Here is a 137,029-nt window from a genome sequence, read left to right on the forward strand (position 1 = left end):
CCTCCCCAGCCCGTGCTCCCCGAGTCCCCCCAGCCTTGGCACTCCCACTCGTGCACCCCGAGCCCCCAACAGCGGTGATCCCGCTCCTGCCCCAGAACCGCACCGGGGGCACCGAGCGCCGGCTGCACAGCGGCGCCTCCTCACCCTCCACCAACAGCCAAACACAATTTTGGGGCGCTTCTCCCTTGGTGCCTCCCCCCTCCCCACGTCCCCTGCCACAAAGCCGGGGCTGCGGGGGAACTACAGCCCCCGGCGTGCGGCGCTGGGCGCGGAGCCCGGGCAGGGCAGGGCAGGGCGGGCGGCGCTGGCCGCTGGGAGCGGTAGTTCTGCCCCGGCTCCTCCATGTTAAAGGGGCAGCCCGTGGGCAGCGCCTTTGTGCCCCCCTGCCCCTCCTGCCCCGCCGTGCTGCGCTCCCGGCGCCTTGGGGGGAGGCTGAGCGCTTGATGCGCTCATGGAATATTTTCTCTCCGTCTTGGCGGGGCACGCAGGGAACCGGGAGGGAAGAGCCGGAGCTGGGGAGAGCTCGGGACATGCCCTCACTTGCACGGAGAGAGAACCGGCAGCTGTTCCCAAGGGCTCCGGCCGGCCGTGGGGCACAGAGCCCGCGGCGCGGGCGGGTCCCCGCAGCCGCAGCTTTTGTGGGTGATGAGGGTGCAAGAAGTCACTTCAAGCCCGAGTTCTCGGTCATTAAAACACGTGCAAAGCTGGATCCAGCCGTGCCTTGCATCCATTTTCTGCTTGATGGGCTGCCGGGGTGACTGATGGGTGTTTCCAACACCTCACTGCCTCTTCCAGCGTGCACTCCTCGTGGGGCAGCAGGGCCTCACCCTGACCCCCAAAATCCTGGGGAAACACGGCTTGGAGGGTTTGGTGCTGGGTGCCCCAGGCCGGGCGTGACAGGACAGTCAAGATAAACAGCGAGTAAAGGTTTCCCCTCCTGAGGGTGGGTTCGGAGCCAAGCCTTGTGCAGACAGCCAGAGGTGGCTTTGGCCAGCAGCAGCCTGGCTTGTGTGGCCTGGCCAAGCCCTGCTGGGACAAACTCGGCTCTGCTGGGATAAACTCGGCTCTGCTGGGCTCAGCTCTGCTGTGACACTGGGCAGGGACCCATGCGTGGCTGAGAAGACGACACAGCTCTGCTGGGTCATTCCTGTAGCTCCAGTGTCTTGAATTCCCTGGAGAAGCTGGAGGAGGGGTCCTGTGAGGAGAGGCTGAGGGAGCTGGGAAGGGGCTCAGCCTGGAGCAAAGGAGGCTCAGGAGGGACCTTGTGGCTCTGCACAGCTCCTGCCAGGAGGGGACAGCCAGGGGGGAGATCAGGCTCTGCTCCCACGGAACAAATGAGAGGGAATAGACTCAGGCTGTGCCGAGGGAGGTTTGAGTTGGATATCAGGAAAAATTTGGATATCAGGAATTGGCACAGAAAGTGAAACTACAACCCCTGAAAGCGTTCAAAAAATGTGTGAATGCGGCATTTGAGGATGTGGTTAGTGGTGAACGTGGCAGTGCTGGGTTAATGGTTAGACTGGATGATCTTAGAGGTTTTTTCCAGCCCAAATATTTCCATGATTCTGTGGGGGCCCATGCAGTGTCCCCAAAACGCCAACGGTGTGGGCAAGGCCAGCCTCTCGCTGGGGTGGGAATGTGAATGGTGGAGCTGTGTCATCTGGGCACTGGACCAACTCAATCTGCCTGCACACCCTTCTCCTCTGGGGCCACCCAGCTCCCGGGCACCCCGGGCTGGTTCAAGGCACCAGCGATGGCTCCTGGCTGACAAAGATTTGGGCTGCAAAGCCTGAAGGTCAGGAGTTCTTTCCCACACCATGTCCTCACTGGGAAAGAGGGCCCTGCACTTCTTCTGGCCACTTTCGGGGTGTTGTACCTGCCAGCTGCCCCCCTCAGCTCCCCACCAGGCTGTCCCTGAGCTGTCCTGCTGGCAGTGTCCCTGAGGTCCCCAGCAGTGCTGTCCCTCTGCTGTGAGGCAGAGATAAGAGCTCTGCCAGGTGGGCTCAGCACACGCCCAGGCTGCTTGCTGACACTGGAAACGTGCTTTCTGTTAATTATACCTGGGATAATTACAGTTATGCCGGTGTAATGAGAGGGGGAGGGAAGGAGTCCTGCTGGGGATGAAACGTGAGTGGTTCAAACCCTCATTTGCCAGTGAATTTTGCCGGATTTAGGGAGAAGTCCTGCGGCTGTGAGGCTGAGGGGAGTTTGGGTCTCATCTCCAGCACTTCCATCCCTCCCACAGCCTCTCCTGCCTCCCACCACTGCCATCCTCTCTTCTGCCTCAGACCTTGCCCAAGCTCCCAGCTTGTTGCCATCCATGAAAAAGTCTCCCACTGGGAGAACATGCTGCTCCAAAAGCTTCAGAGCCAGAGTGAGAGGAGCAGGCAGTGAAATAACTTCCACCTCCACAGGAAAAACCTTCTGGGGGTGGAAGTGTCCTTCTGATCTTCCCTGCACCGTTGGCCACCAAGAGCTGCCCCAGCTGCCTGGCCCTGGCTGACCCCAAACCAGTCCTGACAGAAGTTATCCCGGGATACACCTTCATCTGCAGAGGGAGAAAGGGACCTCCAGGGGGTGCCTGGTGTCCTCCCACCTCCGAATGCTTCCCTAGAAGGGCCTTGCTCCCTCTCTGCCCCACAGAAGGGGCTTCAATCCACGGAGAACATCACTCTGAACATCAAAATTCCACATCCCCACCAAACGGCCAAATCCAGACCCTCCTTCCCTGCTCTGCCCAGACACTGTGCCTGGTGGCATGATGCCCAACACCACAGAATCTTCTCTTTGAAGGAGTCTAAGAGCAAACAAACCCAGCTCTGCTGCTGTGATTCATCCTCCTGGGAGCAGAGCTTCCCACAGCTCCACAAGGGAGACACCTGCACAGGACAGGGGGTTCACCTGGGAGAAAAAACAGCTTGGGGGGCTCCTAAAAGTGGCTTCAGTGCTGTCCCAGGGTGGCCTGGCTGGCCCCAGACTTGGGATATCCAATGCTTTTATTTCAATGACAATTTGATGCCTGCAATTAAAAGCTAAATTGAAGGAAGGGGGATTTCACTCTGTGTAGGGCACCAACATTTCCTTGGCCACCAGAAAAAAAAGTTTTTAAAAATTCACTGACTGACTCAATTTTTCCCAAGCCAAGCCAAAAACTGCTGAGGTCTTGATGCAGAATATTTTCAGAGTGTGCTGGCTTGACCGAAAAACCCTTGCAGAGCCAAGTGCATCATTGATTTGCATCACTGGGGCAGCGTTTCGTCAAAGCCCGGAGCCTTGAGACACAAAACAATGACCAGCCCTGAGCTGGGCAGCTCCAGTGCTGCTCCTGAGCACATCCACTGCTCCACCAGCTGCTCCAGAGCCCTGAAATCAGGGGCCTTCCCAGTGCCACCTGCATGGAAACCTTTCCTGAGCTGGACCTGTCATTGGCAGCGTCCAGGAAAGGTCCCTGGGCTCTGCAGCAGCTCTGAGCCATCAGCCAAACCCCTGCTTCCCACCAACACCCCTCACCCACGGGTTTCTTTCCACGCTCGTGTTGAGACACCCAGAGCAGATGGGTGGTTTTTTTTTTTTTTTCAGGAGTCCCAGCCAAGTGTCTAAAAGCGGCTGCTGAAATGTTGTGGTTCTGGGAAGCTGCAGGGAGTTCTGGCTGTGGACCCACCTGGCAGCAGCAGGGCCTGAGAGTTTGGTGTTGGCTGCAGAGCTGCTTTTTCTTGTGAAAATACAGCGCCCAAAATTAAAGTTTTTAAGCAGCTCCCACCCACCAGCCGGGCTTAGGGCTGTGCTGAGCCGTGCATGGAGTCCCCTGTCCCTGGTGCAGGGACAAAGCTGCTCTGGGGGATGTCCTGAGGCTGCTCAGATCCCATGGTTTCCTCTCTGTGCTCAGGGAAACTGTTGGCAAAGCTGTGCCCATCCCGTGGTGAGGACAGAGCCATGCCAGTGCCTCTGCTTCCCAGGGGAATGGGCTCCCAGCAGAGATGGGCATGGAGCCACTGGAGAGTCCAGAGGAGGACACCAGGATGGACAGAGGGATGGAGCAGCTGTGCTGGGAGAGCTGGGATTGTTCAGCCTGGAAGACAAGCATCTTCCAAATTGTGACCAAATTGTGGCCAAATTGTGACCAAATTGTGGCCAAATTGTGACCAAATTGTGGCCAAATTGTCACCTTCCAGTGCCTGAAAAGTGGAAAGAGATTATTAATGAGGGGCTTGGAGGGATAGGAGCCAGGGAATGGCTCCCAGTGCCAGAAGGCAGGGCTGGGTGGGATCTTGGCAATTGGGAATTTTTCCCTGGCAGGGTGGGGAGGGGCTGGGCTGGAATTGCCAGAGCAGCTGGGGCTGCCCCTGGATCCCTGGCAGTGCCCAAGGCCAGGCTGGACATTGGGGCTGGGAGCACCTGGCACAGTGGGAGGTGTCCCTGGCACAGTGGGAGGGGTCCCTGGCACAGTGGGAGGGGTCCCTGGCACAGTGGGAGGTGTCCCTGGCACAGTGGGAGAGGTCCCTGCCATGGCAGGGGGTTGGATTTAGACTTTAAGGTTCCTTCCAACCCAAACCATTCCATGGTTCTGTGATCCCAGTGATGTCCTCTGCTGTCCCTCCTGCAGTTTGTCACAGCTCATGGAGCCACTGCAGGAGAAGACAGCCAGAGGCTGGCAGTGAGAAATGCCCTGGAGAAGTGGAGATAAACCCAGGATGGCTTTATGGGATCCACAATAGTTTAAATCCAGGATAAGAGACACACAGGGCTTCTGCTCACTCTGTGGGGTCAAGAAGGTGATTTCCCCAGAGCCCAGGCCCAAGGAATGTTTTGGTTAGGAAAACACTTGGTAGACAAAAGTTTTTTGGTTTTGCAGGCACAGAGGGTGAAGGATCACTGGAAGAGATCCTCGAGTGCCCCTCTGCACCCCCGGCCACACTGAAAAGGAGGATGGAGTTCAGAAGCCTGCAGGAACTGCAGCCACACCAACACCAGACAGAGCTCTAAACCAGGAAAAAGGAAATTCGTGTTTGGTTTAAAAACCACCTGGGTTTTCCCCCCTGAGACCTGTCACAGCCCTGCTCACATTCCCAGCTTCCAGCAGCCCTTTGAAGCAGCTGCCAAACCCTGCAGGGATGGTGGGGAGAGAGAGCAGGAGCAGGGAGAGAGGCTGAAGGGTTAAAAGGTGAGAGCCTGGGGGGCCAGAGCTGCTCTCTGCAGACAGGGGAGGATTGAGCTTTGGGGATGGAGCACAGGCCTGGGAGCTGCTGGGATCTGAAAATTCCTGTGCCTTCACAAAGCAGCTCCAGGCAGGAGAGTTCAGGTGGTGGCAGCTCCACCCCAGGAGGGAGGTGGCTGTGGTGTCCCTGCAGAGTGACACTGCTGTCCCTGTGCTTGAGATCCAGCTGGGAAGGAGCTCCAGGATCCATGGGCAGCACTTTCAGGGCCTGGATGAGCCTCGTCCCTGCTCAGGACCTGTCACCTGCAGCACCTGTCCCTCCAAACACCCCAGGCAGCCACAGCCAGGGCTGGCCCTGTGTGCAGCCTTGCTGGGTCACCCTGGTGCCCGAAGGAGCTGGAGCAGAGGCCAGGTGGAGTTAAGGGGAATAAAGTGGATATTTACTGCAGAGCCCTCAAAGGCCACACCTGGCAGGACCAGAGCCACAGTCAGGGCTCTGCCCAGATGGCTCCAAGATGGAAGCAGAAGAGAGCTTGGTCACAAGATTTCACATTTTGATGAGTTTTGGTCCATTAGCATATTGGAGTTAATTGTCCAATTTCAGCTCCAGCCCATGCAGTCCCATCCTCCTTGTTTTTCCCTCTTCAGTTCACCGTATTTTATGCTCTTGGGCCTGAGATTTGGATCATTTGTCCTTGGTCCCCAGCCAGAGCAGGAATTGTTTTGTCTCCCTACTCTTTGCAGAGAGCTCACCACCCCATAATATGAAGCCAGACTCACCAAAGCAGCACAGAACCTGAAATAAAAAAGCTAAAATCTGAGGCATCCACCCCAAAACCCCATCTGGATCCTTCCAGCCACACACCTGCTCTGTGGGCACCAGGAGGGGTGGCTGGGACACAGGGGCCGTCCCAGGGGAGGGAGGCAGACACTGCCTGGGGTCATGGGTGCCACCTTGTCCCCAAATGTGGCCGTGGTTGGAGTGACAGCAGCTCCTCAGAGGGGCTGGTGAGGCTCCCCTCTTTGGGGGTCATCCCCCACCCCGTTCCTTGGTTCCTTGTCCCAGCTGCTGTCATTAAGGCTCTGAGGCAGGAGGCTGATTAAGGTTTCCAGCTCGTTTGTTATCATTAAGGACATGGAGGCTGGCTTTTCTCAACAGGCAATTAGTGACTCAGCCCTTTGGAAGCCTCCTGCCCTCCTGTCTGCATGACTTCTCCTCACAGCCCCACGGCCTGATTGCATTTCTGGGGAGTGATTTCCCTCTGCCAGCTCCCTGCTTCTCATTTGCATCGTATCAGCCCTTCCTTGGGCTGGGGAGTGGGAGAGGGATGCTCTGACAGGATCATGGAATCCTGGGATGGGTTGGGATGGAAGGGACCTCAAAGCCCATCCAGTACCAGGGCAGGGACACCTCCCACTGTGCCAGGTGCTCCAATGTCCAGCCTGGCCTTGGGCACTGCCAGGGATCCAGGGGCAGCCCCAGCTGCTCTGGGAACCTGTCCCAGGGCCTTCCCAACCTCCCGGGGAAGAATTTCCTCCTAATATCTAATCTCAGTCCCTCTCAGTTTAAAACTATTCCCTCTGTTCTTCCACTCTTCCTCTTTCTCATCAACATCTCCAGAGCCAGGCTGGGCTGGAGCACAGCACTGAGACCAGGGGATCCTCCCCCTGCAGCCAGAGCTACTTATTGGAATTTCTGTGTATATTGGACAATATTCACCATTCCTGGAGCAGAGCCACAGAGCAGCAAAGCTGACACAGGAGTCAGAGGTGAGCAGGGACTCACGAGGGTGCTGGGAACTGCCCAGGGGATCCCATGGAATGGGGCAGGAAGAGCCCAGGGGATCCCATGGAATGGGGCAGGAACAGCCCAGGGGATCCCATGGAATGGGGCAGGAACAGCCCAGGGGATCCCATGGAATGGGGCAGGAACAGCCCAAGGGATCCCATGGAATGGTGCAGGAACAGCCCAGGGGATCCCATGGAATGGGGCAGGAACAGCCCAGGGGATCCCATGGAATGGTGCAGGAACAGCCCAGGGGATCCCATGGAATGGGGCAGGAACAGCCCAGGGGATCCCATGGAATGGGGCAGGAACAGCCCAGGGGATCCCATGGAATGGGGCAGGAACAGCCCAGGGGATCCCATGGAATGGGGCAGGAACAGCCCAGGGCAGATCCCATGGAATGGTGCAGGAACAGCCCAGGGGATCCCATGGAATGGGGCAGGAACAGCCCAGGGCAGATCCCATGGAATGGTGCAGGAACAGCCCAGGGGATCCCATGGAATGGGGCAGGAACAGCCCAGGGGATCCCATGGAATGGTGCAGGAACAGCCCAGGGCAGATCCCATGGAATGGGGCACGAACAGCCCAAGGGGATCCCATGGAATGGGGCAGGAACAGCCCAGGGCAGATCCCATGGAATGGGGCAGGAACAGCCCAGGGGGTCCCATGGAATGGTGCAGGAACAGCCCAGGGGATCCCATGGAATGGTGCAGGAACAGCTCAGGGGATCCCATGGAATGGGGCAGGAACAGCCCAGGGGATCCCATGGAATGGGGCAGGAACAGCCCAGGGGATCCCATGGAATGGTGCAGGAACAGCCCAAGGGATCCCATGGAATGGGGCAGGAACAGCCCAGGGAGATCCCATGGAATGGGGCACGAACAGCCCAGGGGATCCCATGGAATGGGGCAGGAACAGCCCAGGGCAGATCCCATGGAATGGTGCAGGAACAGCCCAGGGGATCCCATGGAATGGTGCAGGAACAGCCCAGGGGATCCCATGGAATGGGGCAGGAACAGCCCAGGGGATCCCATGGAATGGGGCAGGAACAGCCCAAGGGATCCCATGGAATGGGGCAGGAACAGCCCAGGGGATCCCATGGAATGGTGCAGGAACAGCCCAGGGCAGATCCCATGGAATGGGGCAGGAACAGCCCAGGGGATCCCATGGAATGGTGCAGGAACAGCCCAGGGGATCCCATGGAATGGGGCAGGAACAGCCCAGGGGATCCCATGGAATGGGGCAGGAACAGCCCAGGGGATCCCATGGAATGGTGCAGGAACAGCCCAGGGGATCCCATGGAATGGGGCAGGAACAGCCAGGGGATCCCATGGAATGGTGCAGGAACAGCCCAAGGGATCAAGCAGCAAAGGGCAGGGAATGGTGCAGGAACCCCCTGGAGCTTCTCCTGCCATCTGTGCCAGCTGCCACCTCCCCCTGCTCCCAGCAGTGTCCCCTGCCCTGCCCGCGGTGGCACCGGGACCAGATCCTGCCCAGCTCCCCCCTCGCTGCCCGCACCGAGCTCCCGCTGCCTCCGCCCCGTCCTCAGCCCCGCCCTGGGGCTCCGGGCTAAACCCGGCTGAGTCTGGGCTGGATCTGGGGCGGGAGCAGAGCAGGGCCTGGCTGTGCTCCACCAGGGCATCCGGGCTGCTCATCCTGGGCACTGATGGGGCCCCATTTTTATATTCATATATTTTTATATTTTTATATTTTTATATTTTTATATTTTTATATTTTTATATTTTTATAAATTATTTAAATTTATATTTAATATATTTATAGTTATATTTAATATAACTATATGTTTATATTTAATATATTTCTATGTTTACATTTATATTTTGTCACTATAGGACACGAAAGAACACAAGTGCACAATGCTGTTCTTAAGAAAAAAGGGAACCTCTATTTTCTGACTCTAACATTTGTAGTTTTTTAAGAGTGACAGTGGATTGGAGGGTGACAGTGCCACCTCTCCAATGACACCAGAGAAACCAACAGTCCATCAAATTTCTCTTCTTTTATAAAAGAATGCAAAACAATGAGTTATAAGCAGATGTGTGAGAAAGTTTGTTCCAATAATGTAAACATCAGAAGGCTGGAGAATCTTAAAAAAATCAAAGCAACAATTTTTATTTTTATTTTTATTTTTATTTTTATTTTTATTTTATTTTATTTTATTTTTATTTTTATTTTTATTTTTATTTATTTATATTTCATTTACATTTACATTTACATTTTATTTACATTTCATTTACATTGGCATTTGCATTTATAAAATATATTTGATATAGATAAAGACAAAGAGAGATAGAGATAGAGGGAGTGAAAAATTGTGCCTGTGCTGTGGCTGCACCACAGCCAGCAGAGAAAGCCCCAGATCTGTCACCAAGGCAGGTGTCCCATCCATGCAGTGCCCATCCAGGTGTCACCTGCCAGCCAGGACCAGCGATGGTGAGAGCCCTGAAAGGGCATTTCTCTGGGGATTTTGGGGACACCCAACCCTCATCGTGTCATGGTGATGTGGATTTAGGGGGGTGTCCTTGGGGCTGTCACATCTCCACCTGGCTGGGACCCCTGGAGAACCATCCCTGTTTGTTCAGGGATGTTCTCTCCATCCCTCCTGGCTCAGGGCTGTTCTCTCCATCCCTCCTGGCTCAGGGATGTTCTCTCCATCCCTCCTCAGTCAGGGATGATCTCTCCATCCCTCCTTGCTCAGGGATGTTCTCTCCATCCCTCCTCAGTCAGGGTTGTTCTCTCCATCCCTCCTGGCTCAGGGATGTTCTCTCCATCCCTCCTTGCTCAGGGATGTTCTCTCCATCCCTCCTTGCTCAGGGATGATCTCTCCATCCCTCCTCAGTCAGGGATGATCTCTCCATCCCTCCTGGCTCAGGGATGTTCTCTCCATCCCTCCTTGCTCAGGGATGTTCTCTCCATCCCTCCTTGCTCAGGATGATCTCTCCATCCCTCCTTGCTCAGGGCTGTTCTCTCCATCCCTCCTTGCTCAGGGATGTTCTCTCCATCCCTCCTTGCTCAGGGATGTTCTCTCCATCCCTCTTTGCTCAGGGATGATCTCTCCATCCCTCCTTGCTCAGGGATGATCTCTCCATCCCTCCTTGCTCGGGGATGTTCTCTCCATCCCTCCTTGCTCAGGGATGATCTCTCCATCCCTCCTTGCTCAGGGATGTTCTCTCCATCCCTCCTTCCTCGGGGATGTTCTCTCCATCCCTCCTTGCTCAGGGATGATCTCTCCATCCCTCCTCAGTCAGGGATGATCTCTCCATCCCTCCTGGCTCAGGGAAGTTCTCTCCATCCCTCCTTGCTCCCGAGCCAAAGCAGGAGGAATCAAACCCCGAGTGTCCCTTGATGATTTAGTTTGGTGAGAGCACCTCAGTGCTGCGTTCCCCGGGTCCCAGCACACCTTGGAGCACCCAGCTGGCTCCGCACATCCCCGAGCCCCTGAAAAGCCGCTCTGTGCCTTTGTTGGAGGCTCTGAAAGCGCCTTTTTTACTCCTCAACATCTGTGCCTCGCCGGGCTCCGGCGGCTGCGCGAGGCAAAATTCGTCCTTTGTTGCTCCTCCGCCGTTTCTTTGCGGGGCTTGGGATGGAAGAAAATCGGCTTTTTTCTGCTGCCCTTCCCGGGCACGGCCGCGCTCGGGCTCGGTAATGACAGCGTAGCCCCGAGGGGAGGGGACAGGGGAGGGGACAGCGCTGGGGAGGGGACAGGGACAGTGTGAGGGGACTGGACTGGGGAGGGGACAGCGCTGGGGAGGGGACAGGGATGGGGAGGGGACAGGGACCGTGTGAGGGGACTGGGCTGGGGAGGGGACAGGGACCGTGTGAGGGGACTGGGCTGGGGAGGGGACTGGGATGGGGAGGGGACAGGGACCGTGTGAGGGGACTGGGCTGGGGAGGGGACAGCGCTGGGGAGGGGACAGGGATGGGGAGGGGACTGGCTGTGCGATGGGCAGGGGTCTGGGGAGGGGGCAGGAGTTTGGGGAGGGGGCAGGAGTTTGGGGAGGGGACAGGCTGTGCGAGGGACACGGGTTTGGGGCGGGGACAGGGGCATAGGGAGGCGACAGGGACAGTGTGAGAGGACAAGGGTTTGGGGATGGGACAGGGGCTGAGTAGGAGGCAGAGGCTGTGTGAGGGGACAGGGGCCGGAGGGAAGGGACAGGGACCATGAGAATGGGACCCGGGCTGTGCGGAGGGACCGGCTGGGGCCAGGGTGAGAGAGGTGCAGAGCGACCCCCGTGTCTGTGAGTATCAATGCAATCCCCACACTCACTGGATTGTGAATTTGGGGTGCCCCGATGGTATTTGGGATGCGGCTGTGTCCCGGCTCCAGGCTCGGCTGGGGGGCGTTGGGGACATCACACAGTGCAGGTGGCATTTGGGACAGCTTTTGCCCTGTCCCAAGAATTTTCCCCATCCCCTGCTGCTCTCGAAGGACCATTCTGGCTCTAAGACCAAGCCTGGGGTTACAAACTCGGAGTTGTGTCCCGAAATCAAAGGTTTTCATGGAAAAGCACGTCAAGGGGTCTATTCCAGCCTCCAGTTTGATGCTCTCCTGCCCTTCCCAGGAGGGCGAAGCTGCAGCTCCGCCACCTCTGCAGGGTGTCCCTGCGTGCCCGGCCCGGCTGCGGAGCCTGGATGGGCCGGGCTGGGCCGGGCTGGGCTGGGCTGGGCTGGGAGGTTGTGGGGGAAGAGGCAGATCCGTGGTGGGGCAGGGGAGCGGGGTCGCTCCTCCCGCCCGGCTGGGGAGGAGCGCGGCTGGATGGACGCTGCGGCTGGGGGACCGTGGGATGCTCCCTGGAGCCCTGTGGTCATGGAATGAACCGACCTGCAGAGCTGTCCCAGCCCTGGAACCTCCAAAATCAAGGACATGGAGCTGCTGGAGAGAGCCCAGAGGAGCCCCCGGAGCTGCTGCAGGGCTGGAGCCCCTCTGGAGCCAGGCTGGGAGAGCTGGGGGTGCTGCCCTGGAGAGGAGAAGGCTCCAGGGAGAGCTGAGAGCCCCTGCAGGGCCTGAAGGGGCTCCAGGAGAGCTGCAGAGGGACTGGGGACAAGGATGGAGGGACAGGAGCCAGGGAATGGCTGCCAGTGCCAGAGGGCAGGGCTGGATGGGATCTTGGCAATTGGGAATTGTTCCCTGGCAGGGTGGGGAGGGGCTGGGCTGGAATTGCCAGAGCAGCTGGGGCTGCCCCTGGATCCCTGGCAGTGCCCAAGGCCAGGCTGGACATTGGGGCTGGGAGCACCTGGCACAGTGGGAGGTGTCCCTGGCACAGTGGGAGGGGTCCCTGGCACAGGGGGAGGGGTCCCTGGCACACGGGGAGGGGTCCCTGGCACAGTGGGAGGGGTCCCTGGCACACGGGGAGGGGTCCCTGGCACAGGGGGAGGTGTCCCTGGCACAGGGGGAGGGGTCCCTGGCACAGTGGGAGGGGTCCCTGCCATGGCAGAGGTGGCACTGGAGGGGATTTAAGGTCTCTTCCCACCCAAACCATTCCATGATATAAAATGGGGAAATCTGGGGCATTCAGAGCCCTGAGGAAGGAGGTGGCAGTGTTAAGGAAGGAAAAAAATCTAAAAAGAATTTAAAAAAATATTTAAAAGCCACCCCCACGTTAATCACCTGAGCTGCCTGGGGAAGGGAAGTGCCCCAAAGCAGAACAGCACCAGCTGAAACTTTCCTTTGACTTTTATAATTACAGAATAGAAAAGAAATCCTCGATTCACGTTACAAAGACGGGCTCATAGAAAACCAAGCCAACGGAACAGAAACACCCAAGGTCCTGGAGAGCCGTGCCCGGCTCCTGTGGAGCCCGGGGGAGGGAGGGAGGCTCTTCCCAAGAGCTTTAATGCAGTGAGCTCTTCCTGCTGCTTCCTGCTGGGTTTGGGAAGGGTTGGGAGCAGGGCAGTGTCTGCCTGTCCATCCCATCCCATCCCAGAGCAGGTCAGTGCAGCATCCTTGGTCCTGGAGAGGAAAATAAACCCCAAAGATGCTGCTGGCCCCAGGGCTTGGGGATGGGGATATGTTCTGGGGGATGAGGGGGATCGCTGCCAGAACAAACCACGGTTTTCCATGGAAAAAAGAGGGGCAAAGGGTGGAAAATTATTGCCTGTAGAGTTCACAGCTTGGCTGGAGGTGGCGAAGGGCTGTGGGGGCTCAGCCCATCCCAGCTCCCGGGCCCTGGCACTTCCAGGGCTCCTTGTTGGGAAGGGCCAAAAAACCATTCCAGGGTGTAAAAAATTCCCCTGGCACTGGAGGAGAAACAGTTGGGAGGTGAAATCCACCCACATTCCCCAGCTCCCTCCCAGGGGAGCAGGGTGGGCTTCAGAGCAGATCCAGGGGTTCTGGAGGAGCCGCATCCCACGGAAAGGAGAGCGAGGAGGTTCTGGGGAGCTGGGACACTCCAGGAAACTCCTTTTCTTTTCCTTCCACTTCCTTCCAAGGCTTTTCCTTCCCAGCTGATCTTCCTCCTGCAAAGCAATCCCTGCCCAACCCACCTCACACCCCCCAAAACCCTCCCCCCGTGCCGGTGTCCCTGTGCCGCTGGAGCCGATGGATGAACGTGGACCAGGGTGGGATCCCCAGCCCTGAGCGAGGTTTGGGGGGCCCTGGGGGGTCCCAGCGATGCTGAAGGCACGGTGTCAGCCTTGGGGGGGTGGGGCCCGGCTCAGCCAGAGTCTACTCAGGCACTTTAAATTAAATACAAACCCAAAGAAATGATTGGAAAGAAAAAGATCCCAAAGCAACCCAAAACATTCATCCGATCGTTGGAAGGGCTGGGAGGGGGCTGGGCTGCGGCAGCCTCGGGGACCGATCCCAGCTCGGAGCAAGGCCCCCAGAACGTGGGAGGGAGGGGGTGCAGGGGGATTCAGGGTCCTGTGTGTCCCCGTGTCCCCAAAGCCGGGGTCGAGGCGATGCTGACGGACGGATCCGACTCCTCGGAGCGCCCCAGAGCGAGTCCCTGCTCTGCTGCTCCATCCCGGCGCGGGGGCGGGAGAATCCCTGCGGGAGCGCAGATCCCGGGCTTGGAGCCAGTCTGAGCCAGAGCCGGAGTGTCGGGAAAGTGTCCCGAGCCCGCCTGTCCCCAGGGCGGTGCCTGTCCCTGTCCCTGTCCCTGTCCCTGTCCCTGTCCCTGTCCCTGTCCCTGTCCCTGTCCCTGTCCCGAACCCGCTCCGCTGCTCCAAGGAAGAGCCAGGCTGGGAGAGCACATCCAGCGGTGTCCCGTGAGCGCTGCCACCTCCGCGCTGTCCCCGTGTCCCCACGGCGGGCAGGGGGAGCCCAGGGGTGGCACAGCCCCCGCGGCTGGAGCTGTCGCGATGTCCCGGGCTGCAGCAGGGGACAGGCGCTCGCCGTGGTGGCCCCGTCGCGCCGGGGGTGGTGGCATCAGGGGGTGGTGGCACCGCGGGGTCCTGGCGCCGCTGGCTCCGGTTATCCCGAGCTGGAAGAGAGGGACAGGGCTGGGAGAGAGCCCGCGGAGAGTCCCCAGGTGGGGACAAAGAGGCACAAAGGGACAAAGAGGGGACAGCAGGGGTTGGGAGAGAGCCCGCGGAGTGTCCCCACGTGGGGACAAAGAGGCGCGGCCAGCGGGGGACAGGGACCTCTCATGGGGTCACTGCTCTCTCCCACCCCCAGAAGTGTCACAGAGTGCTGGGGAGCAGGGCGGGTGTCCCCTCGCACGGGGACACCGAGCTCCTGGGGTTCATCCCTCTCTCTTCTTGTCCTGTCTATTATAATCTTATTTTTAATCTTTATTTTTATTTTTATTTTTGGTTTTGGGGTTTTATTTTTATTATTGTTGTTATTATAATCAGCATTGCTATCGTTGTTATTATTAATAATTTAATTGTTGATATTATTAATACTACTAATAATACAGTCGCTACTGCTGCTATTGCTAGTATTATTATTATTATTCTTATTATCTTTTGCTTGATTTCAGTTATCAAACTGTTGTTACCCCACAGGTTCTCCCTGTTATTGTTGTTGCTATTTTTATTTTTATTGATAATAATACAGCTCCTCCTACAACTGTTATGACTACTACTATTATATATTTATATATATATTTGGAATCATCTGCCCAGGGAGGTGGTGGAGTCACCATCCCTGGATGTTTTCAAAAAAAGACTGGATGTGGCACTTAGTGCCATGACCTGTTAGAACATGGGTTGGACTCGATGATCTTAAAGGTCCCTTCCAACCTAGAAATTCTGCGATTCTGTGATTCTGTATTACTATTATTCCTGTTATTATATATTCTTTAATTTCAGTTATTAAACTGTTGTTACCACACAGGGAGGGACCAGCCCCGAGCAGGGGGCACAGCACCCATGGGTGCTCCCCTCCACCCCATCAGTGTCCCCAGGGAGGGCCCAGCAGTGTCGCAGACGGATTTGTCCCCTCCCAGCCTCTCTCTGCCTCCCTGATGGCATCTCCTGCCCTTCAATTTGCATACAAGGCTTAAAATATAATTAATTTTTGGCAGCGAGCAGAGCCCGCTGGAGGTTAATCCCTTTAGATCTGCGAGCCTCATCTCGCTGGAGTGTTTATGGAGCTCGGCTTAGCGGGGAAGGGAGAGCGAGGAGGAGCCGGCTCCGGTTATCTGGAGAGCCGCTGCTGCCCCGGACACCGGCGGGGGAAGCTCAGCGAACAAAACCCAGCGAACAAATCCCAGCGAACAAAACCCGAGCGAGGGGGATCCTCCCCAAAGCGCCCGGCCACGCTCGGGTGGAGCCCGGGGATTTGCGGGGAGGATGCCCAGCCCCAAATCTGGGCACACGGAGGGTCCCGCACCCCTGAGCACCCCGGGACTCACGTGTAGAGCGGCTGTAGCTGCAGGTGCGACGTCTTCTGGGGTGCCTGGTACCCGTAGGAGTCAAAGCCGCCGATGAAATCAACTGGGGAGAGGCGGGAGAGCAGCGGGGTGAGCCCGGAAGGGCAGCAGGGAGATCCCCACGGGGAGGGGAACATCCCTGCACCCAGGGAAATGTGACACCCAGGGAAATGCGACTGCTCAGGGCGAAATTGGGAAATCCTCAGAGCCCCTGCAGGGCCTGAAGGGGCTCCAGGAGAGCTGCAGAGGGACTGGGGACAAGGATGGAGGGACAGGAGCCAGGGAATGGCTGCCAGTGCCAGAGGGCAGGGCTGGATGGGATCTTGGCAATTGGGAATTGTTCCCTGGCAGGGTGGGGAGGGGCTGGGCTGGAATTGCCAGAGCAGCTGGGGCTGCCCCTGGATCCCTGGCAGTGCCCAAGGCCGGGCTGGACATTGGGGCTGGGAGCACCTGGCACAGTGGGAGGGGTCCCTGGCACAGTGGGAGGGGTCCCTGGCACAGTGGGAGGGGTCCCTGCCATGGCAGGGGTGACACTGGGTGGGATTCAAGGTCCCCTCCCACCCAAACCATTCCGTGATTCGGTGATCCTGAGCTACCCCAGCATCCTGGGGAACCCCAGTGCTGCATTCCCAAGGGAATAAATCAGAACCACAAACGGGATCAGACCAGAAGGGACCGCTGGTGGTCACACAGCCCAACCCCCAACTCGAGCAGGGTCCCGCGGACATTTGGAATTCTGTCCAGGCAGCTTGGAGACCCCACAGGCTCTCTGGGCAGCCTGGAATGGAGCATCCAGGGAGGCACAGGGGCACCCCCGGCCAGGGCTTCACCCCAGGGAACAGCAGCCGGGATCGTGACACATCCCGGGAAAACACCGGGGGAAGGAGCCGGAGCAGCTCCCGCGATGGGGGCGGTTCTGTCCCGGTCCGGTCCGTTCCGTTCCGGTCCGTTCTCCCCCAGCAGAGCCCCGCTGGACAGAGAGGGCGCGGTTCCCTCCCCTGCCCGCGGGGTGGGCATTCAGCATTTCGGGAGAGTTATGGGGGAATTCGCGCTCCTTTGGGGCTGTCACCTCGGGGGATTGCAGCTTTTACCGCTGGGGTTTCCAGCCTGGAGGCTCATCCCGCTCCGAGCCCGTTCCCGGGAGGATCAGAGCCTGGCCCCTCATCCCGAGAGGGGCCAAGGCAGCTCTGGGGGGCTGGGGGTGCCCTGGGGGGTTCTAGGGCTGCCCTGGGTGGGTGGACATGCTCCAGCTTCTCACAGATCCCCCTGTGTTTCCCTCTCCCTGGCACAGTAGCACAGGGATGGACTCCAGGTGCAGCCAGGCTGGGAATTCCAACCTTTCCAGGATCCCCAGCACCACCCAAGTTCCCAAATCCCACACTGGGGTGGGTTATCCATGGGTGTCTGAGAGCTGAGAGCTCCAGGGGAGAGCCCCCCTCTCCTGGAATATTTCCCTTCCTGACTCAATATTACACCAGCTCTCGATTTTGACGCCATCCATCCATTTCCAAATCTAATAAGATATTCCATTAAAAAGATGCATTTGCATCCCGGGCTGAGGCAGCATTAATATTAAAATTGTGTTGGATGCAGAGTTGTGGGAGTGCTAACGTGCTCCAGAGCTGCCAGCGCTGGATAAACCCTTTGGAAAGGAGCTGTTCCCCCAGGCAGAGGCCAATTCCCCACGGAGATGTTTAATTTCCATGGGAAAGGAGGGAAAACACGGAGGTGCTGCAGCCCTGGGCTGGGCTGGGACCACCTGTGGGCATGGGGGGGGCTGATCCCTGTGCTGATCCCTGTGCTGATCCCTGGGCTGATCCCGGTGCTGATCCCGGTGCTGATCCCTGGGCTGAGGCCGGTGCTGATCCCTGTGCTGAGCCTGGGCTGATCCCGGTGCTGATCCCGGTGCTGATCCCTGTGCTGAGCCCGGGCTATCCCTGTGCTGATCCCTGTGCTGATCCCTGTGCTGATCCCTGTGCTGAGCCCGGGCTAATCCCTGTGCTGATCCCTGTGCTGATCCCTGGGCTGATCCCTGGGCTGATCCCGGGCTGATCCCGGTGCTGATCCCTGGGCTGATCCCTGTGCTGATCCCTGTGCTGATCCCTGTGCTGAGCCCGGTGCTGATCCCTGTGCTGAGCCTGGGCTGATCCCGGTGCTGATCCCGGTGCTGATCCCTGGGCTGATCCCGGTGCTGATTCCCATGCTGAGCCCGGGGAAGGGGCACATCCGGGTGGTTGTGGCCCAGCCCTGCAGGGATCTGCCAGCTGGTGGGAATTAATTAATGGCAGATGAGCTTTTAATGCACTTGGACAGCCACAGCCTCGACCACCTGGTTCACTGGGCCGGGCGCTTCCCGAGGGGGTTTGCAGGGATCGGGGTGGGAGCAGGAGGAGCAGTACAGACTGGACAGAAGTTTGCCTTCACTTTGCCTAAAATGCTGTTTTCCCCCCGGTTTGGGGTGAAAACCTGGCAGTGGGGACACAGCCCGGGGGACACAGTGTCCCCAAGTCGCTGTGGCTGTCAAGGGGGAAGGGAGGTGACAGCTGCCCCATTCACACCCCAGCAGCTCTGCCTCACCAGGGGTGGGAAAATGGGGCAACAACCCAACTAAAGGGATTTCCTCAGCTGCCTGGGACCCGGGCATTGCTTCCCCAGAGCCCACTGGGAGCTGCCATCCCGTTCAGGGTGGCACCAGGTGAGGACCTGTGCCCCTGTCCCCCGGCCAAGGCACTTACAGCTGTCCTCCTCCTCCAGGAACACTTTGCTGACGTAGCAGGCGTAGACGAAGCCGAAGAGCTGGGGAGAAACAGGGCAGGGAGAGGCTGGGTATGGGGTCATGGGCAGCACAACGGGCACGGTGCCACTGGGGGCACGGCTGGGGGGCCTGGCAGTGACCTGGGGGCTTGGGGGTGACCTGGGGGCACTGGGGGTGACCTGGGGGGACTGACAGTGACCTGAGGGCCGGGAGCAGCCAGAGCCCATCCCGGTGCAGTTTGGGGTGCAGCAGGGTTGGCTGGATTCAGCTGCACAAGGGGGGCCCCTAAGGGGGCCGGAGCTGGCACCCCACAGAGGGTGCTGAGCCCCACCCAGGGCTGGGAGCCCCTATGGGGACCCCGATTCCCCTTAAAGCTCCATTTTAGGGAGCTCTGGCTCCAGGTGTGTCCCATTGCCACCCCCCCCCCACAGGGGGTGACAGTCACCGGTGAGAGGGGACCCTCCCTCCCGGCAGGCAGCACATTCCAGCAGCTCATTCCCAGGGAGTGGTTCCTCCATCCCCGCAGCATCCAGCCCTCAACCTGACAAGTTTTGGGGTGGGCACACCCCTGGGGTGCTGGCAGGGCTCTGTCTGCTCCTCTCTGGGTGACAGAAATGCGTGACAGGGGCACACGGCTCCTCCGCTCTGCCCGGTGCCAGCACCCCGCCGGTGCCGCGGCGGTGTGGGATGAGGGAGAGGAGGGCGCCCTTACCGCCAGGAAGATCTGCGTGGCGCTGCTCACCACCTCGATGTACTGGTAGTCGAGCAGGCAGCCGCTGACCGTGATGACGTGGTGGTCCTCGGGAGCCAGCTTGGAGTTGAGCACCGGCGTCACCAGGCAGCCAGGGCCGTTCTCCATCCACCACGAGCGGTGCAGGGACGTGTTGAAGGTCATGATGAAATCTCGGTCCTGCAGGAGGAGGAGGAGGAGGAGAAGGGAGAGAAGAAGGAGGAGGAGGAGAAAGAAGGAAGAAGAAAAAAAAGAAGAAGAAAGAAGAAAAGAAAGAAGAAGAAAGAAAGAAGAAGACAAGAAAGAAGAAAGAAGAAAGAAGAAAGAAGAAAGAAGAAGAAAGAAGAAAAAAGAAAGAAAAAAGAAGAAAGAAGAAAGAAGAAAGAAAGAAGAAGAAAGAAAGAAAGAAGAAAAGAAGAGCAAGAGAAGAAAGAAGAAGAAGAAAGAAAAGAAGAGGAAGAAAGAGGAGAAAGAAGAAAGGAAAGAATAAAGAAAAAAAAAAAGGAAGAAAGAAGAAAGAAGAAAAGAGAAGAAGAAGAGAAGAAGAAAGAGGAAGAAAGAGGAAGAAAGAAGAAAGGAAAGAATAAAAGAAAAAAGAAAAAGGAAGAAGAGAAGAAAGAAGAAAGAAGAGAAGAAAGAAGAGAAGAAAGAAGAGAAGAAAGAAGAGAAGAAAGAAGAATGGTGGATCCGAGGCTCTTTGCAGGACGGCTGGACAGTACATGGGTTTTCCCAAGGCAAGGATGCTCCCTGGGGTCAGAGCAGGGCATCTCCCTGAGCCCCAGCCCTGGGGTTTGGGGCTTCCTCCCGTGCTGGCACCGTGGGCACCTGCTCAGGCAGCACCTGGAGGATGCCCAGGTGGCAGGGTGGGTGTCACAGAGCGGCAGGGAGGGTGTTTGTGATGGTGCCTCCTGCCACCCCAGGGATGGGAGCAGGGCAGCAGGCCATCAGTGTGTTCCAGGGATGCAGGGCAGCCCCTGCTGCTCCCCCTGGGCTTTTGGGCTGCCATGCCCTCATGCCACTCCCAGGGAGCCTTGCAGGGTCCCCTCCCCTCCTTGTCAGCCCCTCACAAGCTCTGGGGCTCTGCCTGGGTCCTCTCCAGCAGCTGTGGGGTGACCTTGGGCAGGCAGCAGCCCCCTGCAGGGGGGTGATCCTCAGCCCCTGGCTGCCCCTGTCCACCCCGTGAGGGTCCCCCTGGGGACCCCCCAGCCCCCAGAGAGCCCCCCCGGCTGTGCTGGAGCCGATCATCCCCCGCAGGAAATCACCGATCTGGAATTAAAAGATTTTTGCTGCTGGAGGCGGCAAAAACCCCGAGAGGGAGCGAGTGGGTTTGTGTTTGTGGAGCTGGAGGATGTGGCTGAGGCGCAGGGAAGAGCGGGAGCTGTGACGGGCACCGGGATTTCCACAAAAACCCGCGGTGGGAGGGAATCCTCCCCCTCTCCCCACCGTGCTGCGCGCCCAGCGCTCCGGGAGAGCCTCAAATGCCCTGGAGGTGCTCGGGGAGAAGTTCCAGCCATGGAGCACCCAGGAGGCTTCGCCCTGCTCGGGGAAGCGAGGGGAGAGCGGAGCTGGCTGTCCCCAGCCCTCCGTGATGTCCCCAGAGCCGGGGAGGGACGCGCAGGGACCGCGACCCCGGGATCAAAGGTTCCCTCAGAGCACCCGGTGCTGCCCCATCCCCGCGGGAAGTTTTGCTCTTTTTGGTGTAAAAATGAAATTTTGAAATTTAACAGCGCGGGGTGCGGTGGAGGCACAGCCCCGTCACAGCCTCACCCCATGGCCGGCAGGGTGACGTCCCAAAGCCGGGGATGATGATCCCATGAGCCCAAGAAATCCCAGGAAAATTGGGAATTTACAGCAAGGGGGTCCCCTCCTCCCACCCACGGCCCTCCCCATCCTTGCAGCCCCGGGGAGGCGCCCCCGGCATCCGCTTTGCTGCGGGGCTGGGGCACCCCCGGGCCCTGGGGAGAAGGAAGGGGAGGAGGAAGAGGACGAGGAGGAGGATGAGGAGCGCAAGGGCGCGACAGCAGGGAAGACGGAGGGCAGGAGGATGCAGGGAGGAAGAGGAGGAAGGTGGGGGCGTTACCTGTGACAAGCGCCCGACCTCCAGGTAGAAGCAGATGATGAAGGCGTTCCAGCCGACCCACAGCACCAACCACACCGCATACTGCGAGAGGAGACGGCTCAGGGCACGGGCCGTCCCGCCCCCTGCACCCCCTCCAGCCCCCCCAGCCCCCCTGCACCCGCTCCAGGACCCCCAGCCCCCTGCACCCCCTCCAGCCCTCCCCCAGCCCCCCTGCACCCCCTCCCGCCCCCTGCACCCCTCCAGCCCCCCCAGCCCCCCTGCCCCCCTCCCAGTCCCACCACCCCGCCCCCCTGCACCCCTTCTCCCCCCCCAGCCCCCCCAGCCCTCTGCACCGCCCCTCCAGCTCCCCTCAGCGCCCCAGCCCCCTCCCCTTGACCCCTCATCCTCTTCCCCCCTCCAGGCTCCCCCCAGCCCCCTGCACCCCCGCCTGCCCCTCCAGGCCCCCTGCCCACCCCCCTGCTCCCCCCAGCCCCTGCACCCCATCCCCACCCCCGCCCCCCCCCCCTGCCCCCCTCCATCCCCCCCTTCCAGCGCCCCCTCCAGCCCCCTCAGCCCTCTGCACCCCCTCCAGCCCCCCAGCCCCCTGCACCCCCTCCAGCCCTGCCCCGCCCGCTGCATCCAGGGGTCCGGGTTGGGATGGTGGAATCACAAAATCCCAGCACGGTTTGGGCTGGGAGGGACCTTAAAGTTCATCAATTAGGGGAGAGCCCACGGGGGCCCCAGGCATCAACCCAGGCTGAGTTAGTGAGCCCTAATTACAGGGCAGAATTAATGAGGTGGGGAAGGTGCTTGCTGTGTCCTCAGTTTGCCCACCCATAAAACTCCAAATACTCCTTGAATTTCCTTTGTGAGGGCTCTAATTCCCACCCCTGCCATGGCAAGGACACCTCCCAAATCCCTCTGTCCCACTCCAAGCCCTGTCCAGCTGGGCCTTGGGCACTGGCAGGGATGGAGCAGCCACAGCTTCTGTGTTCCCAGGGGGACAGGAGGGACTTGGGGCTGAGCCCCCAGGGCTGACAGTGCTGCATCCCCAGGGTGGTACCCACCATCATGAGGTATCTGGATCTGTACTGGATGGTCCCAAAAATACCCAAAATCACGGCCATGATGTGCAGGAAGTTGGCCAGGATGGGGGCCCACTGGTATCCCAGGAAATCAAAGATCTGCCTCTCCAGAGCAGCGACCTGCAACAGAGCAGAGGGGGCAGGGATCAGGGCTGGGCACCCCCGGGGTGCTGAGGGCAGGGAGCAGCTGGGAATCACTGGGAATTCCGTGCATAACGGGTTTGGGTAGGCTGGAATGTCCCTGTGGTGCACTGGCCAGCAGGACCGGGGTTATTGGGTGTGTGCCGTGATTTCAGGGTTTACCTCAGAACCCTGGCTCCCTCCCCTGAAGATTCCCCCCCAGCTGTGTCAGTCACCTCTCCTTCCCCCTCCCTGACCCCTCCCAGCACTGTCTGTCAGTCCTGGCATTCCAGAAGGGCTCCAGTGATTGGCAGGTTCAAAGGATGCCCTCTACCCCCGGGGGCACTGGGCCATCCAGGTGTCCTTTGTCCCTTGAGACCTCCCCTCCTGTCCCTGCCTGGTGGCTCCCTGCCCCTTCCCTGCCCTCTCCCCGGGGTTAAAAGGAGCAGCACCCACGGGGTCAGGAGTTCTGCTGGAGCTGGGGCTGGGTTCAGAGGCTGCGGGCCAGAACAAAGCTCTGGATCCAAACCCTCCATCAGAACCCACTCCTTTCCTTCCCCATGGCCTTAAAGCTTCTCTGGCAGAGGGAAACCCGAGGAGCAGCCCCTGAGATGGGGGGAAGCTCCATCCTGCAGCCACCAGAGCTCCTGCACACCTGGACTTGTCCCCACGTGCCCAGCTGGAGCCCTCAGCCAGCCCAAAGTGTCTGTGGGGTGAAACACCACCCAGCCATGGCCAAAAGTGTCTGTGGGGTGAAACACCACCCAGCCATGGCCAAAAGTGTCTGTGGGGTGAAACACCACACAGCCATGGCCAAAAGTGTCCAAAAGAAACCCTTCCCAGGTTTCTTTTCCTGAGAAACAGCTTGGAAATCTGACTGCAAGGTGGGGAGTGCTGGGTGAACCCCCAAGACCCAGCACCCTGGGAAAGCAGGAACCTTCCTGCCCAGCAGCTCCTCCTGGAACCAGAGAATTCCAGAATGGTCTGTGTTGGAAAGGACCTTAAATGACCTTAAATCCCATCCCACTCCCATGGCAGGGACCCCTCCCACTGTGTCAGGGACCCCTCCCACTGTGCCAGGGACCCCTCCCACTGTGCCAGGGACCCCTCCCCGTGTGCCAGGGACCCCTCCCACTGTGCCAGGGACCCCTCCCACTGTGCCAGGTGCTCCCAGCCCCAATGTCCAGCCTGGCCTTGGGCACTGCCAGGGATCCAGGGGCAGCCCCAGCTGCTCTGGCAATTCCAGCCCAGCCCCTCCCCACCCTGCCAGGGAACAATTCCCAATTCCAAAGATCCCATCCAGCCCTGCCCTCTGGCACTGGCAGCCATTCCCTGGCTCCTGTCCCTCCATCCTTGTCTCCAGTCCCTCTGCAGCTCTCCTGGAGCCCCTTCAGGCCCTGCAGGGGCTCTCAGCTCTCCCTGGACCCTTCTCTCTCTTCCTGGACCTGCACCTGGCGCTGGGCAGGATCTTGGTGCAGGCAGGACGCTGCTCCCGCCTCCAGCTGCTCTTCAGCCCCGCAGCAGCATCTGCACCTCGGGCTGAGCTCTGAGCTCCCCTCCGGGCCGGGCAGGGCCGCTGGCCCTCCGATGGGTCATTACCCCGCAGCCGGGTGATTTCCTCCTGCTGGCCAAATGCCCGAGGCTCGCCGGGGATTTAACTTTTCATTCGGCCGCGTTTGGAGGAGATTTGGCCGTTCTGACTCCTCGTGTGCCGAAGATGCTGCGAGAGCCTCGCTCACCCCGTCCCTGAGCCGCAGCCATCTCTGGGAGTTCTGGCCCCCAAAACCCATCGGGGTTCGGGGAGGAACCCCCCGGGGCAGCGCTGGGCAGGGCAGAGGGATGCCCGAGCCGTGAGGAATCTTCTCCACAGCCCCGGGGCTGATGGAGCATCCCTGGAGCTCCCCCCAGCCCAGGGACAGCCGCGCCCGGCGCCTCCCCAAAGGTGCTCCAGGACCCCAAATTCCCACCCCGACCCCCTAGCAGGCTCCCCCCTCCCCCGGCCCCTCTTTTTGAGGCAGTTCGGGGCATTTTGGCTGTGCCAGTGCCCTCCCTTGCCCATGAGGAGCCCCAGGAGCCGTGGGAAGCGGCTCCACCCCGCAGCCCCGGGAGGGGGAATCGGCCGCGATTCGGAGGAGAAGAGAGCACGGTTGGTTATCAGAGAGGTGCAAACACCGCTGTGAGCCCAGGGACTTCATTTAATGGCTTGGAAACAAGTTCCTGACCTACTTCCATCTGCAAAAACCTTCCTAAAATCACAGATGGAAAGAAATAAAGGGCACCAATCCCTCTCCAGCATCGGGCAGGGAGGAGCAGGATGAGGCCCCAGCTGGAAAGAGGCCCCGATGCCGGAGCAAAACCACAGCAGGAGTGGAAATTGGGGTGAAAGAGGCACAAATGGGGTTCTTTTCCTGCTGGGACAATCCCTGGTGGATGCCTCAGGTTTTGGGGCCCCTTTGACCCCTCCCAGATGGGAGCTTTCAAAGCATCCTGGTCCCTGGGATGTGGTTCCGGGGACACTTGGTGTGCCCAGGGCCCCTCAGCACCCGGTGCCCACCCCACGGCTTCCCCTCCTCTCTCCCATTGGATCCCCCCTCCCCTTTCCCAGTTTTTTATTTATTTCATTTCCCCGCATCCGGTGGTGTTGCCATGGGAACGCAGCCCCGGCTGGATGCGCCTGTCTGGCCGCCGCACCCGGGGATCCCGCTGGAATCTGCCCCATGGGATGAACCCCTGGGGGCGGCCCCACCCCTGGCACCCCTCGGGGTGCCACCCCTTGGGTGCCCTCCAAGCCCTGCTCCCACATCCGTGCTCCTGGCTCCGTCCATCCCTGAGGTTCCACCAGGGAGGGAGGGTTGGGAAATGCAGTCTTAGGGGGCCAAATTGCCATAAATTATTATTATATTATTATTATTATTATTATTATATTATTATTATTATTATATTATTATATTATTATTATTATTATTATTATTATTATTATTATTATTATTATTATTATTATTATTTCCACTAAATGTAGCTGATCAAACCCAGCCCATCCTGTTCTGGCTCCATCACAGGAGAGGGAAACTGAGGCACAGCATAGAGGTACAACCCCGACCCCCCAAACCTTCTGAGATGCTGGCACCGCTGAAATCCAGGGAATCTGGTGTTCCCCATGGACAGGGGACGCTCCACGATCACCTCCCGATGATTCTCACCAGGAGGAAGCTCCTCCTCATTTCCACCCCTCAAACAAAGCCCTGGGCCCCCTCAGCTCCCAGACTGTGGGGTCTGGGTGGATTCGGTTCCAATATCCCCATAAGAATCCTGGGAATTTTGATCGTTTGGGATTTTTTTTTCCTTGAAAACACCACAAATTCCCGATTTCCCCAGGAGCAGGCTGATCTAACCGATTGACCTCTGACAAAGCATCTCCTTAACTCTGACACAAAATAGCATTTATATTTCACTGAGCTTCAGCACAACGCCCCAGCTCCCGCTGGCAGCATCCCACAAACGCTGCCGTGAGATCCCTTCCCCTCCTGCCTCCCTGCCGGGAAACTTTTCCACGCCGAGGGAAAGCCGAGGCGATCGAAGCAGCTCAATTTCCTGCCCGCCCATCGCGGCGCTGCCCTCCCGCACAGCGGGCTGGATGCTCCCGCGGGGAATCGCTCCATCCATCCCCCGGGAACTGCCGCTGCTCCCGCAGGAGGGAGCCGGGGTGGATATTCCAGCGGGGAATCGCTCCATCCATCCCCCGGGAACTGCCGCTGCTCCCGCAGGAGGGAGCCGGGGTGGATATTCCAGCCGGGAATCGCCCCATCCATCCCCCGGGAACTGCCGCTGCTCCCGCAGGAGGGAGCCGGGGTGGATATTCCAGCCGGGAATCGCCCCATCCATCCCCTGGGAACTGCCGCTGCTCCCGCAGGAGGGAGCTGGGGTGGATATTCCAGCCGGGAATCGCCCCATCCATCCCCTGGGAACTGCCGCTGCTCCCGCAGGAGGGAGCCGGGGTGGATATTCCAGCCGGGAATCGCCCCATCCATCCCCCGGGAACTGCCGCTGCTCCCGCAGGAGGGAGCCGGGGTGGATAATCCAGCCGGGAATCGCTCCATCCATCCCCCGGGAACTGCCGCTGCTCCCGCAGGAGGGAGCCGGGGTGGTCCCGGTCATCCCGGGCTGGGGCTCAGCACCCCCCCAGCGCCACCTTGCAGTGACCTTGGCAAGCCCAGGGTGCCCTGGTGGGGGGACACGGGGTGGTGGCACTTGTGGGAGGGGGTGACAGGGTGCCAGGAGTGTTCCTGGAGAGGGGAATGCTGTGGGAGCAGCCCGGGGGGAAACTGAGGCACGGGGCTGTGACCACAACTGGACCCAGCATTCCAGTGAGGCTGAGCCTGCCCTGCTATGCCTCAGTTTCCCTGGAAAACAGCCTGGTTCCTGCTCAGCATCCGCTCTCCCGGCCAGGGGGAGCAGCTCCATGGAGCAGGGCCTTAGGGAAACTGAGGCACAGCAGAGTGCAGGGAAGCTCCAGCCCTGGAGAAAGGCTGTTCCTTGGGAACACCAAGCTGGGAGCTGCTCCAAACCCGAGGGAGCAGGGCTGGGACCTCTGGGGTGACCAGAGAGCCTGCTGTCCTCTCAGCCATCCCATCCCATCCCATCCCATCCCATCCCATCCCATCCCATCCCATCCCATCCCATCCCGTCCCGTCCCGCCCCGTCCCATCCCATCCCATCCCACTGTATCCTATTGTATCCCATCCATTCCCAATGCTGTCCATGCCAATCCCATCCCACACCATTCCATCAATTCCATGCATCCCATGTATTCCATCCCATATCTTACCATCCAATCTCATCCCACCCTTCCCATTTTGATCCCACTGTATCCCACTGTATCCCATTGTATCCCATCCATTCCCATTTCAATTCCACCCACATATGCATCCCAACATATCCCATCCCATCATATCCCACCTGTATCCCATTGTATCCCACACCACCCATCCATTCCCAACCCCATCCCATTCCATCCATTCTATGCATCCCACATATCCTACATATCCCATTGTATCCCACTGTATCCCGTCCATTCCCGATCCCATTCATGCTGATCCCATCATATTCTATCCATTCTATGCATTCCACATATCCCACATATCTCACTGTATCCCATTGTATCCCATGCATTCTGTGCACAGGGCACATCCCATCCCATTTTATCCCACTGTATCCCACTGTATCCCACTATATCTCACTGTATCTCATTGTATCCCATTGTATTCCATCCATTCCCAATCCCATTCATGCTGATCCCATCATATTCCATCCATTCTATGCATCCCACAAATCCCACTGTATCCCACTGTATCCCACAAATCCCACTGTATCCCACCGTATCCCACCGTATCCCACTGTATCCCACAAATCCCACTGTATCCCACTGTATCCCACCCATTCCCAGTCCTATTCCATCCATTCTATGCATCCCACAAATCCCACTGTATCCCACATATCCCACTGTATCCCACTGTATCCCATCCATTCCCAATCCCATTCATGCCAATCCCATCCCATTCCATCCATTCTATGCATCCCACATATCTCACTGTATCCCATTGTATCCCATGCATTCCGTGCATAGGGCATATCCCATCCCATCCTATTTTATCCCACTGTATCCCACTGTATCCCACTGTATCCCATCTATTGCCAGTCCTATTCCATCCATTCTGTGCATCCCACATTCCCATCCCATCCCAAATAAATCCCTGTCCCATCCAAGGTGGATCCCTGAGCCCCAGCTCAGCCTTGCAGGAATTTGTTATCCCGGGGACACTGGACTCCAATCCCAAACCCCATAAAGAAAATCGGGATTAATCCAGGACCCTCAACCAGGCATCCCCTTGGAGACTCCCAGCAGAAGCTGCTGAGAGGTGGAGAATTAACTACAAATGGAGGAAAAATCCCTAAAAAACCCCACAAGCAAATGGGGAATAACTCAGGGCTGAAACCTGGGGATGTTGGGTTATAATCTGCGGAATTTGGGGATGAAATGTAGGGAAATGTGGGTTTTTAAAACCTGGCAGATCTCGGGCCTTGGTTTGAGCAAGCTAGAGCTTAAATTTGGGAGGTTTTGGGCTTAAATTTGGGGAATCACTGGCTGAGATCTGGGGGAGCTGAGGGCTTAAACTTTGGGATCTAAGATTTAGGGCAGCCTGTGCTTTAATCTGGGTTTAGGATTTGGATTTGGGAATCTTGGTCTTAGATCTGGTGGATTTGGGGTTTAAATTTTGGGGGATTTGGTGGTTAAATTCGGGAGATCTTGGGTTTAAAATTGGAGGATTTTGTCCTTATATTTGGGGGATCTTGGGCCTTAAATTTGGGGGATTTGGGGCTTTAATATGGGGATCTTGGGCTCAATTTGAGAACCTTGAGTTTAAACTTCGGGGCACTGCACAGCCAGAGGGAATAAAAGGGAAACCTGGAGAGTTGTGGAGAGCCTGATTCCCTAGATCACAATTCCGGGAGTGAGACACAGACAAAGGCTGGGGCTGGATGTGGGAGGGGACCGGGCAGGGAAAAGCGAAGGAATGGGACAACCTGCTCCAAAAATTTGCCAAAGCCCAGCAGGACTGGGCAGGAGGGATGCCGGAGGAGATGCCCCAGCAGCCCGCGGTGGACACGGATTAAGCCGCAGGCAATTTCCATGCTAATTCTCCCGCTCCTGTTCTTTATCGTGCCATCTGGGAGAAGCCAGAGGTATTTTTCCTTGGCAAGGACCACCTCCCAAATCCCTCTGTCCCACTCCAAGCCCTGTCCAGCTGGGCCTTGGGCACTGGCAGGGATGGAGCAGCCACCAGCTTCTGTGTCCCAGGGGACAGGAGGGACTTGGGCTGAGCCCCCAGGGCTGACAGTGCTGCATCCCCAGGGTGGTACCCACCATCATGAGGTATCTGGATCTGTACTGGATGGTCCCAAAAATACCCAAAATCACGGCCATGATGTGCAGGAAGTTGGCCAGGATGGGGGCCCACTGGTATCCCAGGAAATCAAAGATCTGCCTCTCCAGAGCAGCGACTGCAACAGAGCAGAGGGGGCAGGGATCAGGGCTGGCACCCCCGGGTGCTGAGGGCAGGGAGCAGCTGGGAATCACTGGGAATTCCGTGCATAACGGGTTTGGGTAGGCTGGAATGTCCCTGTGGTGCACTGGCCAGCAGGACCGGGGTTATTGGGTGTGTGCCGTGATTTCAGAGTTTACCTCAGAACCCCGGCTCCCCCCCTGAAGATTCCCCCCAGCTGTGTCAGTCACCTCTCCTTCCCCCTCCCTGACCCCTCCCAGCACTGTCTGTCAGTCCTGGCATTCCAGAAGGGCTCCAGTGATTGGCAGGTTCAAAGGATGCCCTCTACCCCTGGGGGCACTGGGCCATCCAGGTGTCCTTTGTCCTTGAGACCTCCCTCCTGTCCTGGCTGGTGGCTCCCTGCCCCTTCCTGCCCTCTCCCCGGGGTTAAAAGGAGCAGCACCCACGGGGTCAGGAGTTCTGCTGGAGCTGGGGCTGGGTTCAGAGGCTGTGGGCCAGAACAAAGCTCTGGATCCAAACCCTCCAGCAGAACCCACTCCTTTCCTTCCCATGGCCTTAAAGCTTCTCTGGCAGAGGGAAACCCGAGGAGCAGACCCTGAGATGGGGGGAAGCTCCATCCTGCAGCCACCAGAGCTCCTGCACACCTGGACTTGTCCCCACCTGCCAGCTGGAGCCCCCAGCCAGCCAAAAGTGTCTGTGGGGTGAAACACCACCCAGCCATGGCCAAAAGTGTCTGTGGGGTGAAACACCACCCAGCCATGGCCAAAAGTGTCTGTGGGGTGAAACACCATCCAGCCATGGCCAAAAGTGTCCAAAAGAAACCCTTCCCAGGTTTCTTTTCCTGAGAAACAGCTTGGAAATCTGACTGCAAGGTGGGGAGTGCTGGGTGAACCCCCAAGACCCGGCACCCTGGGAAAGCAGGAACCTTCCTGCCCAGCAGCTCCTCCTGGAACCAGAGAATCCCAGAATGGTCTGTGTTGGAAAGGACCTTAAATGACCTTAAATCCCATCCCATTCCCATGGCAGGGACCCCTCCCACTGTGCCAGGGACACCTCCCACTGTGCCAGGGACCCCTCCCCCTGTGCCAGGGACCCCTCCCACTGTGCCAGGTGCTCCCAGCCCCAGTGTCCAGCCTGGCCTTGGGCACTGCCAGGGATCCAGGGGCAGCCCAGCTGCTCTGGCAATTCCAGCCCAGCCCCTCCCCACCCTGCCAGGGAACAATTCCCAATTGCCAAGATCCCATCCAGCCCTGCCCTCTGGCACTGGCAGCCATTCCCTGGCTCCTGTCCCTCCATCCTTGTCCCCAGTCCCTCTGCAGCTCTCCTGGAGCCCCTTCAGGCCCTGCAGGGGCTCTCAGCTCTCCCTGGACCCTTCTCTCTCTTCCTGGACCTGCACCTGGCGCTGGGCAGGATCTTGGTGCAGGCAGGACGCTGCTCCCGCCTCCAGCTGCTCTTCAGCCCCGCAGCAGCATCTGCACCTCGGGCTGAGCTCTGAGCTCCCCTCCGGGCCGGGCAGGGCCGCTGGCCCTCCGATGGGTCATTACCCCCGCAGCCGGGTGATTTCCTCCTGCTGGCCAAATGCCCGAGGCTCGCCGGGGATTTAACTTTTCATTCGGCCGCGTTTGGAGGAGATTTGGCCGTTCTGACTCCTCGTGTGCCGAAGATGCTGCGAGAGCCTCGCTCACCCCGTCCCTGAGCCGCAGCCATCTCTGGGAGTTCTGGCCCCCAAAACCCATCGGGGTTCGGGGAGGAACCCCCCGGGGCAGCGCTGGGCAGGGCAGAGGGATGCCCGAGCCGTGAGGAATCTTCTCCACAGCCCCGGGGCTGATGGAGCATCCCTGGAGCTCCCCCCAGCCCAGGGACAGCCGCGCCCGGCGCCTCCCCAAAGGTGCTCCAGGACCCCAAATTCCCACCCGACCCCCTAGCAGGCTCCCCCCTCCCCCAGCCCCTCTTTTTGAGGCAGTTCGGGGCATTTTGGCTGTGCCAGTGCCCTCCCTTGCCCATGAGGAGCCCAGGAGCTCTGGGAAGCGGCTCCACCCCGCAGCCCCGGGAGGGGGAATCGGCCGCGATTCGGAGGAGAAGAGAGCACGGTTGGTTATCAGAGAGGTGCAAACACCGCTGTGAGCCCAGGGACTTCATTTAATGGCTCGGGGAAACAAGTTCCTGACCTACTTCCATCTGCAAAAACCTTCCTAAAATCACAGATGGAAAGAAATAAAGGGCACCAATCCCTCTCCAGCATCGGGCAGGGAGGAGCAGGATGAGGCCCCAGCTGGAAAGAGGCCCCGATGCCGGAGCAAAACCACAGCAGGAGTGGAAATTGGGGTGAAAGAGGCACAAATGGGGTTCTTCTCCTGCTGGGACAATCCCTGGTGGATGCCTCAGGTTTTGGGGCCCCTTTGACCCCTCCCAGATGGGAGCTTTCAAAGCATCCTGGTCCCTGGGATGTGGTTCCGGGGACACTTGGTGTGCCCAGGGCCCCTCAGCACCCGGTGCCCACCCCACGGCTTCCCCTCCTCTCTCCCATTGGATCCCCCCTCCCCTTTCCCAGTTTTTTATTTATTTCATTTCCCCGCATCCGGTGGTGTTGCCATGGGAACGCAGCCCCGGCTGGATGCGCCTGTCTGGCGGCCGCACCCCGGGATCCCGCTGGAATCTGCCCCATGGGATGAACCCCTGGGGGCGGCCCCACCCCTGGCACCCCTCGGGGTGCCACCCCTTGGGTGCCCTCCAAGCCCTGCTCCCACATCCGTGCTCCTGGCTCCGTCCATCCCTGAGGTTCCACCAGGGAGGGAGGGTTGGGAAATGCAGTCTTAGGGGGGCAAATTGCCATAAATTATTATTATTATTATATTATTATCATTATTATTATTATTATTATTATTATTATTATATTATTATTATTATTATGATTATTATTTATATTATTATTATTATTATTATTATTATTATTCCACTAAATGTAGCTGATCAAACCCAGCCCATCCTGTTCTGGCTCCATCACAGGAGAGGGAAACTGAGGCACGGCATAGAGGTACAACCCCGACCCCCCAAACCTTCTGAGATGCTGGCATCGCTGAAATCCAGGGAATCTGGTGTTCCCCATGGACAGGGGACGCTCCACGATCACCTCCCGATGATTCTCACCAGGAGGAAGCTCCTCCTCATTTCCACCCCTCAAACAAAGCCCTGGGCCCCCTCAGCTCCCAGACTGTGGGGTCTGGGTGGATTCGGTTCCAATATCCCCATAAGAACCCTGGGAATTTTGATCGTTTGGGATTTTTTTTTCCTTGAAAACACCACAAATTCCAGATTTCCCCAGGAGCAGGCTGATCTAACCGATTGACCTCTGACAAAGCATCTCCTTAACTCTGACACAAAATCGCATTTATATTTCACTGAGCTTCAGCACAACGCCCCAGCTCCCGCTGGCAGCATCCCACAAACGCTGCCGTGAGATCCCTTCCCCTCCTGCCTCCCTGCCGGGAAACTTTTCCACGCCGAGGGAAAGCCGAGGCGATCGAAGCAGCTCAATTTCCTGCCCGCCCATCGCGGCGCTGCCCTCCCGCACAGCGGGCTGGATGCTCCCGCGGGGAATCGCTCCATCCATCCCCCGGGAACTGCCGCTGCTCCCGCAGGAGGGAGCCGGGGTGGATATTCCAGCCGGGAATCGCCCCATCCATCCCCGGGAACTGCCGCTGCCCCGCAGGAGGGAGCCGGGGTGGATATTCCAGCCGGGATCGCCCATCCCCTGGAACTGCGCTGCTCCCGCAGGAGGGAGCGGGGTGGATATCCAGCCGGGAATCGCCCCATCCATCCCCTGGGAACTGCCGCTGCTCCCGCAGGAGGGAGCCGGGGTGGATATTCCAGCCGGGAATCGCCCCATCCATCCCCGGGAACTGCCGCTGCTCCGCAGGAGGGAGCCGGGGATATCAGCCGGAATGCTCCATCATCCCCGGAACTGCCAGCTCCGCAGGAGGAGCCGGTGGTCCGGCATCGGGGGGGTCAGCACCCCCCCAGCGCCACCTTGCAGTGACCTTGGCAAGCCCAGGGTGCCCTGGTGGGGGGACACGGGGTGGTGGCACTTGTGGGAGGGGGTGACAGGGTGCCAGGAGTGTTCCTGGAGAGGGGAATGCTGTGGAGCAGCCCGGGGGGAAACTGAGGCACGGGGCTGTGACCACAACTGGACCCAGCATTCCAGTGAGGCTGAGCCTGCCCTGCTATGCCTCAGTTTCCCTGGAAAACAGCCTGGTTCCTGCTCAGCATCTGCTCTCCCGGCCAGGGGGAGCAGCTCCATGGAGCAGGGCCTTAGGGAAACTGAGGCACAGCAGAGTGCAGGGAAGCTCCAGCCCTGGAGAAAGGCTGTTCCTTGGGAACACCAAGCTGGGAGCTGCTCCAAACCCGAGGGAGCAGGGCTGGGACCTCTGGGGTGGCCAGAGAGCCTGCTGTCCTCTCAGCCATCCCATCCCATCCCATCCCATCCCATCCCATCCCATCCATCCATCCCATCCCATCCCATCCCCATCCCATCCCATCCCATCCCATCCATCCCATCCCATCCCATCCATCCCCGTCCGTCCAGTCCATCCCACTGTATCCTATTGTATCCCATCCATTCCCAATGCTGTCCATGCCAATCCCATCCCACACCATTCCATCAATTCCACGCATCCCATGTATTCCATCCCATCTCTTACCATCCCATCTCATCCACCCTTCCCATTTTATCCCACTGTATCCCACTGTATCCCATGTATCCCAATCCATTCCCATTTCAATTCCACCCCACATATGCATCCCACATATCCCATCCCATAATATCCCCCTGTATCCCATTGTATCCCACACCACCCATCCATTCCCAATCCCATCCCATTCCATCCATTCTATGCATCCCACATATCCTACATATCCATTGTATCCCACTGTATCCCGCTCCATTCCCGATCCCATTCATGCTGATCCCATCATATTCTATCCATTCTATGCATTCCACATATCCCACATATCTCACTGTATCCCATTGTATCCCATGCATTCTGTGCACAGGGCACATCCCATCCCATTTTATCCCACTGTATCCCACTGTATCCCACTATATCTCACTGTATCTCATTGTATCCCATTGTATTCCATCCATTCCCAATCCCATTCATGCTGATCCCATCATATTCCATCCATTCTATGATCCCACAAATCCAACTGTATCCCACTGTTCCCACAAATCCCACTGTATCCCCACCGTATCCCACTGTATCACATCCCACTGTATCCCACACAAATCCCAATGTATCCCACTGTATATCCCCAACCATTATCTCATCCGCTCATATTACAATCCATTCTAGGCATCCCACAAATGCCGTATCCACAGATCCACATACCCACTGATCCCACTGTGATCCCATCCATTCCCCTTCCCATCATGCCAATCCCATCCCATTCCATCCATTCTATGCATCCCCCCATATCTCACTGTATCCCATTGTATCCCATGCATTCCGTGCATGGGGCATATCCCATCCCATCCTATTTATCCCACTGTATCCCACTGTATCCACTGTATCCCAGTATTCCAGTCCTATTCCATCCATTCTGTGCATCCCACATTCCCATCCCATCCCAAATAAATCCCTGTCCCATCCAAGGTGGATCCCTGAGCCCCAGCTCAGCCTTGCAGGAATTTGTTTATACCCAGGGACACTGGACCCCAATCCCAAACCCCATAAAGAAAAATCGGGATTAATCCAGGACCTCAACCCAGGCATCCCCTTGGAGACTCCCAGCAGAAGCTGCTGAGAGGTGGAGAATTAACTACAAATGGAGGAAAAATCCACTTAAAAAACCCCACAAGCAAATGGGGAATAACGTCAGGGCTGAACCTGGGGATGTTGGGTTATAATCTGCGAATTTGGGATGAAATGTAGGGAAATGTGGGTTTAAACCTGGCAGATCTCGGGCCTTGGTTTGAGCAAGCTTAGAGCTTAAATTTGGGAGGGTGTTGGGCTTAAATTTGGGGAATCACTGGCTGAGATCTGGGGGAGCTGGGGGCTTCACGTTTGGGATCTAAGATTTAGGGCAGCCTGTGCTTTAATCTGGGTTTAGGATTTGGATTTGGGAATCGTGGTCTTAGATCTGGTGGATTTGGGGTTTAAATTTTGGGGAGTTTGTGGTTAAATTCGGGAGATCTTGGGTTTAAAATTTGGAAGGATTTTTGTCCTTATATTGGGGGACTTGGGGCTTCAAATTGTGGGGATTTGGGGCTTTCATATGGGGATCTTGGGCTCAAATTTGAGAACCTTGAAGTTTAACTTCGGGGACACTGCACAGCCAGAGGGAATAAAATGGAGAAACCTGGAGAGTTGTGGAGAGCCTGATTCCCTAGATCACAATTCCGGGAGTGAGCCACAGACAAAGGCTGGGGCATGGAGTGGGAGGGGACGGGGCAGGGAAAAGCGAAAGGAATGGGACAACCTGCTCCAAAAATTTGCCAAAGCCCAGCAGGACTGGGCAGGAGGGATGCCGGAGGAGATGCCCCAGCAGCCCGCGGTGGACACGGATAAGCCGCAGGCAATTTCCATGCTACTTCTCCGCTCCTGTTCTTTATCGTGCCATCTGGGAGAAGCCAGAGGTATTTTTCCTCAAATCTCAACCGATGCCTCAAAGACACCGTTACTATAATCGATAGAGGAGTGGGAAAAAAATGAATACATAAGAACACATATATATACACAAAAAGAAATCCAATTTACTGACTTATTTAGCGCCACTTTCCGCAATCAATTCTCCCAGGGAAGAGCCCTGATTAAAGCCAAGCGCATCGCTATGGAAACGGCATTCCCTCCTCCCACGGCCCGCGGGCCGCGAAGGAGGAAGAGCTCAGCTGGCCCCATCCATCCCCCGGGAACTGCCGCTGCTCCCTCAGGAGGGACCCGGGGTGGATATTCCAGCCGGGAATCGCCCCATCCATCCCCTGGGAACTGCCGCTGCTCCCGCAGGAGGGAGCCGGGGTGGATATTCCAGCCGGGAATCGCCCCATCCATCCCCCCGGGAACTGCCGCTGCTCCCTCAGGAGGGACCCGGGGTGGATATTCCAGCCGGGAATCGCCCCATCCATCCCCTGGGAACTGCCACTGCTCCCGCAGGAGGGAGCCGGGGTGGATATTCCAGCCGGGAATCGCCCCATCCATCCCCCGGGAACTGCCACTGCTCCCGCAGGAGGGAGCCGGGGTGGTCCCGGTCATCCCGGGCTGGGGCTCAGCACCCCCCCAGCGCCACCTTGCAGTGACCTTGGCAAGCCCAGGGTGCCCTGGTGGGGGGACACGGGGTGGTGGCACTTGTGGGAGGGGGTGACAGGGTGCCAGGAGTGTTCCTGGAGAGGGGAATGCTGTGGGAGCAGCCCGGGGGGAAACTGAGGCACGGGGCTGTGACCACAACTGGACCCAGCATTCCAGTGAGGCTGAGCCTGCCCTGCTATGCCTCAGTTTCCCTGGAAAACAGCCTGGTTCCTGCTCAGCATCTGCTCTCCCGGCCAGGGGGAGCAGCTCCATGGAGCAGGGCCTTAGGGAAACTGAGGCACAGCAGAGTGCAGGGAAGCTCCAGCCCTGGAGAAAGGCTGTTCCTTGGGAACACCAAGCTGGGAGCTGCTCCAAACCCGAGGGAGCAGGGCTGGGACCTCTGGGGTGACCAGAGAGCCTGCTGTCCTCTCAGCCATCCCATTCCCATCCCATCCCATCCCATCCCATCCCATCCCATCCTCACCACATGCCATCCATCCCTCATTGTATCCCATCCATTCCCAATGCTGTCCATGCCAATCCCATCCCACACCATTCCATCAATTCCATGCATCCCATGTATTCCATCCCATCTCTTACCATCCCATCTCATCCCACCCTTCCCATTTTATCCCACTGTATCCCACTGTATCCCATTGTATCCCATCCATTCCCATTTCAATTCCACCCACATATGCATCCCACATATCCCATCCCATCATATCCCCCTGTATCCCATTGTATCCCACACCACCCATCCATTCCCAACCCCATCCCATTCCATCCATTCTATGCATCCCACATATCCTACATATCCCATTGTATCCCACTGTATCCCGTCCATTCCCGATCCCATTCATGCTGATCCCATCATATTCTATCCATTCTATGCATTCCACATATCTCCACTGTATCCCATGTATCCCATGTATTCCCATGGCACTTCCATCCCAGTTGATCCCACGTATCCCCGATCCCATTATATCCCACTGTATCCCACTGTATCCCACTATATCTCACTGATCTCATTGTATCCCATTGTATTCCATCCATTCCCAATCCCATTCATGCTGATCCCATCATATTCCATCCACTCTATGCATCCCACAAATCCCACTGTATCCCACTGTATCCCACAAATCCCACTGTATCCCACCGTATCCCACCTGTATCCCACTGTATCCCACAAATCCCACTGTATCCCACTGTATCCCACCCATTCCCACGTCCTATTCCATCCATTCTATGCATCCCACAAATCCCACTGTATCCCACATATCCCACTGTATCCCACTGTATCCCATCCATTCCCAATCCCATTCATGCCAATCCCATCCCATTCCATCCATTCTATGCATCCCACATATCTCACTGTATCCCATTGTATCCCATGCATTCCGTGCATAGGGCATATCCCATCCCATCCTATTTTATCCCACTGTATCCCACTGTATCCCACTGTATCCCATCTATTGCCAGTCCTATTCCATCCATTCTGTGCATCCCACATTCCCATCCCATCCCAAATAAATCCCTGTCCCATCCAAGGTGGATCCCTGAGCCCCAGCTCAGCCTTGCAGGAATTTGTTATCCCCGGGGACACTGGACTCCAATCCCAAACCCCATAAAGAAAATCGGGATTAATCCAGGACCTCAACCAGGCATCCCCTTGGAGACTCCCAGCAGAAGCTGCTGAGAGGTGGAGAATTAACTCAAATGGAGGAAAAATCCCTAAAAAACCCCACAAGCAAATGGGGAATAACTCAGGGCTGAAACCTGGGGGATGTTGGGTTATAATCTGCGGAATTTGGGATGAAATGTAGGGAAATGTGGGTTTAAACCTGGCAGATCTCGGGCCTTGGTTTGAGCAAGCTAGAGCTTAAATTTGGGAGGTTTTGGGCTTAAATTTGGGGAATCACTGGCTGAGATCTGGGGGAGCTGGGGCTTAACTTTGGGATCTAAGATTTAGGGCAGCCTGTGCTTTAATCTGGGTTTAGGATTTGGATTTGGGAATCTTGGTCTTAGATCTGGTGGATTTGGGGTTTAAATTTTGGGGGATTTTGTGGTTAAATTCGGGAGATCTTGGGTTTAAATTTGGAGGATTTTGTCCTTATATTTGGGGGATCTTGGGCTTAAATTTGGGGGATTTGGGGCTTTAATATGGGGATCTTGGGCTCAAATTTGAGAACCTTGAGTTTAACTTCGGGGCACTGCACAGCCAGAGGGAATAAAATGGGAAACCTGGAGAGTTGTGGAGAGCCTGATTCCCTAGATCACAATTCCGGGAGTGAGACACAGACAAAGGCTGGGGCTGGATGTGGGAGGGGACCGGGCAGGGAAAAGCGAAGGAATGGGACAACCTGCTCCAAAAATTTGCCAAAGCCCAGCAGGACTGGGCAGGAGGGATGCCGGAGGAGATGCCCCAGCAGCCCGCGGTGGACACGGATTAAGCCGCAGGCAATTTCCATGCTAATTCTCCCGCTCCTGTTCTTTATCGTGCCATCTGGGAGAAGCCAGAGGTATTTTTCCTCAAATCTCAACCGATGCCTCAAAGACACCGTTAATATAATCCGATAGAGGAGTGGGAAAAAATGAATACATAATATACACATATATATACACAAAAAGAAATCCAATTTACTGACTTATTTAGCGCCACTTTCCGCAATCAATTCTCCCAGGGAAGAGCCCTGATTAAAGCCAAGCGCATCGCTATGGAAACCGGCATTCCCTCCTCCCACGGCCCGCGGGCCGCGAAGGAGAAGCTCAGCTGAGGAAATCTGCCTGGTAACAACCCCGTTAATGAGCCGGGCAGCAAAAATAATCCCTGCGAGCGCTGGCGCCGCCAAAGGAGCAGCCGGCGGCAGCCGGTGGGGAGGCGAAACGGCTCCCAAAATATTGATTTTTCTGGGATTGTTTTGGAGGAGGACGGGACGCCCCCAGATCCTGGAGGGATGAGCGGACATCTGGAGGTGGTTCCCGTGAGCGCCCACCCAGCCCGGCGGGTGTGGGTGTTCCTTCCAGCGTTTATCCAATTTTTTAGCTTTAAAACCCCGGATCAAACCACGCAGGTCTGAGGGATTCGCCTGCCCGGCGAGGTGGGAGCTGCCGGAGCAAATGGGATTTGTGGGATGGCCCCGGTGGGTTTTCCTCTCCGCGGGGTAATTCCACAACCCACGGACACCCGCGGCTCCGGGTGAGGGGCACCACCCCCACTGCCCGCTCCCATCCTGGGCTAAAATCTTGGGGGGGTTGGGGCTGGAATTCGGGGGTCTTGATCTTGGATCTGGTGGATTTTTGTGCTTAAATTTGTGAGAGTTTGGGTTTACATTTTGGGGCTTAAATATGGGAGAGTTTGGGCTTAAATATGGGCAACCTTTGGTTTAAATTTAGGGGATTTGTATTTTAAGCACAGGGGATCTTGGCCTTAAATATGGGAGCACCCCCCTCCCATGGGTGAGAATTTCTTGGAGAATTGGAGATTTATTCTTATTTCTCCATTGAGTAATGGGACCTTGGAGGGTTTGGGGTCTCCTGGCTGGATGAGCACCCTGCAAGGAGAAGGTGCTGGGACAGAAATTCCCATGGGCTGTAAGGAAATGATGGGGGGTGGGAGAGGTGAGTGGCAGGGAGGGGGTTGGGATGTCCCCTGAGCCCTCAAGGAGCTTTTTGGGGTGCAAAAGTCTACCCAGGACATCTCAGTATCCATTGAGGAATTCAAGAACAGTCCCATCAACATTCCCTGAAATCCCCCATCCCTGTTGCTGCTCCCGGGGTGAGGGTGGAGCCCCTCTGTGTTCCAGGCAGGACCAGAGCATCCCCCCATTCTCACAACCCTCACCTGCACCCCAGGGATCCACGGCACAGGGATCCTGGAATCCACGGCACAGGGATCCTGGGATCCATGGCACAGGGATCCACAGCACAGGGATCCTGGGATCCTGTGATCCTGTGCCGTGGATCCCTGTGCCATGCATCCCAGGATCCCTGTGCCGTGGATCCCAGGATCCCTGTGCCGTGGATCCCTGTGCCATGGATCCCTGTGCCGGGGATCCCAGGATCCCTGTGCTGTGGATCCCTGTGCCATGGATCCCTGTGCCGGGGATCCCAGGATCCCTGCGCCGTGGATCCTACGCTCCCGTTCCCGTTTACCCGGGCAGGACCTGCGGGGCGGGTGCGGCGGCTCCCGGCCGTCATCAACCGCAGCCATCGGCAGCTCGGGAGCTCATCAGAGACTCCTCAAACAGCCGTGAAAATTGCTTTTATTAATCGCTTCACCCCCTTCCATCCCCACCCCCGCGGGAGGGGCTTTGGGATGGGCTTTCCCAGCCCCTTTCTTGGGAGGGGGTCCCAAGAGCAGCTCCGGGGGCTGGATCCAGCCCGGGGCCCCCCACTCCGCTCCGCTGCATCCCTTAAGGACAAGAAGTGACACCGGCATGTCGTGACAGGTGACATCCCGAACCCTGCAGGGTTGTGAGCCCATCCCCCCGGCATCAGGGCCAGCCCCAAAATGGGGATTTTCCCCCAGAATTGTTTTCCTGCTGGCACGGCTCTGCCAGCTGGGTGACGGGTGCTGTCCCACCCCATCCCCCCACGGACGCACCCACGGCAGGGATGAGATTTTCCATATTTAGGGAAACCCCAAGGCCTGGACCCCGCTAACGAGGCTGTGTTAATTGCGAGCCCTCGCCCCATGTGTCATTCAAGGGCCTTTGTTAGGGCCGGGTTTGCTTTGTCTGGGAAGTGCCACCACCCACGGGACCCGACCCTGAGCCACACGGCTCCTCCTGGGGGGAGGGGCTGGAGTGAAAATAATTAGGGCCTGGGGCTGCTGCGAGGTGGGGGATGGGGTCGTTAGGGGGTTGGGGTCATTAGTGGGGTCGGCACCCCCCTCATGGAGGAGGGGATGGGGCAGGGGGACGTGGGGACAGCCTGGAGCACCATTCCCACGGAAGGAGCCACAGGGGGACCCCAAAAGGTGGTGGGAGCATCAGTCCAGTGTCCAGGCTGGGAGGTGAGCTGGGCTGGGACTCGCCCCCACATTTAGAGGTGGAAATCCTCATTCTTGCTGTGGGTGCACCCAAAGGTTTGGGGCCTGTGGGTGCCAAAGCTGGGGCAGCACCCATGTCCTGGATGGGTGATGGAGAGGAACTGCACCAATGGGGCATCAACCAGCCCCAAATGGGTGAGGGCGTCCCTAAATACAGCTCCTGACACCAGCAGAGCCCCAGGCAGACACCCCACAGTCACCCCAAATTCCCCAAATACCCTCAGCTCTGGGTGCTGCTGGACCAGGAGCAGCCCCAGGATCAGCCCCAGGCTGGGCTCAGGGGCAGCAGCCTGCAGCCTGCTGGGATGCAGCCCTGGGAGGATGGGAATGGGACAGGGACATCCTCACCCCCAGAGGGACTGCACCTCTCCACAGGCCACCTTCCCACAACTGCTGAGCTTTGGGGGAGGGAAAAGAGCTAAAAAATAGAAATAAAACTGTTAATATCCCACCCCCCCCCGTGGGAGTTTCCTGGTCACAGCAGCACCAGGCTGTGCTGCTAAATGGAATCCCGGGAGAGCCAGCAAATCCGAGACACGAGGCAAATTCCCAGGAGGGAACAAAACGGGGAATAAAACACAGCCCTGAAATTCCCATCGCTCCAGACTCTGCCCGTGTCCCTCCCAGGGGGATGGGGGGACGTCCTGGGTGTCCCCAGGTGACCACAGGCAGTGGCAGGGCTGCGAGCTGGAGGGGACTGAGGAACGGCCAGGGTGGGCACAGGGACCCCCAGCCCTGGCACCTCCCATGCCCGGTCCCACCCCCACAGCATCGTCCCCTGAATGTCCCCACCCAAGCCTGGCGGTGGCACCCACGGCCCCAGGGCTGCCCCTCACCCACTCAGTGGCCATGGGATGCCACCACCACCCGCAGGTGCCACCTCCAGTGCCATCCCCCAGTGCCACCTCCAGCCCCAGCTGCTCTGTGACCACCCCAGCCATCCCCACACGGCCGCGGCGACTCGGTGCCAGCCCTGTGCCACCCCTGCCCATCCCAGGGCTCTGGCTGTGCCCCCACCCCCGGTGCCAGGGGCTGCAGACGCGGCCACGGAAGGACGGACCCGCCCGAGAGGAATTGGCCAGCGCCGGTGACGGGCTGGAAGTGGCAGCAGAGGAGGGGACAGCAGGGGACACGAGCTGAGGGGGTCCTGCAGGCACAGATGGAGATGCCAGGTGTCCCCAGGGTGGGTGAGAGGGACGGGGCTGGTTTCTGAGCCAAAGCAGGGCAGGGAAGAGCAGAGAAAACACAAATCGGAGCCTGCAAAGGTTTGTGCAAAGCTGCCGAGCCTGAGCCCGGCTGCTGCACCCACGGGGGGGAGCTGGGTCCTTTCCCGGGGGTGGGGGACACAAATCAGGGCTGGGGGACCCAGCTGGACCCCACAGCCACGGCTGTCACAGCTCCTGAGATCCAGAGGGGTGGAGAGGAGGGGGAGAGAGCCCAGGAGGATGGGACAAGGACTCTCAGTGTGACACTTGCAGGCAGTGCCCGAGCACCACCATTAATCCGAGCTGTGCCTGCACGGAATCAGAGCACGGGCAGGGCTTCCCTGGGGCTCCCATGAGCTCCTGCATTCCAAGAACCCTCCAGTCCCACTCTGAGCATCGCCCAGAGCGCCCTTCACTCATCCCGAGTGCCCTCTGCTGCTGCTCCCAGCACCCTCCATGCTCAGCCCAGGCACATCCAGCACCCTCCACTCTGACCCAAGCACCCTCCATCCCCACCCCAAGCACCTCAAGCGCCCTGAGCATCCCTGATTCCCACCTGAGCATCCTCCCCATGACCCAGCACCCTCCACTCCCACACCCCCACCCCAGGCACCTTCAGCTCCCACCTGAGCTCACTCTCCTCCCTTCCCCTGGGACATTTCCCACCCAGTTTGTAGCCGGGAGTCCCTGTGGGGTGACACGAATGTGGCACTGTTCCAGTGACATTCCCACAGCTCCCTGGAGCCCCAGTTCCCAAACTGGGACAGTCACTGAGGCCACCCCAGTGGCCCTTTGGTATCCCCAATCCCATCCACCGAAGGTTCCACATTTTCCTGCCCCAGCACGAGGCCGGGGGAGGCAAATCCGCCCCGCCCGGGCTCCTCTCGGCTCCCTGGTGCCACATTCCCGGGGTTCCAGGACACACATCCCTGTGGGAAAGGGCCCCGCCATCGATCCGGCCGTGGGAAGAAACCACAGTGCCCCAGGGTGCTAATTAGCCCTAATCAAAGTAATTAGCCTGCGAACCAGCAGCAGGGCAGCCCCAAGTGTGGCCGTGTCCCCTGCGTGTGACAGCACAGCTGTGACCCGGCCAGGCAGAGTGACAGGACACAGCCAGCGCCGGTGGCTTCGCAGTGTCATTGTCACAGCCAGCCCCTGGGTACCCCAGGACCTCCCCCAGGCCCCCCAGGGCACACAGGTACCCTCTGCCAGGACAGAGCCAGGAGGTGGCACCAGGGTGTGAGAAATCTCCTCTGGGGGGTTCCCAGCCCAGCTCAGCTCTGGGGTCCCACTGTTCACAGCCGGGCACCCCAAAACCCCCCGTGCCCTCCTGCATCCCTCCCTCCCTGCAGCTCCTGCTTCCCAAACCCCGGAACTGCCGGGATGTGCTGAGCCCCTTCTCCCTGCAGGCTCCAGGGGCTGATCCCCGAGGGGGAGCAGGGAACGGCCCCGAGGGGGAGCAGGGAACACCCTGAGGGGGAGCAGGGACAGAACCCACCCCGAGGGGGAGCAGGGAACACCCTGAGGGGGAGCAGGGAACACCCTGAGGGGGAGCAGGGAACCCACCCTGAGGGGGAGCAGGGAACACCCTGAGGGGGAGCAGGGAACGGCCCCGAGGGGGAGCAGGGAACACCCTGAGGGGGAGTGGGGAACCCACCGTGAGGGGGAGCAGGGAACCCACCCTGAGGGGGAGCAGGGACACACCCTGAGGGGGAGCAGGGACCCACCCGAGGGGGAGCAGGGATCCAACATGAGGGGGAGCAGGGACAGAACCCGAGGGGGAGCAGGGAACGGCCCGAGGGGGAGCAGGGAACCACCCTGAGGGGGAGCAGGGAACCGCCCCGAGGGGGAGCAGGGAACACCCTGAGGGGGAGCAGGGAACACCCTGAGGGGGAGCAGGGAGCCAGCACCCCGAGGCAGGTCCCACAGCCCCTCCCATCCTCCACAGCCATTAAATAATTCATTAATGTAACCTCCGTTAAATAACGTGACCCCATGGGGACAGAGCGAGTCACATCCTGTCCCACTGCTCCCAAACACCACTTGGGCTTTTGGGTTTTTTCCTCCTCAAAATCTCCTGCTACCACAGATGAGACCCAAAGGAGGGGGAATTTCCCCCAAGCTCATGTTATTAATCTTTTTAAAAACCTCTCAGGGTTTTATGTCCTGGCTGGTTAAACACACCTGGGCTGCTCTCTGCCCGCTTCGCACTCCCCCTTTTCCTGCCCGTTACATCCAAATTTTGGAAATTGAAATAAATAGCTGCTTTCAAATGGGGGGAAGGAAAAAATCAGTGCCAAGGGGGCCATTCTGAGCTGCTCCAAGCATGCCCCAGGATTTGGGAAGAATGTTCTCTCCTTACTCAGCCCCCAGTGCTCATCAATTCCAGCCACGCTGGCTGCGGTGGGGACAGGGACATCCCGGGGCATTCCAGGAGCAGGAGGGCTGGGGACACAGCCTGGAGCACCAGGATGGGGCTGGGAAGGTTCCCACCCCTGGCACTGCTCCCCCAGGCCAGCAGAGATGGATACAGATCCACCTGCAGCCCAGAGCAGGCTGTTAAAGCAGGCAGGAGTGAGGGATTTGTGGGGTTCCCATCCCTGTCCCTTTCCCAAGGGATGGGAGATTCCCAGGCCATGGCTGCAGCACTCCAGGGGCTCCCAGCCCAGGGGGGAGGTGATGCCAGCAGGATCCTGCTCCTGCCGTGATGTGCAGTGGGAGACAGAGCCTTTCCCAGCCCTGGGAATGGGCACGAGGCTGAGAGGGCGTCCTGGTACCTGTGGCATTCACATCCTCTGAAAAAATCCCCTCACTCAGGATTTTTCTCCTGGGAAGCTGAGAGGCCTCAGAGAAAAGGAAAACAATTCTGATCTCATTTGCTTCTCCTGTGCTGTGCCCATGTGGAATGTGTTTGGGGATTGTTCACCCCCAGGTGATTGTTCCAGTGCATTCTGCTGGGAGCTGTTTTCACTCTCTGGCCAGTCAGGGCCAGGCTGGGTCAGACTCTGGAGAGAGTCACGAGGTTACATTATTCTCTTTTTAGCCTCCTGTCTGTATCCTTTCTGTATTCTTTAGTGTAGTTTAGTTTAGCATTCTTTAATGTAATACAGTATCATAAAATAATAAATCAGCCTGCTGAGGACATGGAGTCAGATCCATCATTCCTGCCCTCATCGGGGCATTCCCAGCAAATCCAATAGGTACCCACCCCCAGCATCCTCCCAGCTGCCCAACCCACCCCTGTGCCAGCTCTGTGGGGGCAGGGCTGGGAGCTGGGAGCCAGGTCTGTGTCCCAGAGGGGGATGTGGGTTTCCCTTTGGGAACCGAATCCCTCCACAGTGAGTTGTGGACCAAACTCTCTTCCAGGGCTTCCCTGGGTTTCTCTCTGGAGGAACTGAGCAGAGAGGAGCCAAGAGCACCTCTGCAGAAGGAAAAAGTGGTGGGAGCTCACGCCTCAGGTTTGGCTTTTCTATTTTTCAGATTTGCTTCAGTGTGTGGGTCTGGGTCCACATTATGGGATGGTGAGCTCTGTGCACAGAGCAGGGAGACAAAACAATTCCTGCTCCAGCTGGGCACCAAGGACAAATGATCCCAATCTCAGCCCAGGAGCACAAACCCCGTGGGCTGGAGAGAGAAAAACAAGGCTGGGACTGCCTGGGCTAAAGCTGGGCTGGGACAATGAACTGCAAGGTGGGAATGGAGCAGAGCTGATCCCAGGGACAGACCCCGTGCCCGGCCGGGCATTTTGGGGCCATTTTGGGTCATCTTGGGTGCAGCCCTGGCTGGGCTCTGGTGCTGCCCAAGGTGCGTCCATGGAGGAGATCCTTGGAATCAATCCCTGCTTTATTCTTTAGCTCTGTCTGGTCTCTGTCCAGTCTCTGACCCAAGACATCAGAGCCAGCAGAGCCTGGGGCAGGGAGAGCATTCCATGAATAAACAACACCCTGAGGAGTTCACAGGTGCTCCTGGATCCTGCAGCAGCAAATTCCCAAACAAACCCAACCTCTGCTGGAATAACAACCCAGGGTACTCAGCACCCCCAGTGCTGCCACTGTGTGGGGATGTCCCTGTTGTCCTTCCAAACATGGCCCAAGCCTGGGGCAAGCACTGCCCAAAGGCAGCAGGGGAAGGCCAAGGCACCCAGAGTTCATTTCTGGCTGTGGTTAATCACCCTCAGGGCTGAAAAAACCCTTTCCTCCCCAAAACCCACTCCCTTTGCCTCATTTCTCCTGCACTGAGGGCTGTTGGGACTGGGAATCTTCTCCACCTCCCCACCTTGGTTGGATACCAGGAAAAAGTTTTTACAGAAAGGGTGATAAAGTTCTGGAATGTTCTGCCTGGGGAGGTGGTGGAGTCCCCATCCCTGGGGGTGTTTAACAAAGCCTGGATGTGGCACTGGGTGCCAGGGGTGAGTTGGGGTGTTGGGGCTGGGTTGGACTGGATGAGCTTGAAGGTCTCTTCCAACCCAGGGATTCTGGGAATTCTGGGAATTCTGTGACTCTTCAAGGGGGAATGGTTTAAAACTAAAAGAGGAGGGATTCAGGTGGAATATTGGCAATTGGGAATTGTTCCCTGGCAGGGTGGGGAGGGGCTGGGCTGGAATTGCCAGAGCAGCTGGGGCTGCCCCTGGATCCCTGGCAGTGCCCAAGGCCAGGCTGGACATTGGGGCTGGGAGCACCTGGCACAGTGGGAGGGGTCCCTGGCACAGTGGGAGGGGTCCCTGGTACAGTGGGAGGGGTCCCTGCCATGGCAGGGGTGGCACTGAGTGGGATTTAAGGTCCTTTCCCATCCAAACCATTTCAGAGTTCTGTGATCTTCCCTCAGAGCAGCCACAGACCCTGAGCCTCTCCAGAGGCTGTTTGGCCACTTCTCTCATCCTCCTGTTCCTCTGCCCAGCCCCCTCCCGATGGCTTGGCAATGGATTTTGGGATGGGACACGCCCCTGCCCCTTGTGCCCAGGATGCACCTCCAGGGGGACTCGTCTGTGCCAGGCTCTGCTCATCACCATCCCCTCATCCCACACCTTTTCTCCAGCGATGATTTAATTCCTTCTCTTCTTTCTGCCCAGTCCTGAAATGAGCACCATTGATTTTTCATAGCACTAATTTTTTCCTAACAGAAGCCACCTGGGATTAAATCAAATTCCTTATCAGCATCCAAACCATTGCTGGGGCAGCTCAGCCCCTTCCAGCAGCCAGACCAGGGAGCTCAAGGAGAAACAAGAGCCAGGTTTGGCTGGACAAGACACATTTCCCAGCTCTCCATGAGCCCATCTGCTTTCGGCTTTTCTGCTCACATCAACATTTCCTTCCCGGGCTCTGACAGTTCCCCTGTCGGGCCAGGCTGGTTTCAGCCTCATCCTCTTTATTCTCTCTACAACCCAGCCCTCTGAGACATTTATTTTCCAGCCCCCCTCGCTCCCAGCTCTGTTAAGAACCGCCATGAATGATTTAGGGAGTTCTTCAGGCGGCCTCGTTAATCCTCTTGGGTGCACATTAGCTAGTCCTGCAAATTTAGACGTACGGCACTTTAATCGCGGTTTTAATTGCGAGCTGTGAGGCTCTGCCTTCCCAAACACACGTCAATAAACCTTTACAGCCCTGCCTGGAAGGCGGATGTGCCGGAGGATGCTCACCCGCACGGAGGTCTGGGCTGGATGATGCCTCTGCAGGGCCACCCACAGCCTCGGTCCCTGCGGGGCTCTCGGGGCGCTCGCCCGGGCAGGTGACGGGCTGGGGTGGGGTTTTTCAGGCTTTAAAACACATTTCCCACCTTGGGGCCGGCTCTGCATCCTCTGGATCCCTGGAGGATCCTCCTCCCTCCACGCCGGCACCCGTGACCCCACAGAGCCGCAGGGATCAGCACCCCCATCACCGCCACCCCACGGAGAGGGGATGTGGGGCAGCGAGGGGGCTCGGGGGAGTCAGGGACTCCCCTCGCCATCCCCGCGCTCCTGCCAGCCCCCCATTTCCATGGCAACCATGCAAATGGGAAAGCTTTCCATAATCATTAGGGAGCGGAGCGGAGCAGTACAAACAGCGGCGGCAGTAGATTACAAGCCCATTATGAACAGTCGCACCTTCTGAGCGCTGGTAATTACACCTAATTGTGCATTTAATTGTGTAATTGAAAACCTCCAGCCCGAGTTCAGCCCGGGCTCCTTTCCCCCTTTCCGGGGGAGGGGGATGCGGCCGGGGCGGCCCCGGCCCCGCGGTGCCCGGTTCATCCCCGTGCCGAGCGCCCGGAGCCGTGCGAGGACAAAAGATGCCGGCAGAGGTGGGAGGAGGGTGGTTCCCACCGGCCGCGGCCAAACCAGGGAAATCAGAGCAGGAAGGAAGGACGGGAGGGCCACGGAGCCCCCAGGGGCGCAGAGGGAGCCGCTGTCGCACAGGGATGAAGGATCATCCTCTCCCTTCACCCATCCCTCGTTAAGCCGAACTCCTGCTCCTTCTCCAGCCCTGGAGACGGGGTCACATCCCAGCGGCTCCCGAGGCCGCCGAACCCCGCGGCTTAGGGAGAAGCTGGGATGGACCCGCGGCCCCTCTCCCGCGCCCCAGCCCCGCAGGGAGCGGGGATGCCAGCGCCGCTCTGGCGTGGCACGGCATGGCACGGCATGGCACGGCATGGCACGGCACCGCGACTCACGGCACGGTCCCGCACCGCACCCCGCCAGCCTGGCAGGCTCCGGCAGGCGGGAGGTGCCAACCCAGCTCTGCTTTCCCAGCCAATTAAAGGAGAAGGAGAGAAACAAAGAAGGAAACAGGAGCTCGGCTGGAAGCGGCTGCGGGCTCTGCCAGGCGGAGGTGGGGCACGGAGCGTCCCTGTCCCCGTCCAGCTGCGGGGCTGAGCGGCCGCACGGAGGGAGCGCTGGGATCGCCAGTCTGGGGTGGAGAAGGAGCCAGCTCCAGGAAAACCATCCCGCACCGGCTCCTGAGCGCGGCCGCGGGGCACAGAGCAGGGCGGCCAAGGGACATGTGACAGCAGCTGGACAGAGCCGGCCTGACAGCTGCCAGCAATGCATGTCCCAATATCCTGGTGTCCTGATGACCCAGTGTCCCGATATCCCAATGTCCCGGTATCCTGGTGTCCCAATATCCCAATGTCCTGATATCCCAATATCTCAATATTCCAATATCCTGATATCCCAGTATTCCAATGTACCAATATCCTGATATCCTGACATCCCAATATCCAGATATCCCAACATCCCACTATCCCAATGTCCCAATAACCCTATATCCTGATGTCCTGATATTCTGACATCCCAATGTCCTGGTACGCCGATATCCCAATGTCCCGATATCCCGATGTCCCAATGTCCCGTATCATGCCACCAGGGCTGGCCCAGCCTGGCAGCAGCTCAGCTGTCCCCACCCCTCCAGGCTGCAGAGGAACCAATGCTGTGGCTCCCAGAGCCCCTGCCCCAGCAGGGCAGCGCCACCTCGGGTCCCTGCCCCGTCCCACCCCCCAGCATTCCCATTTCCCCCAGAGAGGGTGAATCCCACAAACACGGGGCACAGAGACGCGTTGGTGTCTCCCAGCTGCTGGGAAACAAGGAAAACCCCGGAGTTTGGGTTTTATCCCACCTCATTCTCATGAACACCTGCGGGTGGCCCCTCCCGAGGCAGGGAGGGTGGGGTTTGGGGGTTTGGCCGGTGGGGGTTTGGCAAGAGGATTTTTTCAGGGGAAAACCATAAATGGAGGCAAAATCTGGCACGTGCTGCTTGTCCCCAGGACTGGGGTCAGCCAGCACTCTCAGCATGGCCTCGCCAGGGGGAAGGAGCTTGGAGGGTGTTTGAATGCTCCAAGGCAGATCCTGCAGTGTCATGGCCCAAAGAGCAGCTTCCCAAACTGGCTCAGGGGTGGGCTGGTGCAGGCAGGGCTTGACAGGGCCCCTCCAGATCAGGGACCTTGTGCCAGCTGCACCTTGGGCATCCAGAGCATCCCTGGGACCAGGGGGGTGAGGGAGCAGGTCATGAACATTGGGGAACCAGCTGGGATGTGAAAGGTGCCCAGAGGTGACAATGACACACAGAGAGCCGTGGGAAGGTGCCCAGAGGTGACAGTGACACTCAAGGAGCCATGGGAAGGTGGCTGTGAGGTGACATGGCACACAGGGAAAGGGCCTGGGGATGGGTAGGGAGGACCAGCCAGAAATGGTGGCATCACCTCAGGATGTCACCATGCTGCTGTTTCAGGGACACCAGGGCCCAGGCTGGCCAGGGGGGCTCAGCTGAGCCGTGCCCTCCTTGGGCAGTCCCCACTTGTGGCACGAGCTGCTCCTGCAGCCACGGGGCAGCCCCACACACACCAGTGACTGGGGACACTGGGGGCACAGCTGTCCCCACCCACAGGACAGAGGGCCAAGGACAGGTGCCAGGGCCAGCTGGGTGGGGGGACATGAGCCTGCCGTGCCATCTCCATGTCAGGAGTGAAGCAGAGGAGGGGAGCAGGGATGGGGTCGGGGATCATCCCCACTTCCTGAGGCTCCATCCCAAACCTCAGCTCTGCCCGGTCCAGGTGCTGTGGCACTTGGTCACCCCAGGGGACACCTGGGTGCCACTGCCACCTCCAGTCTCCTGGGGCTGGCTCAGCACAGGGCCATGGGTGGGCACCCAGACCCCTCAGCCCAGGGGAACTGAGGGCTGGGGGCATCTCTCCGTGGGGGAGTGGAAGCTGCTGCCTCCAAAACCAGGAAGGAGCTCCAGAGAGCATCCCAAAGGATGAGCTGGTTCAGGGTGAGCCTGGAGTGGGAAGGGAGAGGTCCCTGGTAAGGGATTGGAGCCTCTGGGGATGCCAAAACACCAGGACACATGGGGAGAAGGTGGAGGGGACAGCCTGACCCCGATTAGCAGCACTAAGTTCCTCCGGGTGTGAGCTGGAGCTGCTCTCCCAGCCCAGGAGCTCGCACCTATTCAGCCTTCCCCCGATGAACAGATTTAAACCTCTCAGATTTAGGATATCTTGGGGAGTAATCACCACCAAACCTGCCTGGAGCTGAGCGGTGAAAAGGAATGTGACCAAAAGCCAGCAAACTCCTGCACACCTGGAAAAGCCCCGCTGGATTTATCCTGGATCAGGTGAGCGCAACGCCAAGCGAGACTCCACAGCCCAAAGCGAGGGGACAGCTGGGGACACAGAGTCCATTCCTGCTGGGCATGGGGGACTCCAGCCTGGGGATGATCCCACGGTGCCTCTGCTGCCCAGGCTGAGCACCGGCTTCAAATCTTCCCCATCCCCCCAGCAACACCTCGTGTACCCCCATCCAAAAGTGGGGACCCCTCCCCACCCGCTGCCTTCTGGAGGATGAAGGATGAACAAGAGCCGGGAAGAAAGTGCCTGTCAGCAGGATGCCACCATCATCTCCAGAGGGCTCTGAGCCCATTTCCATCGCTGAGTCCATCCATCCATCACCCCCCCCGTCCCCGGGGACACCACGAGCTGACCCCACAGATTTCAGCAGTCCCTCCCTGCTCTCCTCGCCGTGACGAGCTCGGCACGGCCGCGGGGGCAAGTTGGAGGGTGCTGATTTTCCATTAACGCACCACCCTGCCGGGATAATTAATCGCAACCTCGCTAGCGCTGGTTTGAGCAGAAACCCCGGATCCCCCCCGCGCTCCCTTCGCCGGCTCCTCGGGCAGAGCCTGATGAAGATTGATTCGCGGGCGGCGGCGAGCGCGGCACGGAATTGTCACGAAACCCTACGAATGAAACCCCACAATCCCGTGAAAATCAACCCTCTCCTTCCTCCTTGCCGCCACAGCCCCGTGCCCCCCACCGCGGGCAGGTGGGCCCCGCTCAGGAGCAGCAGAGTTTCCAAAGTGCTGCCAGCGGCTCCAAGTTTCCCTCTCGCCCCGACTCAGGAGACCAGCACCCCGAGACGCATCCGTGGAGTCACCAGAATGGGAAACCGCGGGCGGGAGTGAAGTCGGAGGGAAGAGATTGCAGTTGGGAACAAAGCTCACACCTGCTGGAGACGCAACCTCGGGCACTGACAGCGCAGGGAAGCGGTCCCCATCCACCTCCCCGGCCAGCGCTGGCTTGAGGCAGGAGATGAGGGTGGCACTGCCTGTCTTTTAGATCAGCATTTTTTCTTTGCTGTGGTTTTTTTTTTTTTTTTTTGCGTGATGAAGCATCCCCGAGCTGGTCCCAACACAAGGTCACCGCCGAGGCGGCGTGGGGAGCGGTGACAGGCAGCATCTCGCACAAAGCACGCCCGGCATGCCGATGAGCCTTACCAGCTGCAGGCAGCAGAATCCCACCAGCGTGCATCGCCCGTTGCATCTCCCCATGGCTCCCCAGCCGGATCCTCGGGGCTCCCTCACCGTGGCCTCGCTCCGCCGCCGCGCTCCAGCTCCTCACCAGCCGCCCCTTGGCCACCCGGGGAGCGTCACGGGGGGCTCCAGCACCATGTCCCGCTCTCCAGCCTCCGGCCAGCCCTGCCGGCTCAGCACAGCGGCGGGCTGGGCTCGGCGTGGGGCATCGCCCCCCTTCTCCCTCCGCCCCCCGCCCCGCTACAGCCCGCTCGGGCGGCGCGGGGGCCGCGGGGCCGCGCAGCCCTGGCCGCCCATGCCCGGCCCGGCGCGGCGCGGAGCCGTCCGCTCCGCTATTGTCTCCCGCACAGCCGCGCTCCGCGCCCGGGGCGGGCGGGAGGGGGGCGCGGGCGGGGCCGGGCTGCGCGGCCGGAACAAGGCGGGACGCGGCAGCCAGCGGGGCGCGGCGGGCGGCGCGGCCGGGCGGGGCGGGGGGCGGGCGGGCACGTCGAGCCGCGCCGAGCCCTTGGCGGCCTCCGGGGGCGCGGGCAGTGCGGCCCCTCAGCCGCATCGCGGCTCCCGCCTGGCCTTATGCTTATCCTTAATCATCAGCGTTTGTCTTTTAAATCGCAGATTTTTGTTATTATTCTATTTTCGCCTGCGGAGGCAGGTGCGGCTGGGTGAGACCCTGGGGAAGGGCTGCGAGATGCTCCCTCCGCATCCCCCACGCATCCCCCGCATCCCCCGGTCCTGCGGCCCTTGGGCGGCGCCTGGACCCGCAGCACAGGGACCCCGCCACCTCCCCTGGGGTGGCCATGCCAGCGCAGCAGCTGGGCTTGCCGGGAGGACAGATGGCCGAGCCCGGCGGGAGCGCCCCACATGCCCCCGCAGAGCCCCGCTCGGCACACGCGGCTGGGGCCAGGGCTGAGTGCCGGCCGGGGGCAGAGGTGCCTGGGGAGGGAGGGGGGTGCAGACAGGGCTGACACGGCCCCTCACCGCCACCCACCCGCTCGCCTTTGTTCTGTTTTCACAGCACACCTTCGGGGACATGGCAGAGCGCGAGGAGTCACCGGGATGCTGCCTTCCCAGCGCTTTAGAAACCTCTGGCTGAAATGCTGCCTGGCAGAAGCACTTGGAAACAGTTTGTTGCTTTTAATTTCCATGATTTCTTAATCTTCAGCGCCGATGTTCGGAAGGAAGCATCTCCTAAACCCGCCCCACACAGCCTTAGGTGTCAGAGCATGCACACGGCATCCGAGGGATGAAGCTGCATTTGTGTGTGTGGTCCAAGCCCATCCAAGCTTGCCAGGGCTGATCCCTGTGCGCTGCTGGCACCAGCCTGCAGCACCTCTCACACCTGGAGCTTCCTCTTCATCCTCCACGATGGGGATTTCTCTCCCCCCCGGGGCTGTTCCGTGCTCCCGGGAGCCTTTGGGGAGGCTCGTGCGCGGCCGAAGGACGGGGCTTTGCAGGAAACGCTTGGCTTTTGTGCATTCAGACACACACAGGGCAAAGATGCAGCGGGTTCCTCGAGGGATGCTCCGAACCGGGCTCCTGGGAGCAGGAGCAGATTCAGACATGGTTTATTCCCCCCTGGCCTGGCTGAGTGACTTCCACCAGCCCTGAGTATTCCCACACCTCCCTCAGGCTGCCAAGGATCCCAGCTGGGACACCCCCACCGTGGGCTGGGCCATCCCTCCCAGCTCTCCTGGCTCCGGGATCCCCAGGCTTTCACCTGGGACAGGTCCCATCACCTTCATCCTGTTCTGTCCCAGGCTCGTGAGGGTTTTCCTGCCACAGCCACAGCTCCAGGATTCAGCTTTTGGGCTCCTCTGGGCTTTAAACACAGCAGAAATTTGGAGCAGAGGGGTTGGCATCACCTCACAGGTCAAAAATGATAAGGACCAAAGCACCCCACAGCATCTCCTTGGCCATGACCAGGCAAATCTGCCCAGCTCAACCCTCCTGCAGCCCCCAAAAACACCAGGGAAAGGCAAAATGCTCTGATGGAAAATCATAAATTCCCACCCAATGGCGCCGAGATCCCGCCTGGCTCCTGAGCAGGTGGAGATTTGCAAAGAATCAATTTTAGATTAAAAAAAGGTCAATAAACCCTGTCACGGAGCTTCCTTGGAAGGAGAGGAGACAACTTCATCCAGGAGAGGGTGGGAAATGAGCCCAGGGCTTTGTGCTTGGCTCTGCTCAGAACCTGCCACTCCACACCCTCACCCTGGGGTGCAAGACAAAGCCCCAGTGGCCAAAATTACAGAGAAAATACCAGGAGGAAATCCAAAAAGGGTCCTGTAATTAACTGGGGGGATGGGAAATGGGAGGAAGCCATCAGGATCTGTGCATGGATCTCCAGCCGTGCTCCCACCAAGCCCTGTTATGCCTCAGTTTCCCCAACAACCCTGGGGGGATCAGAGCCTCATCCCAAATCTCCTGTGGGATGGAGAAGGGAGAGGAACGACCCCATCAAGGCTGAGACTCCATTTCTCTGGCACCCCACATGCCGTGGTGGGGTGACAGGGCTGTCCCCTGTCCCCCACGGCCACCTGGCTCTGGCAGGGGCTGGATCTGACCCAGCTGAGCTCTGCACCCCCAGGGCAGGAGCAGCCAGATGGGATCTCATCCCCAGGTACACAAAATCCTCTCTTTCCACTAAACCCGAGTGTTTCAAGTCAAAAACCATCTGTATCTTTATGCCAGAGAGAGCTCTCCCTGCCAGGGGTATAAACAGAACACAGAGACATCAGGTTTTTTCACTAAACTGATATTTTTACACCAAAGTCAGATTTTTGTCTGTTTGGGCAGGGCTGGAGCAGCCTGGGGACAGGGACATCCCACTCCCAGGGCCAGGGATGGCCCAGCCCTGAGGTAAAGGATGGCCCAGCCTGGGGTCAGGGTTAGTCCTGGGGTAAAGGAGAGCCCAGCCTGGGGTCAGGGTTAGTCCTGGGGTCAGGGTTAGTCCTGGGATAAAGGAGAGCCCAGCCTGGGGTCAGGGTTAGCCCTGGGGTGGGCAATGCTCCATTCCTGGGGTCAGGGACACTCCAGCCCTGGATACCAGGGATGTCCCAGGTTCGGGATCGAGGATGTCCCAGTCCTGGGGTCACATTGCTCCAGGCCTGACTCCTTGGATGTTCCAGGATCAGGTCAGCAATGTTCCATCCCTGGGGCCACGAATGTCCCAGTCTTGGGGTCAGGGATGCTCCAGACCTGGATCCAGGGATGTCCCAGACTCAGGATCAGGAATTCTCCATCCCTGGGCTGACAGAGGCCGTGGCTGTGGGGTCAAGGATGCTCCATCCCTGGGGTCAGTGGCACTCCAGCCATGGACACCAGGGATGTCCCAGACTTGGGATTGAGGATGTCCCAGTTCTGGGGTCAAAGATGCTCCAGCCCTGAGTTAGGGATGTTCCAGACTCAGGATCAGGAATTCTCCATCCCTGGGGTCAGAGAGGCCCTGGGGTCAAGGATGCTCCATCCCTGGGCTCAAGAGATGTCCCAGGCCCAGGATCAGGGCTGCCCCATCCCTGGGCTCAGGTCCAGCCCAGCCCCAGGCTGTTCAGGGAGCACGCTGGGATGGTGGGCAGGAGAGAGGTGGGATGAACTTTACATCCCTCCAACCAAACCACCCCAGGATTCCATGATTCTGTGACTTCCCAGCCACCTCCAGGAGGAAGCACACATTTATTTAAGCAACCTTTCCCCAATTTGAAGATAATTAGCCCCCAGCTGCCAGTCACCATCAGCTCTGTGGATCCCAGGTAATGGATCGGGCTCAGGCGGCTGATGGAGAATTGATGGATGAGTTAAGATGAGTTCCCACCATTCCTTCTCTGTTATCTTATCTCTGTGCTGGGGAGAAGGGCAGCACATCACAGGATCCATCATCATCATTTCGCCTTTGTAGCTCGCAAAATTCATAATTAACAAAAAATTTCTCTTCACTCGCTCAAGTAATTTAATTAGCTTTCCATTAAACGCAGACTAAACAGCATCTATTCCCCACCAGAGCAAATAATTGTTTTCCATTCTCTCAGAAACCATCGCTGGGACTCTCCAAATTCATTAGGGAACAGCAGTGGGGAAAGGGAAGGAAAAGCTGCGGGAAGGACAGGAAGGAATGAGAGGGGGCGGGGCAGGGCCGGAGCTGCCTTTGGCTGAGCCGGGATGTCCCGGGATGTCCCGGGATGTCCCCGCTGACCCCAGAGCGGGGTGCTGGATCCATCCCGCTGCACCCCCGGAGCTCTGGGTGCTTCCTCCACCTCCCCGCGGGAGCTCTTGGGGGTGCTGGCATTGCCAAAGGGTCAAGGACCGGGATGGGGACGGGGACAGGGATGGGGACACTCCCCAGAGCCACCTCGGGGTCACCTCCAGCCCCCCCAGGCTGGGGATCAGCCCCCCCTGCCAGCCCAGCTCCGTGGAACTGGGTCTGTTTATCCGGATCCCAGGAAAGATTTAATTTCTAGTGGAAATCTCTCAAGCAAATACCTCCCTCGGAGGAATAAACCTGGTTAAGGAAACAATTTTCTCTGCGCTCAGATGAAGCTGGAACTCTTTGCTGCTGCCATGGCCCAGGGCTGCCTTGGATCTGCTGTGGGATGGGAACCAGGAGAGCCCTGGGCTGCCCTGGCTGCATCTGGGACCAGTGGGAACGGGGGGACTGGCCCCAAATCCCCCTGCGTGCACCTGGGAACCAGTGAGAACAGGGGGATTGGCCCCAAATCCCCCTGCGTGCACCTGGGAACCAGTGGGAACGGGGGGACTGGCCCCAAATCCCCCTGCGTGCACCTGGGAACCAGTGGGAACGGGGGGACTGGCCCCAAATCCCCCCAGGTACAGCTGGGAACCAGTGGGAACAGGTCCATCCAGGCCAGGCTCTGTCCTTCCAGGTTTGGCTCTGTCCATCCAGGCCAGGCTCTGTCCATCCAGGTCTGGCTCTGTCCATCCAGGTCTGGCTCTGTCCTTCCAGGTCTGGCTCTGTCCATCCAGGTCAGGCTCTGTCCTTCCAGGTCAGGCTCTGTCCTTCCAGGTCTGGCTCTGTCCATCCAGGCCAGGCTCTGTCCATCCAGGCCAGGCTCTGTCCATCCAGGTCTGGCTCTGTCCATCCAGGTCTGGCTCTGTCCATCCTGGTCAGGCTCTGTCCATCCAGGTCGGGCTCTGTCCATCCAGGTCAGGCTCTGTCCTTCCAGGTCTGGCTCTGTCCATCCAGGCCAGGCTCTGTCCATCCAGGTCTGGCTCTGTCCATCCAGGTCTGGCTCTGTCCTTCCAGGTCTGGCTCTGTCCATCCAGGTCGGGCTCTGTCCACCCAGGCCAGGCTCTGTCCATCCAGGTCTGGCTCTGTCCTTCCAGGTCTGGCTCTGTCCATCCAGGTCTGGCTCTGTCCATCCAGGCCTGGCTCTGTCCATCCAGGTCTGGCTCTGTCCATCCAGGTCTGGCTCTGTCCATCCTGGTCTGGCTCTGTCCATCCAGGTTGGGCTCTGTCCACCCAGGCCAGGCTCTGTCCATCCAGGCCTGGCTCTGTCCTTCCAGGTCTGGCTCTGTCCATCCAGGTCTGGCTCTCCATCCAGGTCTGGCTCTGTCCATCCAGGCCTGGCTCTGTCCATCCAGGTCTGGCTCTGTCCATCCAGGCCTGGCTCTGTCCATCCAGGCCTGGCTCTGTCCATCCAGGCCTGGCTCTCCATCCCCCTGCTCAGGGATTTGCCTTTAATCCGGATCATTTCCCGATCTGGGTCACGGCTCCGTGTCCCTCGTGCCCAGGCCATGGGGGGTGTCCAGGCACAGGGGTGACAGCCAGGGTGACACCCAGGGACCCCAGGGTGGGGTGTGGATCCATCCAGCCCCCCCTGCCTGGCACCAGGAGCCCCAGGACTGCCCAGGACTCAGGGCAGGGGAGGAATGATGCCCCTCCCTCAGCTCCCTGCTGGTTCCTGGGGTGGGGATTAGGAACAAAACCCTGTTTTGGTTCCTTTACAGAAACAGGACCTGGAAAGGCTCGGGATTGCTGTCTCAGATCAGCCCCAAGGGTGTCCCCCCTCTGGCACTTGGGTGTAGATCCAAATAAACCCATAAACCCTTGGGAATATCATTAAATAGGCTCTAATTAAACCCTAAATCTGTGGGGCTGCCCCTCCCCGGCCAGGGCAGAGGAAGGGGCACAAGGCTCCCACTGTGGCATGCCCAGGGTCACCCCTGGCAGTAAAAAACCCCCTAAAATAATAAAATAAATAAAAATAATAAAGAAATACTAAAAAATAAAATGAAGAAATTAAATAATAGAATAAATAAATAAATAAATAAATAAATCACTAAAATAAATAAAAGTAAATAATACAAAGTAATAAAAATAAATAAAAAATTTTAAAAGTAAATCAAATAACCCTCCTGTGCCTCCAGCCCTGCCTCCAGGGAGGGCTTTGTCTGCCTGGAGCTGCTCACCCTTTGGGATCTGGAGATGGATCTGCCTGACCAGCACCTCCCTGAGGGCTCCTGTCACTCATCCACTGAGGGCAGGAGCCTTGGGACAGCCCAGGGGACCAGGGACACCTCCAGGGACAGCCACAGAGCTGCAGCAGCCATTCCCATGGGATCCTGCCTGCCATTCCCCCGGGGGCCAGGGGAACGATGGAAGGGGGATGTGGGCAGCTGCCAGGACCTGGAGAACCCTCCCTGGACTTGGGAGAGGGACTGGGGACAAGGATGGAGGGACAGGAGCCAGGGAATGGCTGCCAGTGCCAGAGGGCAGGGCTGGGTGGGATCTTGGCAATTGGGAATTGTTCCCTGGCAGGGTGGGGAAGGGCTGGGCTGGAATTGCCAGAGCAGCTGGGGCTGCCCCTGGATCCCTGGCAGTGCCCAAGGCCAGGCTGGACACTGGGGCTGGGAGCACCTGGCACAGTGGGAGGGGTCCCTGGCACAGGGGGAGGGGTCCCTGCCAGGGCAGGGGTGGCACTGGGTGGGATTCAAGGTCCCTTCCCACCCAAACCATTCCATGATTTCAGTGATTCCACCAATGGTTCCATCATTGCACCTCAATGATTTCCCTGGTTATCTACAGGTGAGGGCCTGGATTTAAAACTGGAGAACAGAAAAGTCACCAGAGTGTCTCCGGCTGGAAATGGGGCTGGGTGTTCTGTCCCCCCCTGTCAGAGCTGGGCAGCTCTCTGCTGTCCCTGGGGCAGGTTTCTTTCTCTCTGCCACAGCCAACCCTCCCTCCAGGAGATCTCTGCTGTCCATGGCCACTGAGTGTCCCTGCAGGGCTGATCCAATTCCAGCATCCCATGGGGAGATGCTGCGCCCAGGGGAGGAGCCAAGCATTCCTGCCTGGATCCAATCTGCCCTGGAACAGCCCAGCAGCCTTTGCCCCCTGCATTCCCAGAGGAGCAGCTTTCTGCTGCCCTGCATTCCCAGAGGGAGAGCAGGCCCATCTCCAGCAGCCCTGGAGCTGCAGAGGAAAACTCCCCCCTTGTGCAGGATCCCTGCTCCAGCAGAGCCACAGCTGGCACTGCAGGAGGGCTGAGCCCCCCTGGCATGGGACTGTGCCCCCACCCTGAGCCACAGCGTGCCAGGGCCTGCTCTCACTCTGCCAGGGCTTGGTTGCACTCTTGCATTTGGATTTTTCATTTCCCAGTACAGAACTGTTATTCCCATTCCCATATCTTTGCCTGAGAGCCCCTTCATTTCAGAATTACAATAATTCAAAGGAGGGGGTTTGCATTTTCCATTTCAGGGGAGGCTCCTCAGCAGACACCTGGCTGTTCAAACCAAGACACAGAGCAATAAACCCCAGGCACTGAGCTGTGTAAAAAAAGCCATTTATTGCAGTTTTAACTGTATCAAAAAACTCCAAAGGAAACAGGACAGGACAAGCCACGTGTGGAACTGAACCAAAAGTTCTCAATTTCAAGGGATCTGGAGAAGGGTTTCATTGTCAGTGGCACAGCCAAAACAAAATTCCTTTCAATTCCAAGTTTTCCTGCCTCCCAAGGAAAAGGGAGGTGGAAAAAGCTGCCCAGTGGGATGTGGAGAGGGGACAGCCTGCACTGAGGGCTGTCACACCGAGCTGCTGCCATCTGCTCCACTGGGAGGGAACCACCCAGCCCCTGCCCAGGCAGCTCCGAGGCACAGACCCAGCAGCTCCTGGGGCATCACTGGATCTCCCCCATGTAGAGCCTTTTGTCACTGGATGCAGAGAGAACTGAGGGGCAAGGAAACACAGGAACAAAGAAATTAAAACAATATAAAAATTCAAACAGAGTATGAAAACTGAAGTAGAATACAGAAATTAAAATAGAAAAACCGAAGTAGAATACAAAAATTAAAATGGAATTTAAAAACTGGAATAGCATGCAAAAATTCAAACAGAATATGCAAACTGAAATAGAATGCAAAAATTCAAATACAAAAACTGAAATAGAATACAAAAATGACCCCAGTGGTTTGTGACCTCCCTGAGGACACAGCCCAAACTCTTCATTATTTTGGAAGCCAGATCTCAGCTGCTTCCCAAGGCAGCCATGAACAGCTCTGTGCCACCGAGCCCACCCCGAGCTGCCACCCGCTGTCCTGGAGCTGCCACCCACTGTCCCCGAGCTGCTGGGCACGGCTGAGCTGGCAGGGGAAGGGAGGTGATGAACCCCCTGCAAGGCTCCCCAGGACAGGATCCCATGGATGAACCCCCTGCAAGGCTCCCCAGGGCAGGATCCCATGGATGAACCCCCTGCAAGGCTCCCCAAGGCAGGATCCCATGGATGAACCCCCTGCAAGGCTCCCCAGGGGATTCCATGGATGAACCCCCTGCAAGGCTCCCCAGGGCAGGATCCCATGGATGAACCCCCTGCAAGGCTCCCCAGGGGATTCCATGGATGAACCCCCTGCAAGGCTCCCATGGATGAACCCCCTGCAAGGCTCCCCAGGGGGGTTTTCCAGCCCGGGAAGTGCCGAGCTCCAGACCAGGCTCTGCCAGCACCGGGTGCCACTAGAGGGCACATCTGGCCAGGAAAGTGTCCCCAGGACAGCATCCCTGGGAACAGGGAAAACCCAGTGGCTCCCAGCTCCCACCGGCCCTGAGCCACAGCCATGGGATCCCTGAGCTTGGGGAACACCCCCGGGACCATCACACCCCACTGCCAGCCTGGCACCACCCCAGGGTCACCCCTGCCCTCTGTGCCACATCCACAGGTGCCCTGAACACCTCCAGGGAAGGGGACTCCACCAGCAGGGCTGGGCACGGGTCAGAAGGGCAGATTCTGATTTTTTGTGGAATTATAAAACCATCAAGGCTGGAAAAGCCCTCTGAGATCAACGAGTCCAACCTTTAACCCAGCCCTGCCCCTGTCCCCAAGTGCCACATCCACAGGGCTTCTAAATCCCTCCAGGGATGGGGATCCACCCCTTCCCCCTGGGCAGCTGTGCCAGGCTGGGCAGCCCTTTCCATGGAGAATTCCTCCCAAAAATCCACCCTGAGCCTGCCCTGGCCCAGCCTGAGGCCGTTCCCTCTGCTCCTGTCCCTGTTCCCTGGAGCACAGCCCGACCCCCCCGGCTGTCCCCTCCTGGCAGGAGCTGTGCAGAGCCACAAGGGCCCCCCTGAGCCTCCTTTGCTCCAGGCTCAGCCCCTTCCCAGCTCCCTCAGCCTCTCCTGGGGCTCCAGCCCCTTCCTCTCTTCAGGGAATTCCCAAGAATGACCCACAAGTTACCAGCAGTGGTTTCATCCCTGTCCAGAGGAGCTCTGGGGGTTTCTGCACCAATTCCCAGCCCAGTGTTTGCCACCCTGCACAGCCTGGCTGCCTGGGCAGGTGAGAATCCTGCAGTGATTTATGGATTAACATCCCCAGGAGCTCCCAGCCAGCAGCTGCATGACTCAATGGGTTTTTAGTAAGAGTTTTTTAATTGTTATTTGAAGCCCAGTGTTTGATGAGCCCAGAGGAGCTGAGCACAGGATCCCACAGGCAGAGAGGAGCTGGCTCTGCTCCCCAGCACAGCCCCAGCCCAGCAGAGCTGTGCCTACCCAGAGCTCCCTGCCTCTGGCCTTGCCTTTGGGGTTCACTGCTGGAATGTTTGGCTGCTGACCAGGCCAAGGTGAGCGTTTCCATGGAAACACAGCACCCAGCAGTCCTGCCCAGCCCATGCTGGACCAGGAGATGGGAATGGAATCTGGTCCCAGCTTCAAATGGCTCTGAAATTCCACCTGAGCTTTGCATCAGCCAGCTCTGAGTGTGGGGCCACCTCCAGAACAGGGCCCAAAGCTTCCTTTGGGTGGGACTTTGAGAAGGAATTGTTCCCTGGCAGGGTGGGGAGGGGCTGGGCTGGAATTGCCAGAGCAGCTGGGGCTGCCCCTGGATCCCTGGCAGTGCCCAAGGCCAGGCTGGACATTGGGGCTGGGAGCACCTGGCACAGTGGGAGGGGTCCCTGGAACAGTGGGAGGGGTCCCTGGCACAGTGGGAGGGGTCCCTGGCACAGTGGGAGGGGTCCCTGCCATGGCAGGGGTGGCACTGGGTGGGATTTAAGGTCCCTTCCAACCCCAGCCATTCTGGGATTGTGATTTTGTGATTCTCTGTTTTGCTTCCTACAGCTTCTGGGGAAGTCAGGACCCCCCAAGCTCTCAGGTGATCCATGTCCTGATGGAACCACCACTCAAGGCATCCCAGCCATTCCAAACCTGCTCCTCATGGCCCCTGGGAAGGCTGGGACAAGCCCTGGGCAGTGGCAGCCACCCCCAGCCCACCCCAAGAGCCACCTTGCTGCCCTCTGGGTGTCCCCAGCCCAGTCCCAGAGTCCCTGTGCTCAGCCCAGGTGCCCCCACCCAACTGGAGATGAGCAAACAAGGCTCTGCCACCCCTAAATCTGAAAATTGGCAATTTTGAGGTCACTTCCCAGAGGATCAGCAGCTCAGTGAGCCCTGGAGCTGCTGCCCTGGGAGGGGGGAGCACTTACTGATGGGTTCCTCGGGGTGGAAGGCCAGCTCATTGACAGAGCCAGCATGGCCAGGCAGCTTGTAGAGGATCCTCCTGGAGGTGGTGTCCCACACGTACACAAACCTGCAACAGAGTCCTGGTGAGGGCAGGCAAGGGCTGGTTCTGCAGCTGGAATGATCTTTGTGAGGATAAACAGGAACTTCCCAGGAGCAGAATGGGAAAATGCTGCTCTGACAGGCCCAGGAGAGCAGAGGCTGAGCAGGGAGGAGTCAGGAGTGGCAAAAACCTCACTGCCAACAGTGACCTCACCCCTCAGGGCACAGAGATGGATTTGAAAGCTGTGAGGCCAAAGAAATCCCTCACAGAGCAGGGACAGGGAGCAAATCAGCACTGGGAATGGGGAGGAGGGGTCTCACCCTCCCAAACAGCCCCAAACACTCTGTGCACGCCCAGGCATCCCCTTGGGCTGGCAGTGAGGAGCTCAGAGCCCCCCAGCCCCTGCTGCACTGCAGCCCCTCCCTGCCAGCAGCTCTAAAGATGGGATTTCTTCCTGCTGTGCCACATGAGCCACTTGCCAGTGCTTATTGGGGAGTGATGGGATCATGCTGAGCCCTTTGATCACCCTCTGCTGGCTCCTGCCTGAGCCCCTACCTGGGTTGAGAACCCCCCAGGATCCTCCCCTGGGTGCACCAGGCACAGCTCAGCTTTCACACTTCTCTTCAAAACAGACTCAGAGTCAGGGAAACAGCCCAAAATCCCCATGTCTGCTGTGGGGAGCTCTGCAGGGACCTGCCCCAGGAGCTGGCAGAGCCCTGAGCCCCAGCAGCACCCTGCTCTCTCCCAGGGCAGGGATCCCTGCTCTCTCCCAGGGGGCAGCCGGCCACTCCAGGGCAGGAGCTGCTCTCCCAGGGCAGGAATTGCTGCTCTCTCTCCCAGGGCAGGGATTGCTGCTCTCTCCCAGGGCAGGGATTGCTGCTCTCTCTCCAGGGCAGGGATTGCTGCTCTCTCCCAGGGCAGGGATTGCTGCTCTCTCCCAGGGCAGGGATTGCTGCTCTCTCCCAGGGCAGGGATTGCTGCTCTCTCCCAGGGCAGGGATTGCTGCTCTCTCCCAGGGCAGGGATTGCTGCTCTCTCCCCCAGGGCAGGGATTGCTGCTCTCTCCCAGGGCAGGGATCCCTGCTCTCTCCCCCAGGTAGGAATTCTCCCTCCCCACTCAGGGCCCAGCAGGGCTGGGGCAGAGTCACAGCCCCAGCTCGTGCTGGGACAGCTGCACCACTAAATCTGGACAAGGAGATCTCAAGCTCTGCCTCTCTGTTATCAGAAGCTGATTAATCTGGTGATTACTGCTGCTCCATGCCCTGGCCCCTGGCCTGCAGGAATTCCTGTCTCCCTGGCACTGGATTTGGGCCTGGATTTGCTCCAGGGGACATTGGTGTCCTTCACAGGGACCTTCAGACCCTGCTCTGCTTCCTTGCTCTGCCCTTTCCACTCCTCAGTTCACTTCACAGAATCTTTCATTTACAAGTCTGAGTTGTGCCAATTGATTTTTTTTTCTCCTTAATTAAAGGAGGAGTCATTAATGATCCCTGGAATCCCACCATACAGGGATTTAACTGGATTTGTGCTCCTCATCCTCCAACCCCACACACAGACCCTGCTCTCCAAGACACCCCCAAACTTCTGCCAGGACACCCAGGGGTCCAAGCCAGTGGCAAAGATGTCCCTGTCACCTGCTGGGGGATCCTGTGGTGGGACAGGGCAGAGCCTCAGCCAGCTTTTGACAATAATAACCAGATTTTACAACAGTCAGGTGCTCCTCCACAGACACCAAAGCAGCAGAAACACATCCCTGTGGAAATCAGGAAAACTCCCTGAGGGCTGTTTGGGATTTCCCACCTGTACACAAAACCCTGAGCCTGGAGATTCTGATCCAGGAGTGCTGCAAATCCATCAGGGCTTGCTGGGGACAGAGAAATGCAGTGGCAACTCACCTGTCAGCAGAGCCCCCTGCAATTTTGCTGCCATCTGGGGACCAGGAGCACCTCAGAAGGTTCTAAAAGAAAAGAACATGCACAGATCTATTTAGCTCCCCCCTTTTCCTTGAACTCAAATCACCACGAGACTTTAACCAGCACCACTTTAATGATCTCCCTTGGAAGATGAGATGGTAATTACAGATTTTATTTTATTGCTGGAAACAGCCAGGGCCTTGTTATTTTACACAAAGTAGATGGTAAGTATAGAAAATACTTAATTTACAACTAATTACAAATGAACTGAGCAAAGAAATCTTGTTACTGAGGCTTTAATTGGAACCCACTTTGTGGATTCATCTTTCTTTGAGTTCTTATTAAAGCCTTTCTGGCCTAAGCTTGAATTGAAAAAAAAACAATTTAGAGATAAGTTAATAGCAGAGGGAATTGAACAAGGAGTGGAGCACACTCACCTTTTCAAAATTATGGACATTTCCCTGGAAAATCTTCACACATCTCTCCTTGGGGGCAAAGGGCCTCACGTCCCAGATCCGAACTGCAACAGAAGCAGAGCCAGAGGCTGAGGGGGACAGGGACAGGGACAGGCAGCCCTGGCAAAGCCCCCGTGCCCAGGACAGGCTCCCTGACCCCCCATTCCCCAGGGGAACCAGCAGCTTCCCCTGCAGGAGGCATTGCTCTGGCAGAAACAGCAGCAATGTGGAAATACAGAAACCTCCCAGCTCCTCCCAGGAGGCTTTTCCTCATCCTGACACATCCCATGGGCACGGCCCTGATGGGCTCAGCCTCACTGAGGGACAAGGGGACAGGCTGGGTGGCAGCTGGGCTGTCACTCCTGCTGAAGGGACACAGCCAAGCCACCTTGACACGAGCCAGGCCCAGAGTGCACAGATCACCTGGGCCATGGCTCTTGTCCCCAGGGCCCTGCAGGATAACCTGGGCCATGGCTCTTGTCCTGCAGGATAACCTGGGCCATGGCTCCTGTCCCCAGTGCCTGCAGGATAACCTGGGCCATGGCTCTTGTCCCCAGTGTCCTGCAGGATAACCTGGGCCATGGCTCTTGTCCCCAGGCCCTGCAGGATAACCTGGGCCATGGCTCTTGTCCCCAGTGTCCTGCAGGATAACCTGGGCCATGGCTCCTGTCCCCAGGCCCTGCAGGATAACCTGGGCCGTGGCTCTTGTCCCCAGTTCCCCCCCTGAGGCAGCTGCTCTCCCCTCAAGGACCCAAATTCACGGCTCAGCTCTAGAGCCAAGCTCCCTATAGCCCACGCCAGGTCAGCGCTGCTGTCCCAGGATGAGCAGCCCGAGGTGTCCCTGGAGGGCCAGCAGGGTGTACCTGTGTTGTCCATGGCGTTGGAGAGCAGGTAGGAGCCCTCAGAGCTGAGGCTCAGGCCCGTCACCGAGTCGGCGTGGCCCCGCATGGTGTAGGTGAGCTTGTTCTGCCGCAGGTCCCACACCTGGCACACAAACACAGCCAGCAGTGCTGCAGCTGCAGCTGCACAGCACCCAGCCAGGCTCTGATCAACAGCTGTGGGTGCCAGCTGCTGGAGATGGATGGCAGTCGTAGGAAAATGGGATTTGTGCCTTAGATTTGTAACTGGATGTGTTAGAACCCCAAGGAGTTACACAGCAGCAGCCCCACAAACACAGGAGCCAGGGAATGGCTGTGGCAGGCTGGGGACAGCTCTGGTGGCAGTGCCACACTGAGCTCTGGCTGTGGCAGGCTGGGAACAGCTCTGGTGGCAGTGCCACACTGAGCAATGGCTGTGACAGGCTGGGAACAGCTCTGGTGGCAGTGCCACACTGAGCTCTGGCTGCGACAGGCTGAGAACAGCTCTGGTGGCAGTGCCACACTGAGCTCTGGCTGTGACAGGCTGGGAACAGCTCTGGTGGCAGTGCCACACTGAGCTCTGGCTGTGGCAGGCTGGGAACAGCTCTGGTGGCAGTGCCACACTGAGCTCTGACTGTGGCAGGCTGGGAACAGCTCTGGTGGCAGTGCCACACTGAGCAATGGCTGTGACAGGCTGGGGACAGCTCTGGTGGCAGTGCCACACTGAGCTCTGGCTGTGACAGGCTGAGAACAGCTCTGGTGGCAGTGCCACACTGAGCTCTGGCTGTGACAGGCTGGGAACAGCTCTGGTGGCAGTGCCACACTGAGCTCTGGCTGTGGCAGGCTGGGAACAGCTCTGGTGGCAGTGCCACACTGAGCTCTGGCTGTGGCAGGCTGGGAACAGCTCTGGTGGCAGTGCCACACTGAGCAATGGCTGTGACAGGCTGGGGACAGTCCTGGCAGGCTGATGACAGGTGTGGTGACAATGTCACACTGAGCTCTGGCTGTGACAGGCTGGGGACAGGCTGGAGCAGGGGCTGATGACAGCTCTGGTGGCAGTGCCACACCAAGCTCTGGCTGTGACAGGCTGGGGACAGTTCTGGCAGGCTGAGGGCAGCTCTGGTGGCAGTGCCACAGTGAGCTCTGGCTGCGACAGGCAGGTGACAGGCTGAGGCCATGGGGACAGCCGGGGCCCTGCAGCCCCAGGACAATCAGCTGAATGAACGCTGAGCTCACTGGAAATGAGAACTTTCCACCCCATCAGGTGCCAGGGGAGCTGCAAACTGGGCCAGAGGGCACACAGGGGACATCACCACATTCTCCTCAGCTTAGCTCACACATGGCTCTGTCCCAGGCTGCCAGCACAGCCAGCATTCCACCCTGGCTCAGACAGGTGACAACAGTGCTGGGACACTGGACTGCCAGGCTGTCACTGCCAGGCTGTCACTGCCAGGCTGTCACTGCCCCCTGCCACTTTACTGGCCCTGTACCACCAGCAGGGATGGACACAGAAGGCCCAGGGGGGTTGGGGATGTAAAATTCAGCAGGTGGCACCCATGGCTATCCGTGACCAACACAAGGTGTGACAAGAGGAAAAGGGACACAGGGTCCTACCTTGATGTCATTGTCAATGCCCCCAGAGATGATCTGGTCACTGGTGTCGTTGAAGGTGACAGCCAGGACCTGGTAGGTGTTCTGGAATGTCTGGACAGCAGCTTTTTTCCTGATATCCCACAGCTGGAAAGAAATGTGGCACAGATATTTAACAACAAACTCAATGCAGAGATATTGGCAGAGACTCAGCCTGTTCTCCTGAAATCCCTCTGGAGGTCTCACAAAAAACATCAGATCTGGAGATCTTTATAAAAAACATTGAATCTGCAGTGTCTGGAGCACAGGAAAGAAGAGAGGGAAGAAGAGGCCAGCACAGATTTCAGGAGAGGGAAAAAGGTGCCAGGACAGGAGAAAGAAGAAGGGGCCAGCCCAGATTTCAGCAATGGTTTTCTCATGCTTTGCTAGACCAGAAAGTAACTCTGATATCTGACTTTCAGTCCAGAAAGAATTCCTTGGGCACCCCCAGGGATGGGCACTCCAAAGCTCCCTGGGCAGCCCCTGCCAAGGCCTGAGCCCCCTTTCCATGAGGAAATTCCTGCTGTGCCCAGCCTGAGGCCGTTCCCTCTGCTCCTGTCCCTGTTCCCTGCAGCACAGCCCGGCCCCCCTGGCTGTCCCCTCCTGGCAGGGACTTGTGCAGAGCCACAGTAGCAGAAAAATCCCAGCTGAGCAGCTCAACCTTCCCCACCCCCCTGAGCAGTACCGAAAAAAAAGAGAGCAGTGAAATTTGCTGTCACACTTTTGACTATGAACTCAGAGTGATAATGAAATGAGTAACAAAAAACTGAATTTAGCTGAGATAAATTGGAAGATCCTAAAACTTTTCCACCTTTTTCCCCAGGTTTTGCCCAGGGCACACAGTTGTGGCATTTGCATTTTCTGGAAAAATCCCTTTACCCAGGATTTTTCTCCTGGGAAGCTGAGAAGTCTCAGAGAAAAGGAAAACAATTCTGATCTCATTTGCTTCTCCTGTGCTGTGCTGATGTGGAATGTGTTTGGGGATTGTTCACCCACAGGTGATTGTTCCAGTGCATTCTGCTGGGAGCTGTTTTCACTCTCTGGCCAGTCAGGGCCAGGCTGGGTCAGACTGGAGAGAGTTTTCATCATTATCTTTTGAGTCTTCTGTCTGTGTCCTTTCTGTATTCTTTTAGTTTAGCATTCTTTAATATAACACAGTATCATAAAATAATAATAAATCAGCCTTCTGAGAACACAGAGTCAGATTCATCATTCCTGCCTGCCACAGGGCACCCCACAAATCCAACACACACTGACCTTGACAGTGCCATCGTCGCTGCCGGTGCAGACGAGCTGGGGTCCCCTCCGGGCAGGGTAGCAGGAGTTGACAAAGGACGTGTGGCCCTTGAGCCTCTTCACCCTCTCCCCTGTCTCACTGTCCCACACAGCCACGGTTTTGTCCGTGGATGCTGAGAAGAGCATGCTGCAGGCAACAACCACAGTGAGGGCTCAGCCCCCTTCCCATCACTCTTTCCCAGTGTCCTGCATTGCCAAGCAAATTGTTTCTGTTTGCCACCTGCATGGCAGCTGTCTCCTGCTCAGGGGCAGTTTTCCTGATCTCTCCCACACCCACTCCTCCCCCCAGGAGACCCCTGCTGATAACAGGCCATGGAATGTCCCTGCATGGCTGATAAGAACTGCAGCATCCCACTGGGAGATGGGAGCCCAGGGGGAGGAGCCAAGCATTCCTACCCGGATAAAATCTCAGGGCTCAAGGTCCCCCCTGAGCCTCCTTTGCTCCAGGCTGAGCCCCTTCCCAGCTCCTTCAGCCCCTCCTGGGGCTCCAGCCCTGTTCCCTGAGCTGCAGGGAGCCCCTGGGCTCTCTGAGCAGCACAGAGCCCCTGCCCTCACCTGCCATCCGTGTTGTAGTGCAGCTCCATGACAGCCCCGCTGTGTCCCTTCAGGGTGGCAAAGTTGTCACAGTCCCCGTAGACGTTCCAGAGCACTGGGGGACAGCAAGGGACAGGTGAGCACAGGAGAGGCACAGGAGCAGCCTGGAGCTGATCTTTGGGGTTCCAGCCAGGTGCAGGATGGACCATCCCCAGTGCTGAGTGCCAGCTGGGGCATTCACAGCAGTGCCAAAGCATCAGGTGAGCCCCAGGGCACAGGAGCTTCAGGGATCTTGGTTAAGGTGAATTTATTAAGGAAAAAAAAAAAAAATCTTTGCTTCAGCAAGCCTAAGCATTAAAAACTGCATTTCTGCAGATCTCTGGAACCCGTGTGACAGGGACACGGGGCTGTCAGAGCCTGCACCAGCTGGGGGAGATGGAAAGATAGAAACTGCCACAGACACAGGAAGGTTTGATTTGCAGCCTTGGAAAGAGCTTGGATTGATGTGAAAATAAAGTATGCAGACATTACATAGAAAAATCATAAACTTATGCTTCTATAGTTATAAATAAGAATATGCTTTAAGGAAGTGAGAAAGTGCACTGATCAGATGGTGAAGGGTTTATAATGGAAGGGTGCAATTGTATAGAGTAAGTTAAGAGTTCAGATGCTATAGAGAACATACATGTATGTGTGTACATGCAACAAAGCCTACTGGTTAAAAGTGTCTGCACTGCAGTAAAAGTAAGAAAGGTGACAGGTTAGAAAAGCAAAACATTCTCTGTGGTGGCTGTCCCTAAGGTTAGAAAGTTACACACTGTCCTGCAGCAAAGAATTTGGGACTCTCTTGAGCTGTGGCCACTGCTTGCTGTCTCAAAATCTCACAACCTCTGGGGCTGATGTTTATTTAAACAATAAATGGGCTTTAACTCGATTTTAGTCCTGTCTCTTCAATTAATGCAACAACAGCAACGCCAGCAAAGCACACTTCCAGCACCATCAGGATGGCATCTGCCAGAGGAGCTGGGAAAAGCTTCCTGGGGAAGTATTTCATACCCAGCCAGGGGAGGGCTGAGCTAAAACCCCCAGCAGCAGGGTCTGAGCCTGGGGACAGTGGGGGACAGCAGTGCCACTCACAGATGAGCCTGTCGAAGCCAGCTGAGGCCAGGGTGTTGCCATTGGGGTGGAACTTGCAGCAGTAAACCTCCCCCTCGTGTCCTGAGAGCAGCATGATGGGGGCCTGCAGCGAGGAGCAGCGCGGGGGGCCCTGCAGGACACAGGGGACACCGTGAGGGGACAAGGGAGGGCATGGCCAGCCTGCCACCCCTGCCGAGCATCTTCACCTTCCCACCAGAATTCCAGAATCCCAGCATTACTGAGGCTTGAAAAGAGCTCCAAGGACATCGAGTTCCAGCTGTGCCCAATGCCCACCTTGTCCCCTGCCCAGGGCTCTGAGTGCCACCTCCAGGGATTGCTGGGACACCCCCAGGGATGGGCACTCCAACCCTCCCCGGGCAGTGCCAAGGCCTGAGCCCCCTTTCCATGGGGAAATTCCTGCTGTGCCCACCCTGAGCCTGCCCTGGCCCAGCCTGAGGCCGTTCCCTCTGCTCCTGTCCCTGTTCCCTGGAGCACAGCCCGACCCCCCCGGCTGTCCCCTCCTGGCAGGAGCTGTGCAGAGCCACAAGGGCCCCCTGAGCCTCCTTTGCTCCAGGCTCAGCCCCTTCCCAGCTCCCTCAGCCTCTCCTGGAGCTCCAGCCCCGTTCCGCGGACCCGCTCCCGCCCAGAACCGAACCGAGGGGCCCAGAACCGAACGCAGCACCGGAGGTGCCTCAGCAGTGCCTAGCTCCAACCCCCTCGTGGTCCTTCCCTCCTTCTGCAGCCGCCCCTGCCCTCTCCCCTCAGCTCTCCATCCCTCCCGGATCTCCTCCCACCCTCCCCTCACGTTCCCCCGTTACCGCCTGCAGCAGAGCTCCGGCCGCAGGCTGCCCCCCTGCGCCGCCCGTGCCTGGCGCCCCCGGCAGGTCATGGCGGGGCCGCTTGGCGGGTACGGGGACGAGCGGGAGGTCGGGGCCGGGCGCGGGGGCGGCTCCTGGGGCGGCGGGGGCCGGGGGGGCGCCGGGCGCGGGGCCGGGGCCAGGCCCGGGGCCCGGGACCTTCCGCTTCTGCTGCTCGATCATGGCGGGCTCCGGGCCCCGCCCCCCGCGCCCCATTGGCTGCCGGCGCCGCGCCCGCCACGCTGATTGGCGGGACGCCCTGCATGTCCCGCCCCCCCGAGACAGTACCGGCGCGCCTGGGATAGAGCGGTGAGCGCGGCACCTTCTGGCGCGCCTCACTCTGATTGGAGGAGAGCGGGCGCTGGGTGGCATGGGTAACTCTGATTGGCTGTGGTCCTCTACCCGACAGCATTGCGCGCTGTGATTGGCGGGGAGCGCGGCCTCTCAGCGTGAGGGGGTTATGGCGGCGGCGGTGGTGGCTGAGGCGATGGCGGCGCCCTGGTGCCGCTGCCGCGGGCGCTGACAGGGCCGCACCGCCCCGCGGGCTCCGGGAAGAGCCGTCTTGTCCCACCGCGCCGGTCCGGGTCCGTTCTGCACTGGGGCACTGCGGGTTCCGTCGGGTCCATCCCCGCGCTGCTCAAGCCTCTGAAACCCGAGGGCTCTCTGGGGGTTTTCGGGTGTTAATGAAATATTTCTTTCCTCAGCATCCTGCAGAGGAGATGCGGTAGCGTGGGGTGAATCCAGCTGGCTGTCACGGCACGGAGGGAGGCGATGGAGCCGCTCCCCGAGCTCTACTCCATCTTCCAGGGCGAGGTGCGGGAGCGGCCGGGGCCGCGCTCGGGGTGAATTCGGTGTTGGCTCAGCCGGGGTTGAGCCGGGGGAGGTTTGGGTGGCGGCAGCTCTGTACAGGGGCACACACCTGTGCCCGTGGAGTTGTTCACGTGCAGGTGTAAGGGCTGCCACAGAGGCGGGCAGCAGGGGAGGGGGAGATTCTCTCCTCTTCTGTCACCTGATTCCCCACCTGCAGAGCTCAGAATTCCAACCTCAGCAGCACCTGGAGCTGCTGGAGAGAGCCCAGAGGAGCCCCCGGAGCTGCTGCAGGGCTGGAGCCCCTCTGGAGCCAGGCTGGGAGAGCTGGGGGTGCTGCCCTGGAGAGGAGAAGGCTCCAGGGAGAGCTGAGAGCCCCTGCAGGGCCTGAAGGGGCTCCAGGAGAGCTGCAGAGGGACTGGGGACAAGGATGGAGGGACAGGAGCCAGGGAATGGCTGCCAGTGCCAGAGGGCAGGGCTGGATGGGATCTTGGCAATTGGGAATTGTTCCCTGGCAGGGTGGGGAGGGGCTGGGCTGGAATTGCCAGAGCAGCTGGGGCTGCCCCTGGATCCCTGGCAGTGCCCAAGGCCAGGCTGGACATTGGGGCTGGGAGCACCTGGCACAGTGGGAGGGGTCCCTGGCACAGTGGGAGGGGTCCCTGGCACAGTGGGAGGTGTCCCTGCCATGACAGGGGTGGCACTGGGTGGGATTTCAGGTCCCTCCCAACTCAAACCATTCTGGGATTCTTTGCCCGTCTCCAGATCAGTGAGCTGGGCAGGTTTGTTGTGCAGATTCTCCCTTCTTTGGGAAGGGATTTTCTCCAGCTCTGCTCTGGGTTTTCTCCCCAGGTTGCTGCAGTGACAGATTATGGGGCCTTTATCAAAATCCCAGGCTGCAGGAAACAAGGTTGGTGTCTGTGAGATGATTTCATTGTTCAGAATTAAAGTCTTTCAGAAAAAGCTCAAAAAATGACTTTTTCCTAAATTAGGAAGGAATTTGGAAAGCATATAGAAGGTGATGGACTTTTGCATGATTGCCAAAAAAAGACTCAAAAGAGTTTTTGGTAACTTCAGGATATCTTGAGGTGGGATTTTTGGGAAATTCTAGATATTTTGGGGTTTTGCTACCTTCATATTTTAGTGGAGGTTTTGGGAACTTCAGGATATTTGAGAGAATAATTGGAAGGAAATGGCCGAACTGTGGAAATTCTGCAGTTTGCCCAATTTCCTCCTTTTAGTGGTCAGTGTGAATGAATGCAGAAAAGGGACTGAAAGGAAACAAAGTGAAATAAATGAATTAAATCAAAAGAAGGGGAAAATCAGATTTAAGCTGTGTCTGATTGTGGGACAGCTGGAGCCCCCAAGGAGCCCCTTCCCTGCTCCCTGCAGGATTTTGGGCAGGATTTTGGGCAGGATTTTGGGCAGGATTGTGGCTGCTGGGGAGGCCCAGGGTACCTTGGAATAGGGCTGGACCAGCCACGTGCTCCCACGTTGCTCCTCCTGCAAGTGAAAAACACCAATTACTTGTTTTTAAAAGTTTGATAGTAAAAAAACTGTTATAAAAATAAAATGGTTATAAAAAATAGTAATATAATTAGAGTAATAAAAATTGGGACAATTAGGATTTAGGACAATAGGAGACAGAAACAAAGAGTTACAGAGAGTCTGTGTTCCTCTTTTGGGCAAAATAAGCCCGAAAAAGGACACACAGGGGGTTTGGGGTGAGATTTGGGGGATTTGAGGGGGAAATGGGGCAGGAAAAGGGAGATTTTGGGTGGCAAAGGTTAACAGAGGATTAACCCTTAAAGGAACAGCCTGTTGTATATTCACACATCTCATCCATGATGCATCAATTCCAGTCAAACACAGGATTCTGTCTGTCACTGTCACCTTCTTCCTCTTCTTCAGGGCTGAGGAGGCAGGAAGAAGTTCCTTCCTTCTGAAAATGAGCAATAAATTCTCTTTCTCTGTAAGGCTGAGGTGTCCTGTGGCTGCTGTCTCACTGCAAGTCCTTTCTTTAAAAAAAGGACCTGACATTGCATAGTTCTACTCTAACATTATGTTATTATCTAAAACTATATTTAGCACACCACTTGAGGAAGTGAATACACCATCATTTCCTAACACAGCACATTTAATATTCATTTGCATATTTGTGAAAGGCCAATCAGAAAATTGGCATTTTTCACAGTGCAGAGCCCTGCTCTCCTCTGGCAGTACCCAAACCCAGTCCAGGCTGGGCTCTTGTATCCTGTCTCTGCAGTTAAAAATTGGAGCAACCCCCAAAATACATCTACTACTAATAAATATATTTATTATATATAAATATAGATATTATATATATCCCCTGGGGCTGTTCCTGTCTCTTCTGTCCCATGTGTCCCATCCCCTGGGGCTGTTCCTGTCTCTTCTGTCCCATGTGTCCCATCCCCTGGGGCTGTTCCTGTCCCTTCTGTCCCATGTGTCCCATCCCCTGGGGCTGTTCCTGTCCCTTCTGTCCCATCCATGAGGAGCTGCTCTCTGCCAGGCACACTTGAGGCTGTTCCTGTCCCTTCTCTGCCATCCCCTGAGGAGCTGCTCTATGGCAGGCACACACCTGGAGCTGTTCCTGTCCCCTCTGTCCCATCCCCTGTGGCTGTTTGTGTCCCTTTTGTCCCATCCATGAGGAGCTGTTCTTTGCCAGGCACACCTTTTGCTGTTCCTGTCCCATCCCCTGGGGCTGTTCCTGTCCCTTCTGTCCCAACCCCTGGGGCTGTTCCTGTCCCCTCTGTGCCATCCCCTGTTGCTGATTCTGTCCCCTCTGTGCCATCCCCTGTTGCTGATTCTGTCCCCTCTGTGCCATCCCCCCAGGCCTGGTGCACAGGACTCACATGTCCTCCTGCCCCGTGGACAAACCCGCAGAGATGCTGGACGTGGGGGACAAGGTGTGGGTGAAGCTCATTGGGAGAGAGGTAACCCTGATTCAAGGCAGAGTCCTGAGTTCATTAACGTCGTTAGGTCCCCATTAACACACTGCTAATTGTGGGCTCTGCAGATGAAGGAGGACAAGCTGAAGCTCTCACTCTCCATGAAGGTTGTGCACCAAGGCACGGGGAAGGACCTGGATCCCAACAACGTTTCCCTTGAGTGGGTAAATCTGAGCAGAACAGAGGGCATGGCTGCCCAGGGGGCACAGGGCATGGCTGCCCAGGGCACAGGGCATGGCTGCCCAGGGCATGGCTGCCCAGGGGACACAGGGCATGGCTGCCCAGGGGACATGGGGCACGGCTGCCCAGGGGACATGGGGCACGGCTGCCCACAGGGGACACAGGGCATGGCTGCCCAGGGCATGGCTGCCCAGGGGGCACAGGGCATGGCTGCCCAGGGGACACAGGGCATGGCTGCCCAGGGCATGGCTGCCCAGGGGACATGGGGCATGGCTGCCCAGGGCATGGCTGCCCAGGGGGCACAGGGCATGGCTGCCCAGGGGACATGGGGCACGGCTGCCCAGGGGACATGGGGCACGGCTGCCCACAGGGCACAGGGCATGGCTGCCTCTGCCAGAGGGCAGGGCTGTGTGGCAGCAGCTCTGGCCACAGAGAGCAGCACAACTTTCCCAGGCATTGTTCTGGGAAAGGCTGAGAGAAGATCAGAGAAAAGAATGAGAAGCAATTCCTATCTTCACTTGCTGCTCCTGTTGCTGGGAACATGTGGAATGTGTTATGGAGATTTCTTTACCAAAGGGTGGTTTCCTAATTAACCAGTGGTGATGGTGTTTTGATTAGAGGACCAATTAAGTCTGTCTGTATTGTAACTGTCTATAAAAGCAACGGGTTTCTTAAAAAAGATAGATGTTGATCAACATTCTGTGAATCATGGAATCAGTGCTAATTATTACCTGGCCAGGGGACAGGGATGGATGGGATTTTGGGAAGGAATTGTTCCCTGGGAGACTGGGATGGGATTCCCAGAGCAGCTGTGGCTGCCCCTGGGTCCCTGGAGGTGTCCAAGGCCAGGTCAGCTCTGCTCTTTGGGTTTAGAATGTTTTACTGTGAGAGTGTCCTGGTTTTGCATGGGAGACTGTTGCAGGAAATCCAGGACTCCTGAACAGCTGACCAGTGTGATCCAGGAGAAGCCTCTGTTGTTTACATTGCACACACATTTATAGATTCTGCAGACTGCTGGATTGGTGCCTTTGTCTTGCTCTCTGTTTTCTGCCTGCATTTCTCAGAGTGTGGGGTTGGTCACAGTGCAGGTGTTTCACAGCCCTCTGTTATCCTGTTCTTGTGGTCTTGGTGTTCGGTTTCTCAGCCTGTTCTTTCTTCATGTGCCCAATTTATGTTCCAGTAGCCTTGAGGAATCCCTGAGGCTTTGATGGCAGGCTCAGGAGCAGGCTGGTGGTGCCCACTATGGCCCAACCCTGCAAATCCATCGCAGCAGGAGACATTTACAGAAGTGATTATCAGTGCAGGGCACCCCCAGTGTAGGGAATAATCTGCTCTGACTCCATTATTTGGAAGGCTGAACAAATGCTTTATGAAGCTGTACTATATTACACTAATACTGTACTAAATTACATCCTAAAGAGATACTGGACTGAAAGGTACCCCATTAAAAAAGAGAAACCTGTGACTGTCTGGGACAGCCAGGACACAGCTTTGACCCAGTTATCCAAGGAATCAAAACAACCTTCACCAGTGTCCAGTTGACAAATCACTTTGGGTAAACAGTCTCCATAACACATTCCACAGGTGCAGAACAACAGGAGCACTGAATAGAAATAAGAATTGTTTTCTCTTCTTCTCTGAGCTTCTCACTGCCTTTCCCTAGGAGGAATCCTTGGGAACTTGTGCCTGCTGCTCTCTGTGAAGGGAGCTGCAGCCACAAGTAAACTCAAAATTAGTAAAATCTCAAATCAGCAAACCAAAACCACCACACCAAATAACCTTTAAAGGCCTTGTGGTTGTACAGAAACATAAAAGCCTTTTGTTTGTACAAAAATGAAGGAATTAAAGCTGAGAATGGATTGAAAATGGAGCTGTTCTTGTCCTCCCAGCCAGGATGAGAGGAAGAAACGCTCCTTCAGGGACTACACGAGCCAGAAGATCACCCTGGAGGCCGTGCTGAACACGGTGTGCAAGAAGTGTGGCTGCAAAGGTGGGTGTGGGCTGCTGCTCTGTGGCTCTGTCCCAGCCAGGCAGTGACCCTTGGTGGGCTTGGATCAGTGTCTGTCTCGTGGCTGGAATCCTAGAATGGTTTGGGTTGGGAGGGACCTTAAATCCCACCTGATTCCAGTCCCCAGGGACACCTTCCACCATCCCAGGCTGCTCCAAGCCCTGTCCAGCCTGGCCTTGCACACTTCCAGGGATCCAGGGCCAGCCACAGCTGCTGACATGGTTACAAGGACTGAATTGTGGTTCCACGTTTGTCCTTTAGAGGACGGAGTTTTTATCACTTGCTACAAAACCAAAAGATTTAATTCAAGTCCTTAAAAAATAGAAAAATGTTTATTCCTTAAAATCACACCCCTTTGGGCTACTGGGGAGGGGGCAGTGGAGGCCACAAAGGTGATGAAAGACTGGAGAAACGAGGAGAGACTGAGGGAGCTGGGCCTGGCTGTTGTGGAGAATAAAACTGAGAGGGAATGCCATCAATCCACACAAATATCCCCAGGGGGTGTCAGAGGATGGTGCAGACTCTGCTCAGGGACAGGACAAGGAGTGATGGCCAGAAAGGAAAATACAACGAGCTCCAGCTCGCTGTGGGGAAGAACTTCTGTCTGAGGGGAGTCCCAGAGAACAGGGAGGGAGTGGAGTCTCCCTCTCTGGAGCCATCCCAACCCCCTGGATATGTCCCTGTGTCACCTGCTCCAGGTGATCCCTTCAAGCCCAACCATTCTGTGCCTCTTGCTGGGAGGCAGAATCACTGAGGTGGGAAAAGAGCTCCAAGGACATCGAGCCAAGCTGTGCCTGATCCCCACCTTGTCCCCAGCCCAGAGCTCTGAGTGCCACCACCTGAGTCCTTCCTTGGGCACCTCCAGGGATGGGCACTCCAACCTCCCTGGGCAGTGCCAAGGCCTGAGCCCCCTTTCCATGGGGAAATTCCTGCTGTGCCCACCCTGAGCCTGCCCTGGCCCAGCCTGAGGCCGTTCCCTCTGCTCCTGTCCCTGTTCCCTGGAGCACAGCCCGACCCCCCCGGCTGTCCCCTCCTGGCAGGAGCTGTGCAGAGCCACAAGGGCCCCCTGAGCCTCCTCTGCTCCAGGCTGAGCCCCTTCCCAGCTCCCTCAGCCCCTCCTGGGGCTCCAGCCCTGTTCCCTGAGCTGCAGGGAGCCCCTGGGCTCTCTGAGCAGCACAGAGCCCCTGCCCTCACCTGCCATCCGTGTTGTAGTGCAGCTCCATGACAGCCCCGCTGTGTCCCTTCAGGGTGGCAAAGTTGTCACAGTCCCCGTAGGCGTTCCAGAGCACTGGGGGACAGCAAGGGACAGGTGAGCACAGGAGAGGCACAGGAGCAGCCTGGAGCTGATCTTTGGGGCTCCAGCCAAGTGCAGGATGGACCATCCCCAGTGCTGAGTGCCATTTGGGGCAATTACTCTGATTTTGGTTTTAAAGAAGCAAACAAACCTTCAGCAGGTGACCCCCTGTGAACACCCATCAGTGGAAGCTCCAGCTCATTGGTGGGACACTGGAGCTGTGCCTTAGAGCTAAAACCAAGTTTGTGCCCTGCTGAAGTGATGTCCTGCTTGGTTCAGCAGTGGGAAGAGGATTTTGTGGTGCCTTTCAGTAGATTTATTCAGGTGGTTTTATTTGTGCAGGAGTTTTTGCTGTGCCCTACTTGTGTTTTTTAGAGGATATGGTTCATGGGGCCCTGCTATTCTGGAGGAGGTTAATGCTGAGAGTGGCCTCTGTAGTTGTAGAGAAGTATCCTTAAAGTACTATTTTAAAGAATTATTACTATTTAAAGAACTCTTATGTATAAAACACTATTTTAAAGAACCCCCAAAACCAGGATTATGCCTATTTTCAATCTGCTTTTTAACAGTGGTGTCTCCTCCTAACAGCAGGTGCCAGCTCTCCAAACTTCCCCTGCAGCTTAGTAGGTCAACTTTGATGTCTCCAGAGTAGAACCAGAAGAGCTGAATTTCTCTCTCTTTGTGGCTTTAGCTCGTTTTCCAGGTGCCAATCACACCAATTTACCTTTCCCCCATTCTTTTCTGGGCTGATTAAGCCCCTGCAGAGACAGATTTTTACTTGTTGAGACAAGAATATTTTCTCTTTTGCCTAACTAATCCTTCCAGAATGACCTGGGTTGTGTTTGTTCCCTGTCCTGTTTAATCAGGGCATGTTCAAGCAGCTGAAATTTCAGGATAAAAAAATGTCCAGTGTAGATTTTCTCCTTGAAAAAGACTGATAATCAAAAAAGCCTTGGCAGCCCTTCAGGTGTATGAAATTCATTTGTTAAAAAAGGAGCACAGAAAAGGAGAAGGGGCTGGGTTGTTCCGTCAAACACCTTTTTTTTTCCAGGTCACTTTGCCAAGGAGTGTTTCATGCAGCCTGGAGGAACCAAATACAGCCTCATTCCAGAGGAGGAGGAAGAGGAGGGGACAGCAGCAGGACGTGAAGGGGATAAAAAGATCAGCCAGGCTGAGGAGTCTTCAAAAAAGAGGAAAAAGGTATGAGGTGGCCTCTGGCTGGCCTGGAAAAGGAAATGGGGGATGGGAATTTGCTCTGTAGTTACAAGTGGGTTACTCCAGCAAGGTGGGTGTGAGTAGCCAGGTGTGGGCTGAGAAGGTGCCTCAGTTTTGGGCAGATTCTGGAGCAAAACAGGAACCTCCTGTGCAGATTTCCTGTTAATTCTTGGGTTTTCTCCTGTTATTGTCAAGTTCCCTTCAAGGTGGTTTTGTGCTACAGCCCTCAAAGGATATTCTTAGAGTGAGAAAAAGATGATTGTTGTTTTTCTTGGTCTTTGTGAGGCTCTACAGGCATTGCTTCAGTGTCCTCAATCCTGTGATTCCTGTTTTCCTCCTTTCTCCTGCCCTCACACCCTCCTTTGATCTGGACTCAGTGCCCTGCTGGCTCCAGGGGTATCCTGACCCTGCCAGAGCTGTGGGAATTGGGTTTATCTGCACACTCTGGGGGAAAATCCCTGGCTGTGTTTGCACAGGGAGCATTTCCAGGCTCCAGAGCACTTTCTGTCCCTGTGAAAATGGCACCAGATCAGAGACATTTCCCAGGCTGTGTTTGACCTCTGGCTCAGAGCAGATGAGATAAAATAAAACACAGGTGAGACTTGAACCCAAGCCAGGAGCTTTTGGTGGTCAGGGCTGTTCAGGGATGAGTATTCACAGAGTCCCAGAGGGTTTGGGGTGGAAGGGACCTTAAATCCCAGCCCAGCCCTGCCATGCTCCCAGGCTGCTCCCAGGCTGCTCCCAGCCCCATCCAGCCTGGCCTGGGGCACGTCCATTCAAGACTTCAATAAATTAATTCTTCCATCAGCCCCTTCACAGTCCCACTTTTAATCACTCTTCAAAACTCTTTCTCTATTTTTTCCCCCTCTCTCCAGCTCTGTGGCCTCTCTGTATCCCCGGAGAGTGGCAACAGGCAGAAAAGGCTCAAGTTATTTAAAAGTTTTGGGGGAGAATTACACAAAGAAGTGCACAAATATAGCTTGTTATCCTACCCCTGCCCTTCCACCAGGATGGGGGTTCCCAGTGGAGTCTTGCCCTGCTGACACTACAGGAAATGTGGGTCACTGTCCTGAATTTGTTCCTGATTTTTTTGGGGTTGGTGGATTAATAGCTTTCCTTGAAATCTCCCTTGTTCCTTTGATCTCCCTCCCTTCTCAAGGGTGACATCAAAAGTTGTCAGATGTTTTCCAGAGCTGGAATAATAAAACTTGGAGCTTTTTTGGAGGCAGGATGTGGGATCCTGGAGATGAATGGTTCCCTTGTAGTCTGGAGTGCCTGCTGTGATCTTGTCTGGGAGCCACCATGTGCTTCCCTGCCTGCCTGGAGCTCCAGGGATTTGCAGCATGTGGCAGCATCTCTGTGGATTCAGGGACAATCTCCTTGCTGACCTGTCCCCTCCCATATGTGTGACACCAGTGTGGCCCTGGAGTTTTTAAATGAGAGGAGGGAGCTGCCAGCTCCCAAGGGATTCCATCTCCGCTGAGTGTCAGAGCAATAAAATTAATATTTGTGATTGTTCAGGATCAATCTGAATCTGGTATTTCCTTGCAGTTTCTGGGGGTTTTCTCCTCTTCCCAAAAATTCCTCCAGGATCCTCACCCCTTTTTTTTTTTGCCTTCTCAGTGGTTCCCAACTCCTGTTTTCCCTCCTGCCTGAGGCCCCCAGGATTCCCAGGCTGGAGCTCGATTCAGGTCTCTGCGTGGGAGTGGCACTGGTGTGACAGTGACACATCCTTGGGTGGCAGCACTGAGCCCTGTCCTGTCTCCTGTAATCCCTGAGGAAAGAGGGGATGGAAGGAGAAGGGGAGAGGCTGGAGGGTGTCCAGGGAAGGGAATGGGGCTGGAGAATCCTGAGGGAGCTGGGGCTCAGCCTGAGAAAAGGGGGATCAGGGCCCTGCCCTGCTCTCTGCCAGGAGGGGACAGCTGGGGATGGGTGACAGCAAAGAGCCTCAAGTTGTGCCGAGGGAGGTTCAGGCTTGCCACTGCTCAGCCCAGGGCAAGTTACAAACCCAGACATTTCCAGGTTTTCCATGTGTGTGCAGCCTGACAGAGCAGGAACATGGCTGCTCTCCCCATCCTTGCACCTTCAGCACAAGAGTGTGCAGCTGCTCCCTCCTCTCTCCCAGAGCAGGGCAAGATGGCTCTGAATGCAAAGGGAGAGCCAGCAGCCACTGAGCCACTGGGGCAGAATCCCCATCTTTACTGTCCCTGGCCCAGGAGATTGCACCTACTCTGACCCCAGCTCTGCTTCAAACCACTCCTGACCTCCCTGCCATCTCATTTTGGAGGTTTATGGAGGGGTTCTCCCACCTGCCCCCCAACTTCTCTTGGAAGTTTTCACTCCCTTGTCTGCTTTTCCCTTTTTATGCCCCATTCCCATGCAGATATTTGGGAAAAATCCTTCACAGAAAGGGTTGATGAAACTGTCCTGGCAGTGGTGGAGTCCCCATCCCTCCTAAACCTCGTGGATGTGACACCTGGGGACGTGCTGGTGGTGCTGGGGCCGTGTTGGACTGGCTGATCTTGGGGGCTTTTCCAACCTAAACAATTCCAGGATTCCGTGGTGCTGTGCCAGGGGTGAGCCCTGGAGCTGTCTGGGACCGCTGGGCAGGCCCAGGCTCTGTGTCCCTTCTCCTCCTGGGGTCACAGGGTGAAGGAGCTCCTGTGGGAACAGCAGTGTCCCTGCTGGGGTTGTGTGGGAGGCAGGAGGCTGGGAATGGCTGAGCCCTTCTCATCCTGCTGTCCTCTAAAAAAACCTGCACTGCTGACTGAGGGGTAACCCCTTGCATTGAAATTCTCCAAGTTTATCCCGTCTTCTGCTCACACAACCTCCAATTTGGGGCTTTGGATGCATTTCAAAGTTCCTTATGAGCTGTATTCCACATGGAGCAGCTCATCCCTGAGGTGGTTTTGGGTGGCCTTTGGGATTGGGGCTTTTTTATGACTTTGCTGCTCTTTTCCCCACCTCGTGGAAGATTTGCAGATCTTCACGTTAAAACCACGCCTAAGTGTGTTCCTTCTGTGACCTGTGGCTCATCCAGCCTTGGTCCATCCTCAGTTTTACTGGTTTTACTGGTTCTTCCATGGCATGAAGAAGGCACAGCCCTTCACACATTGTCTTCATGGAATTTTTTCTGAATCTGGCTGTCTTTATGTACTGGCTCTGGGCTGGGTTCTTCTCCTCAGCTTCATTCTGACTGCTCCTCCCACAAAGGATGCAAAACCACCTTTAGATTGGTGCAATGAATCTTGTTTGGAATGAAATTGGCTGGTGGAATGAGGATAAAGACTAAAATGATGAAGCCTAGAAGGATTCCTGGCACACCCCTGGGCATGCAGACAGACATTAGGAATCCATTCCTGTTTTTCACAAAAGGACAAGACACAAAGTCTTGGAGTGGGATTTTAACTCCTCAGAAGGGTCTGGTGAAAAATATTTCAACTTCTTGGACAGCTCTGGGCACTCCCCTCTTATCTCAACCCCGAATACCTTTAGGAGGAATGAGCTGTTGGAACATTCTGAGAGCACAGCCTGGAGCAGTTTCCTCACAAAGGACAGGAGGGAGCCTGCAGTGCTGGAGGGGCCCCTCTTGGAGGAGTTTCTGGAGCATTAGGGAAGGAATTCCTTGAAAACCAACACTCAGGCTCCAGCCCAGCCCAGCTCCAGCAGGGGCTTGGAGAGAGGTTTGGGAGCACTTTTGTTGGGTTCTGCTGTGCTAATTGCAGAGGTGGGGCAGGATGTGCAAGGATCCGTGAGGTGCAGATCTGTGTGAGGCTGACTGAGAGCTGCTTGGGCCAAATCCTCTCCAAATATTGCCCCAAAATGCAGTGTGGGGGGTGCTGGGTGTGCCCAGAGCTGAGCTGGGTGTGCCAGAGCTGAGCTGAGCCCCATCCAGCCTGGCTGAGGGCACTTGGCAGCTCAGGGTGTCCCTGCAGGCACAAACCTGGGCTTTGCTCAGTCCCTGAGCTGCAAACACCCCCTGCTCACTGCATTCCCTGGTGACCCCAGTGCTCCATCCCCTGCTCACTGCATTCATTCCCTGGTGACCCCAGTGCTCCATCCCCTGCTCACTGCATTCATTCCCTGGTGACCCCAGTGCTCCATCCCCTGCTCACTGCATTCCCTGGTGACCCCAGTGCTGATCTCCAGGGCTGGGATGCTGGAATGAAGGAAAGGTCAGGGGCAGGATGCTGCTGCTGTAGGAGTATTTTGCAGCAGTGCTGCCTCCTGCTACTGAAAATCATAAAATCGTGGAATGGTTTGGTTTGAAAGGACCTTAAATCCCATCCAGTGCCACCCCTGCCATGGGCAGGACTCCTTCCACTGTCCCAGGCTCCTCCAAAGCTCTTCCAGCCATGGAGGAGCCACATTTTTCCTCTGGGAATGCTCAGCTCTCCTTGTTTCCTGCTGCACTTCCAGCCCAGGCTGTGTTTGCTGTTCTGCCTGCACTTCTGCACTGGAGGAATCAGAGAATCCTGGAATATCCAGGGTTGGAAAAGACACACACAAGGATCACTTAGCTCAGCTCCTGGCCCTGCACAGGACACCCCAAGAACCCCACTGTGTGCCAGAAAAGGGATTTGTCTCTCTTGGAGTGATCTTGGCTGTTGGAAGCTCCCAAAAAGGGCAGAGTGGGGGTTGGTTGATTTTTTTCCAGCCAGCACAGTGCCCATGTGTGCTTTTTGTCCCCTGCTCCACCCCAGGAGTGTGTGTGACATCCTGTCCTGCCTTCAGCCTTCACATCCTGAGAAAGTTTCCCAAGCTCTGGAATGAAACTCTTGGTTGTGAAGGTCCTGTCAAACTTTCTCACCATGTGCATGGGCTGGAAAAGCTTGAGAAAATTCTCCTTGCTGCATCTCCTTCTCTGGAGGATTTAACTCCTTCCCATCCTCCTAGGACTGGGGGGATTTGCTTCTGCCTTTCCTCTGTGGGTCAGGGACTTTGTGGTCAGTCTGTTGTTACCCCACAGGAAAACAGAGTCAATTTTGGGTGACATTATTTGCTGTTATGGAGCTAAAATGTGCCAAGGGTCTGGTGGGTGTGGAGTCACTCCATCCTCTGCTGCCTTCCCTGGAATCCCAGAGGAATCTTCTGGGAGCTGTCTTTGCTCTTCCAGCTCCCTAAAAAAGTTGTTCTATTTGATTATAAATCAGCTGCCAGCTCCTCTCCTTTTTCCCCTGGGCCTGGTGTTTGGACACCCAATCCAATTTGGGCACAGGTGCTTAAAGCTGGGTTAGTCAGAGCCCTGAGCTGAGCTTGCTGGGCCACATTCCTCACTGGAGCTGTCCAAGCCTGTCCCAGGGCTTTGGTCACCTCAGTGGCCATCTCTGCTCCCTGAAACCCTCCTTGGCTTCTCTGCTTGAGTCCTCAAAAAGGGCAAAAATTCCTGGTCAGCCCCTCTGGAGCCAGGCTGGGAGAGCTGGGGGTGCTGCCCTGGAGAGGAGAAGGCTCCAGGGAGAGCTGAGAGCCCCTGCAGGGCCTGAAGGGGCTCCAGGAGAGCTGCAGAGGGACTGGGGACAAGGATGGAGGGACAGGAGCCAGGGAATGGCTGCCAGTGCCAGAGGGCAGGGCTGGATGGGATCTTGGCAATTGGGAATTGTTCCCTGGCAGGGTGGGGAGGGGCTGGGCTGGAATTGCCAGAGCAGCTGGGGCTGCCCCTGGATCCCTGGCAGTGCCCAAGGCCAGGCTGGACACTGGGGCTGGGAGCACCTGGCACAGTGGGAGGGGTCCCTGGCACAGTGGGAGGGGTCCCTGGCACAGTGGGAGGGGTCCCTGGCATGGCACAGAGGTGGCACTGGGTGTGTTCAGCTCCCTTCCAATCCAGCCCAAACCATTCCATGATCTCAGAGCCTTTTTCCAGCAAAGTCTCTCAGCTCTGCTTGGCCATGGCTGCAGTTGGATCCTTGCTGGATCCTGGTGCTGCTGTGCTGGGACAGGAAGCTGCAGCTGTGCATTCACCATGTGCAAGGTGCAGTTATTTTAGAGGCCAGTTCAGTTCTTCCCTTCACTTCCCAGAGCCAAGGGGAGGGAACACCTGAGTTTTTGCAGGATGGGCTTTGCCAGGCCCTTGGGAGCTCCTGGCAGCATTCCTGCTCCCTGCTGGAAGGGGATGCAGGGGATGAACCCTGACATCAGTCAGATCCTCTCCCCGGGCCTGTGTCCTGATTAAATATCCCCAAATTGCCATCCTGCTTCATTAAACACTGCTGGTGTGCCTTGGGGTGATCCCAGTGCCCCCAGGCCTGACCTCAGGGTAATCTCTGCCTGCTGCTTTGTCACAAACTGGAGGGTTTAGATCCATTTCAGGGGTTTTGTGGCTTTATTCCAGCACCAGCTGTTCTCGTGCTGCAGCCAAGGGTCAGTCTGGAGCTGCTGGTTCAGGGCTGTGCAGAAGCATAGCATGGGGGAGAGAGCAGCACAGGAGGGTGGAAGGGAAGTTTGGGAACGGGAAGGTGTGCAAGGAAAATGGGGAAGCAGGAGAGTGTATGAAGGAATCAGCAGGGAGGGGTGCAGAGGAAACTGGGGAGCAGGACAAGGTGCAATGGGAGGATGAGCAGGATGGGGTAGAGGAGAAATTGGGGAGCAGGAAGGGGTGCAGTGGGAAGTTGGGGAGCAGGAAGGGGGCACAGAGGAAGTTGGGAAAGAGGAGGGGGTGGTGAAATCTTTAGGGAGGTTGTGCAAGAAGCCACATCTTGCAAGAGGGCACTGACCTTGTCCTGCTCCAGGGAAGCTCCACTGGGCTCTCCTGCCTGAGCTGGGAGTGTTTGGGTGCTCCAGTGCTCCTGTCCTGGCAGGCTGGGGCTGGTGCTGTGCTGGGGCTGCAGGGATGGTGCTCATGGCTGGTTTAGAAACCCAATTTTTCAGCAAAAACACTTCATCCTTCCAACTTTTATTAATAAAGTACAATGAAATAATGGAATGAGAGCAAGAGCTCTCCTTCCATGACTTATCCAGTGTTTTCCAGCCGTGGATTTCCACGTGGCTGCCCCTCTGCTCCGATTCCTGCCGTGCTCTGTGCCCTGCCCTGCAGCTAACTCCTGCCTCCTGGGGCACCCTGCCCTTTCCAGGCAGGAACCAGGCCCAGAAGGGCTCGTGCTGCCCTGGTGAGCACCAGGGAGGGCATTCCCACATTCCCAATCTTTTCCTGTGTTTTCCTAGGAGAAGAAGAAGAAGAAGAAGCACAAGGCCAGGCAGTCCTCGGAGTCGGGCTCGGACAGCTCGGCCTCGGACAGCGACGGAGCTCAGCCCTCCAGCAAGAGGCCCAGGCACTCCAGGAAACCCAGCAAGGCTCCCAAGAAGAAGAAGAAGAAGCACAAGAAGTAGCCCTGGGGTGAGCAGGGCAGGCTGGGCTGCTGCCACGGCCATTCCCTGGGGCAGCCAGGAGGGACCAGCAGCTCCTGCTCCAGGGCCAAGGAGTTTATTGCAAAGGAACATGTGGTGTTACAGGTGTTGGCCTTGTGTGAGCTGTCCTCTGTCACCTTGGGCACAGGCTGCTGCCAGCAGCAGCCCTATTTGTCCCACAGCTGCTGCCAGCACAGGCTCATGACGCTCTGCAGGCCACCCCTGCTGTGCCACAGCCTGGTGTCCTGCTGGAGCTGCTGCCAGCTCCTGTGACAGCTGGGGGACAGCAGCCCTGCAGAGCTTGGGGTGGCACAGCCAGGCCCCCACCGTGCTGGGGACAGGGTTGGTGGGGCCACAGCCCCCTGGCACAGAGCTCTGGGCTGCAAACCTGCCCCGGCTCCCTCGGTCTCTCTGCAAACACGGGGAGTGGAGGAGCAAGGAGCAGATGGGGGAGTGGAGATACTGGGAGTAAACATGGACTGTGGAGTGTTTGCTGCCTTGGAAAGGGATGGAAAATAAATCTCGGCTCTCTCCAGCTGTACTTTGTACCGACTCCTTTCTTCTGTACCCTCCACACTTCATCTAGGGCAGGGGGAGAGCAGCGCTGGCTGCGTGGAGGAGATGGGAAAGGGTTTTTTTGGGAAGTTCTGGCTGCTTCCCCAGGTTCCCTGGGGTGGGAAGGGGGTGTGTGGTGAGGTAACCCATAGGAGAAGCCTTCTGGAGGGAGCATAGATCGTGTAACTGGAGCTGAAGGTCAGGGGAAGGGATGGCAGGGGGAGGGTGCCAGGAGCAGCTCGGCCCTGCTGGCACAGATGTGAAGGGGGGAAGGAGCTGCCCCTGCGGCCTCTGGCTCTGCAGGGAGCTGGGATTGGAGCTGGCAGTTGTTGGTGTGGCAGGAGACTTGGGACTGCTGCTGCGGCCTCCCCTTATCCCCTTTCCTTCCCTGTGCTTCCCGCCCCAGCTCCCCGTGGCTGATCCCCCTGTGGGGCCATTTCCCTTCCCGAACCCTGACACAAGAGCTCAGGATTTTGTCCCGGGGAGCCTGGAACAAAGCCCCTCTGCTGGGGCTGTGGGGCTGCCTCCTGCCCTGGGGCATTCCCGGAGAGCCAGGCTGGGATGGGCTACTGGGACCACTGGCCATTAACCCCATCCCTGCCAGCCCTGTGGGTGGGCACGTGCCCAAAACGCCTTTTCCCGAGTAACCCGAGCACAGAGCTGTAACAACACCTTTATTATTTTTCCATGTGACTTTTCCCACTATCAGTTAAAAAAGAACCCAACAACGAACCACGAAACCACCACCCGAGCCCCTCGAGCCCCTGCAGGCGCCGGGCGGGGCCAGGGGCGGCCCCGCTGGGGCAGCGGCTCCGAGCCCACGGGAAGCAATGCCTGGCACGGGGCCAGAAGGTGGGGACGATGTGGCACCGGGTGACAGGCAGGGGACCTGGGACAGCGTCTATGTCGCCTTCTCGTAGGTGCGGGTGGAGACGACGTTGCCCAAGGTGAGAGTCTGGGGACAGAGAGGTGGGGGGAGTTAGTGCTGCCCTGCCCGGCTCCCAGCTGAGCTCTTTCAAACCATTTCTGAGGTGGGAACGTCAGAATAAAACCATTTCCTTACCAGAACCAATTTCCCATCCTTCAGCTCCCGGACCAGCGATGTCTCCTTCCCGTCCCACTTCTGCACGTGGACGAGTTTGCCTCCATCCAGTGTGACCAAGGACTGCAGGGAGGGATTGAGAGCCGCAGTTATTTTCCTCTCCGGGGTTTATCCCTCAGAGAGGGCTCTGGAGCCCCGCGGGGCTCGGGATCAGCCTGGGGGTGCCGCTGCGGGGATGCCCGCCTGGCACCGCGCCCGCCCGGCTGGGTCAGCCACGCTCAGCCCAGCCTGGATCCTGCACTGGCACACGGTCTCGGCTGTCCCCCTGTCACCCCGGGTGCCACCGGCACGGTCACCCTGCCCTCCGTGCCCCGGGGCCACCGGGACCTGTCCCGGCCGCGCTCCCAAGCGCCGCTGGCCGGCTCCGGCGGGGACCGGAGAGGCGGGGCGGGGATCGGGGCTTGGAACCGAACCTTCCCTGCCCGGCAGGGCCCGCCGAGGCTTTTTGGAGCGGCTGATGCAGCCAACGCGCCTCTCTCGGCGCGCTGGTGTTTGCACAGCGCCGCTGCTGACTCAGCCCCGAGCGCCCGGCCCGTGCCAAGGTTACTGTGACAGCGCCGCGGCACGCAGGGCGGGGTGGTGCCAGGACAGCCACTGCCACCAGCACTGGCACCGCCTGCCTGTCCCCATCCTGCCCTGTGCCCCCCACGCAGCCCCTCCAGAGCCGGGGGCTGCCCCTCGGTGCCCCCATGGTTGGGGTCTCAGATGTGCCCCAGCCCCTGATCCCCACAAGGCTCCGGGTGCTCCCTCAGATCCCAGTTCCCCCCACAGCTGGGTCCCCCCGCTGCTCAGCTGCCCAAAAGTTTGGGTACCCACAGGTTTGGGTGCCCCAAAGCCAGAGGGCAGGTATGGATGGATGGATGGAATACTGGGGAGAAATTCCTGCCTGGGAGAGGGTGAGGCCCTGGCACAGGTGCCCAGAGCAGCTGTGGCTGCCCCTGGATCCCTGGCAGTGCCCAAGGCCAGGCTGGACAGTGGGGCTGGGCGCAGCCTGGGATCTGTGGAAGGTGTCCCTGCCATAGCAGGGATGGCACTGGATGAACTTTAAGGTCCATTCCAGCCCAAACCATTCCATGCTGTCCTGGGTGCCCCACAATTCCCGGCACCCCACGGCTCACGCCATCCTGTCCAGCCCCGTGCCTCGGGCAGCCGTCCTGGCCCCACTGACCCATCACGTGCCCTCTGGCCCCGGCCGAGGGACACCCCAAGGGCACGTCCCGGGCCGGGCAGGAGCCGCGGGCCGGTCACACGTCCCTGCTGCTTGAACAGCCGCCAGGAGCTGGGGCGGGAGGGAGCGCGGCGGGCAGGGAGCTCCCACTCAGCCCTTTCCCCCAGCCTCCCGCCGAGCCCGGCCCTTTGTGCTTCCTGCTCTGGGGCCAGGAAAGGGTTTTGTGGCCAGAGAGCCCCCAGGTTCCTCCCGAGGTGCCCCCCGGGCTGGGTGTGGGGCGCAGAGCTGCCAGCTGCTCCGTGCATGGAGCGGCAGCTGGAATCTAGGGAAAATCAGGAACTTGGCCACTCCTTCGAGGGAAAATGCTCCCGCAGGGTAGGAGAGGGCAGGAAAGTCACCGCTCTCTCTCAGGTGATTTTTTTCCTTGCTCTTACAGGGAGGAGCAGCCTGGCCTGGGAAGTTTTGCTCTCCCCAGGGATGAGCCCTTAAAGTGGCACCGACCAGCTGGGACTGTCCTGGAGCTCCATCCCTGCAGGCACAGAGGGGAGCGGGCTCAAAAAAGAGGGGTGGTGCCCCCCTTCCCCCGGAGCAGGGACACTTCCCACCGCCCCAGCACGGCCGCTGGCCTCCTCTTGAGCAAGCTGGCACCCGCCAGCCCGGCTCTTGCTCAACCTTCCCGCAGCTCCGTCCTGCCCTGGGACAGCCCAGCTGCAAAACGGATTCTGGGGTGCTGCCAGGACGGGACCAGGCTCGAGCAGCAGCCCCGGCGGGCACAGAGGTGCTCCCCTCGCACGGGCAGCCGGGATGGAGCCCCGGGCTGATGGAGCGATCCCCGCAGCCCACAGAGCCTTTCGGGGGTGCCGCGGGGCTGGGGTGGGGCGCTGGGGGCTCACCTTGACGTTCCTGTCGTCCGCCGTGGTCTCGTCGAACTCCTCGCCCAGCTTGAAGGTGATCTCGGTGTTCTTGAAGGTGCTCTGGGTCTTCACGGTGACCTTGTCGCCGTCCAGCTCGATGATGGTGGTGGGCTTGGTGAAGCCGGCCACCTGCCGCGTGGCGAAGCCCACGCCTGGGGACCGAGAGTGAGGGCGGGTGGAGGGGCACGATGCAGCCCCCCCAGCCCCGGCATCGCCCCCGAACTCTTCCTCCCCGTGCTGCTGGAGGGTGAACCCCAAAACTGCTGCCCGCTCATGGTCCTGGGGGGCTCCGAGCAGAGAGGGGGGGCCAGGAGGGATGGACCCGGGACCAGCACCCACCCACCCTGAGCTGGGTGAGGGGGGACTGGTTCTGTCCCCCTTTCCCCGTCCTGCTTTGCGCTGGGGGCTGACCATGCTGGGGCTGCCTGATGGGGGCTCGGGGGCTTGGGGGGTCCTGAGCGACCCCCAGCACCCACGGGAGGCATCTCATCCCTTCACCCTCTGCCAAAGGCTGCCCCCGGGGGGGCTCGGGAAGGACACGACCCCTCACCCAGCCTGAGACCTCCTCACCTAGCCCAGCCCCATGTGCACAAACCCCAGAGACTCCCTAAACCACCCACAGAGGCAGCAGCGACCCCCCCTCCGCCTGCAGCCCCCCAAGCCGGACCCCCGTTGGGGTTCTCCGGGCAAATTGGGGGCACACAGAAAAAAAAAAAAGGGGTGATGTGACTCCGAGCCCGCTCTCAGCCGCGCTCACTCACCCAGCGCCTTCAGGTACTCATCGAAATTGGTGCTGTCCACCAGCTTCCAGGTGCCCACGAAGGCGTCGACCATGGCGAGGGGGCGCGGGGGGGCCGCAGACGCGCGTGGGTCCGGCCGGCTGCGAGCGAGGCACCGCCTGCAGCTGCTCCGGCCCCGCAGCCGCCTTAAATAATGTCCTCATCACATGATTGGAAAGAGCACAGCGCGCTCCAGAAATACTCCCCGGCAGCGCTGCCAGCGGCCACCCCGGCCCGGCCACCCGCCCCCGGCCACCGCCCCCCGCCCCGACCCCCGGGCCGGGCACGGCCAGAGGGGCGCTCGGGCCGGGAGCGGTGCCCGGGCTCGGCGGGGCACGGAGGGGACGGGGGCGCTGAGGCGGGGCTGAGGTGGGCACGGGGGGTGTGCCCAGCCCAGGTGGTCCCGTGGGTGCGTGGGGAGGGGCAGGCGCTGCCCTGGGCACGGTCAGGGCGTGGGGACAGCGACAGTGGGGATGGCCTTTAGGGACACGAGTGGAAGGGACAGAGAAGCTGAGCTGGGGAAACTGAGGCATGGGGACAGGGGAGCTGAGCTGGGGAAACTGAGGCACGGGGAGCAGGGAGCACCGAGGGGGTGTGGGAATACATGTGGGGACTCCAGGAGAGCGTGGGGACATGTGTGACACCCCCTCAATTCCGTGTGTCTGTGGGGACACGTGACCCGCTCCCTGCTCCGTGTGTCTGTGTGTGTGGGCACGTGTGCGACCCTGTCCCCTCCCTGTGTGCGTGGGGACACACGCGTGTGCCACCAGTGGTGCTTTAGGTGCCAGGGGGCCCTGGGGACAAGGACAGGCACGGGGCTGTGGGGACCCCAGCAGGTCCCCCTCTGTCCCCGTGCTTTGGGCTCCAGCGCATCCCCAGCCCCTTCCCAGGGGTGGGATCACCCCTGGCCATGGCATTCGCTGTCCCCTGGACCCCAGGGGACAGTGCCCGCTCCTGCCCCCATCCCCGGGTCGTGGAGGGACCCAGCTGGGGGCTCAGGTGTCCTTGAGCCCGGTGGCTGCAGCGTGTCCCCTTGTCCTGGGGACTTGGGGGTCAAAGGCACCAGGGCCGTGAGGGACCGGGGACACCTTCTCCCTGTCTCTGGCCCCTGTGTGACACCGCAGACACCCAAAAATAGCCGGAGCTCGTGTTCAGCGTCCTCCTGCTGACACTGCCACCCTGCAGGACCCCTCACCTCGTGCCCTGGGGGCACAGGACCTGTCCCCGTGGGATGGGTGTCCCCTGTCCCGGCTGGGACACCGGGCAGGGCTCTGCTTGCCAGGGTCACAAGGACAATTTATTCCCCAGGGAGACAGAGCCCCCATGGCCTGGGGGGGTACACAGAGGGCAAGGACTGTCCTCTGTCCCCTCACCTGGGTGTCAGTGTCCCTGCACAGCCGTGTCTCCTTGGGTGCTTGCTCTACAATGGGACCCTGAGATTGCAGCATTGTCCCGGCACAGGGACACCCCAACATAGGGACACCCTAACACAGGGACACCCAGACACAGGGACACTCCAACATAGGGACACCCAGACACAGGGACACCCCAGCATAGGGACACCCAGGCACAGGGACATCCAGGCACAGGGACACCTTAACATAGGGACATCCAGGCACAGGGCAACCCCAACAGAGGGACACCCAGTGACAGGGACACCAATCCACATGGAGCGCTGATGGGCAGGGTCACCCATGCATGGTGGCACCCACTCACAGGAAACAGCCATCCACAGGGTCACCCATCCACAGGAGCACCCGGGCACAGGGACACCCGGGCACAGGGACACCAGGGCACAGGGACACCTGGGCACAGGGACACCAGGGCACAGGGACACACGGGCACAGGGACACCTGGGCACAGGGACACCCGGGCACAGGGACACCCACATGGCTGCCCCTGCACACCCACCCACAGGAGCACCCCTGAACACGGCCTCGCACCCACCTGCAGAGATGCACGCACATGCACACACGCACACGCACACAGACACACACACATGCACAGACACACACACACAGACACTCACACACAGAGACACACACAAGCACAGGCACACACACACAGAGACACAGACACACACACACACACACACACTCAGATATCCCTGCACACACACACACACACACACACACACACACACACACACACACACACACACACACGTGCACATGCACAAATAGATGCCCGTGCACATGGGTGCCCGTGGATGCCCACACACACGGATGCACACGCACACGGGACTCCATGCCCATGAATGCCCACATAAGCCAATGCCCACGAGCACACAGATGCCCCCACCCAGCGATTGCAGTGTCGGGGGGTGCCCATGACCCTGCACACGGGTACACACACACACACACACATATGAGAGCCCACCACGATGCAAACGGGTGCCCACGCACGGGGATGCCCATGCACACGGGTTCCCACGCCCTCGAATGCCCCTGTAAATGGATGCCCACACCCACAGATGCCCACACCCACGGATGCCCACAGCCAGGGATGCCGCTGCACGTGTCCACTCACACCCAACCCTCCCTCCCATCCAGGACTCCACGCCAAGGTGCCCGGGAGCCCAATGGTGGCCGCGACACCATGGCGGGACGGTGGCCCCGCACGGCTCTCCTGGTCTCCGGGAGGTGGCCAGAGGGGACCTGGGCTGCGGGATTCCTTCGCTGGTCCCACAGCGACAGCTGTAGGTGACCGTCCGGGATGGGATGGGATGGATGGAGGGATGGGGTGGGTCCAGCTCCGCGCCCAACCATCCTGTCCTTGCCAGGTCCTGTGCCACCCCTGGGCCACTCCCACCTCTCGTGGCAAAAGCCCGAAGTGTTTCCAGAGCTGAGCAAACATCTCCAGAAGGTCCCAGCAGCGCGGACATCTGGATGGCTCCGTGCCAGCTGGATTTTCCTGATTCCAGGGACTTCCCAGGAGTTCCGGCTCCGGCCAGCGGCCAGCGACCCCCGGAGCCGGCAGAGGAGCCCCCCCTCAGTCCCTCAGTGCCCGGGCAGGAGGGTCCCATCCCGCCCTCCGGCAGAAGCAGAGATCTGGGGAGCACGGCCAAAGCCTGGGAAAGCCCCACTCCGTGTCCCCGCGTCCCCAAACGCCGCAGGACCCGGCTGGCCCCACCCGGGGCTGGGGAGGGGATCCGGCGGGGGGACACGGGGTGACCTGGCCTGGGGGCTGGGGGTGCTCCCAACAGCATCCCCTGCTCCCCACCCCCAAACTCACCAGCATCCCCCCTCCCCCGGAGCGGGAACCACCCTGGGGGTCTCTGCTCCGCAGGGGGATCCCTCAGAGACGTGCTGGCAGCTTTGCTTAAGGGCTGGGGGGCTCTCGGGTTGTGTTTCCAACCTCACACCCCCCCAAAACTTGGGAGTGGCTCCTGAATCACCCAGAAGAAAGGCCAGGAGACGAAGGGGTACCCAAAAACATCACAGTGAACACCACACTCAGCAAGAAACACCCGTGGCTGCTCCTGCGGCCAGGAGGGCTCCCCCGGGACCCCCCCGCGCTCGGCTCTGCCAAATGCCCCAGAAGAAAAATATTCCTCCCCCCGGGGAGGCCAAAACATCCCACCCCCCCCGAGTCCTGGCCCAGGGCGTGGGTGGGAATCGCCCCTCGGTCACGGCAGGTCCCCTCCGTGTCCCCTCCATGTCCCCGCCACGCGCGGCTCCCGCATGGCCGGGGGGACGCTCCGGGGTCTCGCTGCGGCAGCACCGAGGAAATCCCAGCGGATTCCGGCTGAGCCAGGAAAGCTGGGCTGGTGGCCCACAGCCTCCTCCTTCCTCCGCCGGTCACAAATGTCCCCCCCCGGCGGGGTTAGGACGTGTCCTTCAGCTCGGGGCTGGGGGGCTGCGGAGGGGGCACCTCCGCTGAGGGCGACTGCATGTCCTGGGCACTGCCTGCAGGGAGAGACGGGGAGAGAGTCATGGCAAGGGGTCCGAGCATGGAATCACCGAGTCATTGAGGCTGGAAAAGAGCCCCAAGCGCACCGAGTCCGACCTGTGCCCGATGCCCGCCTTGTTCCCAGCCCAGTGACCAGGCGTTCCTTGGGCACCTCCAGGGACGGGCACCCCAAAACCCCCTGGGCAGTGCCAATGTCTGGACACCCTTTCCATGGGGAAATTATCCCCAATATTCCAACCTGGACCTCCCATGGCCGTTCCGTCTCCTCCTGTCCCTGTTCCCTGGAGCACAGCCCGACCCCCCTAGCGGGAACTGTGCAGAACCACAAGGTCCCCCCTGAGCCTCCTTTGCTCCAGGCTGAGCCCCTTCCCAGGTCTCTCATCCTCTCCTGGGGCTCCAGACCCTTCCCAGCTCCCTCAGCCTCTCCTGGGGCTCCAGCCCCTTCCCAGCTCCCTCATCCTCTCCTGGGGCTCCAGCCCCTTCCCAGCTCCCTCATCCTCTCCTGGGGCTCCAGACCCTTCCCAGCTCCCTCAGCCTCTCCTGGGGCTCCAGACCCTTCCCAGCTCCCTTCCCTGGACACGCTCCAGCCCTTCAGTGTCCTTGTCCCTAAGCACGGGATGAACACGGGAACCGCTGTCCCTGCTCACCCCACATCTTCCCCCTCCTCCTGCTCACCCACCTGCGCTCAGGGACATCTCAGCCAGTTTGAGGGGCAGGTCGGCGGGGCTGACGCCGGCGGGCGAGCCCAGGATGTCGGGCAGGGCATTGCGCCGGCCCGTCCTGCCGGAGGATGCGAAGTCCAGCACGGGTTCCACCTCGGTCATGCTAACCCTGGGGAGAGATGTCCCCTCTGTCACTCCCGGAGCACGGCGAGCTAACGGGACCCGGCTGTGCTCTCGGCTGGCTGCTCTGGTGCCCTCTGCTCCCCCCCACACTCCCTCTGCCCCCAGGAGCAAAGGCAGGGCCACCCTGCAGCCCCTGGGACTCGCCACCGCCACCCTGGCACTCCGGGTGCTCTGATCTCTGCTGTCACTGCAGCCTGGAGGGAGGGGGCTCCCAGGGTCCCACCAGCCCCCCACCCCAGGCAGCCTTACCGGGCACCCTCCAGCCTGGCCTGGCACCGCGTCTGCCCCGTGCCCACACCCGGCACCGCGGGATCCTGCCCCCTGCCCATGCCTGGCACCACTGGATCCTGCCCCCTGCCCATGCCTGGCACCACTGGATCCTGCCCGTGCCCTTCCTGCGGCTCACAGGGATGGGGATGGGCCTGGACCCCGCTCTGAAAAGCCCCACCGGGGACCAGGACCCTGGGGCTGGCTGGGGACCCAAGCCCGGGGTTGGCACCACCCCGAGCTCTCCTGGGACGCAGCACGGCTGTCCAGGAGCCCATCGGGCTGTGCCCACACCCTGGGGACAATGGCCAAGCCACCACCACCTGTCCCACGCCATGACCTCCAGGTGTGCAGCCCCACATTTCTCTTCACAAGGCACAATTCTTCCCAAGAATATTTCTGGGTTTCACATTCTCTGAACCTCAGAGAAAGAAAAACAATTCTTATCATTTCCTGCTCCTGTGTTGTGCAGAATTAGAATGCAATGTGGAGATTGTTTACCCGCAGTGGTGGTGCTTTGGTTCCTTGGCCTCTCATGGCCAGGGGTGTGTGTGTGTGTTGGGTGACAGTCAGGAGATTCTGTGCAGGGTGTGCAGGGCTGAGTGCTGGGCAGGTTCAGTTTAGATGTAATGTAATATAGATAGAACAATACAGCATAATAAAGTCATTAATTATCCTTCTGGTATCACTGGAGTCCTCCTCATCATTCCTCCTTCGTCGGGGCCTTCCCAGCACAGCTGTGCAGGTGCCACAGGCAATTCCAGCCCAAAAGGGGCAAATCCCACTGGATAAACCCAGTGAGTGAAGATTTCCCCCTCTAAGCAGGGACAGTTTTGGTGGCTCAGTGTGGTCTCAGCCTAAAAAAGCTCCTGGAGTCACATGGAAGGTCCTCGGGGCCGCTGGCTCCTGCTTTAATGCCCCTAATGGGATAGAGGAGGCAAGGGCAGAAATAAACCTTAATCCCTGCTGGAGATGGGCAGGGAAGGTCCTGGGAGAGGTGGAGGGAGGAGATGGACAGGGATGAGCTCCTTGGTCAGGTTCCCTGGGAACAGCAGAGCCCCAGAGGAGGGGAAGAAGGTGCTGAAGGGGCAGAGAAAGCTGAAACTTGTCACAGATATATTTTATGAAAAATCCCTTTGCCAGGATCTTTTCTCCTGAGAAGCTGGGAAGCTTCAGCTTCTCCCTGTTTTGCTGCTTTGGAATGTGACTTGGAGAATTGTTTACCCAGCATGTGAAATTGTTTTTACTTGATGACAACGACAGCCACCTGTGTCGAGGCTGTGAGCAGCCACACGATTTTATTACCATTCCTTCCTTTCCTTTCAAGCCTTCTGATGAAATCCTTTCTTCTATTCTTTAAGTAGAGTTTTAGTAGGTAATTTTCTTTTAATATCATATGTATGATAAAATAATAAATCAGCCTTCTGAAACATGGAGCCAGGATTCTCACATCTTCCCCATGATCCGCTCCGTGGCAGTGTGTCCCCTCTGTCACAACTTTCTGGGGTTGCTGGGGGTGGCAGGGACCCCAAACTGCTCCTGGAGCCTGGGGACCACCAGGGACACACACCAATGATGTGTGCTGGGATAGCAGGCTGAGCTCTCCCCCAAACCAGACACAACAGACCAGGAATGCTCCAGGAATTTAGGGCCTGGGAGGTGTTACAGGAATCTTGAGGATTCATTTAACCACAAGGATTTGCTTCTTCAGCTTCTGAGTTGTTAATGGGTCAGGAGCTCCTCTGGAAGGGGGTTTGGGGCATTTAATGATCTTGGCTTTCTCCCTCTGGGGGGTTCCTCCTGCTCGTTTAATTCAACATTTTATGGGATCTGTGCTGGGAATGCTGCAGCCTGGAACAAACCATCAAAAATCCACCAGCAACCCCTCAACGCTGATGAACAGGGTGAAAAATGGGAAGGATTTAGGGAGATGAAACTGTAAAACTGAGTGGAAAGGGAAGGAAAGAGATGCCCTAGGTCAGAAGGGAATGGGAGCATCACCAGGAAAATGAGGCAGGAGGGAAATCCAATGGGCTTGGCTAAACCAGAGCCCGAGAGCCAGCAGGCAGCCTGAGCAGCCCCGGAGCTGGGAGCAGCAGATGGAAATAATTAAACACAGGATAAAATCTGGAGAGCCTGGAGCTCCCCTGGGGAGGCAGCAGATTCAGCTCCTCTCCAGGGAAGTGGCTGCTGGGGCCCTGGGGATGCTGAGCCAGGTGGGAACAGGCTGTGCCACCTGCCCAGGGACAGCTCCAGGATCCCAGGAAGAGGGGAAGAGGAGGATAAATACTGTCCTGAACTCGTTGTTTCCTGGGAAAGGGGGAAAAGCTGCAGGAATGTGGGCTGGGGCAGGAATATTGAATGTGGAGGTGCAGAATGACTTTTGGAACAGATTTTGCTCCACACAAGGGAGTGTCTGGAGAGGATGATCGCTCCTGGCAGGGATGCAGCTTCCAGATTATTCCAGTGGGATGCTGACACCCCCCTGCCTGCCCTGGGCAGCAGAACCTCTCCAACCATGGCCTGGCATTTTCATCCCTCAATCCCCAGGATTCCAGGTGGGCCAGGCAGGAATTTGGCCCAGCTTGGATCTCTCTGGGCACCTTGGGAGTGACGGTCTGGAACAAAGTGTGCAGGGATGCACGTGAACCTGCATCCTGCTTGGAGCACCAGCAAGGTCTCCTGCTGGTTTTCCCCCAATTTTCCTTTGGTTCTTGTCCTCCCTGGATCTTTCCCAAAGCTCTGAGGAATTGTTTCAGTAGGATTTCTGAGCAGGGGTGGCACTGGCAGCTCCCCAAAGCTCTGGCACAGCCTGGTACCCTCAGGGTTGGTTCTTCCCCAGGATTCCCTTCCCAGCAAACCCTCTGTTCCAAAGGCTTTGGACAAGTGGCTCCCACTCCTTCCCTCTCTGTGGAGCAGATCCCCCTTGCTGGGAGAATTCCACTTCCAGCAAGAGGAATCCCCATCACCCTCTAAGCCCCCTCCTGTTGTGTCCTGCCTTGAGCTCTGACCTTCCTCCTGCTCTTGCACACTCATCCTCACAGCCAGACTGGCTTTGCCTCTTCTCCACCACTCCTGTTTGTGCTTGGACTGTCTCACCCATGGATTTGGGAGACGCTGAAGGGTCTCTTTGGCCCCTGCATCACCCTCACATCCCTTCCCCTGCTTCCTGCCTGGTCCCCATCGCTGCCCTGCAGATGGGCAGGACCAGCTTTAGGCTCAGTCCCACCCCTGCTCACACTCAAATCCTGAATTGTTCCACCCAGACACATCCCTGGATCCCAGGGACCCTTTTAAAGATCAGCCTTCATCCTCTGCTTCCTTTTGCACAATTCAGGGTCTGCCCGGAGCAGCTGGGGCAGCCCCTGGATCCCTGGCAGTGCCCAAGGCCAGGCTGGGAGCACCTGGCACAGTGGGAGGTGTCCCTGCCATGGCAGAGGTGGCACTGGGTGGGATTTCAGGTCCTTTCCAACTAGGGATTCTATGACTTATTTTTTTAGGATTTTTTTTTCCCAGCTGTAGGACTCGGAATTTTTATTTCCACACAAAACCTGAGCTGTGTCCCAGCTAATCCCAGCCTGGGCAGAGCATAAACCCTTCTCTTCAGGGGCTCAGCTGGGCTTGTGGGATCTTGAGACCTGAATTCCTGTTGAAGGCAAGGAGAAGGAAGGGCTCTGAAATGGGACACCGGTAATCTCCATTCCCTGCAATTCCCGGCTTCCAGCAGGGCGATGTGCAGGGGAGGAGGGGTTTGCTGCCGCCAGCCGCCGGCAGGAGCAGAGGCTCTGATATTTCTCTGTCACTCACGGGGATGATGGCAGAGTTCAGCTGTGCCTAAAATCCAAGCTGAGTCTGTCCAGAAGGGATTTCAGGCTGCTTGTATAAACTGTCCCTTTGGTTTTTAGTGCTGGAGACACAAACCAGAGCAAGCCCTGCTCCAGTGGGGGAGTGAACCCAGCTCTTGTGCTCCCGGACATCCCGATCCTAAATGTCCCTGAGCAAACCCATACTCTGCCAACCCAAATCCAGGTGCTTCCAGACCTGGGGGTGCTCACAGCACATCCCACATCAGGGCTTGGTTCCCCACAGGGCAGTGACCCCAGAAAATCCCCTCTGGATCCTGCAGGCCTGGGCTGGGCCAGGGAACAGCGCTCCAGAGGACTCGGCAGTTTAATCCTGGCACAGCCCTGCTGAGCTCAGCATCTCCTACGAGTCCACACCGGGATAAAATCGAGGTGTTTTTCCCCTGGGAGCAGCACAAGGGGCATCCTGGAAAGAAGCTGAAAGCAGCTGGCAAAGCTGGATGTGTGATTCCCTCTGGAGCACCTGGATTCCAGCCCTGGACAGGCCTGAGCCGCTCTGATTAGAGAGCAAAGCAGCACAGGCTCAGAGGCACGAGGCCATGGGCTGACACTGCAGGGCTTCATCCTGCAGCCCAAACCTCCAGGGGAGGGCATGGAAAACCTGGAGAACCTCAGCTGGGCTGCCCATGGTGCCCGGAGAGGGAATGGCCAAATCCCAGCTCCTCTTGCCCGTGCTCTGAGGCTCCCAGCCCAGCACACATCACTGCTGCTCTCCCCTGGAGGATGTTTCCATCCCTTTGTGCTCAGAACGAGGATTTCTGGCTTTCCCCAGCACATGGAGCAGGGTTTGGGGGCTGGGAGGGGCGAGGTCCCTCTGCCAGGAGGCACTCGGGGTCTGGGAATGCTGCTGGCAAGGATGGAGCTGCCTGGCAGGACAGGAGGGCACCCCTGGGGCAGGGATCAGCTCCCTGGGCAGCTCTGATCCCTGTGCTGGGTGAAGCACGGGAGGGACAACAGCAATGTCCCCTCTGCAGCACCAGGGGTGAGAAAAGCACCCAGAAACCACCAGCCATGGCTATTCCCTGTGGGAACAGGGCAAATCCCAAGGGCTGGCAGGGCCTTTATTCCCAGTGCCAGGGGGAGGGGACAGCTCTGGGATCCAAGCTGGCACCAGCAGGGAGAGGCCCTTGGGGGAAGGGAAGGGAATGGCAGGAGGAAGGAGAGGAAGGAGAGGAAGGAAGGAGAGGAAGGAGAGGAAGGAGAGGAAGGAGAGGAAGGAGAGGAAGGAGAGGAAGGAGAGGAAGGAGAGGAAGGAGAGGAAGGAGAAGGAAGGAAGGAAGGAGGACGCAAGGAAGGAAGGAAGGAAGGCAGGAAGGAAGAAGGAAGGAAGGAAGGAAGGAAGGAAGGAAGGAAGGAAGGAAGGAAGGAAGGAAGACATCCCAGGGAGGAATGGGAGCTGCTCCAGCCACTCCCAGCCCAGCCAGGTGTTCTCCAGCCTGTAGGCCATGACCTGTTCCAGAGCTATTCCTATTCCATCCTCCACCTCCATCAGCTAATTCCCCTTAATTAACTGATTAAAGGTAATCAGCTGGAGTGGTGGGAGGAGCACAGGAATTCCTACTGGGGAGTTTGGGTGCCAATCAGAGACCCTTCAAAGGTGCTGGGTGAGCCTCCCTCCCCCGCATTCCTCAGTCCCATCAGCTGCATCCAGCCCCTCTTTGAGTCCAAGGGGAAAACGCCATGGTCCCTTTGGCATGAGGGGGGTGGGAGCCACCCCAGCCCCACGAGATGGAATGGGCACCTGGGCAACCCAGCCTGGATAACCTAGGTAACCCAACCTAGCTAACCTGGATAACCTGGCTAACCCAACCTGGTTAACCTAAACAACCCAGCCTGATTAACCTGGCTAACCCAGCCTGGTTAACCTGGCTAACCCAACCTGGTTAACCTGAACAACCCAGCCTGGTTAACCTGGATAATGCAACCTGGTTAACCTGGCTAACCCAACCTGGTTAACCTGAACAACCCAGCCTGGTTAACCTGGCTAATGCAGCCTGGTTAACCTGGCTAACCCAACCTGGTTAACCTGAACAACCCAGCCTGGTTAACCTGAACAACCCAGCCTGGTTAACCTGGATAATGCAACCTGGTTAACCTGGGTAACCCAACCTGGTTAACCTGAACAACCCAGCCTGGTTAACCTGAACAACCCAGCCTGGTTAACCTGGATAATGCAACCTGGTTAACCTGGCTAACCCAACCTGGATAACCTGGATAATGCAACCTGGTTAACCTGGTTAACCTGGCTAACCCAGCCGTGCTCTGGGACTCAGGGGAGTCAACAGCAGCTCTGCATCTCCGTGGGGAAGGAAGGGATCTAATGAGGGTAATTGGGGTGATGGAGCCCTGGGTAATGGAGCTCCCAGCAGAACCCTCAGTTCCCTGCTCTGACACACCACAAACTGTAATTTTGCATAATACAACCAGGTAATTTAGCACAGCAAAGGTGTCACCCACATGCACAGCAGTTCCATTCCTGGCCAGGCTCAGGCTCCCTCCCCCCCAAAGGGTTTTCAGTCCCTGCTCCAGCCCCGGGTGGAGCTGCCGGGCAGGATCCGGGCATGGAACGGGGACACCCTCGGTTCTCCTGGCTGTGGAGCCGTGGGTGGCACCGGGATGGGTGCCAGGGGAAACCCAGGGAGCTGTGGGCTGTCACAGGGTGCCAGCTGGGTGCCACCAAGCACGTTCCAGGCTGTGCCATGCCAGGAGTGCCACGGGCTGGGTGGCACCGGAGCTTGGGCACTACGGGAGCCTCATCTCCCTGCAGGAGCTCCTTCTCCTCCATCTGCCACCGGGGCCACCTGGGGAGGACCCTGGGGAGGACCCTGGTCCAGCTGGGATTGGAGGAGGCTCCCAGCCCTGCTGGAGCACCGGGATAAGTGCAGGCAGCCAGAATTCCAGGGAGCAGAGGCAGCTGAAGCTTTGCTGGCAGCTCTGGCTCTCTGGGGAGCCCTGGGCACGGCTCCCCCAGCCCCTGGATGCCTGTGGATCCTTCCCACCGCAGCTCAGCCCCGGGGGAGGTGGGAATTTCCAGGGTACCCAGCTCTGAGGCAGCAACCCCCACCCGGTGGTGAGGACTTGCATGGAGGTGATCCAGATGTTTCCCTGCACTGAGGGTGGGAGCACCACCAGGACCCTCCAGCTGCCACCACCCTGGGACAAAACCCCAGCCCCGGGAAGCTGGCAGGGAGGGGACCAACAGCCAAGGAGGGAAGAAATCCGTGCAGGTGTTTTGGGATCAGAGCTGGAAACCTGTGATGGAGCAGAGCCAGTCCCAATGGCCCAGGGCTGAGCCAGGAGCTGGAATTGCCATTTCAGGAGCTGGAATTGTATGTTCCAGGAGCCAAGGGAGATGGAATTGCCCTTTCCAGGAGCTGGCATTGCCATTCCAGGAGCCAAGGGCAGAGCAGGGCTGGGGTCCCCATCCTGTTCATGGTGCCCTGTCCCCCAAGGTCTGGAGCACCCAGCAAGGCTCCTCCAGCTGCCCCAGGAGCTGAACCCCAAGGTGTCCCCACAACCAAACCCCCAGAGCACCCCCACCCTGCCCGGGCAGCACTGCTGGGATTCCCTCAATTCCAAGTGAGGATCGGGCTCTGCCTCCACCTTTGCCCTCCCCCACCTCCTGCTTTTGGGGGGAGGTGGCGCTGAGCAGGGGAAGGGTGAGGACAGGGGACAGTGGCAGGGCTGGGCCCCTTTATGACAGCGAGGACTGGGGTGGACACCCCAAGGTCATGGGCTGGGGGCATTCGGGGTGAGCAGGGGACATCCTGCCTCTGCCACCTCCTCGGCGGCACTGCCACCCAGCCAGGGGACAGCAGCCAGCTCCGGGGACCAAAGGGACCCGATCCAAGCATCTGCAGGGGCAATCTGCCAACGATGCCCCGAAGGCGGGGCTGTCCCTGGGGGAAGCCCTTTCCTCCCGGGAGGAAGCACCACACCAGCCTGTCCCCTGCACGGACTGCTCTGCCCTGGGGGGCTCCCCGTGCCTGGGGACCCCCGCAGCTCCCCGGGCCCAAATCACCTGGGAAGCTCCAGCCCGGGAAGCTGAGGGCTGGAGCTGGGGGTGGGGTAGAAGCGGTAGCTGAGAGGAGGACAGGGCAGGGGGAAGGGTGAGGGGGCAGCGGTGGCCCAGGACATGCAGGGGGTGGGTGCCAGGTTGCGGCAGAGGTGCCGCCATGGGGGTTAATCTGAGTGCCCACCCTGAGACAGACGAGCCTTGCTCGGTGCCTCAGCACTGCTCCCCCAAATACTCCCCTGAGCCCCCTGGCCCTGGGGGGTGGCACAGACACCCCAAGCCCTCGAGAGATACCCGAACGCAGATGCTGCCAACTTTCATCCCCCCAAAATCCATCTGTCCCCGAGGCCACCACCACTCCTGACCCTCCAGCCTCTCCACCTTCTCAGGGAGGTGCCCGGGGTGGGCACCTACTTCCCGGGGGGGCACCAAGTCCCCAGGGTGGGCACCCATTCCCCGGCGTGAGCACCTGGTCCCTTGACCCTGGGAGCCCAGGGCACTCCCCGTGGTGGCCCAGGGCCTCGGTGCCACCACGTCACCTGCACCCAGCAGCCACCAGCCGCTCACCTGGTGCTGGCGGCGATCCCGGTGCCGGTGCCGAGGCCGGTGGTGATGGTGACACCGAAGGTGATGCTGCTGCCGGTGCCGGTGTTGATGCTGCTGCCGGTGCCGGGGGCGATGGGGATGTCGGTGCCGGGGGCGACGCCGGCGCCGCTGTTGATGCTGATTCCGGTGTCAGTGCCGGTGGTGATGCCGGTGTCAGTGCCGGTGGTGATGCCGGTGCCGGTGGTGATGCCGATGCCGGTGCCGGTGCCAGCCCGGCTGCAGGGGGAAGGATGCTCCGCGCTCGGCAGGAGCCGCGGGGAAGCCTCCGGCTCCAGGCGGCCCTGGGGCACCCGGGGCCGAGCCGCCGCCGCCGCCGCCCGCCCAGCGCCGCCGCTCCCGCCCGGCCCGGCCCCCGCTCGGCGCGGGGGGGACCCAGCGCCGGCCCCGCCCGCCGCCCCCCCTCCTCCCGCCGCCGGGGCCGCCCCTCGGCCCCCCCCGGGCTGCCGTGTCCCCGCGTCCCCCCGCGCTGACACAAGGGGAGGGAGGGCTGTGCCTTCCCCCCGGGTCCCGAGCTCCGGGTGACTCTGCCCCGCTTGGACCCCCAGCCCGGGCCGGGGGCTCGCAGCCCGGCGTGGCCACCAGCCCTGCTCGGGGAAATGAGAAATTTTCCCTCCGATTTCCTCTGGATTCTGCTCCCCGGCTGCAGAGCCCCCCAGGGGGTGCGTTGAGGGGGCTCTGCTCCCCCACCAGGACAGTTTGACCCCAACCCACACAGCTCCATTTAGTGCGGCCAAAATCAATGACAGGCTCCCAATCTTTGGGGGAAAAAAACCAATTTAAAAATCCGTGGCTGCACCCGTGTGGCATGTGGTGGGTGGGGGAGGGGGCGGGGGGCTGGGAGACCCTGACTGCAGCTGGCAAATCCAGCGGATCAGGGCACGGCCCCGCTGGGCACAGCCTGGGCACAGCCTGGGCGCGGAGCAGATGCCACCAGCTGCTCCTGGCCTGACACCGGTGTCACCTTGAGGGAGGGACACGGCCAACGCCGAGGGTGTGAGATGGGGGTTCTCACCCACAGCCCCGAGCTGGGTCAGGGAAGCGAGGTGCGGGAGGCAGAGCGGGAATTAAAACTGCCTGGAATTCCAGCCAGGAGCAGTGACCACCTCCCAACGCTTCCATCGGCATCCCTGCCACTGGGAAACACGTGGGGTTGGTGAGAGGCTCCAAAATGTCCCTCCCGGCCCTGAAGGTTGCTGTCCCCAGGCTGGGGCAGCGGGGTGTGCTTTGGAAGGGAGCCCGCGGGTGACAGGGTCCCCATCCCTGCAGGGGGACGCTGCTCCCAGCAGGAGCGGGGCTGGGGCGTGATCCCAAATTCCCGGCTCTGGCCAAGCTCCTTTCGCCGCCGATGGCCACGGGTGATGCTCAGCACTCGGAGCGCGGTGTCCATCCTGTCCCTTCCCCTGGAGCTCGTGGGGACACCGCAGCGGTGCTGCTGTCCCGGACGGGCGATGCTTCCCCGAGCCCCGCAGCCAGCAGCGGGCCAGCCTCGGCTGCGCCAGGGGACAGCGACACGGACGGCCGCCACCAGGACACGGCCGGTGTTCGCCTCTGGTACCCCTGAACCCCAAAAGCTCGGCAGGAGCTGCTGCCGCCGTGCCCGGCAGCCGGGGGGGACACGGGTGGCGCTGCCGCTGACGGCGGGGACGGGCGGTGGCGGCTCCCGCGCGGCCGGCGGGGAGCGGAGCCTTCGCCAGCCGCTATTTTTAGCTGCTCACGCTCCGCTTTCTCCTTGACTGTCTCCCCTCTCCGGAGCAGTGCCGGGCCGAGCAGCGGCGATGTTTATCCTGCCTGGCACCCGATCGGATGTGACACTGCTGTCGCGGGCCGAGGGGACGGCTGGGAGGGAGGGGGCGACGCTGCGGGCGTGGGAAGGGACGGGAGGAGAGCTCGCTGTGCTTCGGAGCACCTTGGAGAGTTCTCCCTCCCTGCAGCTCCCGAGCGGCCCCGGCGGGTGCTCTGCCCTGGGACAGCTGAAGGGCAGCCACACCGCATCCACCTCCTCCGAGGCTGAATTCCCTCCCCACCGTGATCCTTTGGGATGGCTGGGCTGGTGAAGCTGGGGAAACTGAGGCACACCAGAGGTGTCTGAGTGCCTCCATATCCTGCCAGTGCAGTGCTAGCAAGGAATAACCTCTCCCAACCCTCCTGCATCCAGGGCAAGCCGAGCAGCAGCAGCCCAGAGCCCCAGCTGGAGCTCCCAGAACTCTTGGGCACAAACCCCAGGGATCCAGGACAGCGGTTGGGAAAGGAAAAATTATTCCAAAATCATTCCCTGCTCAGGCAGCTCCCACTGGGAGCTGGCCCAGGCCAGTGCCGTGGTGCTGCCCCAGTGTGGGGGCAAAGGCTGCTCTGTGTTCCCTCTGCTGCTCCAGCTGCTGCTCTGGGGCTTTGCACACCTCGGGATCCTCTTCCCAGGATGCTCCCAGCAGGGTGAGCTTCCCTGCTGATGGGGGGGCCTAAAATCTATCATTTGTGCCCTCCCGAGCTTTGGGAGAGCCTTGATTGGTCTATCAGGGATGTGAAGCCACCGAGGATGGGCTCAGAGTGCTCCCTGCTCTGCTCTAAATCCTATTTTCCCCAAAAACCCAGGATCCAGAACTGGGAGAAAATCAGTCAGGAGGAATCTGTTCTGCTGCTGTTGCCCAGCTGCTTTATACCCCTGGGGCAGGAGGGTCAATAATCCCCACAGACCCTCGGGCTGCTGCAGGTCCAGCAGCTCCTGGTGCTCCTGGAGGCATCAGGGAGGGAGCAGAGCTGTTTTCCACTCCCCTGCCCAGCACTGTGGGCTCTGATCTGGGCTAAAAGGCACTGCTGGGGGAGAGCAGCCCTTTGCTGTTCCCCTTTTAGATGCACCTTTGCGATTTCCAGCCTGCTGAGCCCCTGCTGGGGACAAGGTGACGCAGGCAATGTCATTCCTGAGCCCAGGGGCTGCGTCAGTGCCTCCCTTAAGGGGCTATTTTGGGACACGGGTCACAGGGTTTGGGGACCTGCAAGTTGTTCCCTGGCTGGGGGCTGGGACTTTCCATGAGCTCCAGCAGGACACGGCCTCGAGGCCACCCTGGAGTGATGGAGGTGGCTCCTGAGGGATGGACCTGCAGGAAACACCCTCAGCCCTCAGGGAAAACCTTCCTGCCTGTGAGATCTCAGGGGCAAAGGCAGCGAGAGCATTTCCTTGCCTGCAGGATTTCAAAGCAGAGGGAAAATGCCAGCAAAGAGCTCCCAGGGAGAAGATTTGTCACCAGGCCGGCTGGGGCGTCACACTGAGCAGAGTCTGGCCATCTCAGAGCTGCAGCAGTGCCCTTCCCAGGCACCCTCCGTGCTCCAGGACTCTGCCATCTGCATCCCAGTGTGCTGCTCCGCCCTGTCCTTCACAGGGCACAGGGATTCTGCAGCTCCATCTGCCCCCAGGACATCAGGGAGCGTCTGGAGATCCTCCCCCCGCAGCGTGAGCCCTGCCCAGAGCATCCTGCCCCGCTGGGGGACAGCACACCAGCTGCTTTTCCTGATTTTATTCCCTAATTCAGGCAGTCAGGGCAGCTGGAATATCTGCAGTGAGTTGCACAGGTCTTTGTAACTCATCTGCAGCCTCGCTGTCCCCGGCAGAATGGAAAATTTCAACCAAAAGAATGATTTGCTGCTGTTTTTGCAGCAGAAGCTCCCTCCTGACCCCAAGGCGAGGTGAATCCCACAGCCAGACCCAATCCCAGCCCCAGGCTCATCCTGCTGCCAGCTCATCACAGGAGCTGGGGGAAAAAGGGGGCATTGGATGACTCAAAGTGCCTCTCTCGGGGCTCAGCCACCAAAATATTCATCCCCTGCCCCAGTGGACCAGCAGAACGTGCAAATTATTTCTGGGAATTAGCTCAGGAAACCACCTTGCCTGTGCATTGGCTCTGGGATTGGCTGGAATCCCACATTCCTGGGCACAGCCTGGGCTGCACAGGCAGGAGTGAGCCCAGGCAAGGTCAGGACAGCTCAGAGCAGCACAGGAGGGGCTGGAAGAGCTGGGATGGGGCTGGGAAGATCTGGGATGGGAAGAGCTGGGATGGGGCTGGAAGAGCTGGGATGGGGCTGGGAAGAGCTGGGATGGGGCTGGGAAGAGCTGGGATGGGAAGAGCTGGGATGGGAAGAGCTGGGATGTGGTTGGAAGGGCTGGGATGGGGTGGAAGAACTTGGATAGGGTGCAAAGAGCTGGGATGGGGCAGGAAGAGGTGCTTGGGAAGAACTGGGACAGGAAGAGCTGGGGTGAGGCTGGAAGAGCTGGGATGGGGCTGGCAGAGCTGGGATGGGAAGAGCTGGGATAGGAAGAGCTGGGATGTGGTGGGATTTGCCCCGTTCTTGCTTTAAGGGGCCAGATCAGGGCGGTGAGGGGAGCCTTGGGAGGAAAGGTGTGCTGGAGTTAACCGAACAGAAAGGCAGCATCCCCCAAAAAAATGTGTTCATGGGCAAAAATGAAGCGCTCAAATCTATTTTTCATGCTCCAGTAACTTCCAGATGCCTGGATGGGGATGTGGAGCCTCACAAAACCCTCCCAGCTCGGGGAGCACCTTGTGCCTCCTGCCTGTGCACAGAGGGGACACCCGCGCCCAGAGCTCGGGGGTTTCACCAAACCCACCAGATTCCAACCCCTGAGTGCCCAGCTGAGCTCAGGGACGCTGCAAACCGGTCTGAAAACTGCGAGGAGCCCCAGGTGGGTGGACAGGGAGTGGCCACTGCCCGGTGCTGGCGGAGATGCGGGCACAGCCCGCCTCCAGCTCCCGCAGCCGCGGGGATTTGTGCAAAGCTCCCAGCGCCCGGCCTGGGCTTTTTTTATCCCTGGCTGCTCTTACGTTGACATTCTTAGCTGTGCCACTGGCTCCAGCGCTGCTCGCTAACCCCTTTTTACAGGCGGCTAAATATAGCCCAGGCAGCCAAGCAAAATCTGCTCGGCACGGCCACGTGGGGCTTGGCAGCGCCGCCGCAGCCTCGGCGGCCCGGGGGGGCTGCCAGCACCGGGGGGACACCGCCAGCTCCGCGCTGGTGGCATCTGTCACCCCGCGCTGCCCCAGGTGACCGCTGGCGCTCCCGCCGGGCTCCAGGCGCTTCTCCCCGCCCTGGAGCGCCGGCTCTGCTCCCAGCCCGCGGCTCTCTGCGGGGCTCCCACCCATCGGGAGCATCTGGAGCTGGTTAGGATCCCTGATCCTGGAAAAACACGGCGGGAAAGGCCGGCTGGCTGCTGTGGCTAACAAAGAACAGCCCTGGAGCCCACAGGGCGCAGGCAGCAAATCCCAAATCCAGGAGGGCTCCTCTGCGCCCCACAAAGGCTCTGCAGAGCGGGCACGGGGCTCGGGCTGGGCTCAGCTCGGCTCTTCCCCGCCTGTCAAACAGGGATATTCCTGCTGGATCCATGAACTCATGAAACAGACACCGATCTAATTGTCTCCACGCCTCCACTTGTGGGGTTTTTTTTTTTCTCTTTTTGGTTTTAACTGGCAAGAAGGAGGTGAAAGGTCGAGCAGAGAAGTCTAATTGGATCCCCATGGCTCATTAACCCTTCTCCGAGGGAGAATCGTTAAGGCTGCAGAGATGAAGAGGCTCCGAGCCCACACGTGCCCTGGGCAGCTCTCCCAGGTTTCCATCCCCACAGCACTGCCCTGGCCCCTGTGCACCCAGCTGGAGATGTCCTGTCAGCCAGGGGACGTGGGGAACGCCTGGAGGGGCTCAGGGGGGCCTGGGAGGGAGTTTGGAGGAAGGGTGGTGGCTTTGGGTGGCTTTGGGTGACATTGGGTGGCTTTGGGTGATGTTGGGTGATGTTGGGTGACTTTGGGTGATGTTGGGTGGCTTTGGGTGGCTTTGGGTGACATTGGGTGACTTTGGGTGACTTTGGGTGATGTTGGGTGACATTGGGTGACTTTGGGTGATGTTGGGTGACATTGGGTGATGTTGGGTGACTTTGGGTGGCTTTGGGTGACATTGGGTGGCTTTGGGTGACATTGGGTGATGTTGGGTGGCTTTAGGTGATGTTGGGTGGCTTTGGGTGACATTGGGTGGCTTTGGGTGATGTTGGGTGACAATGGGTGATGTTAGGTGGCTTTGGGTGACTTTGGGTGACACTGGCTGATGTTGGGTGGCTTTGGGTGACTTTGGGTGACACTGGCTGATGTTGGGTGGCTTTGGGTGACATTGGGTGGCTTTGGGTGACTTGGGGTGGCTTTGGGTGATGTTAGGTGGCTTTGGGTGACATTGGGTGATGTTGGGTGGCTTTAGGTGATGTTGGGTGGCTTTGGGTGATGGGTGATGTTGGGTGGCTTTGGGTGATGTTGGGTGACTTTGGATGATGTTGGGTGACAATGGCTGATGTTGGGTGGCTTTGGACACCAGGAAAGAAAATTGAGGGGCTCAAGCCTTGAGGATCCAAGCAGGAGCAGCAGAAGGAAAGGGAAGAAGCAGCTCCTCCTGCCAGGTGGATGGAGGACATCAGAGCAAGGACATCTCACCCTGCTGCTTCCTCCTGCAGGGTCCCCACCCCACCACCTCTGGGACTCAGATCCTTGGGGAAGAAACCGGCTCACGGTGGAGTAACCCCCCAAATTTTCCAGCCCATGAGAGACCCAGTGGTTGTGCCAGCACAGAATCTCTGCTGTGACAGTGCCATCCATCACCAGGCAGGCGTCTGGGCCTCGCCAGCAGAAAGACAAACAGCATCTGTCCGAGCTCAGTGGGGAGGCACTGCAGCTTTCCCAGCCTGTCCCTGTGTCTGGGAGCCCAGGACAATCCAGGATTCTGTCACTGTAGGACACAAAGTGACACGATGCAGACACGCTGCTCTTTTCAAGGTAAAAGGGACTTCTTAATTTCTGACTCTAACATTTGTAGTTTTTAAAAGTGACACTGGATTGGAGGGTGACAGTGCCACCTCTCCAGTGACACTGGACAAACCAACAGTCCATCAAATTTCTCCTCTTTCATAAAAGAGTGCAAAACAATGAGTTATTTACATCAAGTGTGTGAGAAAGTTCGTTACAAGAATGTAAACATCAGAAGGCTTGGAAAATCTTTTAAAAAATCAGGGTGACAGGATTCAAGGACAGCATTTCCAGCCCCTTATCCCCCTGGATGGGAGGGGCTGTGGGGAGAAGACCCCAGCACATGACAAGGGACAGGTTTAGTGACAGCCCCTCAGCCTCTGTGTCACCCCAGTGGCCTTTGAGACATCTCAAACTGGCAAAAGGTCCTTGAAGAGGGTCCTGGTTGCTCAGTGAGTTTGCCAGGAGCAATGCCAGGGGTGGGAAGGCTGTCAGAGGGCTCTGAGGGTTTTCTGGGGCTCCATCAGGCTCCTGTGCTGGGCTGGTGCCCCAGGGAATGGGCACAGCCCCGAGGCTGCCAGAGCTCCAGGAGCCTTTGGACACTGCTCCAGGGATGCCCGGGCTGGGACAGGAGCTGGGATTGATGATCCTTGGGGATTTCCAGCTCGGGACATTCTGTTATCCACAATTCTGGGATTGGAGCTGTTCTGGGCTGGGAAGACAGGAGGGTCCTGGTGGATGAAATGGAGAACAAAGGAGCTGAGGCACAGAAGGTTCTGCAGATTCCTGCAGTGTTCCTCCTGAAAATCATCCCCTCGTTCCCCCCGGTCTGAATCCCAGCTCCTGTGACCCTGAACACCCTGGCTGGCTGTAATTCAAGGCCCAGCAGCTGCCCACTGCTCCCGTGGGTGTCTCTGTTGATCACAGAGCAGCTCAGTGGGAAAACAATTCCCCGCCTGTCTCAGAGGCACCCTCGGAGCAGGGGAAGGGGGTGCTTCCATCTCAGCCCTTTTGCACTCACCCTTCCCATGCCAGCCTGGCCTTGTCCCTGTCCCCATTCTCACCTGGGGGCTTCAGACCCCGAGGGAGGCAGCAGAGCTGAGCAAAGGCACCTGGGGGGCTCCGTTCCTGCCCCTCCTTGCAGCACAGGGTGGGAAGGGGGACCCCCAACCCCCAAGGCTGGGATGGGCCTGATTGCAGCTGGGGGCTGAGGGGAAGGGTCCTGTGTGCCCTAAATCCCAGCCCAGAGCCCCCAGGATGCCAAAGGCAGGGCAGCCCCACAGACCAGGGGTTTGTCAACCCCAAACCCACCACCCCAAAATGGTACCTTGTGCCACGGCTGCATCTCCCTGTCTGGCCAATGCTTTGGAGAGCATTGCTGGCTTTAGCTGCTTTTCTAAATGCAGTCCCAATTATTAATTATCATTAATTGCTCTAATGTAGGTTTATCCATGACCAGCAGGGCTCGGGAGCAGCAGGATTCCTGCTGGCTGCACCCACAGCTAAGCTGGTATTGTCCCAGATACAGTCACATGAGAGGGTTTGTTTTCCCAGGCATCCCTGGCAGGCTGCTCCTGGCCCTGCTCCCCCAGCCCCACAGCCCCCCACGGGGGCAGGAATGGTCCCTGAGCCCTCAGGAACCTTATTTGAGGGTTTGGGTGCCCTCATGAGTCACACCGGGGGAAAGATGCCTGGGGGATGCTGGGGGATGCAGGAGAAGAAGCAGAGGGGGAAAAAAGGAGTTTTCTTGGGATACAGGGATGGTCCCAGCAGTGGCACACGGGCTGGCATGGCTGCAGGCAGCCCCGTGTCCCTGGGCCCTGGTGCCATCCCGCATTTCCCTGTGTGCGGGGTGAGGTGACACTGCTCTGTGCGGGGCCCGTCACGGCCCTGTCACTTGTGACATTGCTGTCACACGGCTGTCACAGCGCTGGTCCCGCCGGGCCTGGGGCGGCCCTCGCTGCCCACAGCCCCTCCCTGGAAGGGGACATCGACACGGGGACATCGACACGGGGACATCGACACGGGGTCACCGGGGGGCTGATGCTGGGGAGGGTGGCAGTAGGGTGGCCTCTGGTGGGGGACACCGCTGCCAGGCGGGTGGGGACCCTCTCCCTGTGGCAGCCGTGCCCGTGGCGCTCCGGGCGCGGCAGGGACGGAGGGCGGTGACCGTCCCCGGTGTCGGGCAGTGCCTCACTCCGGCACTGCCATCTGGTGGCATCATCAAAGGGACCAGGGGACAGTGACGGGGGCGGGACTGGTCCCTCCAGGGTGCACGGAAGGATTCCTGTTCCTGGCGTGCCAGCGAGCTCATGTGCCTGCAAGGACAGCAGGAGCGAGGGGACAAACACCTGCCCGGCCAATTTGTCCTTCCGAGGGGACAGGGAGTGAAGGACATTCCCGCGGCGGATGTCACAGGGCTCTGACACCCAGCCAGCAGGAGACGGGAGCTGCCAGACCCCCTGAGCCGTGCCGGGCTGTGTCAGAGCCAGCCCGGTGCGCCCCGGGGCCGCGGGCGCTGCCAGACCCGTGCCAGGGGCAGGATGTGCCCGCCCAGCGCCTCCGGAAAGGAGAAACCTGAGAGCAGCTGAGATCAGAGCGCAGTTTTCGGGTGCTGACCTCTCCTGTTGCAGGGTCGTGCCCTGCCAGCAGATTTTGGGAGCCCACAGAGGCTCAGATAATCCTTTACGGATTTCTGCCAACTGCTGATCAGGGGCCAAAGCCCGGAGCTTCACCTCTGGAGCAAGAAGTGTGACACCCTCCTCTTCCTCAAGGACACAGGGGACATGTGGCCCCAGCCCTGTGCCCCCGAGTCTGCTGCTGTCACATACTCATGGACTTTCTCCTCTGTCTAAATTTAGGGTCTGGATGTGGGCTGGCACCTCCCGGTTTATCCCAGCCCTGAATTGTGTATGACAGAGCACTCACTGCCCTGGGAGGTCATGCCAGGCTCTGGCTGGGCAGGAAGAGCAGGAAAAACCTGCTCTGTGCCACCCTCAGCCCCCTGACCCGGGTCTGGCCCTGGGGGGGAGTGGGATCAGGCTGCTGGGTGGGCTGGGGGTGGTGGGAATGCTGGAGCTGGACGGTGTGGTGTCAAATCCAGCCAGAAGGGCTCCTGCAGGAGGAAAACTGAGGTGAGGTAAAACACGGGTCCATTGCTCTGTGAGGTGGGGTGTGGCATTCTCATCCTCTGGAAAAATTCCTTCACCCAGGATTTTTCTCCTGGGAAGCTGAGAGGCCTCAGAGAAAAGGAAAACAATTCTGATCTCATTTGCTTCTCCTGTGCTGTGCCCATGTGGAATGTGTTTGGGGATTGTTCACCCCCAGGTGATTGTTCCATTGCATTCTGCTGGGAGCTGTTTTCACTCTCTGGCCAGTCAGGGCCAGGCTGTGTCAGACTCTGGAGAGAGTCAGGAGTTTCATTGTTATCTTTTATCCTTCTGTCTGTGTCCTTTCTGTATCCTTTAGTGTAGTTTGGTATAGCATTCTTTAATATAATACAGTATCATAAAATAATAAATCAGCCCTCTGAGAAGATGGAGTCAGATCCATCATTCCTGCCTTCATCAGGGCATTCTCTGTGACTACAATAGTGGGGAATGGCTGAGGCAGAGCAAAGGAATGCTGCCTTTGTCCCTTGCCAGCCTCATTTTCAGGTTCCAGAGAATCCAGAGATCCCACAGGGGAAGGCTGCACCAGGGAAGACAGATCCTCTGTGGGGGAGGATTCAGACCAGGGCAGGCTTCAGCAACTGAAACCCATTTCAGTCCTGCTGGGTCGCCCTGAGCGGTGAGGGAGGGACTGGTGGCGTTGTGAGGCTGCTCTTAACAACCTTTCACTGCTCCTGGGGATGGAGAGAAGAGTCTGGAAGGCTGCAGGAAACCAAATGTCCCTTCCACCTTGCAGAAGGGCAGGGAGGAGCCAGGGAGCTGCACACATCAGCCTCTCCTCAGTCCCTAGGAAGGTGGTGGAGCTAATCCTGGGAAGCATTTCCAGGCACATTAAGGATGACAGGTCGGGGGAAGCCAAGCTCAGCCAAACTGACAAACCCCTCCAGTGGCTTGGCAGAGCAGTGGGTGTTTCTATATGTCAGTGAGATCCCCCAAACCCCTCCCCAGGCCGATCAGCCCCAGCTTCCCAGCCTTTCCTCACACATGGGATACTCCTGACACTTAATTACCTTCGTGAACCTTTGCTGGCGTCTCTCCAGCTCACCCACGTCTCTCTTGCTCTGGAGAGCCCAGAACTGGACACAACACTCTGGGGTGGCCTCACCAGTGCTGACCACAGGATCCCCTCCCTCGGCCTGACCAGCCCAGGACACTGTCACCCTCTGTAGCAGGGACTCGCTGCTGCCTCGTGCTGCCCCGGGGCCCAGCAGCAACCCCAGGGCCTTTCCTGGAGCTCTTTTCCAGCTGAATGCTCTCCACCACATATTGGAGTCTGGGATTGTTCTCTCCAGGGCCAAAACCTTGCCCTTTCACCTTGTGGAACTTCCTGAGGCGCCAGTCAGCCTCCCAGTGCCTGAAGGGGCTCCAGGAGAGCTGCAGAGGGACTGGGGACAAGGATGGAGGGACAGGAGCCAGGGAATGGCTGCCAGTGCCAGAGGGCAGGGCTGGATGGGATCTTGGCAATTGGGAATTGTTCCCTGGCAGGGTGGGGAGGGGCTGGGCTGGAATTGCCAGAGCAGCTGGGGCTGCCCCTGGATCCCTGGCAGTGCCCAAGGCCAGGCTGGACATTGGGGCTGGGAGCACCTGGCACTGTGGGAGGGGTCCCTGGCACAGTGGGAGGGGTCCCTGGCACAGTGGGAGGGGTCCCTGCCATGGCAGGGGTGGGATGGGATGAGCTTTGAGGTCCCTTCCCACCAAACCCTTCTGGAATTCCATGACCCCTTCCCGCGGGCTGTTTCCAGCCCAGACAGGGCTCCTGGCCATCCCCCCAGTCCTGGCGATGTCCCCATGGTGCGGGTGGGGTCCCCTCGGCGGTAGCCGGGGACGGAGCGGGGAGGAGGACGATGAAAGGGCGAGGCAGGGGGATGGAGAGGATGGCGAGGATGGAGAGGATGGAGAGGAGGGTGGAGTGAGGGTGCAAGAGCCCTGGAGGGACTCCCCTGAGGGCGAGAGTGTGACCGCACTCCCCTGGCGCTCCCTCCGCCGCCGTAGGGGCCGCCCCGGGGGAGGTGCGGGAGGCGCGGCCGCCCCGAGCTCCCCGGTCCGGGCGGAGCCAGAGCGGCGGCGGCGGAGGGGACCGGGAGCCGGGAGCGGCAGCCGGGAGCGGCGGCAGCACGATGGGGGCCTGTCTCGGGGTCTGCTCCCTGCTCAGCTGCGTGAGTGCCCGCCCGGAGCGGGGGGAGCGCGGGGCACCGGCGCTGTCGCGGTGCCGCAGCGGCGGGCGCGGCCCACGGCGGGCGAGTCGGGGCCGCTGCGCGTCCGGAGGGGGGACCAGGGGACACGGGGAGGGGCTGAGGGACACCCCGGGGATGTGCCCCGCTACACCCGAACGCGGAGGGGTCCAGAGGATGCCGGGGGGGTGATGTAGGGTACCCCTGGGGGATGCACCTCTGTGTACAAGGGGGATGTGGGGCACACGCAGGAGCTGCACCCCTGGATATGGGGGGGTTCAGGGGGTGCATCCCTCGGTGGCTGCAGGGGTGTGGGGGATTGTCGGAGCAGGGGATCCCACTGCAGCCGGGGTATCCATGGGAGTCCCAGAGCTCACTCCAGAGGGCTCTGGGGCCCGTGGTGGAGGGGAATGGAGTGGGTGGTGCACCCCGGGGCGCCTGGGGGAGGTGGGAAGCCAGAGCAGCCGTGTCCTGCTGGATCTGGAGGACTGGGGGGTCTTGGCCCCACCACGCAATGAGAAGCTGGGGGTCCTGCCTGGTCCCTCTGCTGAGCCCCAAGTAGGGATGGAGGAAGAGAAGGAGCTGGGACAGGGGTGCAGGAGGCTGTGTGTGGGGTGCCATGGCCCAGGGTGGGTGATTTGGGGTGCCATGGCCTAGGGTACCTGCAGGGTGTGTGATTTGGGGTGCCATGGCCTAGGGCAGGCACAGGCTGTGTGTTTGGGGTGCCATGGCCCAGGGCAGGCACAGGCTGGGTGTTTGGGGTGCCATGGCCCAGGGCTGTGTGTTCGGGGTGCTGTGCCCTGTGACGTGGAGTGTGTGGTTCAGGTGACGCAGGCACCTGCCCACAGCAGCACTTCCTGCCCTGGCAGTGCCTCACCTGTGGGCACAGAGCCAGGGCAGGGCAGTGGAACCAGCCTGGGAGCTGCCGGCCTGGAAACCTGGGAATGGGACCTGTTTTGTAACTTGACCTCTGAGTGCTGGAGGTTTAACGAACAGGATGTTTGGAAATGAGGGATGGAGGGAGGGAGTCTGCAAATCCCCGCTCTGTCACACATTCCTGTGCTTTTCCTTAGGGACAGGTACTGGGAGAGCAGGGAGTTACTCCAGTGCAGGGCTGTGGAGGTTTCTGTATGAATTCTGGATTTTTTTTTCCCCCAAAAAACTGTTGTGGCTCAGACTGTGGTTACAATAGAGTCACTGTATAGGTTTAATTTTCCTGTTCCTTCCTGTGGAAGTCGTTGATGAAGGGGCTGGTTTTGTACATCTGGTCTGAGCTGAAGAACAGCACTGAAAAAAACCCAAACTGAATGACACATTCCCCCTAGTCTGTGTAATTATTAAAAATAATTACTTTTAACAAGCTTTTGTTTAATTTTGTTGTTCCTTCAAGTGGGCCTGGTTGGTGGGGCTGTTCTAACACCGGTCTGAGCTGAAGAACCACAACACTGAAAAAAACCCAAACCAAACTGAAAACCCCCCTAATCCTTTTTTTTTTTTTTTAATTGTTATTTTTAACAAGAACATCTTGACTAACTCCTTCTGCTCTGCCTGCATCCCTTGAGTCACAGCACCACGAGATTGCCAAGCCTTCCTTCAGCGCTTTCCCACTACAAGCTGAGTGAAACCTTGACTCACAAAGAGAATTTCTCTGTCCCTGCCTCCTGTGGTCCTCCAGGCTTTGCCCACGGCTGCCATGAGCAGTGAGGTCATTCTGAGCTCCCTTCCTGGGTGACAGGCTTGGGGTTACCAGCAGAATGCTGCCCCAGCCACAGCAGAGCCTGGAGGCTTGGCCAGTCCTTAGACACCCCCTGGGGACACTCGAACTTGTGGCACCTATCCAAGGCCACCTGCCAGGCAGGAAGGCCCCCAGGCTGCGGGGATGGGGTGGGATGGGTGCTGATTGACCTGGGGATGGGGTGGGTGCTGATTGACTGGGAGTGGGTGGGGCTGATTGACCTGGGGATGGGGTGGGATGGGTGCTGATTGACCTGGGGATGGGGTGGGTGAGTGCTGATTGACCTGGGGATGGGGTGGGTGGCTAGCTTGGGACCTGGGGATGGGGTGATGTGTCCTGATTGACCTGGGGATGGGGGTGGGATGGGTGCTGATTAACCTGGGGATGGGGTGGGTGAGTCCTGATTAACCTGGGGATGGGGTGAGTGCTGATTGACCTGGGGATGGGGTGGGTGAGTGCTGATTGACCTGGGATGGGGTGGGATGGGTGCTGATTGACCTGGGGATGGGGTGGGTGCTGATTGACCTGGGGATGGGGTGGGTGAGTCCTGATTGACCCGGGGATGGGGTGGGTGATTCTGATTAACCTGGGGATGGGGTGGGTGAGTGCTGATTGACCTGGGGAAGGGTGGGTTGGATGGTGCTGATTGACCTGAGGGGATGGGGTGGGTGCTGATGACCTGGGGATGGGGTGGTGCGTGAGTACCTGGGAGGGTGGGTAGTCCGAGACCTGCTGCTCGTTAATTTGGCAGCAGACAAACAGTGGCTGCTCGGCATGGCTTTGGGTTGACTCACTCTGGGTGTACCTGGGAGTGCTGGGGTGAAGGCAGCTGGCGGGGGGGGTGGTGTATCTGGGGTGGTGTAACTAGGATGGTGTAATTGGGATGGTGTAGTTGGGTTGTGATGTAACTGGAGTGGTGTCATTGGGTTGTGGTGTAGTTGGGGTGGTGTAGCTGGGGTGATGTTACTGGGATGGTGTATTTGGGTTGTGGTGTAATTGGGGTGGTGTAGTTGGGTTGTGATGGGATGGTGTAGTTGGGGTGATGTAACTGGGGTGGTGTAGTTGAGTTGTGGTGGGGTGGTGTAGTTGGAGTGGTGTAACTGGGGTGGTGTTGTCGTGTTGGTGTTGTTGTGTTGGTGTTATCGTGTTGGTGTTGTCGTGTTGGTGTTGTCGTGTTGGTGTTGTCGTGTTGGTGTTGTTGGGGTGGTGCTGTGGGTCAGTGCTGTTGGGGTGGTGTTGGGTGGGTGTTTTTGGGTTGCAGTTGTTGGGGTGATGTTGTTGGGCTGGTGTAGGTTGGTTGGTGTAGTTGGGGTGGTGTACTTGGCTTGGTGGTGTTTGGGTGATGTTGGATGGATGTTTTTGAGTTGGTACCGGGGTGACATAGTGGGGCTGGTGTTCTTGGGTTGATGTTGAGGTGATGGTGTGGGTTGATATTGTTGGGCTGATGTTGGCTGGGTGTTTTTGGGTTGATGTTGGGCTGGTGGAGTTTGGCTGGTTGTGTTGGGCTGGTGTTGGTGTAGTTGGGCTGTTGTTGGGGTGGTGTAGTTGGGTTGGTGGTGTGGCTTGGTGGTTTGGGGTGATGTTGGCTGGGTATGTTTGAGTTGGTATTGTTGGGGTGGTGTAGCTGGGTTGGTGTTGGGGTGATGCTGGACTGGTGTAGTTGGGCTGTTGTTTTTGGGATGGTGTAGTTGGGAGGATGTATTTGGGGTGGTGTAGTTGGGTTGGTGGTGTGGGTCAGGGTTGTTGGGGTGATGTTGGGTGGCTGTTTTGGGTTGGTGTTGTTGGTTGTAGTTTGGTCAGTCGTGTTGGGCTGGTGTTGGTGTAGTTGGGCTGTTGGGATGGGTTGGTGTTCTTGGGGTGATGCTGGGGTGGTGTTGTGATGGTGGAGTTGGGATGATGTAATTGGGGTGGTGTAGTTGGGCTGGTGGTTTGTCTTGGTGTTGTTGGGGTGGTGTTTTTGGGCTGGTGGTGTTGGACTGGTGTAGTTCAGTCAGTTGTGTTAGGTTGGTGTTGTTGGGTTGGTGTAGTTGGGTTGGTGTTGTTGTGTTGCTGCAGTTGATCTGGTGTTGGTGTTGTTGGGTTGGTGTTGTTGGGTTGGTGTAGCTGGGTTGCTGCAGTTGATCTGGTGTTGGTGTAGTGGGGCTGTTGTTGTGTTGTTGGGATGATGTAACTGCGCTGGTGGTGTAGGTTGGTGTCAGTGTGGTGTTAGGGGGGTGTTTTAGCATTGGTGTTGGGGTGATGCTGCTGGTTTGGGGTTTGGGGTGATGCTGCTGGATGATCTTTTTGGGAGGGTGGTGTTGGGCTGGTGGAGTTTGGGTGCTGTTGTCGGGGTGAAATTGTTGGAGTGCTGTTTTGGGGTGCTGTTGCTATATGGATATTTTTGGGGTGCTGTTTTGGGGTGCTGTTGCTGTATGGGTGTATTTGGGGTGCTGTTGCTGTATGGGTGTATTTGGGGCGCTGTTTTTTGGGGTGCTGTTGCTGTATGGGTGTTTTTGGGGTGCTGCTGCTGTGTGGGTGTATTTGGAGCGCTGTTTTTGGGGTGCTGTTGCTGTTTGGGTGTATTTGTGGTGCTGTTGCTGTGTGGGTGTATTTGGGGTGCAGTTTTTGGGGTGCTGTTGCTGTTTGGGTGTATTTGGGGTGCAGTTTTTGGGGTGCTGTTGCTGTTTTGGTGTATTTGGGGCCCATGTGCCCCGTCCCTTGTCCCGTTCTGGCCGTGCTCTCCCGGGCCCTGGGCAGGAGGGATGGGAGCAGCCCTGACGCGTGCGAGCCCCGCTGAGGTGAGCTGCACTCAAGGAGGAAGTTCTCTCTGAAATCGGAGAGTTTAATCATCCACCAGCAGCTGAAAACCGACACTTCCTCATTAACCCTCGGCTCTCCTGCTGCTGCAGCCACTTCCCTCGCTGGCTTTTTCAATCCTGCTCTTTGTCCCTTCACTGTGTTCGCATTTTGGGGCAGCTTTAAAAGTCTTTGGAAGGAGAATCAGAGTGCCCAGCACTGCTGGGAGTGTCTTCCTTGCTGTTAACCATTGTTTTTTAAAGAAAAAGACTGGAATCAGGAGTGCCCAGGCAGCTGGAGGGGTCAGCGTGGGGCACAAGGGGTTCCTCGGCTTCACTGGGAAGGAGCTTTCAGGGAGTGATCCTAAAAGGATATCCCAAAAGGAATCCACAGGATTCCCGTGTGGCAGAGCAGAGCAGTGGGATGGGGATGCTGTATCTCGTTACCTCAGCGGCTGCAAGAGCTGTGAAACCTGAAATGCAACCAGGGAGTCTGGCTGTGTGTGAGTCATCCTGCAAAACAAACCTCCAGGGATGCTGTGGGCTCCCAAAAACCTTGTGCTTGGTGGAGAGAGCCCAGAGGAGCCCCCGGAGCTGCTGCAGGGCTGGAGCCCCTCTGGAGCCAGGCTGGGAGAGCTGGGGGTGCTGCCCTGGGGAGGAGAAGGCTCCAGGGAGAGCTGAGAGCCCCTGCAGGGCCTGAAGGGGCTCCAGGAGAGCTGCAGAGGGACTGGGGACAAGGATGGAGGGACAGGAGCCAGGGAATGGCTGCCAGTGCCAGAGGGCAGGGCTGGATGGGATCTTGGCAATTGGGAATTGTTCCCTGGCAGGGTGGGGAGGGGCTGGGCTGGAATTGCCAGAGCAGCTGGGGCTGCCCCTGGATCCCTGGCAGTGCCCAAGGCCAGGCTGGACACTGGGGCTGGGAGCACCTGGCACAGTGGGAGGGGTCCCTGGCACAGTGGGAGGGGTCCCTGCCATGGCAGGGGTGGGCTGGGAGGGTCTCAACCCCCAAATCCACACCTTCCTAAGCAACACCAAACCTCCCGATTTTCCTGTTCAAATCTGCTGATTTTGGGACTGGTGCTTTTTGCTTCAGTTGGAGCTGGAGGTGTGGATGGTGGACTCAGGGGCTTTGCTGCATCAGACGATGCAGTCATTCTGCATTTAAAGGGATTTTTGTTGTTGTTCTGTATTTTTATTTTATTGGAAGGGGAAATACAGTAACGCTGGTGCATTTTAATGCACTCAGATGCACGTGGTGCATTTAATGAGGCTGAAATGAAGCAGTCTCTAATTGAAAGCCTTTTTCCCATGCTTCCAAGCTGAAAACATGACGTGATGGCTCTGAGCAGCTCCTGGAAGGGCAGGATGAGTGTTCCCATGGGATCCCTTGGGTCTCTCCCCCACCCCAGCTCCTGTGGGTACCATCAGCTCAACACAGCTGTTCATGGGGCAGAGATGTGGGGCTGGCTTGTGAGGAAGGAGGGGATTTTTCTCAAAAAATTGTGTTCTTATGCTTAAAAAATATTCAGAGCCACCTTTGGTGATTTGGGGGCATCGAAGTGGTCGCTTGTGTTGAGGGAGCCACACACAGCAGCTGCACACCTGGTTTTGTTTTCTGCCACGTCCATTTTTTAGCTGATTCCAGCCATGAGAAATGTGGATTTGAGTCGATACTGAGCCATCCTTCATTAACACCGAGCTCAGGCCCTGATTTGGGAGCACGTGGCCATAATAAACACACAGCTCATGCACATCCCTCAACAGCAGGAGAGAGCAGGGCCCTTCCCCTGCCTGCTGTGCTGAAGCCCAGGAGAGAGGGAGCTGTTCCAAGGGAATAAGGTTTATTCTGCACTGGCCCTGCCCAGGAAACCCCCACCAGTGTTTTGGTATCAGTGAGGTTGGGTTTCCCCAGCCAGGATTTCCCTGCTCTGGGAGTCTCTGGAATGGGGTGCACTGGCAGCACTGCCCGTGCTGGATTTGGGGTGCCAGGACCCACTGGGGACTCTCGGGGATGCTGTGCCTCAGTTTCCCCACCTGCCAAGTGGCCTTTGCAGAGGGGAAGGACAGCAGGATGAGTTGCTTCCCCCGTGGTGCTGATACCAATATCTTCCCATCCTGGATTTGACTGAAAGGGCAGCCTGAAATTGTCTTGGAAACCTCATTTTTATACAAAAAGGAGGCTCCTGCAGGGCAGGGCTTGCTTTGACCAGATCCCTGCATGGAGCAAAAAACCATGAGGGTGTCTCCAGACTCTGGGTGTCTCCAGACTCCGGGTGTCATTTTCCACCCTGGCTGTTCCTGCAGCTCTTTCGGTTTTCAGCAACATTTTGGGGAATTTGGTGCCATTTCCACGAGGTCCAGCAGGCTGTGGGCTGTGCTGTGAGTAGCTCTGGGCAGCAGTGTGGATTCCCAGGCTGAGCTCCTTAAGGATCAAGCTGGGCTCGTATTTTGGGGCCAGTTTCTGCCCCTCATCACGGGCTGCTCTCCTTGCAGGTGTCGTGTCTCTGTGGCTCTGCCCCGTGCCTGCTCTGTGGCTGCTGCCCCTCGGCCAAGAACTCCACCATCTCCCGCCTCCTCTTCACCTTCTTCCTCTTCCTCGGCACCCTCGTGTCCATCATCATGATAATCCCGGGCGTGGAGAAGGAGTTGCACAAGGTAAAGAACTCCTGGAGGTCGCTGGGAAGAAATGACCCAGCTGGTGGTGGGGACTTGAGGCTGAATCAAAGGAGGGAATTTTTGAGTCATGATGTGCTTTTGTTCCTCTTTTTTCTGAGCATCTCACTGGGAGCAGGCATTACCAGCCCTGGTTTTCCACAGAGGGGAAAACGCGGTGGGATCCTTTCATGGAATTTTTAGTTTTCCCAGATGTCTCCCAGGAAAGTTTCCTACATCCCATTTTTTGGGGTTCAACTGATGACTTGCAAGGACTTCAGGTGGAGAGAGCAGAGCTCTGCCAGCTGAGCTGGGCTTTAGGGAAGAGCTGGCCTCATGCCAGCTTTCCACTGACTGGCTGGGTGGCTTTATCTGTGTCACCTCAGGCAAGTGGCATTGGGGCAGTCGTGGTCTGGCCCATCCTTGGTGGCACCAGGGCTCGTGGTGGGTGTGGAATCACGGAATGGTTTGGGTTGAAAGGAGCTCAAAGCCCTCCACCCCCTGCCATGGGAGGGGACACCTCCCGCTGTCCCAGGCTGCTCCAAGCCCTGTCCTGTCACAGGACCCCTGATGAGGGGAGGAATGAGGAGGAGGAGGACTCCATCTATCAGCAGGCTAATTAATTACTTTATTTTATTATATTGTTCTATACTATATTACATCTGTATTACATCCAAACTGAACCTGCCAAGCACCCAACTGCACTCCACTGCCCAGAATCTCGTGAGCATCAGCTGACAGTCCTGACACACACAGACAGACACACGGACACACACAGACACACACATGGACGCACACACTCGGATGGACAAACACACTCAGATGGACACACACACAGACAGACACACAGACAGACAGACAGACACACAGACAAACACACAGACAGACACACAGACAGACACATAGGCACACACAGACACACAGGCACAGACACAGACACACAGACACACAGACACACACACACACACACACACACACACACACACACACACACACACAGCTGGATTCAATTGGTCAGTGGATCACAACACTCACACCAAAATCCAGTTACCAATTCCCCTCAGGTAAGCAATCTTCCACCATGGATTCCACCTGTGAACAGCACAGCAGCAGTAAATGAGAGAAGAATTGTTTTTCCTTTCTCTGAGGTTCAGAGAATGTGAAGCCCAGAGCTGTCCTTGGGAAGTTGTGCCTCGCTTTTCTCTGTGAAGAGAAATTGGCTACACTGTCCAGCCTGGCCTGGGACACTTCCAGAGGTCCAGGGGCAGCTGCAGCTGAGGCCACTTCACAATGGAGAAGCTGATCTTCAATCCAACCAGCAGATCTCTGACCCAGACCTTCCCACACCCCTCAATCCCCATGGGATGTGCTGAGGTGATGCTCACACTCCTATTGCTGTTTCAGCTCCCCGGTTTCTGTGAAGGCAGTGGCTCGGTGCTGGGGGTCCAGACCAACGTGGACTGCAGCAGCTTCCTGGGCCACAAGGCCGTGTATCGCATGGGCTTCGCCATGGCCGCCTTCTTCTGCCTCTTTGCCGTGCTCATGGTGTGCGTGCGCAGCAGCAAGGACCCGCGGGCCGCCCTGCAGAACGGGTGCGTGGGGGGCCCTCGGTGAGGGGTGTGGGGTGGGCACGGGCAGGACCCCCATCCCTGTCCCCGCCAGGTGCACACCATGCCTCCTCTCTCCTCCCACAGCTTCTGGTTCTTCAAGTTCCTGGCGCTGGTGGGGATCACGGTGGGCGCCTTCTACATCCCCGACGGCACCTTCACCTCAGGTGAGGAGCAGCCCGTGCCCTCCTGGGCACCTCTGCACGGGATCGAAGCCAGGGCTGCTCCCCTGAGTCTCACTTGTTCTCAGCTGGTTTTTCTCCTCCCCTCAAGTCTGGTTTTACTTTGGCGTGGTCGGCTCCTTCCTGTTCATCCTCATCCAGCTCGTGCTGCTCATCGACTTCGCGCACTCCTGGAGCCAGCGGTGGCTGCACAACGCGGAGCAGGGCAGTGCCAAGGGCTGGTACGCAGGTGGGTCTGGTGGGCACCCGCGCTTCTGGGGCTCAGCTCATCCCAGGGCCGGGTCAGGCTGAGCTGGCCGGGACTGAGGGCTCTGCTCCAGCCTCTTTGGTGTCCTCCCTCCCCCAGCCCTCTGCACCGTCACCTTCCTCTTCTACGCCGCCTCCATCGCCGCCGTTGTGCTGCTCTATGTCTACTACACCAAGCCCGAGGGCTGCACGGAGGGCAAGGCCTTCATCAGCATCAACCTCATCCTCTGCCTCATCGTCTCGGTTGTGTCCATCCTGCCCAAGATCCAGGTGAGGCACCTGGGAGCACACAGGAGCAGCTGGGACTGTGTCACCCCCAGGGTACAGGAACACCCAGGGCTGTGTCACCCACGGTACAGGAGCACCCAGGGCTGTGTCACCCCCTGGGTACAGGAACACCCAGGGCTGTGTCACCCTGGGGTACAGGAGCACCCAGGGGGCTTGGGCTGTGTCACCCAGGGGTACAGGAGCACCCAGGGGGCTTGGGCTGTGTCACCCAGGGGTACAGGAGCACCCAGGGCTGTGTCACCCTGGGGTACAGGAGCACCCAACAGCTGGGGCTGTGTCACCCCCCAGTACAGGAGCAGCCAGGGCTGTGTCACCCTGGGGTACAGGAGCACCCCACAGTTGGGGCTGTGTCACCCATGGTACAGGAGCAGCCAGGGGGCTTGGGCTGTGTCACCCCAGGCTACAGGAGCAGCCAGGGCTGTGTCACCCTGGGGTACAGGAGCATCTGGGGCTGTGTCACCCATGGTACAGGAGCACTCAGGGGGCTGGGGCTGTGTCACCCCAGGCTACAGGAGCACCCAGGGCTGTGTCACCCTGGGGTACAGGAGCACCCCCAGCACCCACTGTTGTGTTTGCAGGAGGCTCAGCCACACTCGGGGCTGCTGCAGGCATCCCTCATCACCCTCTACACCATCTACGTCACCTGGGCCGCCCTGGCCAACGTGCCGAGTAAGCCAGACCCGCCTGGGCTTGGGGGAGGGATGGCTGGGGCAGGAGCACTCACTGCAGGGGTGTCTGTCCCCCCGTGTCCCCGGGGGCTCACCCGTGTGTCCCCCCAGGCCGGCACTGTAACCCCACGCTGCTGCTGAGGAACAGCACTGGCTCAGCCACGGCCACCGAGCCGCTGACAACCTGGTGGGACGCCCCGAGCATCGTGGGGCTGGTGATCTTCATCCTCTGCACCCTCTTCATCAGGTGAGCACTTGGCTCCTGTCCCCAGGGCTGTCCCCAGGGCATGTGCAGCCAGCAGCACGCCCAGGGGGCACAGCCTGCAGGACAGATGGCCAAGGGCTGGGCAGGGCTGGCAGGGCCACAGGCACCCAGGCCTTTGTGCCCTGGGCTGGGCAGCGCCTCCGGAGGCCCCACAGGAGGAACTTTCCTGGCAGGGGCTGCACTTTGGTTCTCCCTTGGGAGGCTGGCAGGGCCTGCAGGTTGATGGTGTTTGTCCTTCCTGCCCCTCACATCCCCCTGCCCCACAAAGAGCCCCGAGCCAGAGCCCCAGCCCTGAGCACAGAGCCATGGGAGGGGCCTCTGGAGGGGAGGTCACACCTTGGTCCAGGGGTTTTGTCACCAAAGGCTCTTTGTCCAGCCATCCCTGTCCCCAGGGACACAGGCCTGACCACAGTCACAGTTTTAGGGTTTCCCCACAGCCCCAAATTGCTCTGCCTGTCCTGGGGTGGCCCCAAGGACAGAACCCCTGCCATGGGGTGGCCTTATCAGACCAGATCACTGGATGCCCTCCCTCGACCTGCAGGCAGTGCTTTGCCTGACCAGCCCAGGACACTCTCACCTGCAGCAGGGACTCACTGCTGCCTCGTGTTACCCCCAGTGCTCAGCAGCACCCCCAGGACCTTTCCTGGAGCTGTTTTCCAGCCCCCATTCCACACTGCAGCCTGGAGTTGTTCTACCCAGGGGCAAAACCTCTCCCTTCATTCTCTTTGTTGAGCTGGTCGAGGTTCCCGTCAGCCTTCAGTGCCCAAAGGGGTTCTGAGAGAGCTGGAGAGGGGCTTGGGACCAGGGTGACAGAGATTTTGGGGTTTCCCACAACCTGGGTACCCCAAGCTGCCCTGACTGTCCTGTACCCAAAGGGGCTCCAGGAGAGCTGCAGAGCTGGCTAAGGGCCACAGGCAGAGTTTTTAGGGTTTCCCCACAGCCTACACCCCCCAAACTGCCCCGGGGACAACAGCCCCGCCATGGGGACAGTGCCCAAGGGGTGCTGATCGCGCTGCCCCTCTGCCCGCAGCCTCCGCTCCTCGGACCACCCGCAGGTGAACAAGCTGATGCTGACGGAGGAGAGCGGGGCCGGGGCCGGGGCCGGGGCCGGGCCGGGCGGGGCGGAGGAGGGCGGGGTGCACCGCGCCTACGACAACGAGCAGGACGGCGTCTCCTACAACTACACCTTCTTCCACCTCTGCCTCCTCCTCGCCGCCCTCTACATCATGATGACCCTCACCAACTGGTACAGGTGAGAGCTGCCCTGGGCACCCGGGGCTGTCCCCGTTCCCGCAGGTCCCCTCCTGCCGGGGTGCTGGTGCCCGTGTGCTGGGCACAGCTGAGGTGTGGGAGGCTGCCGGACGTGCTCCCTTATCAGGCGTTAATTATTATTGGGGTTGTGCCTGGGCTTGCCAGCGTCCTCTGCTGCAGCCCGGGATCCCTTGGGAGGAGGGGGAGCAGGGACTGAGGCAGAGGCCACAGTGTTGGGGTCACACCCCGGGGTGGCAGCAGCGTTGGGGACACACCCAGGGAGCTGCAGTGTTGGGGTCACACCCAGGGGTGGCTGCAGCCACGGGGCACCCCCGTGTTCCCTGGGGGCACCCGTCCCTCCGGGGCACCGGCAGGCTGTCACAGCGATGGGTGCCACCCTCCTGTGGCTGTTTCAGGCCGGACGAGAGCTTGCAGGTGCTGAGCAGCCCCTGGACGGCCGTGTGGGTGAAGATCTGCTCCAGCTGGGCCGGGCTCCTGCTCTACCTCTGGACCTTGGTGGCTCCGCTGCTGCTGCCGGACCGGGACTTCAGCTGAGGTGGCCCTGGACGCGCTGCTGCCATCGTGGCTTTGTCCCTCGAGGCTGGGGACAGCCCCAGCTCTGCCTCAGCCTCTGTTCTGCACGCAGGAGCTGCCGTGCTGGGTTGTGCCTTCTTGCATCTCCTCTGTTTTAATTTGAAAGGGATGAAGTGCCAAGCACAGAAAATTAAGGGCTGGGAGAGACCTGAGGGTGGTTTTAAAGCTCTCATCCTCTCCGTGTTTGTGTAGTGCCTTTGGCAGTGCCTCCAGACCCTCTCTGCCCAGCAGACACCACTGCCTTGCCTTGGGAGGGTTTGGTTCTCCCCAGCTGCTGGTGCCCCGTGAGGGATGGGTCCCTCTTGGTGCCTTTTGGCGTCTGGCAGGGTAGCAGGACCCAGGCCCTGGCCAGTTTTGTGTCCCCAGACAGCCTGGAGGGAAACAAATCCTGGCGACTCGTGGCTGGGGGCAGAGGTCCTGCTGTGTGCCAGCCTCGGTGGTGGCCCCAGCTCCCCGGGGCTGTCCCAGCAGGAGCACAGCTCCCTGTCCTCTGCGGGGCACAGGTCAGGTGTCCCACAGGCCTGGCCCCAGCTCCTTGCCTCGGTAGTGAACTCTCGTTTGGAATAAACGCGGTTTGTTTGGATTTGGCCGTTTGGAGTCTTTCCTGGTGGGGGGGTGGGGGCCCGGGAGGAGGGAGTGGGATGTTTTAAACTGACCCGACAGCGGGGTGGGGGCACAGCTGGCTGCCCAGGGGTGCAGGCAGCGCTGGCATCGCTTTGGGGCATGGAAACTCGGAGCCCTGGAACCCATTGCCAGCGTGTGACACCCCGAGAGCCGGGCTGGAGGTGAGCAAAGAGGGGTGCAAATCGCGGGGTGCAAAACGCGGGGTGCAGACCGTGCCCAGGGATGGGCTGAGCTCCGTGCACACACCGCGCTGGGGCACAGAGCAGGGGTGGCCCCGGCTGGGCGCTCGCCCTGGCAGGAGATGCGGGCACCGGTACAGGTGAGAACTGCCCTGCGGCAGCCGCGGGGCCGGGCAGTGCCCGCTGCCCACCGTGCAGCCCAGCCCTGGGTCCCTGGCTGTGCAGCCGGTCCTGGCGGTGCTCCCCAATCCCATTCTGATTCCCAATCCCGTTCCCATTCCCAATCCCCTTCCCGTTCCCGGGCGGGGCGGCTCCAGCCGCGCGATGGCGCTGCGAGCCCGCGGAGCGACAGCGGCACCGAGCCGGCACCCAGGAACCCCATCCGGCCCCGTGATCTCATCCTGCTCCCTGTGATCCCATCCTGCTCCCTGTGATCCCATCCTGTACCCAGGAACCCCATCCGGCCCCCGTGATCCCATCCTGCTCCCTGTGATCCCATCCTGCTCCCTGTGATCCCATCCTGTACCCAGGGACCCCATCCGGCCCCCGTGATCTCATCCTGCTCCCTGTGATCCCATCCTGCTCCCTGTGATCCCATCCTGCCCCCTGTGATCCCATCCTGTACCCAGGAACCCCATCCGACCCCGGTGATCCCATCCTGCCCCCTGTGATCCCATCCTGTACCCAGGGACCCCATCCGACCCCGGTGATCTCATCCTGCTCCCTGTGATCCCATCCTGTACCCAGGGACCCCATCCGGCCCCGGTGATCTCATCCTGCTCCCTGTGATCCCATCCTGCCCCCCGTGATCCCATCCTGCTCCCCGTGATCCCATCCTGCCCCCTGTGATCCCATCCTGCTCCCTGTGATCCCATCCTGCACCCAGGAACCCCATCCGGCCCCCGTGATCCCATCCTGCCCCCCGTGATCCCATCCTGCTCCCTGTGATCCCATCCGGCACCCAGGAACCCCATCCGGCCCCCGTGATCTCATCCTGCTCCCTGTGATCCCATCCTGCTCCCCGTGATCCCATCCTGCTCCCTGTGGTCCCATCCAGCACCGGTGATTCCATCCTGTACCCAGTGACCCCATCCTGCTCCCTGTAACATCCCACACCCTACCCTCTTCACCTTTCACCCTGCACCCTTAAACCTACACCCTACACCCCTGTGTCCCTTCACTCCTGTACCCCTGTGTCCCTGCACCCCCGTGTCCCTGCATGGAAGGTTCTGGCAAGGATGGGATTGCCAGATTTCATTTCCCCATCACGCCTCCCTCCACCATTTCTTTCCAGAACAATGTTCTTTGCTCCCCGTTTTCTTCAGGAATCCCCTGGCAGCTCCACCCCAATGCCAGGCTCTGTGCACCCCAAAACGAGCCAGGAAACCGAGGCAGGGCACTGGGGTGAGCGTGGCTGTGCTGCCTGTGGCTTCCCTGGGTTTGGGATTCCAGCAGGGCAGGTTGTTCCCAGTGCCATCTGGCCCACCCCTCTGGATTTATCTGCCCACACTGATCCCGAGCTGTGCAAGGTACCCCAAGGGGCTCCAGCCACGGGGAAGCCTGGCTGCTTTTGCCTTCCTGGCTGTATTTTGGGAATAAATAATAATTTTAAAAAATAAAGAAAGAAAAGAAAGCGAAGGAAGGAAGGAAGAGGAAGGAAGGAAGGAAGGAAGGAAGGAAGGAAGGAAGGAAGGAAGGAAGAAAGAAAGAAAGAAGAAAGAAGAAAGAAAGAAAGAAGAAGAAAGAAAGAACGAAAGAACGAAAGAAGAAAGAAAGAAGAAAGAAAGAAGAACAGAAAGAAAGAAGAAGAACAGAAAGAAAGAAAGAAGAAAGCAAGAAAGAAAGAAAGAAAACAGAAAGAAAGAAAAGAAAAGATGGATTGATGGCACAAAATCCCCCAGAACTAAGCATGATGTGAGTGGGACTCATGGGCAGTCTGAGCCCCATTTCCCTCTCTGGGAATGCTCTGAACTCCCCACAGAGTTGTGGCTGCTCTGCATTTGCTTCTCAGCGAGTACAATCCATGCCTGAGCCCAGACACGCTGAGTTCTGCAGGGGGGAGGAGGGAGGGAAGCAGCTCCCTGCCAGCTGGGCAACCCCCCAGAGCTCAGCCTGGCAGGCAGAGGCTGCAGGAGTGTCCCATGTCCCCTGGAGGTGGCACCCCAGCCCCTGGTGACCAGAACTGCCCCTGGGGTTGCTCAGCCAGGGCTGGGCCTCATGGGGTTGATGGAAAAGGGAAGAGCCAGGAGAGATCTGGGAGAGAGAAACGGACACAGAGCCATGAGGGACTAAAAACTTCCTTTCTCAGGTGACTGTCACCTCCAAAGGGGAACGTCCCCACAAGCAGCAGCTGCTGCATTTCTGGGAGAGCTGGGGGTGCTGCCCTGGAGAGGAGAAGGCTCCAGGGAGAGCTGAGAGCCCCTGCAGGGCCTGAAGGGGCTCCAGGAGAGCTGCAGAGGGACTGGGGACAAGGATGGAGGGACAGGAGCCAGGGAATGGCTGCCAGTGCCAGAGGGCAGGGCTGGATGGGATCTTGGCAATTGGGAATTGTTCCCTGGCAGGGTGGGGAGGGGCTGGGCTGGAATTGCCAGAGCAGCTGGGGCTGCCCCTGGATCCCTGGCAGTGCCCAAGGCCAGGCTGGACACTGGGGCTGGGAGCACCTGGCACGGTGGGAGGGGTCCCTGACACAGTGGGAGGGGTCCCTGCCATGGCAAGGAATAAAAGCGGGTGAGCTTTAAGATCCCTTCCAACCCAACCCCTTCTATTTCCATGATAATTTTCCGGGTGAATAATTCATCAGCGAACATCTGCCACCTCCAGCTCAGCAGAAAACACCGCCCTGGGCTGGGTCCCCTCCCTGCCTGTCCCTGCCCCGAGTCACAGCTCCAGCCTGGGGTGGGATCAGAGCGGGGACGCCCCCATTGTCCATTATCTCCCCCGGTGGCTTTAATTGCTCTAATTACTCTCCCTGGGGGCCACCCTAGAGGGATGGATCAGGAGGTTCGGGGTGACTTTGGGGAGCCCAGGAAAAGCCAAGCAGCACTCACAGAAGGTGGCTGTGACCACTGCGTTCCAAATTAAACTGGATTTAACCCCAGGGTTGGGCACAGGACCCTCCTGGGGTCACCGCGCGTTTGGGATCGTGAGAAGGGAGCACCCCTCAGTGCCACCCAGGTCTGGGTGGTGGGGACAGAGGTGCCACCCTGGCCCCGGCCATCCCAGGGGCTGCTTCCAGGGGCTCCCCAGCATCTTTTTATTCCCTTTGATGCACGGCCTGCCTTGTTTTTTATTTTATTCCTGGGATTAACACATCGGGCAGCAGCCGGACTGGCTCCCGCTCAAAAGAGGAGGGGAAAGCGTTTACATAATTCATTTAAATGAGGCACCCGAGGAAACCCAAATTGGACTTGCAGCATGTTTACAGAGGCACGCAGAGCTCCGCCATCCGCATCTGGAGCCGTTAATGCCTCCTAGACGGAGCGCAGGGCATGGATAATTAATTAATTGGGGAGCAGAGCCCTTGCCCAGCCCCCAAAGGGAGCGCTGGGGCCGCGGGCAGCGACGCCCGGCGCTGCTCCCCTGGGGGGCGGATTTATTTCCCGAGGCTTTTCTCCTTCCCAAAATGTTCCTTGAAGATGCTGGGGGTGCTGGGATTGAAGCCATGGGAGGGATGAGCCGAGCTGGGCTGGAAAATCCCTGCCCGGAGGGGTTTGAGAGGAGGAGGAGCCCGGGGGGGCTCCTGGGGGTGATGCAGCAGTGCCAGGGCTGAGCCCTACCCTGGGGAAGGGACACGGGGAGGGGACAGCGAGGAGGGGACAAAACCCTGTAAGGGGAGGGGACACAGGGACCCCGCGAAGGGGACAAAACCCTGTAAGGAGAGGGGACACGGGGACCCCGCGGAGGCGACACGGGGACCCTTGGAGGGGACAACCCCCCCTGCAGCGGGGAGCAGAGGGCGCTGCCTCACTCAGCCCCAAACATCCCCGTTCTGTAGGATCCGGCAGCCTCTGCTCCAAGCGGGGGGGTCCCTGTGAGACATCGGGGGTGTCCCGGGAGCCTGCCCCGCGCTCAGCCCCTCCTGCCCTCGGGAATCTCTCCCTGGGGACCCCTCAGGGGCTGGAATGGCTCCCTGGGGAGTTCCAGCTGCAGCACCCGGAGGCAGCTCCCACCCCAAAGCCGGCCCTGATCCCGGGGGGGCTTTGGGGGCGCTGAGAAGGAGCCCCCGGCCCTGCACAGGGACACGGGGACACCACAACCTTCATTTGCAGCTGGGATTGACTGCTCAGCCCTCCCACTGCTCTCGGAGCTGCTGTCTCTACCTTCAGCACCACTTTGAAGTGCAAAAGAGGATGGGAAGGAAGACAGGGAGGAAAAAAAAAAAAAAAAAAAAAAAAAAAGAAAAAATATTTGAAAACCTCCAGCTTGAACCCTGCTGCTGGAGAAACATCTGTATCTATAAATATCTGTGCTGGGAGTGGGAACAGGCTGTATCTGTATCTGCAGCAGCTCCCGAGGCAGCAGCAGCAGCAGCCTCGCCCCAGCTAACCCCGCTCCAGCTCCCGAACGCGCTCCGGGCTCCGCAGCCTGCCCGGAGATTTTGGGGACAAACCCCCGAAACACTGGGGGTACAGACTGGTCTCTAACAAAGCAGGAATAATCAGGGCTGTGCTCGTGTGTGCAGCGCGTTCCCAGCGGGGGGAGCCGCGGCCCTGGGGTCACCGGGGCTCTGGGGGACAGCGGGGCTGTCCTTGCTGGGACACGATGTCCTGCTGCTGTCCCCTCCCCGCTGTCACTCTGGCAGTGACCTCGTCCATCCCTCCAGACTGGATTGGATTGTGTGTGCTCAGAGAAACCCGGATCACAGTCTCAAATCCCAACCCTATATCCCAAACCCATATCCCAATCCTATATCCCAGTCATGTGTCCCAATCCTGTATCC

General features: G+C 58.6%; 6 protein-coding genes across 10 annotated transcripts; 2 read left to right on the plus strand and 4 right to left on the minus strand.

The window, feature by feature from the left end:
- Window positions 1-12,618: 12,618 nt before the first annotated feature.
- On the minus strand, window positions 12,619-53,628 carry NKAIN1 (sodium/potassium transporting ATPase interacting 1). 2 transcript variants are annotated; one of them, XM_050983176.1, is made up of 7 exons: window positions 53,362-53,628; window positions 22,393-22,530; window positions 21,347-21,427; window positions 19,249-19,446; window positions 18,517-18,577; window positions 15,764-15,845; window positions 12,619-14,386 (listed from the first exon to the last, which is right to left on the minus strand). In XM_050983176.1, exons 1-7 carry the CDS (start codon window positions 53,413-53,415, stop codon window positions 14,377-14,379), a joined length of 624 nt encoding a protein of 207 aa, XP_050839133.1. In that variant the 5' UTR covers window positions 53,416-53,628; the 3' UTR covers window positions 12,619-14,376. The 2 variants fall into 2 exon arrangements, with proteins under 2 accessions (XP_050839133.1, XP_050839134.1); XM_050983177.1 differs by lacking the exons at window positions 22,393-22,530; window positions 53,362-53,628 and adding an exon at window positions 29,453-29,584.
- Window positions 53,629-61,174: 7,546 nt separating this feature from the next.
- On the minus strand, window positions 61,175-73,245 carry SNRNP40 (small nuclear ribonucleoprotein U5 subunit 40). The gene is made up of 10 exons (XM_050983171.1): window positions 73,024-73,245; window positions 72,206-72,335; window positions 71,090-71,183; window positions 70,496-70,661; window positions 69,224-69,346; window positions 67,616-67,736; window positions 66,735-66,817; window positions 66,280-66,341; window positions 64,309-64,412; window positions 61,175-61,573 (listed from the first exon to the last, which is right to left on the minus strand). Exons 1-10 carry the CDS (start codon window positions 73,243-73,245, stop codon window positions 61,524-61,526), a joined length of 1,155 nt encoding a protein of 384 aa, XP_050839128.1. The 3' UTR covers window positions 61,175-61,523.
- Window positions 73,246-73,500: 255 nt separating this feature from the next.
- Window positions 73,501-89,408, plus strand: ZCCHC17 (zinc finger CCHC-type containing 17). Of its 3 annotated transcripts, none has more exons than XM_050983174.1 (8): window positions 73,501-73,646; window positions 73,767-73,875; window positions 74,719-74,776; window positions 76,720-76,820; window positions 76,904-76,995; window positions 78,905-79,005; window positions 81,369-81,517; window positions 88,691-89,408. In XM_050983174.1, exons 2-8 carry the CDS (start codon window positions 73,834-73,836, stop codon window positions 88,853-88,855), a joined length of 708 nt encoding a protein of 235 aa, XP_050839131.1. In that variant the 5' UTR covers window positions 73,501-73,646; window positions 73,767-73,833; the 3' UTR covers window positions 88,856-89,408. The 3 variants fall into 3 exon arrangements, with proteins under 3 accessions (XP_050839131.1, XP_050839130.1, XP_050839132.1); XM_050983173.1 differs by lacking the exon at window positions 88,691-89,408 and adding an exon at window positions 82,713-83,065; XM_050983175.1 differs by lacking the exon at window positions 88,691-89,408 and adding an exon at window positions 82,009-82,127.
- Window positions 89,409-90,089: 681 nt separating this feature from the next.
- On the minus strand, window positions 90,090-93,541 carry FABP3 (fatty acid binding protein 3). Its single transcript, XM_009097543.4, has 4 exons — window positions 93,374-93,541; window positions 92,592-92,764; window positions 90,492-90,593; window positions 90,090-90,383 (listed from the first exon to the last, which is right to left on the minus strand). The coding sequence occupies exons 1-4, from the start codon at window positions 93,444-93,446 to the stop codon at window positions 90,330-90,332; spliced, it is 402 nt and encodes a 133-aa protein (XP_009095791.1). The 5' UTR covers window positions 93,447-93,541; the 3' UTR covers window positions 90,090-90,329.
- Window positions 93,542-96,834: 3,293 nt separating this feature from the next.
- LOC108963173 (cAMP-dependent protein kinase inhibitor beta-like) lies at window positions 96,835-98,306 on the minus strand. The gene is made up of 2 exons (XM_018922507.3): window positions 97,983-98,306; window positions 96,835-97,299 (listed from the first exon to the last, which is right to left on the minus strand). Exons 1-2 carry the CDS (start codon window positions 98,125-98,127, stop codon window positions 97,217-97,219), a joined length of 228 nt encoding a protein of 75 aa, XP_018778052.1. The 5' UTR covers window positions 98,128-98,306; the 3' UTR covers window positions 96,835-97,216.
- A 20,594-nt stretch (window positions 98,307-118,900) lies between these two features.
- On the plus strand, window positions 118,901-131,870 carry SERINC2 (serine incorporator 2). Of its 2 annotated transcripts, none has more exons than XM_050983170.1 (10): window positions 118,901-119,010; window positions 126,028-126,189; window positions 127,591-127,778; window positions 127,881-127,960; window positions 128,067-128,204; window positions 128,322-128,491; window positions 129,088-129,178; window positions 129,289-129,424; window positions 130,473-130,694; window positions 131,110-131,870. In XM_050983170.1, exons 1-10 carry the CDS (start codon window positions 118,972-118,974, stop codon window positions 131,246-131,248), a joined length of 1,365 nt encoding a protein of 454 aa, XP_050839127.1. In that variant the 5' UTR covers window positions 118,901-118,971; the 3' UTR covers window positions 131,249-131,870. The 2 variants fall into 2 exon arrangements, with proteins under 2 accessions (XP_050839127.1, XP_050839126.1); XM_050983169.1 differs by lacking the exon at window positions 118,901-119,010 and adding an exon at window positions 121,583-123,537.
- The last annotated feature ends 5,159 nt before the right edge of the window (window positions 131,871-137,029 follow it).

This window comes from Serinus canaria, chromosome 23, assembly GCF_022539315.1.
Source record: "Serinus canaria isolate serCan28SL12 chromosome 23, serCan2020, whole genome shotgun sequence".
Classification (NCBI taxonomy): Eukaryota; Metazoa; Chordata; class Aves; order Passeriformes; family Fringillidae; genus Serinus; species Serinus canaria.

Coding starts and splice junctions, on each gene's coding strand:
- NKAIN1 (XM_050983176.1), bottom strand. CDS start 53,415: ATGGGGAGATGCAACGGGCGATGCACGCTGGTGGGATTCTGCTGCCTG. Junction 21,428..22,392: donor GATCCAGATACCTCATGATG/GTGGGTACCACC, acceptor CTCCTCTCGCAG/TATGCGGTGTGGTTGGTGCT. Junction 18,578..19,248: donor CCACGCAGATCTTCCTGGCG/GTAAGGGCGCCC, acceptor GTTTCTCCCCAG/CTCTTCGGCTTCGTCTACGC.
- SNRNP40 (XM_050983171.1), bottom strand. CDS start 73,245: ATGATCGAGCAGCAGAAGCGGAAGGTCCCGGGCCCCGGGCCTGGCCCC. Junction 70,662..71,089: donor CACTACAACACGGATGGCAG/GTGAGGGCAGGG, acceptor TGTTGCCTGCAG/CATGCTCTTCTCAGCATCCA. Junction 69,347..70,495: donor GCGACGATGGCACTGTCAAG/GTCAGTGTGTGT, acceptor ATTTCTTTCCAG/CTGTGGGATATCAGGAAAAA.
- ZCCHC17 (XM_050983173.1), top strand. CDS start 73,834: ATGGAGCCGCTCCCCGAGCTCTACTCCATCTTCCAGGGCGAG. Junction 73,876..74,718: donor ACTCCATCTTCCAGGGCGAG/GTGCGGGAGCGG, acceptor TTTTCTCCCCAG/GTTGCTGCAGTGACAGATTA. Junction 76,996..78,904: donor CCCAACAACGTTTCCCTTGA/GTGGGTAAATCT, acceptor TTGTCCTCCCAG/CCAGGATGAGAGGAAGAAAC.
- FABP3 (XM_009097543.4), bottom strand. CDS start 93,446: ATGGTCGACGCCTTCGTGGGCACCTGGAAGCTGGTGGACAGCACCAAT. Junction 92,765..93,373: donor TGAGTACCTGAAGGCGCTGG/GTGAGTGAGCGC, acceptor CTCGGTCCCCAG/GCGTGGGCTTCGCCACGCGG. Junction 90,384..90,491: donor AGGATGGGAAATTGGTTCTG/GTAAGGAAATGG, acceptor CTCTGTCCCCAG/ACTCTCACCTTGGGCAACGT.
- LOC108963173 (XM_018922507.3), bottom strand. CDS start 98,127: ATGACCGAGGTGGAACCCGTGCTGGACTTCGCATCCTCCGGCAGGACG. Junction 97,300..97,982: donor TGAGATGTCCCTGAGCGCAG/GTGGGTGAGCAG, acceptor CTCTCCCTGCAG/GCAGTGCCCAGGACATGCAG.
- SERINC2 (XM_050983169.1), top strand. CDS start 123,025: ATGCTGCTGGATGATCTTTTTGGGAGGGTGGTGTTGGGCTGGTGGAGT. Junction 123,538..126,027: donor CGCGTGCGAGCCCCGCTGAG/GTGAGCTGCACT, acceptor CTCTCCTTGCAG/GTGTCGTGTCTCTGTGGCTC. Junction 128,205..128,321: donor TGCCAAGGGCTGGTACGCAG/GTGGGTCTGGTG, acceptor TCCCTCCCCCAG/CCCTCTGCACCGTCACCTTC.